This window comes from Myotis nattereri, assembly GCF_964212035.1.
Source record: "Myotis nattereri genome assembly, chromosome: X".
In the NCBI taxonomy this organism is placed as follows: Eukaryota; Metazoa; Chordata; class Mammalia; order Chiroptera; family Vespertilionidae; genus Myotis; species Myotis nattereri.
In genome coordinates, this window is record NC_138078.1 from 143579559 (window position 1) to 143723737 (window position 144179).

Sequence of the window (144179 nt, forward strand, 5' to 3'; positions counted from 1 at the left end):
GGTTCTTAGGTCGATGCTCAACAGCTGGGCAAGCCTAACTTTTGTTGTTGTTGTTGTGAACTATTGTATGGACAACATTTAACATAATTTGAACATTCATATGCATATATGTATAATCCATGGACACAGACAATAGGGTGGTGAAGGCCTGGGACAGGAGTGGGCTAGAAGGTATTAATGAGGGAGAATGGGGGACATATTTAATACTTTCAACTATAAAGATTTAAGTTAAACAGTTTAAAAAATAAAAGTTTGGGGAAAAATAATAAAAATCTGGAAGGATTCTTTACTTTAAAAAAAAGAAAGTTAATGATTCTGTACATGGTATTATTGGAGTTAGAGTGTGTCATGTTAGAATGGCACTTTCTTAGGGCAGAAAGAAAAAACGTTCCCCCTTATATCATCCATCAAAATGGTAGTCATGCCCATACATTATCTCTTAGTGACTAAGAGAAAGAAGTAAAGAGGCCTAAGTAGTTTGTCCTCCTTTAGTAGGTGCTACTAGTATAGAGGATACGTGAAAATAATGAGGCCTGTTTCTATTCACCAAGGAATTTCATTTAATATAGAAGGTTAAACTGTTATGTGACAAATAGAGAACAGTATGACTTCATTGGCAGCTGGTCTTAACTTCTCAATCATTTTTCCAGGCATACCTTTCTACCAGAGACATGGCTTTCTGGGAGAGAGGTTCATTGTACAATGCCAGCAATATTCTGTGACCTGGAAGTTCAGTTCATTGGATTTTTCAGAACACCTACCTTAGCCTAAACATTGTAATAAAACTATCAGATTTATAAAAATGGGTATGTTGGTAAAGAAATGGAATTGTTCTCCCTCACACCTGAAAGCATAATGATATATTGAAAAGGAAAAAGTATTTAAATTTTCTTTACAAATGGGGTAACATCTAGATAAAACCACATTGATAATGGCATAAATGCTTAGAAATTTGGGGATATTGCGTCTTACCTTAACTATTTGATCTGCTTACTTAATTGGTGGAATTTCCTACACATTAGTACTATGTTCATAAAAATTTGTTTTATTAACCATTACAAATGTCACAAATAACTAGTTGCATAGTGTACAGATTATTGTAGTTCTCTGTAAATCTGATATGATTCTGGTACTCCTGTATATGTAAATGGTGCTTTTTCTAAATGCCAATACTAGTTTATGTAATTAGCAGGTAAATCCTGTTGTATAACTTTAAATGTCATCAATAGGGCCATGTAAGACTATGGTTTTAATTACAGCTCCTGATTTGTCAGTTCCATTACTTTTAACCCTTCTTAGATGTTGCTGAATCTTGATCAATACAAAATGATGGCAGGTAGAATTTTGAGATTAATATGGGCTCTACTGCTTACTTGGAGTTGTAGGCTCACCACGCAGACAAAATGATGTGAAATCTAACCAGAACTGTGGGAATTGCTGGCTCAACAACTAGAGCCATTCAAGCTCAGCAAACACTTTTAAACTCTTTAGCCAGGATAGTGCTTGACAATAGAATTATCCTTGATTACTAGTATTTTCTCACTCTCCAAGGAGGAGTTTGTACAATAGAAACAATCTCCTTAAACTTGCAAAATCCCTTAAAGGGCATTCCAGTTTTGCCTTTAGCACTCATGGCTGGTTAGGATTTAAATTTTCTATATTTTCAGCTGGCTCTCAACTTGGCTTGGGTCTCTTGTAAGATCTGGTTTGCTAATTTGTTTAAAATTCTTCATTTGTAACCTATTGATGTTTTGTATAACCAGGTGCCTAAGCCCCCTATAAAGACTTGAAAAATGTTTATAGGATGGATAGAAATGATCCATCAAGCCTCTGCATCCCCTCCATTTTTATAATCCACAATAGTTAAAACATTTACTCCTGATGCTAACTACCTTTTGCGGATTAGCCCTGATTTCTCTTGATGTTATGCATTGAGTGTTTTTGTTTATACATGAGCCCTTCCCATATTGACTTGGCCATTTTATAGGAGACCATAAAATTTCCTTGAATTTTACAGGTGCCTGAGAGACCTCTTAGAAGCAAATGGCTCTAGTGCTCTGTGGTCCACTGCTCAACCCCAGGAGTCCCCCTGAGGGACTAGATAGACCCGGAGCAGTTAGCCGAACCACTCCTGCACTGACATGGGACAAGGTGACAGGTTTTTATCAAAAGGGGGATGTGGACCTTGAGAAGAAATATATCTACCAAGAAGGATTCCTCATAGTTAACTGGGCACAAATTCCCAACTAGGTTCTAGCAGGCATTGCCAACAGAAGCTTCTCACACACACTGCATTTCAGGGGAAAATCTTCAGACTGAGTTTTATGGTGTGTAGTCTTCGTGTTTGACTTATTTTACTCAACATTTTGTTTGCTTCAGCCATGCTTTTGCATATACAAATGGTTTATTTATTCTTGTACTGAATTCTATTGTATGCCTATATCATAGTTATTTTTATATTCTGTTTATGGGCATTTATGTTGTTTCAGTTTTGGCCAAGTGGTTACATGGATGTATTCACTTTGTCAAAATTCATGGACATATATCCTTATGATCTGTTTGTAATATATGTTATGGTTCATTTTAAAAAATTATAAAAATAGTAAGTTTTACAAATAAATGTTGCAGTATACAGTAGCTTAAAAATAATTCAAGAAATGGTTAAAATATACAATCAAAGCTGATAACCTATAGGTTATCTAAATGCTTTTTGAATTGAATAATCCATTGATGTTACAACAGGAAATCAAAAGAAAAATGAATTAGCAACTTCAATGGCATGGATCAAAAATTCACATTTAGTTTTAAAATACTTTAAAGATTATTTAGAGTAAAAATAATCAAAAGCACTAACTACTAAGATTATCTGTTTTATCCTATATAATAAAGGGTAGTATGAAAATTGTCCCTTTGACCAGGAGGTCGTCCGGGAGTTCAACCAGGGTGCGGGGTCGGTTGGGAGAAGGAAGGGAGTACCTGGCCAACAGCCAGCAGCTGCTAGGGACCCTACCAGTGCACAAATTTTGTGCACTGGGCCTCTAGTATATAAAATAATCAACAGCATCTAATTTGACCGTATATTGGCATTTCATCAGCAGGGCCTAAATTTAGAAATCTTCTCACTTCTTACTTCTGAAAGCCAGATGGTATTAGACAGACAGATGACCAATGTTGCAATAACATCTATTTGAAGTTTTCATATTGGAAATTGTAACTGGAAAATACTGAGCATATTTCAAAATTGCCATTGTGCATTTACACAGATGTTGTTGACCAAAAACTCTTAGAAAAAACCAAAACACTTGTATAGAGCAAATTTAACCTCTTTTTTTGTTGTTTAAATTTTATTTTCTCATTTATGCTTTTGGGAACAATCTTCAATCATTTTTGCAAATCCAGGTAACATTCTAGCTTTGAGAAACCTTTCTTCCCAAAAGAATCTAAGGTAAAGGACAATCAGAATCACTTTGCAAACAAGATCTCTGCAGTGAGCCTTTACAGTATTCAGTATATTTGGTATATAGATTTGGCAGTGAAAATAGACATTTTCCAATGTCTATTATTGAAATTAAATATCATACAAAGTCTGCCAAATTTTTAAGGTCTCCTCTAAAGATTTAATACTAAAATGGGCTTTAAAAGGCTATAAAGTAGAGATTAATCAGCAAGATTGATAAATACAAAATCTGATTTAATATCAGAAATGAATCTTTTTTTCCCAAAGAATTTGTTCTTCATTTCTTTCTGCAAGCCTTCTCTGTTTTCCAGTAAAGTATACAGCTAGCCTAGGTTTCTCCATTTTCAAAGTAGCCAACTTTCTAAAATTATAATTATGCACACTTACTTTCACAATGCTCCCAAGTTCTGTTTCTTTCTAAGTAGGAAAGTGACATTCGCCCGGCTGGCGTGGCTCAATGTTTGAGTGTTGACCTATGAACCAGGAGGTCACAGTTCGATTCCGGGTCAGGGCACATGCCCAGGTTTCGGGCTTGATCCTCAATGTGGGACGTGCAGGAGGCAGTCAATCAATGATTCTTTCTCATCATTGATGTTTCTATCTCTCCCTCTCCCTTCCTCTCTGAAATCAATAAAAATATTTTTTTAAAAAAGAAAGTGACATTTCCAAGTGAGAAAGTGAGTCCTCAAATTAAAAAAGAAACAAGTTTTACTTAATCAACATTTTAAAAGTAATAAACATGTAATATTTCTTTTTTTTCTTTAATATGTCATGGCATCTGATACAAATCTTATCGCTATTATTGGTAATTAACACTAATAATTGGCCCTATGAAGTGCTAGAACATAACGTGACTTAAGGGGGAAAATGTTGCATTTCCTTAGAAACCCCAAGTGCTACATTTAGCATTAACTAGCTAATGCCAACATGAATTGGTAGGGGGGGGAAGCACTCACTGCGACCAGCAGCAAATATTCTAAAATTGGAACTAGCCTGGAATGAACTGCGGCTCTGTTCACTGAGTCACTGCCTGTGAAATTTCCATTTCAGCTCTTTGTTTTGGCTGATTTCCCCACAAACAGACATGTGACCAGCTTCCTTCTTCCCCATCCAGCATAATGTAGTCTCACTACAGTTATATCCCTGCACTGTATGTATAAACAGGAAAGGGAAATAGATCCTGATAAAGATTGATTATTGGCTTTATTCCAGAGTTAATATGTCTGAGAATTGAAATGTCTTTGTTTTTGCTACCATTTTGAACTGTTTTACATTTTGGAGACTTAGTGTTGCTTGTCACTCAAGAGTTTTATTTTGTTATGTGGACTTTGTTCCCCTTTCCAGATGGGTTAAGCTGCTTACATTTTATTCAGAATCTTAAATGCTTGCTTGATGATTACCCTCTCACTACAGCTGGCTAGTTCTCAGGATTCTCTATGCTAAATTCCAGTCCTCAGTCCTAAAGAGCACATGAAACTTATCTACCTTCTTTTCAACTAGTGTAGCTACATGAAATTATTACTTTTTAATTAAGGTCCTTGTTTTTGTTTCAGAACATTAAATATTGTTTTTGTGTCTAACATGAGGCAAGGAATTTTATTTAGCTTAATACCATTCATTGAAGCACTATCGTTTCCTCATTTGAAAATACCTTATTTGTCACTGGCTGGTGTGGCTCACTGGTTGAGTGTGGTCCTATGAATCAGGAGGTCACAGTTTGATTCCCAGTCAGGGCACATGACTGGATTGTGGGCTCAATCCCTGATGGGGGACATTGAAGAGGCAGCTGATCAATGATTCTCTGTCATCATTGATGTTTCTATCTCTCTTTCCCTCTCCCTTCCTCTCTGAAAATCAATACACACACACACACACACACACACATATTTGTCTTATATGATTTCCAAAAGATCACTATCAGATAAAATACTTATTACATTCAGGATTCCCATCTAGAATAAATGAGAATAAACATAATTTAAAATTTATTTCCCAAAGGTTTTTGATATAACTACTTAAGGTCTCACCCAAAATTCTGTTTATATTTTAATAGGATAGTTCACTCTATTTGTTGTGTCCCAAATTAAATTTTAGATGCTTAGAATTTTTTAATAGCTTTGATAATCTGTGCATTGAATTTTCCTCATCACAATGTTTAGTCCATACTCTGAGAACAACTGCTATTCTATACTATTCCAAAATGTAACTATTTAAAACTTGATTATATATTATTTTTCATTGCTTGATTTTTATTTCTTTATCTAGATCATAATGTGTGTGAGCACAAGGAAATAACTTGTCAAATATATGCTCAAAAAATGTTGGTCATACACACAGACAACAGTATGATGGTTATCAGAGGGAAGGGTGTTGGAGGGGCAGTAAAGGGTAAAGGAGGCCAAATACATGGTGACGGAAGATGATTTGACTTTGGGTGGTGGGCACACAATGCAATATATAGATTATGTATCATAGATATGTACTCTTGAAACCTATATAATCTTATTAATCAACTAGAGGCCCAGTGCACGAAATTTGTGCACAGTAGGGTCCCTAGCAGTTGCCAGCTGGGGCCTCCCTTCCCCAGCTGCCGGCAGGGCCTTCCTTCGCTCCATGCCGCCCCCTGGTGGTCAGTGCACATCATAGCGAGCAATCAAACTCCCAGTCGGTTGAACTCCTGAGGGGACACTTTGCATTTTATGCTTTTATATGTATAGATGTCACCCCAATACATTTTATGCAGAAAATTGTTAAAAAGGGAAAAAATAAGTTTGAACAAATTGATGAAATATACTTTTGTGTTATACCTCATAGTGCCTCACCCAGAGTAGGACTCAATAATTACTAGCTGCTTAATAAGCTGGTAACAATAAGATATTCTTAAGGGATTCACACCTTATTAGTGCTCCAAAGAATCACTGTCAGTTTTGTTTAAAATATTGAATTATTTGATGTAGCTAAGTCACATATAATGTGTTTTTTAGTTCCATAAATGTCAGCGGACAACTAGAATGAGGTGAAGTGCCCTGTTGACAACGCAGGACAGCAAATCCACCATCAAACAAAATGTAATTGCCAGGTAGTTACTTATGCTACTTAATTGCTCTTCCACTCTTTCTTTGGACTCCATTCCTTCTGAGTTATCACCATTAGTGGTAAGGGTAATAATGAAAAAGAGAAGATATGTTAGGAGAAAATACATCTACACTAATAAAAGAGAAACATGGTAATAGGCATACAACTGCTACCCTTTTCATTGGCTAATCAGCACGATATGCAAATTAACTGCCAGCCAAGATGGCGGCCGGCAGCCAGGCAGCTTGAAACTAACATGAGGCTTGCTTGCCTCAGTGACGGAGGATCAACGTTCCCCGCCTGCGCTGCAGGCCTCTGAGCAGGCAGTTTAAGAAACATTGTAACAAATACCGCAGGACTTCAGTCAGTGGATTCGCAACATTGTAAGCAAAGGCCAGAAACCTACTTTCAGCACCGGAGGGAGGCCTAAGAGCTGGAGCCAAGCCTCAAGGTAAAGCTGGCCCAGAATAAAAAAAAAAAGGAAAAAAGGAGCATTTGGGAGCTTCAGTCACCCCCAGCCTGAAAACAGCCCTGAGCCCCTCACCCAGGCTGGCCAGGCACCCCAGTGGGGACCCCCACCCTGATCCAGGACACCCTTCAGGGCAAACCAGCCGGCCCCACCCATGCACCAGGCCTCTACCCTATATAGTAAAAGGGTAATATGCCTCCCAGCACTGGGATCAGTGTGACAGGGGGCAGCGCCCAAACCCCCGATCACCCTGCGGCTCTGTGTGTGACAGGGGGCGGGGCCACAACCTCCCTATCGGTTCTGCTCTGTGCCTGATAGGGGGGAGCTCCCCACCCCCCCCCCACGGGCCCTGCTCTGTGTGTGAGGGGGTAGAGCCATAACCTCCCCATCGGCCCTGCCCTGAGTGTGACAGTGGCGGCGCCCCAACCCCCTGATCGGCCCTGCTCTGTGGGTGATAGAGGGCAGTGCCCCAACCCCCTGATGGGCCCTGCTCTGTGCGTGACAGGGGATGGTGCCCCAACTCCCCCTTGACCCTGCCTTGAGTGTGACAGGGTACAGAGCCCCAACCCCCCTGATTGGCCCTGCTCTGTGGGTGATAGAGGGCGGTGCCCCAACCCCCCTGATGGGCCCTGCTCTGTGCGTGACAGGGGTTGGCGCCGCAACCTCCCCCTCGACCCTGCCTTGAGTGTGACAGGGGGCGGTGCCCCAACCCCCCAATTGGCCCTACCCTGAGTGTGACTGAGGGTGGCATCACAACCTCCCAATCCGCCCTGCTCTGTGCATGACAGGGGGCGGCACCCCAACTCCCCAATCGGCCCTGCTCTGAGCCCGACCAGGGGCTGCACCTAGGGATTGGGCCTGCCCTCTGCCACCTGGGAGCAGGCCTAAGCCAGCGGGTCGTTATCTCCCGAGATTGTCCCAGACTGAGAGAGGGCACAGGCCGGGCTGAGGGACCCCCCCTTCCCCCCCGAGTGCACAAATTTTTGTGCACCGGGCCTCTAGTATATATATAATATGTGTGTAGATAACAGGATGTGGTTCCTGTGACTGAGTTCCCATACCATGTTTATTAGTGACCACGATTATGAGTAAAAAGCCCTCAGGACCACATGGAAGTTAGTTTTGGACAATCCTAGTACTGTCTCTTCCATTCTAAGAAAAATACAGGTAAAAATCTAGCCCAGCTGGCATGGTTCAGTGGTTGAGTGTCGACCTATGAACCAGGAGGTCACAGTTCGATTCCTGGTCAGGGCACAGCCCAGCTTGCTGGCTCCATCCCCAGTGTGGGATGTGCAGGAAGCAGCCGATCCATGATTCTCTCTCATCATTGATGTTTCTATCTCTCGCTTCCTCTCCCTTCCTCTCTGAATAAAAATATATATATATTTTAAAACCCTTAATCTAACAAAGTTAATATTGCGGAACTATTGAGATTAATGACTAAACAGCATTTCCCAATTTATGGGGAAATGATTTATTATATTATTAAGTACCACATAAAACATCCACTGAATACCCAGAGTAGGAAAGAGAGTAGTAGTAAGAAAGAAGTGTCAGACTGGGGAGATAGCTCATTTTGATGCAGAGTACTCTGGGTAGGTACTGTAAGAGGTTGAAGTCTATAAATATTCAGGCAAATAGGAGCGCAAATATGAAATGTGAATCTGAGGGCATATGATAGAACCAAGGGAGATGAAATGGTCCCTGCTGTCTCATAGTGTATATACTCCACAATACTTAGAGTTTATTTAGGGATAACCAAGACTTATCATTGCCCAATGAATTAAACATGCCCTAATCTTTTTTGCATATATATATTTCTGAAAAACTCAATACCCAGCCCCAGCCAGTTTGGCTCAGTAGATAGAGCGTTGGCCCTTGGACTGAAGGGTCCTGGGTTCGATTTTGGTCAAGGGCACATACCTCGGTTGCAAGCTCAATTCCCAGCCCTGGTTGGGGTGCATGTGGGAGGCAACCAATCGATGTCTCTCTCTCACATCCATCTCTCTCTGTCTCTCCCCCTTCCTTCCACTCTCTCTATAAATCAATGGAAAAAAATATCCTCAGGTGAGGATTAACAACAAAAAGTCAATACCCAAACTTCTTGTTCATGTTAATGAAATGCAATTTATAGTCTCTAAGAAATCCTTAGCCCTGCCATGTGGCTGGACTAGAAATCATTTATGATCTTTCTTTTTCTGATGGATGTATTTGTTTCTCCAGTTTGGAAACATCTCCAATATCTGTCACTTCCTGACACAACTCCAGTCCTAGCCTTCAGCACCACATCCTGAAATTATTACAATGAACTTCTAAAGGATTTTTCTATCTCCCCCAATTAATCCACATTGCACATGCCTACTATATTACACTTTCTATACAGGGTGGGGCAAAAGTAGCTTTATAGTTGTGAGTACATGAAAGAGTTTAATCTTGTATTATTTTTTCATTATTGTATTATTTTCCATATGAACAACTGTAAACCTACTTTTGCTCCACCCTGTATATTCATCATTTGACTTCCCTTCTTAGGTATCTTCACTGGCTCTTAACAATGTCCAGAATAAAGTCCTGTCCACTGTGACTGCTTTTCATAGCTCCCAAAGTTTGCTTCCATACTGAAGTCTAACCCCAACACCCAGCACTTACCAAACATGAGCTCTGTACAAGCTAGGTTGTCTTTACCTTTACCAGAGTTGTGTGGTCAATTCTCTCTCAAATTCTTGCTTTTCTCCTTGGCTGGAACTCATCTACTCTCTTCTCTATATAACTACATAGAACCATCCATTAAACTATAGCTACTACCCCTGCTTTTCCTTCAAGCCATTAACTTGGTGTCAAAAAACCTGTTTGCTACTATTATCTAGCTGTGAAATGTTTAATATATGAATTCCTATGTCCTCTCTAAAGTGAAGATGTGGCTCACATCTTACTCCTCTGATCTATGTTCCTGGCACTATACCTTATATTTTGCATGTAGTCAGTATATCAATTTAAAATACAAATAAGGTTCCTAGCTTAAAATTTTTACCAAACACCCATCAATTCAGATTTGACAAACATGAAAAATTCATTTGGAATGAGTGATTTGCTTTTTGTATGAAGTTGTGACCTGTCAATGTGCTTAATCTGCTAAATCCCTAACACACATTTCACTTTTAAAAAGAATGATAAGCAAATCTTTTAAAAATAATACATAAATCTCAGCTTTGTATTTCAATTATCCCATGTTTTGAGTGAGTTGTATCTAAATTAGGTTTTATTACCAAATCATCAAGTGGAAATGTTTGATATCAATAATTACTAAGGAATTATGAATATTCCCAAACAGGGAGTTAATCAATGCTTTATCTGGAATCAAGAAATAGTAAAAAAAATAAAATAAAATAAAAATACCGCTACACCAAAGCTTTCTCTTACTTTTCCTGGATGGGAATGGAAAGCATTTAATCCACAGAGAAAAATGATCCTCATATTCTATCATTTACATCTACTACTCAGGGCTTTCAATTGTGTGATACTATAATGAGACAATGGTAAAAATGTCAGGGTGAATGTATTTTAACTCATGAGGAACATGTCCAACAGATTCCCCTGGACACAAACCTTCCTGCAAAAGCATGTTTTCAGTTAACAACATTTTAATAAATCAAGGACTGAAGAGGCACAATGAGAATGAACATTAAATCATGTCCCATTCTTTTACAAGGGAAAATGTATGCCAACACCAACAGAAATGTAACTGTTAATTTGTAGTCAGATGTCTGACTACATTTCATGCCATTTTCATCATCATCATGGGAAAATGGTATTAAAAGAGAAATATTTTGAACAAACTGAAAGAAACCATGTGAACCCACAAAGAGTTACAAGAGTATCTTCAAGAAAAGTAAAATTTGTCCTTTGAAAATTCCACAGAATATAGCAAAAGTATATTTTCTGATAGTGTTTAATGGGAGGAAATAGGAATGAAGTAAGGAAACAAAGTGAACAGATTTTAAAATATTTTATGGTTATATATCTTAACAGATGCCTCTGACCTGAATGCTCACCTCAGGCTTCTGCATTCCTATCTGCAAGAAAAGAAAAAGCATATAGTTAAGAGGACTTAATGACAACACATTTCGAAAATGGGCTTAAAAAATATTTCCAAAAGTGTTGGGGGAGAACTTTTAAATGGTTAGAAACAATAAAACTCTGACCATTTGTTTGAATTACAAATTTATGTATACTTTTCCTTTTTCACAAGATGAGTACAACCAATTTAAAAATTAGAAAGACAGTACAGATACATTTCAAAGTGGCAAATTTTAAAGTGCACTGCCAAACTGCTACGATAAGTACTATACACAAACATCTACATGCAAACAGTACTGGGTTAGAATGTTTCAGAGCAACTAATAGTGTTTGTTAGCAGAACTACACAGTAAAAAAAGTTAGAAAAGTAAAACAAATACATCTCTCACTAAAATCTTACATAAAATGTCCCTATTATTTGATTCATATATAAACGCAATGGCATCTAAATCCAGAAAATAATTTTAGTACACACTCAGACTTGTAAATTTTGTGACCAAAAAAATGGGCCATGACGATAAAGGCTGAGAGACAGTGAATATGAAAAAAAAATCTAATTAAATTTTTAAAAAAGAGTTCATGGTGCCCAGCCAGTGTGGGTCAGTGGTTGAGCATCAACCTATGAGCCAGGAGGTCAAGTTTCAATTCCCAGTCAGGGCACATGCCCGTGTTGCGGGCTCAGTCCCCTGTGTGGGGCGTGCAGGAGGCAGCTGATTGGTGATTCTCTCTCATCATTTATGTTTCTATCTCTCTCTCCCTCTCCCTTCCTCTCTGCAATCAATAAAAGTATATTTTTTAACAAAGAGATGATGTCAAGGACTGGTGTGCACGCGCTGCAGAATAAGTTGTAGAGGGAGCAGAGCTGGCAGAAGGTAACAGACATCAATTTAGGTGCAACAGAATGAGTGGGTTATAAACAAAAGTGGTCATGAAACACAGAAGGGTAGAATGGGGGACTCTCTCTATATATATATATATACACACACACATATGTATATACATATACTATATATACATATACTATATATATGTTACTGAGCAATATTCAATTGTAATGTAAGTTAGGTAGATTTTAATATGAATTATTGTGAAATCTTGGCCACAACTATCTCATAAAATTGTGCGAAACAAATATAACTTTTCTGAAAATGCTATATAAACTGTAAAATGCTATACTCACGTACGACAGCCACTATTTACTCAAAAAGCAAACAAAACCTCTCATCCCAACTCTGGGAGAAGGCACACAATGAGCTCTCTGGAGAGAGAGGGAGAGAATCTCACTCCGGTCCATTCCCAGATTTTCTCGGAACTACAGGCTTTCCAGTCACTCTATAGGCTGCCTTTGAATACAGAGCAAAGACACTATAATTTGGTCTAATGCCCATGTGGACAATGTCATATAAGAATTGTGGGGACAAAAATCCTTCTTAATCTGTGGGAAAAAAAAGATTTCTTTCCCTGCTCCTTAAGCTTCATAAAACTATATTGACTGTGTAAGTGTGATAGTCAGTTATGCCAATTTATCCTCTTTGAGGAAGGAAGGAGAGGAGCCGGAAATGTGATAAAGATTCACCAAAACATGCCAAAACATTTTCCCTCCCAACACTAAGTGCTGGGGTAGAAAAAGATGGCCAAGATGCACCATGTATACGCATACTGCAGTGACCACGTACAGCTAGGGAACTGAGGCTTAGTGAGACTAAAGAACTTACTTAAGGCCACTTATCAACAACACAAGTCAGTTTGTTCTGGGACTGAGTTATATCAAAGCCCTGGCACATTCCACAACAACACAATCTTACAGGGGGAAAAAAAAAAAAGAGGCTGTAAAGATAAACAGGGAAAAAGAACCAGCCCGTATTTTTACTTTCTATGTTCAAGCCCTACCACTAAGTTTCAGAAATACTTTGGCATTGTGTAAATTTTCCATTATTTTTAATGTTAAACAGCAGTGCCACATTTTCTGATCATGAACTCTCAATGAAGTTTTCATCACATTAGAGCACATGCAATAATCATTGTAAAATGTCTTAAGCTTTTCAAAAAAGAGCACAGTATCATGAAAATACAGAGCTCAAAGGACCTCAGAAGCAATCTATTCAAACCACCTCATTTTATAAATAAGGACATTAAGGCTCAGATAGGTTAAGTGACTTGCTCAGGGTCACTCAACTCGACAGTTCCAGATTCAAGGTCAGAGTTGAGACCTGCAAAGGCGTGGCCCGGGGCCATGTTCTTTCTCGGGCCCAAGAGAAAGGGCCGCAGTCGCACACAGTCCAGAACATCCTTAACATCGAGCGTCACGAACGAACCGATGGACGGACGGATGGACGGACGGACGGACGTCAGCCCCGCGGCGGCGAGGAATGAAGGGCGTGGGCTCAGACCAAGAAGGAGCTGCCAGTCACGGCGATGAGATCCGTGTCCTTCGGGCAGCCGTGGCTCCCCGCGGGATGGGAGAAGCCGAACTGGGCGTCGTCCTCGTCCTCCTGCGCGAAGAAGTCCGAGTCGGGGTGGACGGCCCAGTCGGCCTTGGGCGTCAGCAGCTCGGAGACGCTGCTCTCGCAGAGGGTGCTGGACGGCGTCAGCGCGTCGGTGTCCACGGTCAGCTTGCTGCTGGGCGTCAGGGCCTGGGGCTCCTGGCCGCAGGTCTTCATGGCCAGGGAGCCCAGGGAGCCCAGGGGCCCCGCGCCCGGGCCGGACACGTCGTCCATGTCCAGGGGGCCGTGCTGGAAGCCGGTGGCCGTCGTCCCGAAGAAGAGCGAGGTATCCAGGCTCTGGGGCAGGTCGGTGGTGGCCAGCAGGGCCCGGGGGTCCACGGGCGGCCCCAAGGCGGCGCCGCTGCCTCCGCTGGCGCCGCTGGCGGGGGGGAGGCTCCCGGCCAGAGTGGAGCTCACAGAGGCCACGTCGATAGTCAAGATGCCCGAGTTGGCCAGGGCCGTGTCCAGCACCGCGGCGGAGCCCTGCTGGCCGCCCCCGCCGCCAGGGCCCCCGCCGGGCACGTCCGAGAAGAGGGACACCAGCTCGGCGTCGCTGAGGTCGCTGTGGCCCTGGCTGGCCAGCTCGCTGCTGGGCGTGAGGGCGGTGGCGGCCTCGAGCTGGGCCAGCAGGTCCTGGCCCAGGTGGTGCCTCTTGGCCATGTGGGTCTTCATGCTGTGCTTGGAGGTGAAGAGCTTGTTGCAGGTGGGGACGGGGCAGCGGCTCTTCCAGGTGTCCACGTCCTGCAGGTGCTTCTTGGAGTGGATGTAGAGGCTGCTGCGCGCGGAGAAGCGGGCGGAGCAGCCCTCCACGGGGCACACGAAGGGCTTGGTGCCCAGGTGGGTGATGCTGTGGCCCTTGAGGTGCTCGGCGCGCGTGAAGGACTTGCCGCAGCCCTGCACGGGGCACAGGAAGCGGCGGTCGTCGTCGTGCTTGCGCTTGTGCCGCAGCAGCTTGGACATGCTGGTGAAGTTCCAGCCGCAGCCGTCGAAGTCGCACAGGAAGGGCCGCTCGCCCGTGTGGCTGCGCAGGTGGATCTTGAGGCGGCAGGCCTTGTCGTACTGCTTGCTGCAGCCCGGGAAGGAGCAGGAGAAGAGCTCCTGCTCGCGGAAGTGCGCGCGGTTGTGGGAGAAGAGCGCGCTGACGGTGATGAAGGTCTTCTTGCAGCCCGAGAAGGCGCACTGGTAGGGCCGCTCGGGCTCGAAGTGGCTGCGCTGGTGGGCGCTGAGCTTGGCCTGCGTGGGGAAGCTGTCCTCGCACACCTCGCACTTGAAGGAGTTCTCCTGCTCGTGGCCCTTCATGTGCGCCTTGAGGTTGTACACGGTGGTGAAGCTCTTGCCGCAGCCGGGCGCCGGGCAGCCGAAGGGCCGCAGCTTGTCGTGCGACTGCAGGTGCCGCTTGAGCTTGTAGGACGTGGTGAAGGTCCAGCCGCAGCCGCCCAGCGGGCACTTGAAGGGCCGCTGGCCCTGGCTGCTGCTGTGCGTCAGCAGGTGCACCTTCAGCTGGTGCTTCTTGGCGAAGGTCTGGCCGCACTGCGCCTCGGGGCACAGGTAGAGCAGCAGCCCCGCGGCGGCGGCCGGGCCCAGGGGCGCGCGGGGGCTCGGGCCGGCGGGCGCCACGGGGGCCGGGGCCTCGGCCTCAGCCTCGGCGTCCTCCTCGGGCGCGGGCGCGGGCGCGGGCGCGGGCGGGGGCTCGGCGGGCTCGGCCAGCAGCAGGTCGGGCGGCCGGTCGGGGCAGTCGCCGGGCTGCACGGCGGCGGGCTGCATGGCGGCGGCGGCGTGCGGGGCCCCGGCCTGGGGCGCGATCGGGCCCGCGGGCTGCGGCGGCGGCGGCGGCGGCGAGGGCTGCGGGGCGGGCGCGACCCCCGGCTCCCAGGCGGGCGGCGGGGGCGGGGGCGGCGGGGGCGCGGCGAGGGTCAGGACGCCGTTCTCGAAGCGCAGCAGCAGGTTCTGGCTGTGGAGGGTCACGGTGCCCGCGAAGGCCGCGGCGGGGCCCAGGCCTGGTCCGGGCAGCGGGGCGGCCAGCGGGGCCGGGGCCGGGGCCGCGGCGGGCAGCGCGGCCGGGAGCGCAGACAGGCAGCGGGGCCCCGGCGCGGGCCGGCCCGCGGGGTTCGCGCCGCCCTCGCCCCCCCGGAGCCCGGGGCCCGGCCCGGCCTCCTCCTTCCACACGGGCCCCGCGGCCTGGCCGGCGCCCGCGGGCCCCGCGTCGCCACCCACCGGGTCCAGCAGCACCAGGAAGAAGTCGTCGCCGCCGCCGCCGCCGCCGCCGGCCGCCGGCCCGGGCCTGGGCGCCAGAGGGCTGGGGCCTGGGCCCCGCGAGGCCGCGCGGGCCTCCTGGCGCCGCCGCCCGCGCCCGCCATCTTGGGGGCCCCGCAGCAGCAGGAGGCGGCGCGCGGGGGCCTGGCCGGCCCGCGGGTCGAGGGCGCCGGGGACCCGGCCGCCGCCCGCCAGGCTGCCGGCGCCGCCGCCCTGGGGCGCCCCGCGGGCCGGGAGCAGCGCCGGGATCTCCATGGCGGCGTCCGCAGGCTCCGCTGGCGCCGGCGCCGGGAGGAGGTGCGACCCCGCCCCCTGCCGCGGGCCGGCCGCGCTCCGGGAGGAGAGCGCCGCGCAGGACCCGCCCCGTCAGCCGGGGGACGCGTGCGCGCCTCGCGGTTTAAATGCCCGCCCGCCCGGCCGGCCGCCGCCGCCGCCGCCGCCGGGACAGCCCGCGCCGGCCCAAGGCGCCCCCCCCCAAACCCGCGGCGCCTCCCCCAGACCTGCGGCGCCCCCCCCAAACCCGCGGCGCCCCCCCGCCCGCACACACACACCCGCGCACACACGCACACACACACACACACACTCCTGCACACACACACCTCCGCACACACACACACCCGCCCGCACACACCCCCCCCCGCGCGCACACACACACACACCCGTGCACACACACACTCATCCGCCCCGCGCACACACACACCCCCACCCCGCACAACCCCCCTCCCCGCGCGCACACACACCCCGCACACACACCCCTGCACACACAAATACACCCGGCACACACACCCCTGCACACACACACACACCCACCACACACACCCCTGCACACACACACACCCTCCCGCACACACACCCCTGCACACAAACACACACCCGCACACACACACACACCCCCGCCCGCACACACCGCCGACCCGCACACACCCGTGTGCGCACATATTCCCGCAAACCCCCCCGCCCGCACACCCCCGTCCAGCACACACCCCCGTCGTCTGCACACCCCCGCCCCGCACACACCCCCGCCCCGCACACACCCCCGCACACACACAGCTCACTTGGGAGGGAAGCACCCCCGCCCCCCCCCCGCCCGCACACACCGTTCACGCGGGAGGGAAGCCGCCCCCCCCTGCACACACACACAGCTCATGTGGCGCCCGCCCCCCGCACACCCCTCCCCCGCACGCACACACCCCCGCCCCGCACACCCCCGCCCTGCACACACCCCCGTCTGCACACACCCAGGTCGCACACACCCCCGCCCCGCACACCCCCCACCCGCCCACCCCTGCCCCGCACACACCCCCGTCCGCACACACCCCCGCCCCGCACACACCCCCGCCCTGCACACACCCCCGTCTGCACACACCCCGGTCGCACACACCCCCGCCCGCACACCCCCCGCCCGCCCACCCCTGCCCCGCACACACCCCCGTCCGCACACACCCCCGCCCCACACACCCCCGCCCCGCACACCCCCCGCCCCACACACCCCCGCCCCGCACACACCCCCGTCCGCACACAGCCCCGCCCCACACACCCCCTCCCCGCCCACCCCCGCCCTGCACACACCCCCGTCTGCACACACCCCAGTCGCACACACCCCCGCCCCGCACACCCCCCACCCGCCCACCCCTGCCCCGCACACACCCCCGTCCGCACACCCCCCGCCCGCCCACCCCTGGCCCGCACACCCCCCCCCCGCCCCACACACCCCCGCCCCGCCCACCCCCGCCCTGCACACACCCCCGCCCCGCACACACCCCCGCCGGCACACCCCCGCCCCGCACACCGCCCCGTCCGCACACACGGCAGCCCCGCACACAGCCCGGCCCGCACACACCCCCGTCCGCACACACCCCCGCCCCGCAAACACCCCCGCCCCGCACACACCGCTGCCCTGCACACACCCCCGTCCGCACACACCGCCTCCCCGCACACACCCCGCCCCGCACACAGCCCCGCACACTCACAGCTCACTTGGGAGGGAAGCAGCCCCCCGCCCGCACACACCGTTCACGCGGGAGGGAGGCCCCCCTCCCCCCCGCACACACACAGCTCACGTTGCGCCCGCCCCCCCCCCCCGCGCACACACACACACACACACACACACCCGCACGCACACACCCCCGCACAGAGCTCACGCGGGAGGGAAGCAGCCCCCTCCTCCAGGTGAAGGGCAGTGACAGCTCCTGTGCCCACGGGGCCACAGTGCCCAGAGGTCCGTCTGCTGGATGCCGCTCACGTCCCCCTCGCGGTGCAAACCGCCACAAATGCCCACCCTCCCCGGCTCAGCCGGGGCTCACTGCCTCTCACGTGTGAACCATCAGTGGCTGGATGGACGGATGGCTGGACGGATGGACAGCTGGATGGACGGATGGATGGCTGGATGGGTGGATGGACGGCTGGATGGACGGATGGACGGATGGCTGGCTGGATGGACGGATGGACGGATGGCTGGCTGGCTGGATGGGTAGGTGACACAGTATCCCTCAGAGGACACAGTGTGTGTCAGCCTTATCTACCATAGTGCTGGCAAGTCTGAAAGCGATGTCTTTTTTGTTTGTTTGCTTTCTGGACCACTTCCGTGTCCAGAACCGTCTTGACCAGGAAAATTTGGTACCTAATATATATTTTAAAATAAATCTTTAATGATATCAGAGAGGAGGGGAGGAGAGAGGGAGCCATAGAAACAGTCCCCACCCTGGGGACCAAACCCACAACCCTGGGCATGTGCCCTGACGGGGAATCAAACCAGTGAGCTCTTCAGTCCTGGGTGGATGCTCAACCACTGAGCCACACTGATCTGGCAGAGGTTCACAATTCAGATGGTTACTTTGGTCCGAAGAAAACCTTTTGCTTGGCAAAATGTTAATTATTTTAACATCAGTTATTTCATATATGCAGATGCAAGGGCCCTGCTTCAAAGCCCATTGGATTCATATAGTCACTGGTTTTTTTCTCTGTCAGTATTTCTCACACTCTCCAGACCCAAGCTGAGGACAGCTTTTTAGTTCCCTCCCCCTGGCTTCCTTTTGCCTCAGCCTATCATACACATGAACTTACCTTTCCAAGAAGAAGCACTTCCCCAAAGGTCTACTGTGGGCTGCTATGCAACGATGAAGTGGGATCCTGAAGTATGAAGAGGTATTGGGAAACTGAGGAACTGTGGACAATGGGTGGAAGTGGCTGAGAGGTTGAGGCTCCACCTATGAACTAGGAGGTTATGGTTCAATTCCCAGTCAGGGCACATGCCAAGGTTGTAGGCTCCTTCTCCAGTAGGGGGCGTGCAGGAAGCAGCCAATCAATGATTCTCTCTCATCATTGATGTTTCAGTGTCTCTCCCTCTCCCTTCTCTGAAATCAATAAAACTATATATTTTTTAAAAAAATTAACTGTGGCCCTAGCCGATTTGGCTCAGTAGATAGAGCATCGGCCTGGGGACTGAAGGTTCCCCTGTTCGATTCCAGTCAAGGGCACATGCCAGGGGTTGTGTGCTCGATCCCCAGTAGGAGGAGAGCAGGAGGCAGCCAATCAATGATTCTCATCCCATTGCCATTTCAATCCCTCTCCTTTCTCAGAAATTAATGAAAATGTATTTTTAAAAAATTGTGGACAAGGATTGGGTGGAATATTTTGGTAATGGAACAGTCCAACCCACTTAGCATACTTGACTCACCAAGCGGTATTTGCAATAAGTGCTCATCACTTTTTCATTTCCCAGCCACAGGTACCTAAGACAGAGTGTTCCTTAAAAGTCAGACTTCTGACTGATAATTGTGCCCCCAAGTGGCTCACATCAGAATCAGACAGGCTCCTGAACCATTAAACTGAGAAGCCAGACCTTGCTTGAGAGACACGTTACTAAGAGTAAAGAAAAAGGTACATTTTGTAGCATATGAAGGAATAGTTGGAATATATGACCCAGAATGAAAAAAACAAAACAATGGCACCTTAAAATAAAGAGAATATATGGTGCCAGGTGGGTACTGGAAATACCAGGGGGTACACTTTATAACGTATATGATTGTCTAACTACTACGCTGTACACCTGAAACTAATACAAAATAATATTGAATGTAATTTAAGAAAAATAACAAAACAAATAGAAAAAAATAAGTCTTCAAGGTTTTGACTTACAGTATTATTCACTTTAAAGAAAAGCTAATTGGCTAATATATTGTCAAAGAACTTTTAGGCCTTAATGCATTGTTTTGAGAGATCTTTCATTCCAAACATGTTTTTCTATTTCTTAAATTTAACAAAAATCCATATGTCTGCACTCATGAAACCCCTACTACAATCAAAATAGTCACCATAACCACCACCTTCAAAGGTATCTTTGTGCCCTAGCCAGTTTGGTTCAGTGGATAGAGCATTGGCCTGTGGATTTGGGTTCGATTCTGGTCATGACCGGGTTGCAGGCTCGATCCCCAATACAGGGTGTGCAGGAGACAGCCAATCAATGATTCTTTCTCATCATAGATATTTCTATCTCCCTCTTCCTTCCTCTCTTAAATCAATAAAATTATATATTTTTTAAAAGTTTCTTTATTTTCCTATGTATTGCTTTTCTCTTTACCCATCCCACCCTTATCCGTAGGCAACACTGATTTGCTTTCTCTCACTATAGATTAATTTGCATTTTGCTGAATCTTATTTAAATGGAAACATACACTGTATTCTATTTTTTGTCCTTTCTTTTAAATCCTCACCCAAGGAGTGAGTATATTTTTCCCATTGATTTTTAGAGAGAGTGGAAGGGGTGGGGAAGGAGGGAGAGAGAGAGAGAAAAACATCTCATCAATGATGAGAGACACATCAATTGGTTGTCTCCCACACACCCCAACCCCGGAGGGTGGGGATAGAACCTGCAATCCAGACACCAGCCCCTGACTGGGAATCAAACCCGAGACCCTCAAACCAATGAGCCACACTGGCCAGGGCTTTTTCCCCCTCTTTTTTAGCACAGCATAATTATTTTGAGAATTACTCATCCTGTTATTTTAACCAATAATTCATTTCTTTCTGTTGTTCTGTATTTCATTGTTTCATTATTTGGGTTGTTTTTAGTTTTTGACTACAAATAAAGCTGCTATGAATATTTATGTACACGTCTTTGCGTGGACCTATGCTTCCATTTCTCTTAGATAAAAACTTAAGAACAGCAGTAGGGTGTGTTAACATTTTAAGAAACTGACAAAGTGTTTCCAAATATCCATAACCATATATACTCTGATTGCATACTTACAGAGCCTTGATATAGTCAATATTTTTATTTTGAGCCATTGTAATGCGTGTGTTGTGGTCTATCACTTTAATTTTAATTAACATGTCATTAATTACTAATAATATTGAGCATCTTTTCAAGGGTTTAATTGCCATCCATTTATTTTATTTGGTGAAGTTTCTGTTAAAATATTTATCCATTATAATTGTTTTGTTTACATCTTATTGATTTTCAAAAGTTCTTTACATATTTGAATCACAGGACTATTGGTGATTATATTTTGTATATATTTTCTCATTATGTGCCTTACCTTTCATTTTCCTAAAGTGTATTTTTATTTTTGTATTTAAAAAAATATTTTATTTTATTGATATCAGAGAGGAAGGGAGAGGGAGAGAGAGATAGAAACATCAATGATGATAGAGAATCATTGATCGGCTGCCTCCTGCATGCCCCCTACTGGGGATGGAGTCCAAAACCGGGGCATGTGCCCTTGACCAGAATGGAACCCAGGACCCTTCAGTCAGCAGGCCAATGCTCTATTTACTGAGCCAAACCAGCTAGGGCCTAAAGTGTATTTTTAGAACAAACTTTTTCAGTTTGGATTGAAGTCCAATTTATTGATTTTGTGTATTATACTCCATGTTTTTGATGGCTTATTTAAGAGATTTTTTTGTCAAATCCAATTTCACTTCGATTTTGTCCTGCCCTTTCTTCTAGAAATGTTACAATGTTAGTTCTTACATTTAATTCCAATGTCCATTTCTAGTTCATTCTTGCATATGGTGTAAGGTAAGGTTTAATGGTCATTTCTTTTAACTTATGGGTATCCAATTGTTCCAGCACCAGTTCCTGATAACATCATCCTTCCTCCGCTTAAATTAGTTTTGCACCTTGGTTGACAATCAATTGACTGTATCCATGTGGGTCTGTTTCTGGATTCTCTCTTCTGCTAAATTGATCTGTGTCCCTATACTTTGTGCCAATGCCACACTTTCTTGAATTCTGTAGCTTCATGATAAATCTTGCAACCTGGCAGTCAATGTAAGTACTAAAATGTCACTATTCATATTCAAACTAACGTTGAATATTCTAAGTCCTATGCTTAGAATGTACTAGTATTTCCATTTTGTCTTCAGCCTATGTACTAGTATTTCCATATAAATCTTAGAAATAGCTTGAGGGAGTGGCAGATTACCCAGTGCCCGGAAAAGTGGAGCTCAAGGCCATGACCAGATATACCACCCCCATGAACCCAGCTGTCTTCCCCCATCTGCCCATGGTGCTGTTGGCCACTGGCATGTTCTTCACCACCTGGTTCTTTGTTTATGGGGTCATGTCCACCAAGTACACTCGGGACATCTACAAGGAACTCCTCATCTCCTTGGTGGCCTGTTCTTCATGGGCTTTGGTGTTATGGCCAAAGGGCTTGCTTCAACTCAGGTCCTGGTCCCAGAACTCAGTCCCTGGTTGGGCACCATTTGTGCCATGCCAGCACGACCAAGGGTGATCCCGAGTGGGGGAGTGAAAGGATTAAGGAAAAGACAGACAAGAGAATAATAGCTGGGTCTCTGTGGGACGCTGCTCCCTGATGAGGAGACAGCGCCAGTGCCCACAAGCCGTGTCTTTATTTTATAGCAGATGCCATGAGGCAAAGTAGGGGCGTGATCACGTTGTTTACAGCATTCTCGTGAGTTCCAACCTCACTCAATTACATGCACCTGAACTCTAGCACAAGGCATGTGGGGCCAAGTGATTGGACCATAGGTTCAAGCTTACAATCATAGCTGTTGGCTATAATTGTGCTGGGAGGGCCCTGCCCTCCAGCTTGGACTTGCACATGGCAATGAGAGGACCCTGTCCTTTCATTAGTCCAAGGCTTGAACCTGGCCAAAACACCGTAACTGCACCCCACACTTTGGGTCCTCTTCCTGCTGCTCTGGGTTGGCATCTAGGTATGAGCTCCCATGGGCTCCAACCAGGCAGCTGCTGAATCCCTGCTTTTGTAAATTATTTTTTTTACTGTTGTGGGAGGTGTCCTGCCTGCTGCTCACACTAAAGGCAGATGTGTGACAAAAAGAAAAAAAAGAAAGAGAGAAATAGCTTGAATTGTTGCCTTACCTATAAAGATAAAAATGGCATCTGTTGTCTTATCAGAAAAAAAGTGTCTTAGTCCATTTGTTTTGCTATAACAATATGCCACAGACTGGGTGGTTTAGAAACAACAAATATTTATCACAGCTCTGAAAACTGGAAGTTGGAGATCAGGATTCTACTAAGGTTGGGTGAGACTTAGGTTGTGCAGACTTCTTCTATCCACACAGAATGGAAGGAGCTAAGAAACTCTCTGGGGAGCTTTTCATAAAAACAAACAAAGCTAATACAATTCATGCAAGCTCCACCCTCATGACCTAATCACCTTTCAAGGTCTAGCCTACTATCATTACCTTGGTGGTTAGAATTTTTTTTAACAAATACTTTTAAAATTTCTTTATTATTTTTATTGATTTCAGAGAGGAAGGGAGAAGTAAAAAAAAATAAAAACATCAATGATGAAAGAGACTCATAGATCGGCTGCCTTCTGCATGCCCCTCACTGGAGATTGAGCCCACAACCTGAGCATGTGCCCTGACTGGGAATCGAACCGTGACTTCCTGGTTCATAGGTTGATATTCAACCACTGAGCCACACCTGCCTGCAATAGAATTTTAACATGAATTTTGGGGCAGGGAAACTAACATAAACAGCATTTGAGGGGCGGTAAAATCTTTGAAAGCTGCACCAGTTAGTTGGACAGACTGGCCCTCTCTTCCTACATCAGGGACTATTTGGAAGACATGTCTTTAAAGAAATAATTTTGTTTGTCTTATTGGCGTCTATTTTGAAATAAATGTCACCTTAAATACTCTGCAGACAAGCAGAACAATCTCTGGCAAAATAAAAAGTAAGTCAAATATAAACACAAGAAGGAAAATGTGAAGATACTTCAAAATTATTCATATCTGGATAGCCATAGGAATAACTGGTATCTATAGAAATACATTTTATTTTATTTATTTGTTTTTATTTAATCAACTGGGGTGGCACTGGTTAACAAAATTATACAGGTTTCAGGTGCACAATTCTACAACACATCACCTGTACATTGTATTGTGTGTTCACCACCCCAGCCTGCTCTCTATGAGTCTGTTCCTATTTTGCTTGGTAATTCATTTTGTTCATTAGATTCCACATGAGTGAAATCATATGGTAATTGTTTTTCTCTGATTGGCTTATTTCACTTAGCAGAATGCTCTCCAGGCCCATCCATGCTGACGCAAAGGGTAGAAATTTCCTTTTTTTTTTTTTTTACTGTCATGTAGTATTCCATTGTGTAAATGTACCACAGCTTGCTTATCTACTCATCTACTGATGGGCACTTGGGCTGCTTCTAGATTACAGTATCTATTTAACCATTTAAAAATTATTTCTTTGGTTTTTACAAGCAATAAAAACATTTATCTGCATGTATTTATTTATATGTAATCTATAATATTGTATCTAACATTATGTATTTACTAGAGACCTGGTGCATGAAATTCATGCATGGGAGGGGGTGTCCCCCAGCCCAGCCTGCACCCTCTCTAATCTGGGACCCCTTGGGGGATGTCCAGCTGCCTCTCACAATCTGGGACCACTGGCTCCTAACTGCCTGCCTGCCTGCCTGATCACCCCTAACCACCTCTGCCTGCCTGCCTGATCACCCCTAACCACCTCTGCCTGCCTGCCTGATTGCCCCTAACTGCTCTCCTACTGGCCTGATTGCCCCTAACTGCATCTGTCTTGCCCCACACCTGGGACCCGGGATTCCCTCCTCTGGCCAGTCGCAGGCACCTGGGACCTGGGCTTCCCTCCCTCTGGCTGGCAGCAGGAACCAAGGACCCGGGCCGACTTTGCCCGGGCTGGCTGCAGCTACAGGGGACTGTGGGCATGTGACTTTACCTGGGCTGCAGCTGCAGGTGCCTGGGATTGTGGGACGGGCGGCTTGTCCCTCTCCCAGGCCGCAGGCACAGGTGTAGCCGCTGGCACCCTGGACCATAGGGAGGGTGGCTTGTCCCTCTCCTAGGCCGCAGCCCCAGCCGCTGGCACCCAGGACTGCAGGGCATGCGTCTTGTCCCCCTCCCGGGCCATAGGCACAGGTGCAGCCGCTGGCTCCCGGGACTGTGGAGTGGGAGGCTTGTCCCTCTCCCGGGCCACAGCCTGGCTGGTCCCCATTCTTCTCTCATGAGCTCATTTGTGCCTGGCTGGTCCCCCATTCCTCTCTCCCCAGTGTTGAGTGTCTGAGCTGTTACCGTGTGATGGCATGAGGGCATGATGTCTATTTGCATATTAGCTCTTTATTATATAGGATATGTGTTACTATATAATTATATATATTTTATAATACATATTTTCTGATATATATTTATATATGATAATATAATATGTAATATCTATATAATATGTAATTATGTACTATGTTCATATATTCTTTAATCCTTGTTCCACTCTTTAAGTGTGGAAAAAAATATATATAGTTTTTGCAGATAAACTGTCAGCAGTATGCATTCTCCAAACCCTAGAGTAAATGGGCCATGTGTTAAATTATTTGGAAAATAACACTAACTTATATAATATGTAATGTTATAAAACCTGAGATTTCCTGGCTATTTAAAACCGTACATTTTAGAGTACAAGAGAGTCCCTAATCTCAGGTTTTTTAAAAAAATATATATTTTATTGCTTTTTTACAGAGAGGAAGGGAGAAAGACAGAGAGCTAGAAACATTGATGAGAGAGAAACATCGATCAGCTGCCCCCTGCACACCCTCCACTGGGGATGTGCCCACAACCAATGCACATGCCCTTGGCTGGAATCGAACCCGGCTCCCTTCAGTCTGCAGGCTGACGCTCTATCCACTGAGCCAAACCAGCCAGGGCCATAATCTCAGGTTTTACCTGATGATTGACTCTCTCCTGTAATATTGCCACAATAAAAACCACATTTGCACAACAATTTCAGCAAGGGAATGAATTCTATATTTTGTCTCAATATTAGTAAGGGTAAAACTTGTCTAACTAATAAATTTATTTTTATTCTTTGGAAATGTAGGCTCGCATTTTCATTTAGAGCTTGTCTGTTGATGGTAAATAAGAGGCAAAAAATGACAGCATCAATGATTATTTGGTTTCACAGATACTTCCTTTGAAATAAACTTTTTATTCTTAAATCCATGGAAATAAAATGAAGCTAGTCATTCATGGTAGTTTCCACATTTGATTTTTATTATATGTCATCTTTATTGTGTTTTACAGTAGGGCCATTGAAGGAAATAAAACATCAGAATGTTCAAAATGTTAATACATCCTACTTGACAAGCTGATCAATTTCCTAGATTTTCTAATGATGTAAACAGGAAGTTACAGAATATATATAAAGGGAAGCGCAGAGATTTGCTATCTAAGTTCATTACCAGGTGTTCCTCATCGTTCTCGAAGGTAAGAGTCTTATAACCGGTTGTTTTGCTGAAACTTAAGTTTCCACTTGAATCGAAATATACCAAAGTTAATCTGAATGCAATATTTCTTAGAGATCATAGACAAACTGAACCCGCACATGAATGAGGGAAGATATTTTGCTTGAAAATTATATAATCGCTGGTGAAGATGACGTGCAAAGGAGAGCCGAAGTTGAAACCCGACCACTTCCAGGAGAATGTCCCCTTCTTGACAAGCATTTTCCCACATCTCATGCTGTATTCTTCAAGTTCTATTTTATTGGTGTATCGGGGCCCGATTTCCTGGCTTTGTTGTACTCTCAGCAAGGTAAACCACTGTTGCTTATAAGCTTGCGATAACCAATCTGAAGGTATTAGAGTATCGTGCTCAATAACTCTTGTGGAGGCCAGGTCACAGATGATATGCTGAAACCTCAAATTTTTAAACACCGATTGAAATGGTCTGCCTCGTCTGGTTTCCAGGAAGGCCATGCTGGCAACACGTCCTCTGTGCCGGGAAAACCATTTGTTTGCATGGCCTAAAAGCTTTTTTACGGATCCTTTCCAAGCCGGGTGAAGACGAAGGAACATCCACTCTTTAAGTGTGGTGTACACATCTATTTCCTTTTGTATTACTAGTAAGTTAGCTGAAGAAATGAGCAGATTCATGAGGTCTATACTGAGTGCTTTGTAAAGTTCAACATTTGGATGCGTCATCAGATTGTGGAGAAGCCAGTTAAAGCATTTTGTCTTCAGAGACGCTAACCCATAGGCTTCTGCTGTTGCATAGTAGCCACAGACAGTTTTCACGTTAACTGCCTCCTTCATGGTCTCCTCACACTCTTCAATTAAGTCCTCTACTTGAAGCAGGCATGCCGTTGCCAAAATTCTTGGAATTTGAAGGGACTCCGTTAAGTCATATTCACCCCTGTACAAGGAACCTAGCACGAAGTTCAGGGACTCGACGTCAATATTGTGGTCCTTAATCTCTAGGTCGATAATATCTTTGTCAGAGTCATCGCAAGAATTTTTAAACAGAGTAGCAAAGTAGCCTGACTGACATAAATACATTTTGTGTAGACACCACACTCTCCCCAGAGCGCGGATTTTAATGTCACTGTTTTCCCCATTTAGAAATAAAGTATGGTAAGCATGATCAGATGTGACCTTTACTTTTTTACTTCGGCTTGTAGTGGCTTCTTGCTGGAGATTGTCTTCTGGGTCTAGAGGCTTGGGGCTGTTCTCAGCCTCTGGGTCGGGAGAGGGTCCGCTCCGCTTCCGTTTCCGGCCTGAGGATACATCTCCGGGGCCTACCTGGGCTTCTGGCTGATGCGGATCAGTTGTGCCTAATGTACTGCCCCTCAGGAGGCGACTGCTCAAGGACCCCATAGAGGAAGACTATCAGATTCCCTAGGGGAACTGTTTCAGACCTCCTTGCCATGACATTCCTGCGCCCTGTCACCTCAGCTGATGTCCAAGTCTCACAGAAACCCTTAGAGAAGGTTCCAAACGTCACAGAGGAGGTCAGGCATTCCTTATTGTCTGCCCCGCCCCCAGCGAGGCCCCGCCCAACCCTGTGGCCCCATCCACTCCGATGGCCCCGCCCAACCCTGTGGCCCCATCCACTCCGATGGCCCCGCCCAACCCTGTGGCCCCATCCACTCCGATGGCCCCGCCCAACCCTGTGGCCCCATCCACTCCGATGGCCCCGCCCAACCCTGTGGCCCCATCCACTCCGATGGCCCCGCCCAACCCTGTGGCCCCATCCACTCCGATGGCCCCGCCCAACCCTGTGGCCCCATCCACTTTGATGGCCCTGCCCAACCCCTGTGGCCCCGTCCCCTGCCTCCGAATCTTCCATTGAACCTGGCCCCTCGCAAGGGCCCCAGTCTCCAGGTTTTCCATGAGAATGTTTCTCTACAAGGGAAATGACCTAACCAAAGGCTTTTTGATCAGAGAGAGATCGTAAGGCATTCACACATTCTCAGTGCCAGTGTGTGGGAAAATTCAATGTGAGCAGTCCTAAATAGGATCATTTACCTACAACTTGTAGCGATTTGAAAAGGTGAACATGCCGAAACCGGTTTGGCTCAGTGGATAGAGCGTCGGCCTGCGGACTGAAAGGTCCCGGGTTCGATTCCGGTCAAGGGCATGTACCTGGGTTGCAGGCACATCCCCAGTGGGAGATGTGCAGGAGGCAGCTGATCGATGTTTCTCTCTCATCGATGTTTCTAACTCTCTATATCTCTCCCTTCCTCTCTGTAAAAAATCAATAAAATATATTTAAAAAAAAAAAAAAAGGTGAACAACCTGGCTGGCATGGCTCAGTGGTTAAGCATTGACCTATGAACCAGGAGGTCATGGGTCAATTCCTGGTCAGGGCACTTTTCCGGGTTGCAGGCTCCATCCCCAGTGTGGGCTTTGCAGGCCGCAGCTAATCAATGATTCTCTCTCATTATTGATGTTTCTATCTCTCCCTCTCTGAGATCAATAAAAAATATATTTAAAAACATTTTTTAAATGAACAGTGTGGTACTTCATTATTTTATTTGCTTTTGATTACTGGAGGGGAGAAGAGATTTTTAAAAATTTCCAGTAAGGTACATTTTCATATTCTTTGCTGATTTCTAAAACGTTTACATATATTTTTGCCTCATGGATTGCTAAATCCTTCTTTTAACAATTTTCATTTACCATTTAATTTTTATGGAGTTCTTTTCTGTAAAGATATTTTCATTGTTTTTTAAAAAATATATTTTTGTTTATTTTAAAAATATGATTATTGATTTCAGAGAGGAAGGGAGAGTTAGAAACATCAATGATGAGAGAGAATCATTAATTGGCTGCCTCCTGCACGCCCCCTACTGGGGATCAAGCCTGGATATGTGTCCTTGATCGGAATCAAACCCTGGACCCTTCAGTCTGCAGGCCAGTGATTCCCAAAGTGGGCGCTACCGCCCCCTGGTGGGCGCTGCAGCGATCCAGGGGGGCGGTGATGGCCACAGGTGCATTTGTTTTAACTTTTTTTGTATTACCTTTCTATTCTGAGTTCAATAAACAGTTTCATAATTTCAAACTTCAATGTTTCTAATTTACACCTTTCTTTACTATATTTTACTAAAAAGGTAGAAACATTAATACATATATCTTTCTGTTTAATTGCTATTAAAATTTTAAAAAAATTAATTTCCAGGGGGCGCTGAGTAATATTTTTTCTGGAAAGGGGGCGGTAGGCCAAATAAGTTTGGAAACCACTGCTGCAGGCTGATGCTCTATCCACCGAGCTAAATCAGCTAGGGCAACATTTTCATTCTTAAGAGGCCAAATCAGATTTTCCAAATATGGGTTTTTGCATCTTTGCTTATAGAAAGCCTTGCCTTTTCTGACATTAGATAAATATTGTTCTATATTTCCTTGCTGAACTTTCATGGTATTATGTAATCATTTCAAACATCTAAATATTAAAGTTTAAAGCATTCTGATATTCTTATACTTTGAAGTGACAGAAGCAATATACAAAAGAATATGTACTTTATAAAACAAATTTTTACAAACAGAAAAATACACATAAATGTATATGCATGCACAGAGATACTGCAAGTAATAGACAAGATCGCACCATACGTGCCCAATCGGCATGTCTCAGTGGTTGAGCTTTGAACCAGGAGGTCATGGTTTGATTCCCCGTCAGGGCACATGCCAGGTTTCAGGCTCGATCCCCAGTGTGGGGCATGCAGGAAGCAGCCGATCAATGATTCTGTTATCATTGATGTTTCTAACTCTGTCTCTTCCCTTCCCTTCCACTCTAAAAAAATAAAAAAAAAAAAATAAAGGTGGCAGAACAGGGAGCCAGAGATCTGGGCCCTTCATACCATCCCTGATGCAATTATAACCAACTTGCCTGAAACTCACCCTACCACTGGAATGCCTGTTCTATAGACCAGTGATGGCAAACCTATGACACGCGTGTCAGAGGTGACACGCGAACTCATTTTTTTTGGTTGATTTTTCTTTGTTAAATGGCATTTAAATATATAATATAAATATCAAAAATATAAATCTTTGTTTTACTATGGTTGCAAATATCAAAAAATTTCTGTATGTGACACGGCACCAGAGTTAAGTTAGGGTTTTTCAAAATGCTGACACGCCGAGCTCAAAAGGTTCGCCATCACTGCTATAGACTGTAAGTTAGCTTGAATCAAGGTTTTCTTTTGTTTAAAGCTAAAAGCATCTTAACTGATACAATAAACCTTGTAGATTTTTCTGAAGGAGGCAGAAAAATCTGGAGCATAGGATAGACACTCTGCCACTTCTAAGCTGTGTCATCTCAGACAAAATATTAATCCTCTCTGTGCCTCAGTTTCCTCATATGTGAAGTGAGAACAATACCTGTACTTCACAGAGTTGCTCTGGAAAGCTTTAAATAAAGTAATGTAAGTCAAGCTCTTTATTATTATCATAAAGGGATCTTGGAGACAGAAAACAACATAAAGTCAGTTATATATCTGCATGCTCTCCTATTTCCAAGTTTTTACCCTGATACCATGTCTCTCCCATGCAGCAATCCCCCTCACCTGCTCTCAGCTCCTCCCTTCATAAGCATAAGGATATCCTTTTACATAATTACAGTGCAAGTGTAAATTCAGAAATTTCCACATGGACACATTATCTGATATAAAGCCCATATTCATATTCTGCCATTTGGCCTAATGTCCTTTGTTTCACCTTTTCCTCCCCAATCCAAGATCACACATTGCATTGAGTTATCATGTGTTTTTATCTACCTTTCATCTGGAACAGTTTCTCAGCCTTTCCTTGATCCAATTCATTAATTTGTTTTAAAGAATATGGGCCCTTTATTTTGTAAAGTGTCCACAATTTTTTTTTTTTTTTTTTTTTTTTTTTTTTTTTTTACTGCTTCCAGAGAGAGGAAGGGAGAGGGGGAGAGAGAGATAGAAACATCAATGATGAAAGAGAATCACTGATGGGCTGCCGGCCGCATGCCCACCACTGGGGATCGAGCCCACAATCCAGGCATGGGCCCCTACCAGGAATTGAACTGCGACCTCCTAGTTCATAGGTCGACGCACAACCACTGAGCCACACTGGCTGGGCAAGTGTCCACAAATTTGGTTTTATCTGACCTTCCTTCTCCCTCCCTCCCTCCCTTCCTTCATATCTTCCTCTTTTGTTGTTGTTTACAAAACCAAAAGGGAATTTATTGAAAGGAGATGAGAGCTCACAGAACTACAGGCAAAGTTGGAGTAGAGAAAAACCATCAGGGCAGTCCTGGTGGAGGAAATGAATGGGCTCCCCATGGAGCTCTGTGGAGGACATGACAGCTTCTCTGTTTTTCTCTGGTGACTTTCAGGAATGCAGTGGGCAGTGGGACTGGCTTTCTGGCCATGCAACTGTGCTTTGAAGAACGCCCTGCTCGGTTCACTGCTCTGCTGTTGCCATTTTAAAATTCTTAATAATTGCAGACCCTGCGTTTTCATTTTATTAAGAGTTTAGTTTGTTTTAGAGCAATTTTAGGTTCACAGCAAAACCGAAGGGAAGGTGCAGAGATTTCCCATGTATGTCCTGTCCCCACATACAGAACTTCCCCCCAAGTGATACGTTTTTGGAAGGAACATCACAGAAGTAATGATATATCCTTCTCCTTCTTGGTGCATTTCACCAGAAGACACATGGTATTAATTTGTCTTATTATTGTTCATGTAAATTTTTTTAAATCCCCACCTGAGGATATTTTTTCATTGATTTTAGAGATGGGGAAGGGAGAGGTGAGAGGGGGGGAAATACTGATGTGAAAACTATTTATTGGTTGCCTTCCATGCCTGCCCCCACCATGGGTTAAACCAGCAACCTGGTTATGTGCCCTGACCCAGAATCGAACCTGTGACCCTTTGGTGCACGGGACATTATTCTAACCAGCTGAGCCACACTGGCCAGGGCTGTTCGTATTACTTTTTTTGTTCATATTAATTTTGATCATTTAATTAAGGTGGTGTCTCCTATAGATCTCCACTTGAAAATCAGCATCCCATACTCTTTTTTTAAAGAATATTTTTTGTTATTGATTTCAGAGAGGAAGGGAGAGATAGAAACATCAATGATGAGAGAGAATCATGTGCCACTGGCTGGAATCAAACCTGGGACCCCCCCAGTCTGCAGGCCAATGCTCCATCCACTGAGCCAAACCAGCTAGGGCAACATCACATACTCTTGTAATTAATTAGTATTTACAAGAGATATTTTAAGACTGAAACAACTTTTCAGTTTCCTAAAAATTGTTCCCCAACTTTTAGCCAATGGTTTTAGCATCCATTGATGAGTCATGCCTGAATTAAATATTATTTAAATAGTTGCAAGATGATGACTTTCTAAATCTCTTCTTATGTATTTCTAACCCTACATTATTTTGTTATATTACATACAAATATAAAATAATTTTATATATTATATTTTTATTTATATGTATTTAGCATTTATATCTATAAAAATATATAAACATATATAACTATATATATTTATAAAAACTATAAATATCTAATTTTATATCTCTATTGTTTGTTGTATATAACAAGAATTAGAAAGTCATGATTTTGAAATCAAAATATATATTACCTGTATTTTATTTTAAAAATATGTATATTTTTTTTTTCAGAGAGGAAAGGAGAGGGAGAGATAGAAACATCAACGGTGACAAAGAATCATTGATCGGCTGCCTCTGATTCCCCAACCCGGGCATGTGCTCTTGACCGGAAAATAACCCAGGATCCTTTAGTCCATAGGCTGATGCTCTATTCACTGAGCCAAACCAGCTAGGGCACCTATATCTATTTTATGTCAAGATCTATATCTACTTTCCCTCACGTCCACCCCAATATGTTATAATCCATCACTGTCATTCATTTTGGTATTAAACTTGTTCCATGTTTGGCCAGTGAGAGCTTCTTTAAATTGTTCCTGTGTCATTTTGATGTTTTCCTTCAGTTTTGAGCACTTTGTCTAACTTCCTGGCACAACTATGTTCCAGGCTCACTTACAGTTTCTCTCAGTCCTGGAATCAGCTTTTTCTTCAAGAAGCCCTGGTTTGCCCAGCCAGCATGGCTCAGTGGTTGAGCATTGACCTATGAACCAGGAAGTCACAGTTCAATTCCTGGTCAGGGCACATACCTAGGTTATGGGCTTGATGCCTAATGTGGAGCATGCAGGAAGCTGCCGATCAATGATTCTCTCTCATCATTGATGTTTCTATCTCTACGTTTCTAGAATAAATAAAAAAATATTTTCAAAAGCCCCATTCTTTTTAATGGAAAAAGGTATTTGGAAATGAAGATCTGGGTGCTATGAGATTATTTGTACTAAGCTGGCACTGCTTCTAGACCAGCCGTGGGCAAACTACGGCCCGCGGGCCGGATCCGGCCCGCTTGAAATGAATAAAACTAAAAAAAAAAAAAGACCGTACCCTTTTATGTAATGATGTTTACTTTGAATTTATATGAGTTCACACAAACACTCCATCCATGCTTTTGTTCCGGCCCTCCGGTCCAGTTTAAGAACCCATTGTGGCCCTCGAGTCAAAAAGTTTGCCCACCCCTGGCATAGACCCTCTTAGTGGACAGAACTATGACATATACTTTTTTGATGATATTGGAGAAACTTTTCTTGCTGCATTCTCATCCGCCTCCATACTCCTCTCCAGCTCCTACACTTACAAGAATTCACTACGTAGTTCTCATGCCTTGTTTTTGTCACTATAGTTCTTAACTGGAATTACCTTACTTCATGGCCTGCCGGGCAAACACATAATTGTCTTCCAATTCTTAGTTTAAGCATCATCTTCTCTATGAAGTTGCTTATGATTCCCTAATTGAAACTGAATATTCCGTTCTGTGATCTCCCTATTGTATATAAAACAGACACCATCACAGCATATAGAACACTTTATTGCACATATTCACTTACTTGCCCATCTTCTCAGGTAACTGAGGGCAGGAACCAAATATTAGCATTTCATTAAAGTTAACACTTGGCGAAAGAAAGAACAGTGGGAAGAATAACTGAACAAGGGATTATTCTGCAGTTGTTTCTTCTTAACTTGCATGTTGGTGTTTGATCTCACCCAACACACTCACACAAGGTGAGATCATTCTACAGCTTTCCAGGAGAGACCCAGCCTCCAAAACTTTTCTCCAAGTACTGGGCCACAGCCAGGGTCAGGTGATCATTAAAGGGTCCAGCCACGACCTGGATTCCTAGAGGAAGTCCTTTGGCATTCAGACCCAATGGGCACTGGGTCACAGGCAAACCCAGGGCACTGAAGATACCTGAGTGAAACAAACAAGGATAATGTGAGAAATTAAGACCTGTTCTTGAAAACTTATTTTTCTCCCCTCAGTTGTACAGTGATGATGATAATAGTTAAGAGTTTCCGCCCTAACTGGTTTGGCTCAGTGGGTAGAGCGTCGGCCTGCGGACTGAAAGGTCCCAGGTTCGATTCCGGTCAAGGGCATGTACCTTGGTTGTGGGCACATCCCCAGTAGGAGGTGTACAGGAGGCAGCTGGTCGATGTTTCTCTCTCATCGATGTTTCTAACTCTCTATCCCTCTCCCTTCCTCTCTGTAAAAAAATCAATAAAATAAAAAAATAAAAAAGATCTATAAGAGTTTCCTATCTGCTGGACTCATCTAGGGACTTGATGTGAATGAAACATTTGAATTATCATAACAAAACCCAAGAGACAGAAACTATTAATTATTCATATTTTACAGATAAAATAACCTAAGAGCAGAGAAGTTAAGTAACATCTACAGTTACTGGGCTAGTAAAAGCTCAAATCAGGATCTGAATACAGAAAATGCAGATGAGAGCTAGAGGTGTTTTCTGGTATGCTACTCTTAACTTACCCTTTGTAGCATCTTCAGAAAAATTAGAGGAAATGCTAATATGGGGCAATATCTTATTGCATTATGAATTTTCTTTTCATTTATAAAAATTTGGAATATAATTTTGTGGTAGTCTAGATTTGTAAATTGTAATTATTTACTTCATTCATGTTTTTATAGAGCATTATAGTAGTATAACTTACATAAAATAAGATTTCCTGTTTTAAATGTACAAATTAATGATAATAAATTTACGGAATTGTGTAGCCATCCCCACATTCTATGTTTAGAATATTTTCATCACCCTGAAAAGAAACTATATAAAATAAGTTGCTCTCCATTCCCCTTTTCCCTGAGCCTCTAGAAACCACTAATCTTTATTTTTTATCTCTATAGATTAATTACTCTGGACATTTACTAGAAATGGAATCATATGATATGTAGTCTTTTTGTGTCTGGCCTTCTTTAACTTAGCATAATGTTTTCAAGGTTCATCCAAGTGGTTCTTCTTCATTGCCAAAGAGTGTGTCTGTTGAATAGATACATAAAATTTTGATTATACTGTACATTCACCAGCTGATGGACAACTGGGTTAATTAATACCTTTTGGCTATTGTTATGTTGCAACTAGAGGCCTGGTGCACAAAATTCGTGCATGGGGTGGGAGGGTACCTCAGCCCGGCCTGTGCCCTCCCACAATCTGGGACTCCTCAGGTAGGGTCCCTAGGCCAGGTGGGCGATCAGGACCTATCTGGGCTTTCCTTCCCCTGGCTGCTGGCAGTTGACCCCGCCCCTGCTGCTGCCACTGTTTGCCATCTGTGCAGCGCTGCCCCCGCTCCCCTGCCACTGGTCACCTCTCTCTGTGGGAAACAGGTGTGGGGTACAATCACTTGGCTGGCCTGGACTTTTGTCTGTGGCTGTTGGCCGTCTGTGGGGTGATGAATTGCTGGGCTCTGCAGAGGAAGGCCCTGCCCACCCGCCGCAACGCTGCCGGCCTGGTAGCCTGGGCCTCCCTCTTTGGGGTGATCGATCACGGGGATCCACGATTGATCGCCCACCAGAGGGAGGCCCTGCCCACCTCGCCAGGGCTCTGTGATCAATCACTGCGCATAGGGTGGCCTGGGCTTCCCTCTTTGGGGTGATCATGGAGCACCCCCTCCCATTGATTGCCCTGCTGGCCAGTGGCTGGGGCCTCCCTCTGCAGGGCAATTGTGGGGCAATGGTGGGGCCCCCAGACCAATTGTATCGCACCTGCCTTGGCTGGCCTGGCACCAGTGCATGTCATAGCATGGTCATCTGGAAGGTCGTCCAGTCATTCTGCTGTTTGGTCGTTTGGTCGATTTGCCTATTACACTTTTATTATTATAGACTAGTGGCCCGGTGTATGAAATTCGTGCACGGGGGGGGGGGGCGGTGTTCCTCAGCCCAGCCTGCACCCTCTCCAATCAGACATCCCTCTCGCAATCTGGGACCACTGGTTCTTAACCGCTCCCCTGCCTGCCTGCCTGATTGCCCCTAACTGCCCTCCCCTGCTGGCCTGATCTCGCCCCCAACTGCCCTCCTCTGCTGGCCAATTTGGTTCTGATTGGTCGGTTTTTATGCCAATCAGCGTCAAACGCTCCACCTCCTAGGCAGCCACTGGCTCCTCACAGTTGACCCAGATTTGGTTCTGATTGGTCAGTTTCTATGCCAGTCAGCATCTATGGGCCTATCAACCGGGCCTGATCAGAAAGGCGGGGCTGATCAGCAGCCTTGGTGGAGGCCTGGAGAGAAATGGAGGCAAGGCTGCTGGCCAGACTGGGAGAGAAAGAGAGAGGCAAGTGATGATCAAAAGCTGCCATAGAGGCAAGGGATCAGGACCCTGCTTCTCTCTTCAGGCCTCTCTCTGGCCCTGATTCACAGCCCCCTCAGCAGTCAGTGCTGGGGTACCATGCCTGAAGAGGAAGCAGTCAGCTGGGTTGCCATGGCAACCCACCGCTGACTACAGGACTGATTTCCCTTGGTGGAGCCTCAGTTGTTACCGGTCATTATGACCCAGGGTTTTTATATATTAGGATAAGCACTCATGGACAAGTCTTTGTAAGGAGATATGTTTTCATTTTTCTTGAGTATATAGCAGTGAAATTGTTGGGTCATATGATACATTAACTCTCAACCTTATAATGAAAATGCCCTAATGTTTTCCAAAAAAGCTGCACCATTTTTGCAATATGTTCACCAGCAATGTATGAGGGATCCAATTCCTCCACATCTTTGTTAACAATTATTTTTGATTATAGCTCTTCTAGTGGGTATACAGATATCTCACTGTGGTTTTACGTAAAGATGCATTTCCATAATGACTAATGATATTGAGCATCTTTTCATGCACTTATTGGCCATTTGAATATCTTCTTTGTAACCATACCTACTAAAATCCATTGTCCGTATTTAAATTGAGTTTTAGTCTTATTACTGAGTTTCAAGAGTTCAGGTACTTGGAATACATGGATGCATAATTTGTAAATAATTTCTCCCAGTCTATGAATTTTTTTTACTTTCTTAAAGGTGTTTTATAAAGAAAAAATGTTTAATTTTGTTGAAATTCAATTTATTATTTTTTTTCTTATATTGCCAGTATTTTTGGTGCTGAATCTAAGAAATCTTTGTCAAACCCAGGGTCACAAAAGACTTACTCTTATGTTTTCTTCAAAATTTATTGTAGTTTTAGTTTTTACATTTATTTAGGTCTGCTATATTTAGGTTGGTAAATGGTATATGATAGGGGTATGACTTAATTCTTTTGCATGTAGACATGCAATAATTGCACCACTATCTATTGAAAAGCATGTTATGCCGGGCAGCATAGCTCACTGGTTGAGCAGGAGGTCATGGGTCAATTCCTGATCAGGGCACATGCCTGGGTTGCAGTCTCAATCCCAGGAAGAGGCAGCTGATCAATGATTCTCTCTCTCCCTCTCCCTTCCTCTCTGAAATCAATCTATACTAATAATAGCCTACGGCTGTTATGACCTAAACGACAAAATGGATGACTGGTCACCAGGAAGTGCATGGAGCACCTCTTGGTCCCTCCCCCAAGGCCCACAAGGCTGGTGGCAGACTGGCGGGTGGGGCAAGGCAGGCACAGTGAGTTCGTTAGCCTCGACCAGAGGCCTAATGACCTCACCACTGCAGATCAGGCCCAGAGAGAGGCCCGGAGAGAGAGGCACATCCTGATCAGCAGCTGCTATGGAGACTGCGGATAGGCCCAAGGAGAGAGACAGCTGTCAGCAGGGCCTTTCTGGATTTCCCAGAAGAGCCAATGGCTGCCTAGGAGGTGGAGCTTTGGACACTGGCATAGAAACTGACCAATCAGAACCTAATCTGGGTGAACTGCGAAGGCAGAACCTAAGGTGGGGCCTGAGGAGGGGTTTTAAGGGAAACAGCTGTTTGGTGTAAGGTGTAAGAAAGCAGTTCAATTTTTTAATAACTGGTTTGGCAGTATAGTGTATATGGCTGGCTATTAGTCCAGATATAGGGATTATGTATTTTTGTCTGCAAAGTGTACCTCCACCTGCTGAATGATTTTCCCCACCATTTAAGCAATCGTATCCTATATAGTCTATCTATACTAATAAAAGGGTAATATGCTAATTAGACTGGGTCGACTGGCCATCTTCCAGATGTCCAACTTCCTTCCAGACAAAGCCATGGTGGTGGGGGCCAAGGTAGAGGCAGTTAGAGGTGATCAGGCTGGCAGGGGAGGGCAGTTGGGGGCGAGATCAGGCTTGCAGGGGGTAAGGGGCAATCAGGCTGGCAGGGGAGGGCAGCTGGGGGGTGAGATCAGGTTGGCAGGGGGGGAAGTTCGGGGAAACCAGGCTGGCAGAAGGGGGCAGTTAGGGGTGACCAGGCTGGGGGGGGCAGTGAGGGGATACCAGGGCCAGCAGTGGGGGCCAGCTAGGGGTGACCAGGTTGGGGGGGGCAGTTAGGGGCAATCAGGCCAGCAGGCAGGTGAGTGGTTAGGAGCCAGGGGTCCAGGATTATGAGAGGGATGTCTGACGGCCAGTTTAGGCCTGATCCCTGGGATTGGGCCTAAACTGGCAGTCAGACATCCCCCAAGGGGTCCCTGATTGGACAGCATGGAGGCTGGGCTGAGGGAACCCCCACCCCCGCCCATCCTCGTGCATGAATTTTCATGCACCAGGCCTCTAATCTATAATAATAAAAGCATAATATGCTAATTAGATTGGACATCCTTCCAGACGAAGCCGGGGCTGCAAGGGAAGCCTGGGTCCCGGGTGCCTGCTGGCAGTCAGAGGGAAGCCAGATCCCAGGTGCCTGCCGGTGGCCAGAGGGAAGCCTGGGTCCCGGGTGCCAGAGGGAAGCCGGTGCCAGCACCCAGAGGAAGGACGGCCTACTCTTGCATGAATTTAGTGCATCGGGCCTCTAGTAAAAATATATTTTAAAAAAGAAAAGCCTGTTATTTCCCCATGAAATTGTCTTTGAACCTGTGTAAAAATCAATTGAACATAAATAAAGGGACTTATGTTTGTACTCTAATTCTACTCATGATATATATATATATATATATATATACACACACACACACACACACACACACACACACGTAAATATATACATATACACATATACCAGCAGATGTATATATATCCTTATACCAGTATGTATACATATATATACATATATACATACACATACATACATATGTAGCAATTGTTATGAAGTAAAACAGATATATTAAAATTACTATATTAAAGTAAACAAACATATGCTTCAATAAATAATATTATTATCACTATTATTAATACTTGTAAGGCACTTTATATACATTTTCACATTTAATCCTTCCAACAATCCTGCAAAGTACATGTAGCATCCTCATCTTTGCCATAAAAATACAAGGTGCAGAAACTAAATATCCTAGTGAATTTATCCATCTTATAAGTATCAGTTAAAGATAAAAATATCATAGCTGCCTGAGTAGCAACTGAGAATATTGCTTTATAGGAAAAATAAAAACACGGCTGAAATCCTAAGCTATATGGCATCTTACAATTCTATGTGGTTGACAGAAGGTTGCCCAAGCCTAGTAAGTTTTCAGCTTCAGTGAAGGAAATGAAAGCAAAATAATGCTAAGTAGTATTGAACCAAGCATATAGTGGAAACCACACTGGCTTTGAAGTCGGATGAAATGCAGTTGGATTCCAGCCCTGACTCTGACCCCTTAAGTCACTCTGTTTCTTCACTTTTTTGAAAATACGTTTTTATTGATTTTACAGAGAGAGGAAGGGAGAGGGGGAGAGAGAGAGAAACATCAATTAGCTGCCTCCTCCACATCTCCTACTGGGGATTGAGTCCGAAACTTGGGCATGAGACCTGAACCAGGAATTGAACCAGTGACCTCTTGGTGCATGAGTCGATGTTCAATCCACTGAGCCACACCGGCAGGGCTGTTTTTTCATATTTTTTACAAGGATAACTGTACCTGCTATGAAGGATTTCTGGGAGCCTTAAGTGAATAATGTAAAGCATTTCTAGCTCATAGTATCTGGCACATAATAGGTGCTTGATACTCGATAAATGGCACTATTATCTATCACAGATCTTGTATCCATATTACCGGGCATATCACCTGGTTCACAATGGGAACTCCGTAAATGTGCTTAGGCTTGAACTACAGGAAAAAGTTCTCAATTGTGGCTAATGTCAATCTGAGGAAATCCCTCCAAAAAGCTTTTTTGTTCTACATAAAAATTAAATGCACTGTTCTAGGTGATGGTGAATTTCACATTCCTGGGGTGTGTGTCCAAGGAGAATGGAATTAACACTCCATAAGCAAATTGTAGAAAGGAATTTAAACAAGATATAGATGATTTCTAATGGATAACCTTGGCATTCAGTATACCGGTACAATGGATAGGGTATAAAAGTTGCAGAGAAATTTATAGACAGAATAGTTTGAGGCTAATTTTGTACAAAATCATTCTTCACTTGGTTTCAGCTTACTAATCACCCTTGAAGGTGCTGTATCGGCTCATGAGCTGAGACTGATGAAGCCTTTAGAAGGTAGATTAAGTTCTTTAGGAAACTATTGTTAAGCTCGGTAGAGTTCTGGAATAAAAAAAAGCAGAAGCTGGGCCGGTGTTGCTCAGTGGTCAGCCAATGAATCCAGAGGTCACGGTTAGATTCTCAGTCAGGGCACATGCCCGGGTTGCTGACTTGATCCGCAGTAGGAGGCGTGCAGGAGGCAGCTGATCAATGATTCTCTCTCATCATTGATGTTTCCATCCTTCTCACCCTCCCCCTTCCTCTCTCTGAAATCAATAAAAAACATCTTTTTAAAAAATAGGAAGCAGGAGTGTAATTTCTGGTGTGAGAATTGATCTTTGGGAGTCACCAAGCAGGTTTCTATGACACAGTGTCCTTAACTATAGAACAGGATTCAACTTTCATTTATTCTTGGAAGCTTTGAATTACGTGTTGTGCTTCAAACAGTCCCAGGGCAGAGATATAGTAAGTTATGGAAACACCATGTGGGGCTGTGATGTATATTATCAAGGAGGAGTTCCTTCTGAGCTCAAATTCCTTCGTTGAACAGATTTCTGTATGAATACAAATAATCATTAGGGAGACAGCTGGCTGCTGCTGTGCCTCACCAATAAAACACACTCCTCCCACATCTCCTTATTTTCTTCTTGGGAATTTTGCCAGAAGGGCTGGGTGCAAGTGTTTGGGTAAGCAAGTGGGATTTGCTATCTGCTTCTGTAAGGCCCCGTGGGATGTATTGTTTCTCTAACATCTGTAACATCATGAATGCACACAAGTCTAACAGACTGGGATAAATAAACTCTGCAGCACCAACTCTCCTGAGCTGTCTGTGTCGATAGGGAGGCGACCGAGATTAAATAGGCAAGGCCATTTGCATATTCAAGAGTGGGAGGTTTCTGGGACTCCTGCCTATTGAGGCTGTTGGGAGGAGTAAACATCAGAGAGAGGGATATATGGGTGGCCTCAGTCTGTCCTTTTCTGTTCTTTTGTTAATACACATCTATCTGAGAATCTCAGCCATTGTCATAATTGCAGCTATGATCACCTATGAGCCGATGACCTCACATCTATATTTCCTGACCCACATTTCATGCCTATATAACCAAATTCCTATTTGGCATCTGCATCTGAATATCTCCCAGAAACCACAAACTTAAAAAAAATAAAACAAAGCCTTGCAAAATAACTGCTTTCCTCAAGGAATGCAATCTAGACAGAGTTAAGACACAAACATGAAGAGATCTTTAATAAAACAAGAAGAAATATTCCCAGAAACCAACAAAATAGTGATTTCGGTAAAAAGTGGTAGAGAATCTCAAAAGATGGATCTTTCACTGTGGGCTGAGTATGGGAGTGGTCAGCGTTGAGATATGAACCTGGTTTTCAAAAATGAGTTGGTCTTGGGCTAAAATTCAGGCTGAGTTGCTCTTTTTAATCTCAGGGAACATCATACTAGACTAATCTCCGGTGTAATAATCAATGAGAAAGTTAGTAAATAACATAAATGTTTATAAAAATAAATTAAACAAAAGCAGAACAAAACCAAACCAAAAAAGTTGTAACTGGTAATTTTCTCTTTAGGTTCTTGCCTATAGACTAGGGGTAGGGAACCTTTTTTCTACCAAGGGCCATTTGGATATTTACTTATTTTTTAAATATACTTTTATTGATTTCAGAGAGAAAGGAAAAGGAAGAAAGAGATAGAGGCATCAATGATGAGAGGGAATCAATGATTGGCTGCCTCCTGCATGCCCCCTACTGGGGATCGAGCCTGCAACCCTGGCATGTGCCCTTGACAGGATTTGAAACTGGGACCCTTCAGTCCGCAGGCTGACGCTCTATCCACTGAGCCAAACCAGAGAGGGCCATTTGGATATTTATAACATTTTTCGAGGTCCATACAAAATTATCAACTTAAAAATCAATCTGCTATATTTGGTCAAACATTTAATTAACTCACCCCTAATGCCTTGGCAGGGCCAGACCAAATGATTTTGCAGGCTTTTCATGGCCCACGGGCCGGATGTTCCCCACCCCTGCTATAGACAATTATGTTTCCTGTCTTCAGAACTTGAGTAGCTAGGTGATAGAAACTTAGGCAGAAACTTGTTTCAAAGATTCAAGGAATTGGAAATGAGTGACCAAAGCCAAGAATTAGTGTGAAGAGGAGTCAATGAAGGATGATACAAACTGTCATTTGATACCCTCTCCCCCACATCCTCCACAACCCTTATGCCAAGCACTTTACATGCACTATTTAATTTACTTTTTTTTAAAATATATTTTATTGATTTTCTACAGAGAGGAAGGGAGAGAGATAGAGAGTCAGAAACATCGATGAGAGAGAAACATCGATCAGCCGCCTCCTGCACATCTCCCACTGGGGATGTGCCCGCAACCTAGGTACATGCCCTTGACCGGAATCAAACCCGGGACCCTTCAGTCCGCAGGCCGACGCTCTATCCACAGAGCCAAACCGGCTTCGGCAACTTTTGACAGCAACAATGCAAGGTACAGATTACTCTGAATTCCTAGAGAAGGAATAGATGCAGAAACATTCGGTGTCTTGCACCAGCAAACACAGGTAAAAACTAGTAGAGTCAAGTATTTGTACTCAAATAAACCAAGCTTCAAATTCCAAGTTAAAGTAGACCATAGGTTTTTAGAGTAGGAAAGTATATAGTGTGGTTCTCTGGAAGAGACCTTATAGGAACCATAGAAACCGACCTGGTACATTTCCAGGGGCCTCTAGACCTCATATAACCACGGTCCAGACACAGCTCCCAAACCAGTTGAAACTGAAACAAATGGGTGAATACTAGAATGATTCAAACTCAGAAGTGATCATAGCTAGGCAAATAGATGATCATCTTGGAGAATTATATTTTGTATTTGTATTTTCTGGGAAGCCACATATCCTGGTAAAACAGCTGACTTGGCATATTATGCAACAGAATAGCCATGGAAGCCTTTGGATTGAGTCAGTTCATGCTGTGTTACTGGAGACAAGTCACTGAACCTCCCTGAAGCCCAGGGCTGTAAAACGTGATACTCATACTCACTTGCAGGGTTTTCTTAGGGAGAATGCAGATATTAGCAAATCATCTTCCACATATGACAATAGCAACTGTTTTCTGCCATTGGTTTTTTTTTAATTTTAAAAGTATTTTTATTGATTTCAGAGAGGAAGGGAGCGGGAGAGAGAGATGGAAACATCAGTGAGAAAGAATCACTGATCGGCTGCCGCCTGTACGCCCCCTACTGGGGATGGAGCCCGCAATCCGGGCATGTGCCCTTGACCAGAATCAAACCTGGGACCCTTCAGTCCCAGGCCGACACTCTATCCACTGAGCCAAACCGGGCTAGGGTTGCCATTTGTTTTTAATTACACATCATTTTTGGACAGCAAAAGGAGAGAACACTTTTCTTGGAAAATATCTCTGTGTCTTTAAGATTAAAGAGTATAAGGAATACTAGGTACCTGTGTAAGCGAAGTTGAAAGGTCTTGTCAGAGGAACATGATGCTTGGGAGCCACTGTGGGATGCGAGGGATATAAGAAGACACCATCATCACCCAGCATCTCCAGCAATTCTTTATACAGGCTTTCTTCCATTGCCTTAAACTTCTTGTATTTCTCAGGGCTGTATTTGATCTTTCCTTCCAACAAGGCCAGTCCTACAGAATGGTAACATACAACAAGTGAAGGTATGAAACTTCATTTTAAATCCTAGTGTTAGCTTTTCTTTTTTTAAAGTATATTTTTACTGATTTCAGAGAAGAGGGGGGGGGGAGAGCGATAGAAACATCAAGATGAGAGTCATTGATTGGCTGCCTCCTACATGCCTTCTACTGGGGATTGAGCCTGCAACCCGGGCATGTGCCCTGACTGAGAATCGAACCATAACCTCCTGATTCATAGGCCAGTGTTCAACCACCAAGCCATGCGGGCCAGGCTACTTTATCTTTTCTTATTCTATAACATTGAGAAAGTTAAAAAGTGATGAAAAAGAAACCTTTTAACCTGGCTACCCATACATGAACATTGTTGATCATTGAATGTCAACTCCTGGTCTTTTTATGGTAATGCTATATATCGACTTCCTAGCTTCTCCCACAGAATGCTGTATCATAAGGATTTGTATAACTGTGTAATATTTTAATTGTAGGAATGTATAATAGGCTTTTCTTTAACTAGCCCATGATTGTTGGGCATATAAACTTTTTCTGAAATTTAAATGCTGCAATAAACATCTTCATGCATGTAATTCTTAGAAAACTTTATAATGGAAATATATTTCTAGAGGATTCTATTTAATGTATCTTCAGGATTTAAATTATATTTTATGAAAAAATCATTAATACATACATATTTTTAAGTATATGTCATAAATGATTAATACATATTTAGTATTTTAGATTAATATTTACGTATTTTAAAATAGTTTACTTATTTAAAAAATAAGTTTATTTTTTTCAATCCTATATAATAAAAGCGTAGTATGCAAATTGTCCCCTTGACCGGGAGTTCATCCAGGAGTTTGACCAGGGGATGGGGCCGCCGGCCGGGGGAAGGGAGGGAGGCCCTGGCTGGCATCAGGCGGCCGCTAGGGGCCCTACCAATGCACAAATTTCGTGCACTGGGCCTCTAGTAGAAAATAAGAAAAATTCAAAAGATTCAAGTAGACTAAACAACTCACCAAAAAAATCCAGTGCTCATGGAAAATAACTAAATATGTTAGTACACTTAGTTCATGTACTTTCCTATATAACTGAACGTACAATTTTCCACATATTCTACTCACCATTTTAACATACATAAATGCGTGTTATCAACATAGCTTCGTAAATTGGTCTTAAGTGCCTGCATACAATTGTATCCTATCTCTGAATCATAATTCACTACCTATTCCTCTGTTGTTAAACATTTAGGATCCTTCTCATTTTTTGATATTATAAAACATGCTGCAATGTACATCTTTATGAATGAATTCTTTGATATGGTTTGGAATATTTTTATCTGAAGAGTCTAGCTTGTGGCTAAAATCCCTGTGGGATTTTTCAAGGGTAGCCATCAGCAATTATAAAAGGCTTATCTGGCAAGCTGCCCTCTCCAAACCAGATATGGCGCACAGACAGCGCATTGAAACATCTATAGGGTATTGCAGGCAAGGACTTGGGCCTATCTAGCCTGTGATGTTCTTGTACATATTTGCATTCTCAGCCAAGGCACCTAAATATCTTTAGCTGAGGCCTTTGGCAGAGGTCTTCTTCAGGTATCTTTATGGGAAAAGTAGAGGAAACCTTGAAGACACTTTTCCCTACTCTGATTACTACTCAGGACTTTTCCACTCCTAATCTCTCTCCCTTATCCTATTCCTGACCTCAGGGTCTGTAAAACTGCTGGAGCCTTTATTTCAGGCCCCTTTAACACTGAGAAAAATCTCCGCACTTGTGCTGATCCATTTGACCCTTGACTGGTGCGAATTTTCATAGGGGAAATGGAAAAGGGGGGAGTTGTTTTCTCCAGTTATAGTCTCCTGCTTCTACTATCGCTGCCACTAAAGGCTTCACTGTTACTTTTATTTTGTCCTGTTGCTGTAATTGGCTCTTTCAACACAGAACAGCTCAGCTAAGCCCCTGACAATACCTAGGATGATAAAATGTGATTTCTTTGGCATGAAATGGCATAAGACAACGCAAGAGTTCCTTAAACACTTCATATCAGTATATCACTGTCTTTCAAATTTTATGGCTATGCACAACAAAGAGGACACCAGTGACTAGAATACTGTCAAGATTCTTTTGAAGAAAAGTAACTCTGACAAATACATGGCAAGTGAGTGCTTTGAGTTTTCATTGTCCTTAAATGATTTTCCTGATGATATCAGAATATTAGGGCCAGTGAAAGCAGTGTCTTTTTCCAACAACAGAGCAATTTCTGATGATAGAGACCTCATTGGTAGAGCTATGTAATAATAACAAAATTAAAAATAGCCCTGGCCGGTGTGGCTCAGTGATAAGAGAATCAGCCTGTGAACCAAAGGGTTTCGGATTCAATTCCTGGGCAAGGGCACGCACCTGGGTTGCAGGTTCATTCCCATGCCCTGGCCCTGGTCGGGGTGTATGTAGGACGCAACCAATGGATGTGTCTCATTCACATAAATGTTTCTCTCTCTCTCTCTCTCTCTCTCTCTCTCTCTCTCTCTCCCTTTTCCTCCCTTCTACTCTCTCTAAAAATCAATAGGAAAAATATCCTTGGGTGAGGATTAACCAAGAAAAACAATTAAAAATAAAATAAAAATAGCTTCTATGTATTGAGTCTTTAAGATGTTCCAAGACTTGTGGTTTCATCTTTATAAACTTGAAATTGCCAGTATGTGCATGATTAGGTTGTATTTCACATGCTTCAGATGCATAATCCCATTTAACTAGCATAACAGTGCTAGGAAGTACCTATTATTTAATCCCCTCAATCACACAGGTAATACATGCTTTTATTAATTCCATTTTATAGATAAAAATGAATCACTGATAACATACTAGTAAACAATGGAATGAAGGTTAAGCAAACTAGTATCTTGAAAAGTTAGGATTGGGCCCCAGTGTGAAATAAAGCAACTAATTTCTACTTGCCTTAATTTATCACTATAAAGAGGTAACATTGACTTATACTACCAGCAACTCTTAAATGTTTAAAGGGATAACACATGAAAAGGTGCCACAAATCTAACAGTTGACACTTAAGTATTCAATGAGTGTTTGTTTACAATAACAATCACCAACTCAATAGAATATTATCCAGCCATAAAAAGAAACAAGGTGCTGATACAAAGCACAACATGGATAAAATGTTAAAAAAAAAAACCTTATGCTAAGTGAAAGAAGCCAGTTACAAAACACCACATAATGTATGATTCCATTTATTTAAAACTAGAGGCCTGGTGCATGAATTTGTGTACAGGTGGGGGTGTGTGTGTAGAGCTGCACTAATTTCTGTGGTGAGCTGCTTCAACTGAACCTATCCTACATGACCAATAATTAAGATTTTGAGAGGTTAATTCACCAAAATATTCCTGAATGGACCTATTCCTAAAGTCAAATATATTGTCCAAAATTTCCAATTAGATATTTAAATACAATACACGACATAGAGAAAGCACCGTAGGCACTTGAGTTTGTAAGGCAAACATTTCAAGAGCACTCCTCAACTGGGTAGCCATCTAACTTTCATGAATTAAGATTTCTAAGCCTATAAAATGGGCATTTTAATAGATGTGTTGTAAATCAATGGTATAAAATGCCCAGGACAGTGGTTGGCACATAATGAGATGTCAGCATATGATGGACACTAATTCATTACTGATATAGCTCAGCTTTCCACAGTGTTGCGGTGTGGTAAGATATTCTCCCCTCCCCTAAAGACAGCAAACCAGAGAAAAGATGAGTTACATACCAATGGCAGGGATGGTATGCGCTGATAGGCCCAGGCACCATTTCATCAATTCCCACAGAGGGCTGATAGGCTTCCCATGGTCACTAAGCAGATCCACAAATTTTATAGGTTCCTGAGAGTGAAGAAAACTTTATTAACCAATGTCACCCCAACAAATTTAATTAAAAAAAAAGACCTGGGAAAGCAAAAGATTAAAATGCAAATGTGAAAATAAACATATTGATGTGCTAAAACAGGAAATACAAGTATTCTCTCAAAAACAGTATGGTTGAGACAAACATATGAATAGGAATGGTCCTAGCAGCACTATGAATTATAGCCATATAGCAATCAGCTGATGAATAGATAAACAGAATGTATTAATTCAATAGAATATTATCCAGACATAAAAAGAAATCAGGTGCTGATACAATGCACCACATGGATAAAATTTAAAAAAAACAAAACAACCTTATGCTAAGTGAAAGAAGCCAACTTCTGCATTGAGCATCTGCCTCCTGGTGGTCAGTGTACACCATAGCGACTGGTCAACCAGCTGTTTGGTCGAATGGTAGTAACAGTTGCTTAGGCTTTTATATATATAGATTCCTATAGTAAGGAAATCTATAGCTACCGAAAGTAGATTAGTTTTTGCTTAAGGCTGTGGATAGGAGTGGTGAGGATACTGGAGGGGGTGACTGATAATATGTATGGGTCTCTTTCTGTGGTGATGAAAATGTTCTAAAATTGATTGTAGTGTTGGTTGCACAATTCTGCAAATGTTTTAAAAATCATTTAACTGTATGCTTTAAAAGAGTGATTTACATGGTGTGGAAATAACTCAATAAACCTCTTTGAATAAAGTGGCAAAATGGCCATAAACAAGTACAGATGAGAAAATGGCCACATCCTTTTTCCATAGGAAAAGCTTCAAGTACCAACCATATAATGTACCTGTTCTTAAGAGATGAACCATCACTGAGCAACATGGCAGAGTGCCTATGAATAGCAGCTCTGAGTCAGGTATAATTCAAGGTGAGGGGAGACCAGATTTTTTGCTCTTTTGTCTTATTTGAGGTTTTTTTTTCAGGACCAATTTTAACAATTAGCACCTATGTTATAAGCTTCTCCAAGCTATAAGAGAGTTCTCTTGCAAATGAACTCAGAATACAATTTTTGTTACTGATCTTTGATTTAGTTTTGTTCATACACTGATTATGAATCTACATGTCAGAGTCAAACATCCAAACTTGTGGATTTACACGAACTTCCTATTCTGAGAGATGTCCAAAGTGCTTATATAAAAGAAACTTTTGGTCTCTTAAACACAAATATAGTGACAATTTATTTTCCTTAAGATAGAAAGGGATCATGAAAGTACTCCCTTATTTGTGGGGCTACTAAATGTCAGGAACTTTACAAGAAATATTCTTTTATTTTTTTAAAAATACTTTTATTGATTTCAGAGAGAAAGGAAGAGGGAGAGAGAGATAGAAATATCAATGATGAGAGTGAATCATTGATCGGCTGCCTTCTGCACGCCCCCTACTGGGGACTGAGCCCACAACCTAGGCATGTGCCCTTGACTGGAATTGAACCCGGGACCCTTCAGTCCACAGGCCGACGCTCTATCCACTGAGCCAAACCAGCTAGGGCCAACTTATTACTCTTAAAGAATTCATATTTAATATCCTCAACAAGCTTGAAGAAATCATAAGTAAAGCATCTTTCACAAGTACCCATATCAGCTTCCAAACTTAGCAAATAACAGGAGGGTGAAATTACATTGTAGAAAAGCAGGTAACTGTTGTTCTAAAACCTCTGATGGGGAGGCAAAGTAGAATCTTGATAACGGGGGTTACGTAATCACTTTATGCCTTATTGAAGCCTAAATGCTCTGATACCCAGCACATGCTCTAACGGAATAAAACCCACGCCCCTGTGTCTTGTCCATGTTATCTCTGCTTGAAATACCTTTTATCACTTCTTTACCTGATTAAGGTCTCCAAATTATTCACATATTGGTGAATAGCAATTCCTCCACCAGGAAGATTTTCCTGACTTCCACAAAGAGAAGGCCCCCACCCTCTCTGATCCTACAACCATATATGCTTATACTGGTATAGCACTCATCAAACTGTATAATCTTTATTTAACTATGTCACCTATTTGCTTATTAATTTCATTCCTCCATATTGACAACATATGGCCCACAACAGAAGGTCAATAAATATTTATTAAAAAAGAAGGAAAGTAGTGAACATACCGTCCCATCAGGTCCCTTTGCTGACATCATTGTGACCCATAACTGAAAAGAATACTTCATTTGCTTTAGTTTAACATGTTCAACTGAGGCTCCTAGTATATTTTCCAGGTGATCCACAACCTTAGAAAATGAAGATAAAACAATAGACAAACATGTTTAGGAAAAAAGAGATGTCACTGGAGAGTGGTGTAAGCAAGATGGCTGACAAGAAAGTGCTAGGCCCTCATTTTTTAAAAAAATCTGTTTTTATTGATTTTTATTTAGTTAGTTAGTTTAAAAAATATTTTTATTGATTTCAGAGAAGGGAGAGGGAGAGGGAGAGATAGAAACATCAATGATGAGAGGGAGTCATTGATCAGCTGCCTCCTACATCTCCCTACTGGGGATTGAGCCCGCAACCCGGGCATATGCCCTTGACCGGAATCGAACCCAGGACCCTTCAGTCTGCAGGTCGATTCCCTATCCACTGAGAAAAACTGGCTAGGGCTGTTTTTATTGGTTTTTAGAGAGAGATAGAAACATTGAAGAGAGAGGAACACCACCACCACCACCACCATTGATCTGCTGCCTCCTGCACACCCCCTACTGGGGATCGAGCCCAGAACCCAGGCATGTGCCCTGACCAGGAATTGAACTGGCGACCTCTTGGTTCCTGGATTGATGCCCAACCGCTAGGCCACACTGGCTGGGCTAGGCACTCATTTCTTCATGGAAACACCAACATACAGACCAAGGCCAAAGGAGCTCTGTGAGGCCTCTGAAAACCAGTTAAGAAACTTCAGCAATAAAACAAATGGCCGAAAAATAAAAGCTGCACTCACAATGCTAAGAAATCTCATGGTAACTTTGCTCATTTTCGTCCCATCACTTTCCTGGTACAATGCAGACAGACTGGGAGGAAACCACCCAACTACTAACTTCTGCCTTGGGATGGAATGAAAAGAGTGGCATTTGCTTGCAGAGTTCTGGTTAGATAGAGGCAGCCTGGGGGCACTGGTTTATCTCTTGCCTGAAGGAGCACTGATGGAAATAGAGGCATAGTTTGTATATCTGGTTGGAAGCTATCAAAAGCAGTGGTTGGAGCCATGGCACAAAAGAGTTGCAGGGTTACTGCAGATCTGTGGGTGTCTGGGTATAAGATATTACAGGCAGAACAATAATATAAACCAACTAAGGGCTTGAGAAGAAGTGAGGAAGAGACATTTTGGGAAATTAAGACATTCAAAAGTAGTCATATGTACAGAGGAACTGGAATTTAAAAATGTACAAGCCCCCAAAAGACCCATCTCCACAAGTTTTGAGAGAACAGGTAAATGTGGCACCACCAATGGAAACAAAGAAAGCTCCAGTAAGTGACCTAAAGAAATGGAGAGCAATAAACTGTCAGACAAAGAATTCACAATAATCCTTTTAAGGAAGTTTTATGAACTACAAGAAAACGCCAAATAGACAAGTAAACAAAATTAGGAAAATAATACATGAACAAAATGAGAAGTTCAAAGAAGAACCAGCAACAATAAAAAAAAACACCCAGAAATTCAAAAATACAATAACTGAACTGAAGAAATTCAATAGAAAGTTTCAAAAGTAGACTTGACCATGTGACCTGAACATTAGAAATTACCCAGTTAGAGGAGTGTGAATAAAGCCAATGGGAATTATGGGGCACAATGAAAATAAACAAGTTTCATATTGTGGGAATTCCAGAAGGAGAAGATAAATATAAAGGAACAGGAAGTATATTTAAAGCAATAATGGCAGAAAAATTCCTGATCTTGGGGAAAGAAATGAACATCCATACTCATGAAGCCCTAAAGATCCCAAATAGGTTGAACACAAATAGGGCTACACCAAGATGGATTATAATTAAGTTGTTAAAACTAATATGCTGCCGAGACCGGTTTGGCTCAGTGGATAGAGCGTCGGCTTGCGGACTGAAGGGTCCCAGGTTCGATTCCGGTCGGGGGCATGTGCCTGGGTTGCGGGCACATCCCCAGTGGGAGATGTGCAGGAGGCAGCTGATCGATGTTTCTCTCTCATCGATGTTTCTAACTGTCTCTCTCCCTTCCTTTCTGTAAAAAATCAATAAAATATATTTTAAAAAAAATAAAAGTAATATGCTAAGTGAAATAAGTCAGTTAGAGAAAGACAATAAGTCAGTCACATGATCTCACTCATATGTGGAATCTAATGAACAAAATAAACTGATGAACAAAATAGATTCAGACACATAAAAGCATGGAACAGACCATTAAATCTCAGAGGGAAGGGTGGGGGAGGGTAGGTGGGTGGGAAGAAATCAACAAAAGAACTTGTATGCATATATGCATAACCCATGGACACAGACAATAGGATGGTGAAGGCCTGGGGAGTGAGGGGGATGGGCTAGAAGGGGTCAATGGGGAAAAAGAGGGACATATGTAATACTTTCAACAATAAAGATTTTTTTAAATCAATAAATATAGCCCTGGGTGAAGATTAAAAAAAACACCCACAGTGTTGCCTGCCCCAATTTTTTTTTTTTAACATCAGTGTTGGATATAATGTTGAATGCCAACTGGAATTGAAAAACAATTAAAATAAAAAATAAAATAAAAATAAGTGTTGGAAAAAAAAGTTAAAGGGAAAGAAATTTAAGATCAGCAAAAGCAAAGAGAGACGTTAGATACAAGGGAATTCCCATAGGCTGTGTGTGGATTTTTCAACAGAAACTTTTCAAGCCAGGAGAGAATGGACTGCCATGTCTGTCTTAGTATGTTAAAGCAATCTTTTTTATTTTAATTTCATTTTTATTTTTTAAAAATACATTTTTATTGATTTAAGAGAGGAAGGAAGAGGGAGAGATAGAAACATCAATGATGAGAGAGAATCACTGATCGGCTGCCTCTTGCACGCCCTCTACTGGGGATCAAGCCTGCAATATGGAACCTGGGATCCTTCAGTCTGCAGGCCGACGCTCTATCCACCCAGCCAAACTGGCTAGGGCTAAAGTGATCTTTTATAGCACTCAAGTTTATAATTGTCTTCCTTTAGGTTTCACAGATATGTTTCAACTAATTGGTAGGTATTGTAAAATCATTTTTTATTAGTTGTTTCTAGTATATCGGGATGATTCTGATTTAGGGAGTACATGACTTTAATTAAAGCACTTGTTAACCTTACTGTGAGAATTTTACATGAATTTTCTTGATGTTAGAGATATAAAATTACATGTTTTCCAAATAATGATCTGTACTATTTTTAATAGTGTCATGTTTATTTACTGTCGTTTTTAAAAAAGTATTTTTAAAATTTGACAGGGTTCTTCTTTTTATTCTTCTTTGAATGAGCTTTTGCTTTTAAAATGACACATCAGTTTCATTATTACAGAAGTATTTAAAGAATAAAAAGCAGACTGGAATTGTTACATGTGCAATGTGATCTCAATTATATAAAAGTCACATCTACACATAAGCATATAAGAATAACTGGACAGATATGACAAAATAGTAATAGCAGTTACCTCTGAGCAATTTCTTTCTTTGCTGTATTATACTTTATTTTTTAAATGTTCCTTTTTATTAAAAAACAAGTAAAACATAAAAAATAGCTATAAAAATCACACCAAAAATTACTTAGTACAACTACTGTGATCATCTTAATTCTGTATTCTGACATAGAAATATCTGGTAGACAGTAAAGGAATAGGTTGAAGATGGCATCTATTGGCCTAAATATGAATTCCATTAAAGAGATTCTATTTATAATTACCTTTTTCTGAGTCTGAATGAGTTCTCGGTCCACTTTGGACATTAAAAATGAGCCACCATCATGTTCCATCCAGTAAAATTTCAAGCCCTTTAAATGTACCTTTTCATCCAGTTTTAATCTGTGGAGGAATAAAAAGAAACGGGTATGAACAAATTACTTATATATACTCACTAGTTCAATCCTAACAATTGAGTATTTGCTTTAGTGGGGCTCCCTCCCGCCCCCAGAATTTTGTGCCAGAAATAGTGATAAGCCTTTAGAATTCATACTTTCAATTAAGAATATTACTCTGTCCACATGAGAAAGGATAGCATAGAATGGTCAAGACTGAAGATGGAGTAAAAAGTCAGAAGGCTCTGGTGAGAAATTATTGTAGCCTATATAAGAATTATAACCATGGTGATAGAAATGTAATGATGTGGGAAATAATTATGAGGTAATCTTCATTGGAGATTGCTTAGACATAGGAGTAATAGAGATGGGGAAGCAGGCTTTTGTGGCTGGGTTGATTATGGTACAGTCACTGAAATTGGGGAAGAGAAGTAGTAAATCAGTTTTGTGGGGTTTGGAAAGAGAATGAAAATCAGTTTCAGACACACTGAATTTCAAGTCCTTGGGATGCCCTGGATGCTGGTTAATATACACTCCTGTAGCTAAGGTGAAAGGAAGGAATTGGAGATGTATATTTGTGAATCCTCTATATGTATGGGAGGTAACTGAAGTAGCAGGTATAAATGGAGTCTTCCTGTGAGGGTGGGGAAAGGGAGAAGAATGAATTGAGCCAAGACCCTCTAGGGCAGTGGTTGCCAACCTTTCTGACCCCGCAGACCACTGGCTGGCGACCGCTGCTCTAGGGTACCAGTATTTTAAGGATGAACCACCAAAAGAGATAAAAGGAAAGGGCAGAGATGTAGGAGCTGTATCAGAAGAGTGTGAATCACAAAATCCTGAGGTAGAGATTGTTTCAAGAAGAAAGGAATAGTCAATAGGGGTCACCAGATATAAGATCAGAGAACTTGACAAAAAAATTTTAGCGGCGGAAAGGTGAAAACCAGTATGTAGTTCAGGCATGTTAAAGATGTTAAGCGCCCAGTCAGTCAGTGGCAACTGACACTATACTTTCCATCCAGAAGACAAAACAGGCTGGCACTTAACGTGTTACCCAGTAATGGAAAAAAGATCTGAGAGAGTACTGGAACATGCGATCCGGAACATGGCTCAAAGTGTTTAATACCAAAGCAAAAAGAAAGACATTTTATCTACTTAAAGGGGAAAATGAGAAGTTAATGTCTGGGGAACTAGAAAGTTTGATGTAAGGAACTGAAAAAAGTCCCACAGATTGCATTTTCTTGGTAAAGTAGAAAGTGGGACCATTTATTGCTGCTGTGGAAAGTATAATAAAGAGCTATAAAGGGAAATGGGCAGATTTCTAGGCTATATCAATGTCCCAATAAAAGTTTGGAAAACATGTGTGGTGACCAACAGAAGAAGCACCAGAAAGGCCTAATTTAAAGTGGGATGTCTATATATTCAAATTGACAAATGAACTACAATAACCCACTGCTTTCATCCCCAAATAGGCCTCTCTTTGTGTCACACAGTAAATTATTTTTACAAACGATCTTCCCAGTTTGTGAAGCATAACATCCACACATACAAAAACCCCCTCTCAGAAAAACAAAAGACCAATTCTGTGGTTGAGGACTAAAAGCTTCCCTCTATGTTTCTAATAAGCAAAAGGAGAAGGGATTGCCTGGGCAGGAAGGAGAGAAAATAAAGGAAAGAAGCGAACATACTTTTTGATTCCAGGTCCTGCCATGACCCTCAGCATGGGGGCCAGGTCTTCAGCGTAGCGGCACATGGGACCAGTGCACTGAAACCGCTCCTGGGCTCCCTTAGCCACAGGGAACTGGCCATTGTTGGAGACCACACCTGAAAGGTTGGACACTCGGGTTAGCTGTCCAGAATAAGACATGGTCCCCCATATGAGTAGAATCATATGATTCTTAGCTTTTTCTGACCGACTTACTTCGTTTGACATATTCTCAAGGTCCATCCATGTTGTTGCAAAACAGAAACTCATAGACACAGACAACAGTATGGTGGTTGCCAGAGGGATGGGGGTTGGCGGCAGTAGGCAGTAAAAGGGAAAGGGAAAGGGGGCCAAATATACGGTGACGAAGATGATTTGACTTTGGGCACACAATACACTATGCAGATCATGCATCATAGAAATATACACTTGAAACCTATATAAACTTATTAACGAATGTTACCCCAATAAATTTAATTTAAAAAGACATGATTCCTGAATGTTGTATTTCATCATCATGTTTAATCTTTCTTAAATGTGGGGGGTAGAACTTCCAGTACAATATCTAACAGAAGCAGCAAGAGCAGACGTATTTTTCTTGTTACTGATCTTTGGAGAAAAAGTTTTCAGTTTTCACCAATAAATATGATGGTAACTATGGGTGTTTTCATATAGGCCTTCTTTTTTTAATATAAAAAAACTCATAGTGTTTACTATTTGACAAATACTTTTCTAGGACCTTTACAACATTAACTCATTTAATTTTCATAACAACCTTATGAAGTAGCTATTTTGGCTATACCCATTTTACAGATGAGACAATTGAGGCAGACATTAAGTATCTAATATTACATAGTTACTAAGTGACAGAATACCTAAAGTCTACCTCCCCAGACTGTTATCAATCACTAAACCAGTGACTCTAAACTTTTGGCTTCAGGATCCTTTTATATGCTTCAGAATTATAGGGGACCTTAAAGGAATTTTTGTTTACACAAGTTAAACATATCAATATTTAACATATTAGAAATAAAAACTGAAAAGATGTTAAAACATTTGTGTTAATTTGCTTAAAAATAATAGTAAACTCATTATACGTTAGCACAAAAAATATTTTATAAAAAACTATTTTCTAACACAAAAATATATTTAGTGAAGAGAAGGTCATTCTTTTACATTTTTGCAAATCTATATAGTGTTTGATTTAAAAAAAAACAACACCTGGATTCTCAATATATGAGATTTTAAAAATCTTAACAGATAATTGTTCATATTATATCAAATCAGGTCAAGTCCTATTTCAGACAGGATATTTACAATAAGAAATCTGAAATTTTATCAATGAATTTCATATTCTGTTATACTAAAATCCACTGGTATATCTCTTGCTCTGATTCAATCATTTTATAATTCATAATTTTGTAATACCAATCATTAGGGATTTGAAAAATATTCACTAAAATACATATTACATATTACTAGTATATTCATTTTATATTAAAAAATCCATTCACATCACCACTGATCTCTAAGGAAAGTGCTTAATTATTGCAAGGCTGTTAAGCTAATGGTGGTAGATGTAGGTTTCCCAAATTTCTAATTTTTGTTTGTATAAGGTTCTTAAAATGCATGAGTAAAAGCCCAATCCAAAGTAAGAGATAGATAAATTAATCTGCTATATGTATTTAAAAAGTATTTTGTCCCATTTGACCCAGTGTTCCCACTTCTAGGAATATATCCCAAGAAACTAGAAGCAGCAATCAGAAAGGATATATGCACCCCTATGTTCATAGCAGCACAATTCACCAGAGCTAAGATTTGGAAACAGCCTAAATGCCCATCAGCAGATGAGTGGATTAAAAAACTGTGGTACATCTACACAATGGAATACTACACTGCAGTAAAAAAGAAGGAATTCTTAACCATTTGCAACAGCATGGATGGAACTGGAGAGCATTATTGCTAAGCAAAATAAGCCAGTCAGAGAAAGAGAAATATCACATGATCTCACTCAACATAAACTGATGAACAAAAGCAGATCCAGAAATGGAGAAGCATCGATCAGAACATCAAACTCAGAGGGAAGGCAGGGGAAGGCGGGGGTAAGGGGGAGAGATCAACCAAAGGACTTGTATGCATGCACATAAGCCTAACCAATGGACACAGACACCAAAGGGATGAGGGCATGAGTGTGGGGGGGGGAGGGGCAATGGGGGGATAAGGACATATATGTAATACCTTAATCAATAAAGAAAAAAATTTTTAAAAATAAAAAGGTAAAAAAAAGTATTTTGGCAATTTTTTATTCATAAGAAAAAAATGACTGATGGTTACCAGAGGGGAGGGCGATGGGGGGCTGGGTGAGAAAGGTGAAGGGATTAAGAAGAACAAATTGGCAGTTACAGAATAGTCATGGGGATATAAAGCACAGCATAGGGAATACAGTCAATAATATTGTAATAACTACGTATGGGGCCAGGTGGATACTTGAAATATTACCTGAACTATGTTGTAAAGTATATAATTGTCTTACCACTATGCTGCACACCTGAAACTAATACAAGATAATATTGAATTTACACTGTCATTAAAAAATTTTAAAAGGATAAATGAATCAATGAAAAGAGTCAGGAATGTATTAAATATATAAATGCAAATTGAACTGCTTGAAGGTGCAAAAAGTAGCCTACGGCATGCACTTTTTTTACCTCGCTTTTTCTTACTTATCCCTATGGTGACATGAATTTTTAGTGTCTACACCAGTGATGGCGAACCTATGACACGTGTGTCAGAGGTGACACGTGAACTCATTTTTTGGTTGATTTTTCTTTGTTAAATGGCATTTAAATATATAAAAGAAATATCAAAAATATAAGTCTTTGTTTGACTATGGTTGCAAATATCAAAACATTTCTGTATGTGACACGGCACCAGAGTTAAGTTAGGGTTTTTCAAAATGCTGACACGCCGAGCTCAAAAGGTTCGCCATCACTGGTCTACACTGTGGTTGTTGAAACCAGAAAGATTAAGAAGTATCAAGTAGGACAGCAGCATCAGGGTAGCCTAAGTTGTTTTTATTTTCTTACTTTTTATTACAACTCATTAGATTTTGCTTAACTGAACAAAATTGCCTCTGCACCTTATACCAAGGGACAGGGAAGTTTTCTAACCCACCTTTGCATCCAAAAATAAGCAAATAAGAATTTGGTAAGGACTGTGGATCCAGGAGAGTCAATGAGGACGCCCCATTCTAACTCACTGTGATGTGTGTGTGTGTGGGGGGGGGGCAGGGGGCGACCTGGAGAGTGCAAACCTGGGCAGATGCCCACTGGCAAGACAATTTGTGGAAGTCCAGGTAGGCTGAGAGGAGATTCCAGCAGGCAACTGATGCAGGGGAGAGGCAAGATTGGGTGCATAGAAAAGAGAGAAACGCATTAGGCAGTCCCCCCTTCCCAGGGCAACACTGCAGCAGAAGTGATCACTCCAGTAGAATAAGTGTAATACTGTGACCTCATCCACCAAGAAGGAGGAAAGTGATGAGTGACTGCCTTGTTACCCCAAATGTGAGAGTGTGGCTGGAGAAACCCATTTCTATCCCGCAGCACTCACATTTCTGAGGAGGGCCCTCCATGACAGGGGTGGTGGGGGAGAAAGGGAAGGAATCTGATAAGAATAGCAAAGGGAATTGAACACAGTTCCTGTTGTCAACTTCAAGACTTCAGCAGGAAGTCTAACCACAAGCCTCTAGGAGTACCCCCCATTTGAAGATATACCCACAGAGCCCGCGGGCACTACCAGAGCCCCAAGTACTAAACCAACACCTAACCCTATTTTGCTGCTGGCTCCTTGTGTGTGCTTCCAAATGCATCTGCAAGAACAAGCTCCGATAGAAAAGGTCAAAGTCAACGGACAAGGAAGGACCACAAACTTAGCTATCGCACCACCTTTGGGAATATAAGAGACAGGTTTCCAATAACCAGCCTGGTGCATTGCAAGGGGTGGGGGGAAACCCTAAAAACAGCCCTAGCTGGTTTGGCTTAGTGGATAGAGTGTCAGCCTGCGGACTGAAGGGTCCCGGGTTCGATTCCAGTCAAGGGCACATACCCGGGTTGTGTGCGCGACCCCTCCCCCCCAGTGAGGGGCATGCAGGAGGCAGCCTATCAATGATTCTCTCTCATCATTGATGTTTCCATCTCTCTCTCCTCTCCCTTCCTCTCTGAAATCAATAAAAATAAATATATTTTTAAAAAGCCCTAAAAACATAGTTAAGTTGGCATCTTCTACTTCAAATGAGAAAGCAGAAGTACATACATACAAAATATTTAAAAATCAAGAAATATGGCATCATAAAAGTAATTATTATTATCTAGAAACCAACTTAAAGGCCTAAAATATTATAACCTAATTAATAAAGTATTCAAAATAGCTGGTGTAAAAAAATTCAACAAGCTATAGAAACTCAGAAAAACAATGAAATCAGGAATAGAATGAATAAACAGAAGGCTTTCTTTACCAAAGAGATTTAAATAATAAAAAAGGACCAAACAGAAAATCTGGATCTGAAGAATTCAATAACTGAGATAAAGAATGATGGGTAGACCAGATAAGAAAAGAATAAATGACTTGAAATATAGAAATAATAAAGTTTGATTTGGAGAAGGAACTAAGATTTTAAAAAAGCAAAGAAGGCCTATGAGAGCTATTGTTTTCATTGAGAAAGGCAAATATTTGATAAATGGGGTTCCAGAAGGTTAAGAGAAGGAAAAGTTGGCAGAAAGTTTACTTAAATAAATAATAGATGAGAACTTCCCAAATGTGGGGAAGGACTTGCACATAGAAGTCCATAATTCTAATAGAACAGTCTATTATATCAATGCAAAAAGACCTCCAAGAATATCATAATAAAACTGTCAAAAATCAATAATGACAAGAGTATTATAGGTAGGTGAGGAGCCATTACAATTGTTACTACAGCAATGCATGGGGAACCATGAGAGACTTTTATGAGCAATTATATGCCAACCAATTGGATAACCTAGAAGAAATGGGTAAATAAAAAGAATCTTGAAAAACGCACAACACTAGAAGTATCATGCTTCCTCATTTCAAAATATATTATAAAACTATAGTAATCAAAATAATGTGGTACTGGCCCAAAAACAAACACAATAAATGACTGAAACAGAATTTAGATTCCAGAAATACACCCAGGCTTATATGGTCAATTAATCTATGATAAAGGAGGCAAGAATATACAATGGGGAAAAGAGAATCTCTTCAATATGTGGTGTTGAGAAAAATGGACAGCTACTTGCAAAAAAAATGAAACTAGAGCACTTTCTTACACCACATACAAAAATAAATATAAAATGTATTAATAGTAGACTGTAAACCATAACATTTCAAGAAGAAAATATAGGTAATAAACTTTGACACTGGCCTGTGTAATATTTTCTTGGATGTCTCCCCAGACAGAAAAATAAAAGCAAAAATATACAAGATTACAAAAAACTGCCCTGACGGGTGTGGCTCCATTGTTTGAGCATCGTCCCACACATCCAAAGGTCACTGGTTCGATTCCCAGTAGGGGTGTGTATAGGAGGCAGGGCACATACCCAGGTTGTGGGTTCAATCCCCAGTAGGGGTGTATATAGGAGGCAGCCATTTGATGGCCCTCTCTCACACAGATGTTTCTCTCTCTTCCTCTCTCTCTAAAATCAACAAAAATATATTTTTAAAAAGATTACATAAAATTAACAAACAGTGAAGGAAAACATCAATAAAATGAAAAGTCAACTCACTGAATGCTAGAAAATATTTGCAAATAATATACTCAATAAAGGGTTAATATAAAAATATATAGGGAGCTCATAAAATTCAACATAAAAACAATCAATCCAATTAAATATGAACCGAGGATCTGAATAGACATTCTTTGAAAGAAGACATACAGATGGCCATCAGATACTTAAAAAGATACTCAACATCACTGATCATTGGGGAAATGCAAATAAAAACCACAGTGAAATATTACTTCACACCTGTCAGATTGGCTGTTATAAAAAAATAAAATAAATAACAAGTATTGGCAAGGAGGTGGAAAAAAGGGAACCCCGTACACTCTTGGTTAGATTGCAAACTGGTGCAGCCACTATGGAAAACAGTATGATGATTCCTCAAAAAACTAAAAGTAAAACTTACATAGGATCCAGCAATTTCACTACTGAGTATCTATCAGAAGAAAAAAAACCCCAATAATTTGAAAAGACATGTATACCCCTTATGTGCAGGTTTACTTATTTATTCTGAATTTTGAATTTGTCATCTGCCAAATAGGTATAATTTCTTCCTGAAAGGTTTACTGTAGAGAATAAATAATTAAAATTAGTCATGGTAGACAACTTGTAGAGTACCTGGCACAGAGCTGATGCTCAATAATAGTAGCTATTTTTAATACTGATAAATATATATGACCATACTTCTAGGTAAGATTATCCTGGTAGGTACCAAATTTCTGTGTTGCTATGAATCATAATATTAATATTATTACTATATTAATATTACCAGGGGAAGGTTTGTGTCCAAATATGCCATTGAAGAATGCAGGCATTCGAATGCTGCCACCAATATCAGAGCCCACACCAATCACTGAGCAGGCAGCTCCCAGGGTACAGCCCTCACCACCTATGGGAAATGCAAAATACTCCTTTATAATAAATAAATTAGATTACTATTTGCAAATAATGGTTATTACTATACTTGCTCATATATTGACCTTTACCAGAGATCTTTATATTCATACTGGAGGCCGGGTGCATGGATTTGTGCACTGGTGGGGTCCCTTGGCCTGGCCTGCGGGGATTGGGCCGAATCCATGCACCAGGCCTCCGACATCCCGAGGGGTCCCAGATTGCGAGAGGGCACAGGCCAGGCTGAGGGACCCCACCAGTGCAAAAATCCATGCACCGGGCCTGTAGTATGCATATAAGATCTTTGGTTAATCTCTCTCCACCCTCCACCCTCCCCGCTTCCCTCTGAAATTCATCAGTCTGTTCCATGTTTCCATGCCTGTTCGTTGAACGTCTGCCCCCTGGTGGTCAGTAAGCATCATAGTGGTCGAACAGTCAAATGGTTCAAAGGTCGAATGGTCACTCAGGCTTTTATATAGATGACTTTGAGTTACTTTCTAGTGTACCTTCATTAGATTTTATAAGTTGAGGAAACTGACGCACTGACTACACCTTCATTATGTTACCAAGGTCACAGAGCAAAAAACTGTCAATGTTCTCTTTGGCTCTAGCTTAAGCACCATATTTTACTAACCCACATATATGCCTTTAGGATTGATAAAAGCCATGTAAATTCTAGTCTCTAATATACTCTCTGATATTTTCCTCCTACATCACACTTGTTGCTCATTCTTAATCTCCTTTGCTAGATATGCCTCTCTTTTTAACCTTGAAAATGACAAAGCTCTATCATGAGCCCCAATTCATGTTCATCAACACATACACCTTGGCTTTTTTTGCATCCATTCTAATAGGTTATAGTAGACTAGATACTGTACCATGCTTATGATGATAACTCCTAAATTATTTTAAACCCAGATTAGTACTCTGTCTTATATAGGCTACTTGACAACTCCACTGGGTGTCTTACAAACATCTTAAACATAACATGTTCAAAGTGGTATTCTTAAATCATGCTGCCCCCATTTGTCCTTCTTCTTCCCATTTTCTCCATCTGAATGAATGCCTGTACCATCTCTCTAGTCAGAAACCCTACTGATTTTTACTTCTCTTTTTACCTTTACACCCACCCCTCCATTACCAATCTATCATCAAGTCATGGCCGATCCAGTCTACCTTTAAGATATATCTTGAGCCGAAACCGGTTTGGCTCAGTGGATGGAGCGTCGGCCTGCGGACTGAATGGTCCCAGGTTCAATTCCGGTCAAGGGCATGTACCTGGGTTGCGGGCACATCCCCAGTGGGAGATGTGCAGGAGGCAGCTGATTGATGTTTCTCTCTCATCGATGTTTCTTTTTTTTTTTTTTTTCATTATTTAAATGTTTTATTTTTTTTTTTATTGGTTAAAGTATTACAAAAGGTATTACATATGTGTCCTTTTTTTCCCCCCACCCTAGACAGTCCCCCAGCCTCCCCTATTCCCCAGTGTCTTATGTCTATTGGTTATGCTTATATGCATCTCATCGATGTTTCTAACTCTATCTCTCTCCCTTCCTCTCTGTAAAAAATGAATAAAATATATTTTTAAAAAAAGATATATCTTGTGTCCCATCTACTTTTCTCCATCCACACAAACACTAGTTGAATCCACTATCATTTATTTCCTGGACAACTAAAATAGACTTGTAATTTCTCGATTTGCTTCAGCTTTTGTTCCTCTACATTATCTGACCTGGACAAAACTTTTTAATTTCATCACTAACTCCTCTCTGTCTTACTCACTACACTGGGTTTCTTTCAGTTCACTGAACACACTAAACATGTTCCCACCTCAGGCTTTTGCACTTCCTGTATTCTGTAATTAGGATTATTTCTGCTTGACCCACTACCCCCACATCCACTGAAGGGTTAGCTGTCTCTGATCCTCTGGATTTCATCATAAAAATCACCTCCTTAGAGAGGATTTCCATGACCATATCTGCTATATTCCTGTACTTACTGGAGTTCCTGGCATACAGCACAGTTATCAATGCTTAGTATCCTTAGAGTATTTTTATCACCTTTGTCTCAGGAAGATGAAATTCTAAAGTTAAACAAGCTTCGCTAACTCACGTTTTTCTTTCTTTCCCTTGTGCCCGCTCTCTCTTTCTACACACACACACACACACACACACACACGCACGCACGCGCACACGCACGCGCACACACACATGGACCAATAGTATGAATGTTCGTTGCCTACATTGCTCTTCATCAATCTATGAAAAATTCTGTAATTGCCTTTACCATAAACACCTAATTATGACTTTCCCAGAGGTTTGTGCAATAGTATCTGTACCCCCTCCTCAGTGACTCACTAACAGATGTTATACTCACCAGAACTTCCACCTACAATATGCCGTAAATCATACGGGTTGTTGGATCGGCCATAGACCTTGTTACTGGATTCATACCACATGCACAGCTCACTACAGTTGGTTATGCCCAGAGGAATGGCACCAGCTTCCTTCAGATATGCCACTACAGTGGCATCTGTTTTGGAAATGGCATTACGACGATTCACAAGGCCAGAAGAATTAGGCATTCCTGTAAAGTCCACAAGAAAAAGAAGTTAAGCCCTAGCCAGTTTGGCTCAGTGGATAGAGCGTTGGCCTGCGGACTAAGGGGTCCCAGGTTTGATTCCAGTCAAGGGCACATGCCCGGGTTGTGGGCTCAGTCCCCAGTGGGGGGTGTGCAGGAGGCAGCCAGTCGATGGTTCCCTCTCATCATTGATGTTTCTACCACTCTCTTTCTCTCCCTTCCTCTCTGAAATCAATAAAAATATATTAAAAAAGAAAAAGAAGTTAAAATATTAAAATATTATATAAAAATAGGAACAATTTACTGAGCACCTTCAATGAACCAACCCAGCTATTGTGGGTGATTTGCTTAGTACTGACAGGTGATATGACTTAATAGAAAGTAAACAAGACTTTGGAATCAGAACTAAGTTCAATTTATATTTCTGTAGCTTACCAACTCTACAAACTTTGGGAAAATCTTTTAACTTTTCTGATTCTCAATTTACATAGGAATAAATGAGATATTGAATGTAAAGTAAGTGAACATATTTAATAACTAAAAGTGATTAATACAGCTCAGCTGGTGTGGCTCAGTGGTTGAGCATAGATCTATGAACCAAGAGGTTACCAGTTCGATTCCTGGTCAGGGCACATGTCTGGATTTTGGGCTTGATCCCCAATAGGGGGTGTGCAGGAGGCTGCCGATCGATCAGTATTTCTCTCTTATCGATGTTTCTATATCTCTATCCCTCTCCCTTCCCCTCTCTCTAAAATCAATAAAATAAAATAAAAATTTAAAAAAGAACAGTACCTTGTAGCTGGAAAGCTTCTTTGACTGTCAAAGGAACCCCAAGGAAGGGCCATTTCTTTTCCAGGGTGGCATCATCTTCCATCTCCTCTGCAAGCTTTTTATCTACATCCTGAGCCTCCTTCTTAGCTGCCTCAAACCTAGAAAAAATGGAACAGAGCTACATAAAGCTGTGGACCTTGAGAAAGAATATACTTCTAAGAAAGGCTCCTGATGGCTAACAGCTCAAATTTGAAAAACAGAGCTTAGCAGCCATTTCTACACAGGAGCCTCTCATGCAAACTGCACTTTACAGAGAAACCAGCACTGAACTACTGCCTCTGCACTAGACTGCCTTCCTGCACTGTGTTTCTGCCATCTGAGCAAGCCCTTGTGGAGAAGTTCCTGGAATCCTATTTCAACCAATAGGACAGAGGCTTCCCCTGTACAGAGCTGTGCAGTTATATCCTCATCAGTATCTTCACCAACTAATCAGAGAGGCTCCATTCTGACCAATCAGGATAGTGCTTTTTGGACCAATCTAACTGGGAAGATTATAGTCAGAGTCTATTTCAATCAAAAAATCTAAATAAGCATAACCATTTATAACCATAGATTTTTCTGCATATATAGAGCTAGGTCCAAGGTAAATTCATTAGCATTTGTCAAGCAAAGTCAAATACCCCAGGGTATTACACATACCTATAGGCATCTGGCCACAATTTTGGCCTTTGAGACATGAAATATGACAACCATCTTATAACAATCAGAAGATCTAGCCTGAAAATAAGTCTGACAATCCAGGATATCCAAGGCAAAGGACTGAATACATAAGTTATTGATGATATTTTTCAGTTGCTGAGTTAAGTATGTGGCTAACTACCTAAGGACTTCCTATTTAATGGCATAATATATTTTCCTTATTGTTTTCAGTCCTTTTGAGTCGGGTTTTCTGTTATTTGCAGTGAAAAGCGTCTAAACCAGTGGTTCTCAACCTTCCTAATGCTGCGACCCTTTAATACAGTTCCTCATGTTGTGGTGACCCCCAACCATAAAATTATTTTCCTTGCTACTTCATAACTGTAATTTTGCTACTGTTATGAATTGTCATGTAAATATCTGATATGCAGGATGTATTTTCATTGTTCGCGACCCACAGGTTGAGAACCGCTGGAACTAACAGAGTTGGCAGGGCACTTTTAATTGGGTGGTAGGGACAGAAGCTAGATTTCAGTGTCAGTGTAAATAGGAGATAAAGACTCAGAGAAAATAACTGTTGACTACATTTTGCAGACGCTTGCTTATGTGAGAAAAATAAGAGCATTATGATAGCCAGTTAGGTACAGCAAGAGATTCATCTGAAAATATTATAATCCGCTCAGCCATCATGGCTCACTGGTTGAGTGTGGACCTATGAATCAGGAAGTCATGGTTCAATTTCCAGTCAGGGCGCATGCCGGGATTGCAGGCCCGATCCCCAGTGTGGGGCGCACAGGAGGCAGCCAATCAATGATTCTTTCTCATCATCGATGTTTCTATCTCTCTCTCCCTCTTCTTCCCTCTCTGAAATCAATAAAAATATATTTTTTAAAAATGAAAATATTATATTCTGGCTACTAAGAATACACAGAATCTGGCCACTTAAAGGCACTCTATTAGAGTGGTCAGGATCCAGACTTTAGAGACATGCTTACCTGGGATGGTTATGTGACCTTCCAAGTAACAATTCCTTAACTCTCCATTTCACCACCTATCCTATATAGTGAAAGCCTAATATGCAAATTGACCAAACGGCTGGCAGAACAACCGGCTGCTATGATGTGCACTGACCACCAGGGGGCAGATGTTCAATGCAGGAGCTACCCCAGCCCACAGGCCCCAGGCCAGCCAAGGCAGGTACCAGCGGGGGGCCCTGACTGCCCCGCCAGTCACCCCACAGAGGGAGGTGACCTGCAGCAGCGGCAGGGGGCGGGACTGGCAAGTGGGCAGTGCCAGGCTGGCCAAGGAGGGTGCCAGCGGGGACCCCCGATCGCCCCGCTGGTCGCCCCACAGATCATCCCTGATCGCTGACCAGGCCTAGGGATCCTACCTGTGCACAAATTTTGTGTACCGGGCATCTAGTAAAACAATAAGACCTACATGATTTGCCAATGCGTAAAATACAGTGCCGAGCACACAGAAGCCACTCAATAAAAGGAGGCTATTACTGTCATCATTACAAATATCATCAAGTTCTCCTGACAGTCAACAAAATCTGTCAGGAAAGTCAAAGGATTAGGGTGTTAGCAGACTAAATCAAAGCCAAATTGCCCACATCACAGAATTCAGAGAATCGGCAACATAAAGTTTAGGAAATAGGCTGTAAGCCTTTATATCAGAAAGAAACAATGAGAAGAACTTCAGCAGGTATTTATTCAACATGTCTTACGAGTATGATATTATCAGCACCATTTACTGGCAGCCTATTTGCTGGTGGTGAGGCACGGTTCCTGGGACACTTGACACTTAGGAATTTCCCAGCCAGTTAGCACAGCGCGGTCAGATTCCTATGTCCTATTCCTTCCAAGTCTAGAGCAGAGGCCTTTCCAAAGGCCTTAAAAGCCCTGTTGTTAATGCTGCCCAAACTTAAGCCACACATAATCAGCAAATGCAGAGAACGCTAAGAGAAGGTTGTATGGGTAGAAAGGAAACTAGCTACCGTTACACATGGGCTCAGGTCCACAGGCAGCACTAAACTTCTGACACCAAAGAAAGCCCTGTAATTTTAGCCTATCTACAAGCAGGTGCCCAAGAAGAAGACTCCTCACCCCGCCTCTGTAGAGACAGACTGAGAACACGTCCAAAGGGAGGCTGCGACACCAGAATGATACATGGGCTAGGCAGTGTGGTGAGTGAAAGACTTTACTGAGGTCTGAGAGGCCTTTTAAAAAAATATGTTTTTACAATGGAATACTATGCTGCTGTAAAAAGGAAGGAGCTCCTACCATTTGCCACAGCATGGATGGACCTGGACAGCATTATGCTAAGTGAAATAAGCCAGTCAGAGAAAGATAAATAGCACATGATCTCACTCTTTGTGGAATATAATGAACAACATAAACTGATGAACAAAAACAGATCCAGAGACAGAGAAGCATCGATCAGATCATCAAACCTCAGAGGGAAGGCAGGGGAGGGTGGGGGTAAGGAGGCGAGATCAACCAAAGGACTTGTATAGCATGCATATAAGCATAACCAATGGACACAGACAACAGGGGTGTGAGGGTATGAACGGGGGGGGGGAGTATAGGGGAGGATAAGGACACATATGTAATACCTTAATCAAGAAAGAAAATAAAAATAAAATATATGTTTTTATTGATTTGAGACAGAGAGGAAAAAAAGGTGAGGGAGAGAGAGAGAAACATTGATGACCGAGGCACATGGATCGGCTGCCTCCTGCATACCCCCCCACTGGGGATTGAGCCAGCAACCTGGGCATGTGCCCTGCCTGGCGATCAAACCGGTGACCTCTCAGTGCATGGGACATCACTCAACCAACTGAGCCACACCGGCTAGAGCTGAGAGGCCTTTTTAATACTATATATCCTGCCTGCTCCCAGTGGTCTCATTAGAGCAGGGTCCAGGAGAGCAAAATCCAAGGATGATTCCACCCTCATGCTCTGGTGAAAAGCTGTACACCCACTTCACCTCTATAGCAGAAGCTACACAGACTGCCATCATTATCTGGTTTACTTGTATTCATTTTTCAGAATTTTGTTTTTACATCACTTCCTCCAGAAAGCCTTCCCTGACACTTCTCCAGGCCTGGATAGGTATACCTCCTCCACCCACAGTATTCTCTTTCTTACAGAGCTTAAGCTCCACTGTGCTGTAAACAATAGCTATTTGTATATTTCAACCACCAGACAAGGAGTTAAAAGAGGCCAGGGCCTGTGTTTTGTTCACCTTTATACCTTCCAATACCTACCACAGTGTCAGGCACATAGTAGGCATTGAACAATGTCCAGTGGGTGAGACAATTAAGGTCACAACTAGAGGCCCAGTACACAAAATTCATGCACTGAGGGGGGGGGGGGAGTCCCTCAGACTGGCCTGCATTCTCTCGCAGTCCAGGACCCCTCAGGGGCTTGCTGCTCTTTACCACTCCACTCACTCACTGCTCCTTAGTGCTGCCGCAGAGGTGAGAGAGGCTCCTGCCACTGCCGCTATACTCATCAGCTGTGAGCCCAGCTTCTGGCTGAGCAGCGCTAACCCTGTGGGAGCACACTGACCACCAGGAGGCAGCTTCTGCATTGGGTGTCTGCCCCCTGGAGGTCAGTGCATGTCATAGCAACTGGTTATTCCACAGTTCGGTCAATTTGCATATTAGGGTTTTATTATATAGGATGGCAATGCAACTCTGAATCAAGCATTCTATACCCCCACTTTATGATGAAACTGGGAAAACTCAGGGTTGTTGGTGTGTTGTTTTTCTGCTAACTAATGCTCTCTTAGAGCCTCAATTACAGGGTGCTATAGACTGAAAGGCAAGGAAAGAGGTGAAGGGGTTTGCTTCTTCCAGTTTGTTTGTTGTTCCTAATAACCCTGTCCCAACAACCGCCTTTCATCTAGACCAGGGGTGGGGAACCTATATTCTGCCAAGGGCCATTTGGCTATTTATAACATCATTCAAGGGCCATACAAAATTATCAACTTAAAAATTAGCCTGCTATATTTGGTCAAACATCTCATTAATTCATCCCTAATGCCTTGGCAGGGCTAAACCAAATGATTTCACAGGCCTTATCGGATGTTCCCCACCCCTGATCTAGGCAAATCTAGTTAGTTCGAGCTTCCTATTTCTTTCCACACTCTAGAACCAGTCTCACTGTACCCCCTCCGAAGTACCAGTATCAGGCGGCTGCCCCTCAGAGGTCAGAATCATAGCTCCATGAGGTTTCCTCTTTAAGCTTCTGAGGCAGCAGCAGCTAGACAGCACCCTCCCCTCCCCATGTGTGTCTAGGTCAGGGGTGGGCAAACTTTTTGACTCGAGGGCCACAATGGGTGCTTAAACTGGACCGGCGGGCCGGAACAAAAGCATGGATGGAGTGTTTGTGTGAACTAATATAAATTCAAAGTAAACATCATTACATAAAAGGGTATGGTCTTTTTTTTTTTTTAGTTTTATTCATTTCAAACGGGCCGGATCCGGCCCGTGGGCCATAGTTTGCCCACGGCTGGTCTAGGTCCTAGCTCTGCAGGAATCTTTTTTGACTTTCTTAATTCTGATAATGCCATTTTTTCCCTTTGTCCTCTCAGATCTAAGGGTGGTAGTTATTTCCTACATTCGTTATCTCTGTGTTGCTCCAGGGCTACACTCTTGAGTTTTTTCATTCCTTAAAAACCTATTTCGACAATTCTGTATATTTTTTCAGAATAGTGTGGTTCTGGACCCTGAATGAAACAAAAAATGGTGAGAGCACAATGTGGTCTGGGAGCTCAGAAGCAGACTCTTCACAAAGGCTGAGATGATTCAATAAAGTGAAATTGAGATGTGAGCTGAGTGAGTTCTTGGAAAATAATTCAGCCAAATATAGAAGAGATAAGGAGAGGGGAAGAATACCAGGCAGAAGGAACGATATATACAAAGTTAGGGAGATCAGAGAGAGAGCACAATGGGTCAGGGGACATGGAGTAGTTCAGTAGCTAGGGAATAGGATATGAAGAAACAGGAAATGCCTGGTGTCACAGGAAATAAGGAAGAGCCATTAAAACTTGTTGAGTAATTGAAGTGGGCAGATCGTCTTTGGAAAGGAGGGGAGAAGCCAAGGGTTACACCCAGGTGTCTTGTTTGTGTGACTAGGCGGAAGAACAGGTTTGGGAGAAGTTGATGAAGTGGTAAACATTTTCTGATTAGTCTTTCAAGAGTAGAAAGAAGCTAGGAACCAGCAGATTTAGAGTCCATATTTTCTGCTGCTACTATATTTCGTAGCTGTGTGACTTTAATCACTGAACTGCCTTGAGAGACAGTTTAGTGTCAGGTAAACAGGGGGATAGCAATACAGTAAAACTGTGTATAATCATGAGGACAGTTCCATTTATGGAGCTCCTATTATATTAACCACCATAACAATACCAATAGCTAACGCTAATTGATTGATGTAAGGGCCAGTGCTGCATGCTTTACATATATTTTTCATTTAAAAATGTTTATCAATTTTGAGAGAGAGAAAGGAAGGGAGAGGGAGAGAAAGAGAAAAACATCGAAGTAAGAAAGAAACATCAATCGGTTGCTTCTTGCATGCACCCCGAACCCATAACCTGCCCCAACCAGGAATTGAACTTATGGGAGTTACTCTTAATCAACTGAGCCACATAGGCCAGGGCCATATATTTTTCATTTTGCCAATACTTTAATTACAAATACAATAGAAACATAATTAACACAGTGAAGCCATTTGGGTATACTTTAAGAGAGGCAGGAAAACCACTGATGTTACACATAGAATGATTAAACTTACTAAAATTATTTCTCAATCCACCCATGGCTTCTCTCTCTCCAAATCTTCAATCCTTTCACAGCTACTGCCCTGCCCCACTCTCCCTACCCCCATCAGCAGCCTCTCCATTCTCCTATGTGTAGGCCCACCCATCATTTTCAACGAGGACAGAAATTTAATTCTCCCTCAGATCTTTATTAGTATCCTCACACACAAAAACAAGTTCTACAACATAAGACCTCCCTCCTTATGACTCACACTCCTTAAAATAGAAAAATAAAAGTAACAGAATTTCCTTTTCTCAAATATTTAAAGATATAGTCAACAAATGAACCGCAAATTACATTTCAAATAAAAACCCAATGCAGAATCTGGGGAAACACCTATGGGATGAAGAGCTGCTAAAAGTGTTGGGAGGATGATACCAGTGTAGAGCTGGTCCATAGGAAAAGGAAGGGGACAAGGTTTCTGTGAGTTTTGGCACCAGATGTCTACATATTTGGATCATGGCTCTATTACATACTACCTGTATGACACTAGGCAAGTAACTTAAATTGTCTGGGTCACACTTTTCACATTTACAACATAGCAAATGTATTTTATGGAAAAGCTTTTGAAATTATTAAATTCAAAATGTATAAAGTGCCCCGGCCAGTGTGGCTCAGTAGTAGTTGAGCATCAGCCTATGAACCAGGAGGTTATGGTTCGATTCCTGGTCAGGGCACATGCCTGGGTTGTGGGCTCAGTCCTCAGTGCGGGGTGTGCAAGAGGCAGCAGATCAATGATTCTCTCTCATCACTGATGCTTCTATCTTTCTTTCCCTCTCTCTTCCTTTCTGAAATCAATAAAAATATATTGAGTCCATTCTTTATAAAAATTACCAAAAAATGTATAAAGCAACTATAAAGCATAATCTATTTCATGTAGCATTGTATTTCATAAAAATATTTTAAATATTTATAATTTCATAATACTGGTTTTCATTTTATTTACATGTACAGTAACTGTCAAGTGATATTTTTCCATTTTTGTAGTAATATAAGCTTTTATTTAAAAATAATTGACTTAAGTGATGCAACTTAATAAGTATATTAATTAACAATAGAGTTGCTATGCCAGCAAGACAAAAATCTTGAAGGTGCTATATGAATAAAATCTGGAAAATGCCGCTCTAGATCATGGTATGATAAGAACTGTGCTGTGTAGGATGCCACTGGAAAACAAATCCAAATTTTGTCCCTGTAATACTTCACAGCTCCCTGGAAGAGTTACTTAGTAACTGAGACACAGAAATCACATACATAATATCTTTTAAAAATACCATCTACTATACTAAATCCACATTGGAATGTGTAGTAGTAATGGAGTGTTCTCTGTATTAGAGTTGCTACCAAAAACAAATTATTCCAATAAGCGCTCAGTGATGCCTACCAAGTTCAGGCCTTGTTCTGGGTGATGAATATGTAAAAACCAACAAAATGTATTCTTTGTCATCAAAGATCTTAAAGTCACTGGGAGGTGAGAGGAAGCAGTCAGAAACATAAAAGCTCAACAAAGGCAAGAAGTGTTGCATTATAAGTTAGGGTAGGTTCCAGTGAGAAACCAAAGGAAGGACACAGAGGAAGAGGAGTCCAGGAAATATGCCAAGATGGCATGGCCACAGAAACAGGACAAAAACCATGACAGAGCAAAAATGCTCACCTGTACTTGACAATTCCATTGATCAATGGGTTCACATCCACGATTCTGTTGATATAAGCCTGAATGACATCTATGCATTTCACCTGCAAAATACAATAATTTATTTAACAGGTGTTTATTTGAAGAACTATTTATACACCCAACAAGCACTTTTTATTTAGGACATCTTCAATGAATTATCCAGTCCAGTCCATTGTGAGGAGGTAAAAGATGTCTACTTTGAAGCTAAAAAGTCACACATATGCCAGTATTAGAAGGCTCTGAACAATGGGTAGGGTAAAAGATATAAGCTCCCCTTTAAGTAAATAGAAATTAGAGTCCAGAGATATGATGTATATATATATATATACTCAACTAGCAAATATTTTTCTAGTAAATAACTAGTATAACAATAGATACCATTTTATAGCAATACCCTGAAATTTAACATTATACATCACCTTTGAAAAATCTAGGAGTTGAGGAGTGGAGACAAAGGCCGGGGAGGGTTGGGGGGCAGGAGGGAGGGGGGGTAAGAGATCAGCCAAAGGACTTGTATGCATGCATATAAGCATAACCAATGGACATAAGACACTGGGGGATAGGGGAGGCTAGGGGACTGTCTAGGGTGGGGGGGAAAAATGGACACATATGTAATACCCTTTGTAATACTTTAAGCAATTAAAAAAAAAAGAAATAAAGAGGATTATTGGAGTCTCCTGTAATATAAAAAAATAAATAAATAAATAAACCTCTAATGTTGATGGGGAAAAAAAAGCACATTAAGGCACAGTTTCCAGATAAAATATAGGACACCAAGTTAAATTTTAATTTCAGATGAATAGCAAATAATTTTTAAGTAGGTCCTAAATATTGCATGGGGATAATTTTAATAAAAATTATTCATTACTTATTTGAAATTAAAATTAAACTGAGTGTCCTATATTCTATTTTGCTAAATCTGGCAACCCTAGGCAAAGGGTCTTAGTTTAGGAATATGAGGAGAAGTAAGACAAGTAAAACACCTGGGAGGGCGTTCTTAAGGATTAGCATTTATCTATTACTAGAAGCCAGGTGTACAAAATTCATGCATCTGTGTGGGAGTGTCCCTCAGCCCAGCCTGCACCCTCTCCAATCTGGGACCCCACAGGGATCGGGCCTAAACTGGCAGTCGGACATCCCTCTCGCAATCCAAGACTGCTGGCTCCCAACCACTTGCCTGCCTGCCTGATTGCCCCTAACCGCTTCTGCCAGCCAGCCTGATCACCCCCTAACCACTCCCCTGCCAGCCTGATTGATGCCCGACTGCTCCCCTGCAGGCCCGATCACCCCCAACTGCCCTCCCCTGCGGGCCCAATCACCCCCAACTGCCCTCCCCTGCAGGCCCAATCACCCCCAACTGCCCTCCCCTGCAGGCCTGTTTACCCACAACTGCCCTCCCCTGCAGGCCCAATCACCCCCAACTGCCCTCCCCTGCAGGCCCAATCACCCCCAACTGCCCTCCCCTGCAGGCCTGTTTACCCACAACTGCCCTCCCCTGCAGGCCCAATCACCCCCAACTGCCCTCCCCTGCAGGCCTGTTTACCCACAACTGCCCTCCCCTGCAGGCCCAATCACCCCCAACTGCCCTCCCCTGCAGGCCCAATCACCCCCAACTGCCCTCCCCTGCAGGCCCAATCACCCCCAACTGCCCTCCCCTGAAGGCCCAATCACCCCCAACTTCCCTCCCCTGAAGGCCCAATCACCCCCAACTGCCCTCCCCTGCAGGCCCAATCACCCCAAACTGCCCTCCCCTGCAGGCCCAATCACCCCCAACTGCCCTCCCCTGAAGGCCTGTTTACCCACAACAGCCCTCCCCTGCAGGCCCAATCACCCCCAACTGCCCTCCCCTGCAGGCCCAATCACCCCCAACTGCCCTCCCCTGCAGGCCCAATCACCCCCAACTGCCCTCCCCTGAAGGCCTGTTTACCCACAACAGCCCTCCCCTGCAGGCCCAATCACCCCCAACTGCCCTCCCCTGCAGGCCCAATCACCCCCAACTGCCCTCCCCTGAAGGCCTGTTTACCCACAACAGCCCTCCCCTGCCGGCCATCTTGTGATGATGTGGGGGTGGCCATCTTGTGACAATGTAGGGTGGCCATCTTGTGACAATGTGAGGGCGTAGTTGTGTGAGGGCGCAAGGGCCACCTAGGCTTTTATTAGTATAGATATACAATTATAGTTTTAATGGTAACTTTTACACATGGGACAATAAGCATTAAGAAATTAAAAAGCAAAGTAGAACTCCCAAATAAACAGGAAAGAAAAGGAAAAAGAAACTAGATCAAGCCAGAAAAAAGTAAGGAAAGGGAAGTGAGAGAGTAGGTACAATAAATTATAAACATTGTATCAAATGGAAGGAATTAAGCAAATTACAGCATAATAAGTGAGGACTGAATTCCTCTATCAAAGAGCAGAGACATCAAATCTGTGGGTTGTTTTTTTTTTTAAAGCTCAACTCAGCTATACATTGTTTACAAGACATTCACCTGGTACAAACCGACAATGAAAGTTTGAAAATAAAAGAATAGGCAAAGATACATGAGATAAATGTAAACAAGAAAGCACATGTGATTCCATTAATATCAGATAAAGCAAATTTCAACACTGAAACATGAAATATTTACAATCCATTAAAATGATATAACAGTAATATACTTTTTTGTATTAAAAAGCAGGCAAACATATAGAGCATAAACTCCTAAAATATAAAGAGAGCTTGACCAGAAATACAAGTATAGTAACAGATAATATAGCTTTTTCAGAAATTGACAAATTAAGTAGTCAAAAATAAGTTTATATCTAGGAATTTAATAATACAGGCAATATGTTCAAGGACATAGAGAGAACTTTTATTCCATCAAAAAGAAATACTCTTTTTGTTCATGAATCATGAACAGAAAAATGATAATGTATTTATCTAAGACAAAGAAAATCTTAAGTCACAAAAGTTAGTAAGAGTTCCTATCAATTAAATCAATCATCATAAACCAGTAATTCTAGAAAACCAAAGTAAGAAAAAGAAATTTTAAGGCATAACTACTTCAAAACACACTCTTCCACATAACCAATGGGTCTAAGAGATAAACAAAATTAAATTAGGAAACTATACAGAAATTCACAAAAAGAGGAACATTTTTTATCAAAACCTACAGAATGCAGCTAAAGCTATTGTAAATGTTTTCTTCATAAAAATAAGCCATAAGCTAGCCAACGTAAAATAATAGGAAAATAAGTAAATTTAAAAAGTAAATAAAAAGATATGAAAAATTTAAAAAGTATGAGGAAATAAAGATAACCAATGACCTCCTGTTACATGGGTCAATAAATGCTCAACCACTAAGCCACACCAGCCAGGCTCTCTATTAAGTATTGATTATATTAATGCAAATAGATAATATAAGCACATTTCAAAATCTAAAGGCCCTTCCCACCCCTGTCATCTAACATTCCTTCACAGTTCTCCCAGAATCAACTACTCTATCAGTTTTCATGCATTTTTCTAGAGAGAAACAGAGAGAGGGAAAGAGGGGGGGAGAGGGAGAGAGAGAGGGAGAGGGAGGGAGGGAGGGGAGGAGGGAGGGAGAGAGCAAATGATTTTTTTTTTATAAAATTACAGCATATTATATAAATTGTTCCACACTTTGCACAGTTTGTTTATTTTTAATTCAACAATATGTCCTGGAACTCATTCCATATCTTGGACATAAAGAGTCATTTTATTTCTTTTTATTTGTTATATAATTTTCATACACACACACACACACACACACACACACTATAACAAATTTAATCAGAACCCCGATTTACAAATATTTGCTATTAAGAATAACAAGAGGCCCTAGCCGGTTTGGCTCAGTGGATAGAGCGTCTGTCTGTGGACCAAAGGGGCCAGGGTTTGATTCTGGTCAAGGGCATGTACCTTGGTTGCAGGCTCCTCCCCAGCCCGGGCCCTGGTCAGGGCTCATGCAGGAGGCAACCAATCGATGTGTTTCTCTCACATTGATATTTCTTTCTGTTTTTCCCTTTCTCTTCCACTCTCCCTAAAATTCAAAATATCCTCAGATGAGGATTAACAAAACAAAAAATAAAATAACATGAGGACATCCTCATTTACATATCATTAGGTGACTTCTGAGTGGGAATTATGTCTTTAAAACCTCATCACCGCCTGGATGGTGTTGCTCAGAGTTTGAGTGTTGATGCATGCACCAGGAGGTCACTGGTTCAATTCCCAGTCAGGTTTCTGGCTCGATCCCCACCAGGGTGTGTGTGTAGGAGGCAGCTAATCAATATTTATGTTTTCCTCTCATCCTTGTTTCTCTCTCTCTCTCCCTCTCACTTTGTCTCTCTCTAAAATCAATAAAAACATATTAAAAAAACACCTCATCACCTTTGGGATCACCAACAAAATCAGACTTCCAAGTGTACAAAGACAATGACCCACTTCTGGATGGTGGCAACAGTGATAAGTTGATATCCTTTTGTGAGGTCTAATCTTGGAGGCCAACTGAGGTTGTGGAAGTTGAACAGTGGTAACCTGAATTCTGGAAAATGAAACAGAGACTATTTATGAATCGAAAGGCAAGCACATAGAGAGTTGACATTGACTCACAGGAAACTGACGATTCAGAGAGCTGATTAGCATGAAGTTAACACAGCAATGGAATGGAATCAAATTGACCTAGCTTTATCACTTCTTAGCTGTATGGCATTGGACAAGTTACTAGAGCGCTCTAAACTTTGCTTCCCTTATCTGTAAGATGGTGATAATTAATTATGCAATCTCGAAAGGTTGTTATGAGAATACAATTTTTAAACATCTAAGCAAAATATTTATCTTAGCAGCGTAAGTGTAGGTAATGAGAATGGGTTTGATAAAACCAAAAATAAAGTGGCCAAGAATACAAAACAAAACAAAACATCCCCCTATAAAAGGCTAGCATCCGTGGTTGTATTCCTGTTTCCTACTGAAAGATAAGACGGAAACCTATAAAATTATTTAACTTTTATGGAGCATGTGTTAATTGTTTCATAGCCATTATTCCATTAAAGTATCCAAACAACTTTATGAAGTAAGTACTATTTTATGACCATTTTACAAGTAAGGAAACTGAAGCTCAAAGGGGTTAAGTCACGTACCCAAGTCCTGATCCTTAGGGAGAAAAATAAAAGGCAAACCTTTGGCCTTCAGAGACACAAGGAAAACAGATTAGTGGCTTAATGACCTTTTCAAACCTGCAGTATTAGTATAAAGACTAAAGGAGACAATTGCCATCCCCATAGCAAAGCCAGGATAAGTAAAATAACAGGAAGAAACTTGAATTTTCTGACGAAGGTCTCAAGGCAAACCAGAACTTTATGACTTTCCTTCACCCAGTGTATAGAATGTACTCATTCATGTACGCCAGCACCAAAAGATAATATCTCAATGCGTGTAAGTACATCTGGGTAAGTACATAGAGCCTGTTGGAGCTAGTACTCTTAAAATAAATAGGCAACAATGTCAAATCCCTCATATTTACACTTTTATCTTGATCTTAGAGTAATTTCTTGCCTTTTAATATGAGAATTGAAGATAAAATACATAAAGTTCCTAGTATACAGTACGCACTATATAAATGATAACTATTATTATCCCATCTGGAACCCTAGATGTGACCGAAAAATGCAACTGAAACTGACCCAGTCTCAAATAAATAAAAAAAATAGACAAAATCATCACGAATCTTTTTAATGGCTTCCTCCTAGTCCAGTGATGGCGAACCTATGACACGCGAACTCATTTTTTTGGGTTGATTTTTCTTTTGTTAAATGGCATTTAAATATATCAAAGAAGTATCAAAAATATAAGCCTTTGTTTTACTATGGTTGCAAATATCAAAAAAATTATATATGTGACACGGCACCAGAGTTAAGTTAGGGTTTTTCAAAATGCTGACACGCCGAGCTCAAAAGGTTCGCCATCACTGTACCTAGTCTCTAGCAGTAGGACTGAAACGAGGCCAGCTTTCTCAAACATCAAATGGTCCAGGGCAGTTCTTCTCATTCTGGGACCTACTGACATTTTGGGACAGTTGATCCTTTGCTATGCAGTGGACTCTGCTGTGCATCGCAGTATGTTTAGCAGCATCCATGGGCTCTACTCACTCAATGCAAAAGCACTTTCACCCAGTTGTGACAGCCCAAAATGTCAACAGATATTGTTACAGTCCCCTGGAGAGAACCACTGTTCTAGAAAAAGGAAGGAAATACCAAAGAAAGGGCAGAAGTTGTTAATATGGACATTGACAGAGGTAGAAATTTGGCGGGATTGAGGGAGAACTAGGACAAATAAGACTGTATCTTCTCCACTTCTTGCCTTCAGAACACTCTTATAGAAAATATATGTAGATAGTATCTTCTCATAGGTAAGCATATCAATAATGATTACCCAATGATGGTAATAATAGTAAGACATTGTATTGTGCCAGGTGGTATTTTCAATAATTTTATATAATATGACCTTAACCCTCACAATTCTTTTTTTAAAATATATTTTTATTGATTTCAGAGAGGAAGGGAGAGGAAGAGAGAAATATTAACATCAATGATGTGAGGGAATCATTGATCGGAGTTGGACTGAGCCCGCAACCCAGGCATGTGCCCTTGACAGGAATGGAACCTAGGACCCTTTGGTCTGCAGCCCCACACTCTATTCCCTGAGCCAAAACGGCCAGGGCCCTCACAATTCTTTAAGGGAGATTCTATAATCAAGTCTATTTTTCTTGCAGAAAATCAGAGGCACAGAGAGGTTATGGGATGTTTCCAAGATGGCATTGCTAAATAGGAGAGCCAGGATTTCTCAACCCAGGCAGTCTGGCTCTGAGGTTGATCCTTCTAATCACTATCCTCCGCCTCTACTTACTTATGTGCCAGGGAGAACATATATAGGCAACAGAGGGTTAAGGTCATATTATGTAAAATTATTGAAAATACCACCTGGCACAATACAATGTCTTACTATTATTACCATCATCGGATAATCATTATTGATATGCTTACCTATGAGAAGATACTATCTACATATATTTTCTATAAGAGTGTTCTGAAGGCAAGAAGTGGAGAAGACAGTCTTATTTGTCCTAGTTCTCCCTCAAAAATGCTTGAGGCGCATTATTTGCAATTGTCATGGCAATCCTTGCCCAGGGTGCTAGAGCTATTAAGAGGCAGACCAAAATTTGAAAGCTATTGTCTTTCCTCTACATCTCACTCCCCGACAGAAGGTTAGGAGAGGAGAGAGGGAAAACGGCTGAATATGTCACTGAAAGGTTATCAGGAGTGTAAAAAGGCATTCTAGATTCTAGCAATAAAGCAAGGAGGAAAAACAAATGAGACAAGAGAGGGATAAAGATAAGAGGGGAATAAAGAAAGAACACTAGACTATAACCCAAGATCTCTAGGGCACTATTCATATGGCACAAAGAGATGGTCCTGCTTGCAATTGTTTGAGCTGCTCACATGCTTGCATTAAGCATCCCCACCAATTTTTGTGTATTTGTGCAAATCGTTTTACCTCGGGTTTCTCGTGTGTAAAATGGGTATATTACCTGGACAATTGCATCAGTGAACCGGAACATGCTTAAACAGCCCGCACGGCATTCGACATGAACTTATACACGGAATATATGGTTGCCACGGGCCTTACTATCCTGTGGCAGGTATACCCACAGCATACACACGTTTTTTTAAATATAAAAATCCCTTGAGCCCCCCGCCAGGTGGCTTAGTTGGTCGGAGCGTCGCCCGCCCGTCCGGCAAAGATGGTTGCGGGTTCGATCCCTCGCCCCACCCCCATCTCCGTCCTGACGTGCACGGGAGGCTACGGATGGATGTTTCTCTCACCTCTATATCTCTCTCTCTCCCGAATTAATTTAAATGGATAAATAAATATATCCTCGGGTGAGGATTTTTTTAAATCCCTTGAAGGAGAAGTATCACATAGGGCGGGGGCGGGGGCGGGGGCGGGACCGGGGAACTCAAGAGAGGATGGATTTTCCTCAGGATCATGTTGTAAACCGCACCTGACTTATCCCCCGCAACATTATTACACACAAACAGGGCGAACGGACACGGAGACACGCCAAGCGGCGCCAACAGAGCCCAACCGATGCCCAACCGACGCTCGGGGTAGAAACACTACAACTCCCAGAAGCCTCCGTTCCTCCCCAACCAAAGCCTCTCCTCCGCCGCCCCACCGAGAGTGGAAAGGAAATGTGTCCCCACAAAACCCCAACTCGTTACCACAACAACCTCCGCCGCGAAACGCCCAGGGATGGAGTTTCTCCCGAAAAGCCCGGTCGGCCCGGCCCCATTGGAATCGATCCGCGTCGCCCGCTCACCTTCCTCTGGCGGATCAGTTTGGCCAGCTGCACCCCCGACAGCAGCAGTAATGGTTCAGTCACAGGCGGTGCGGTCATCGAGCCGAACTTGGGGCCGCTGAAGGCTCGTGCGGCTTGGCCTATTAGGCCAATGAGAAAGCCCATCGCCTGCAGGAGCAGCAACTGGAGCCGGGCGGAGAACAGCTGCGCCATAACGGCTGGGATTCCGCCGGGTCCTAGTGCTGGACGGTCCCGTGCACCCTCGGCCAGAGGAGCCGGACAGACTAAGCTAGGAAGTGTTTAGGAATCCTTTCATTTGTGACTCCGAGATCTACCCACAATTCCACGGGAGCCGATTTGTCATCACCTGCTGGGTTCTGGGCCAGGGATGGGGGCGGAGTAAAGTCCTCCTAGCAACTGGCTGAGTGTAACGCAATCCATTGTTAATGCGTGGGAGCCCAACCCAGAAAAGTGCGATAAAAGAACGAACACTGCCTTTGAAGTTGCCAGTTCGGCCACGAACTAACCTTGGCCAGTTTACACTACTCTCATGAAAAGTAGGAGTAATTACTCTTACATCAAAGAGTTATGGTAAACACTAGGTAATTCAATGGCACAATTCATGGCACATAGTATAAATGGTAGGTGTTATTGATTTCGTTTTACCTGTGAAAAAAGTGTAAGTATGCCTTTGTATGTAAGTATTTAGTATGTTCAGCTAAATAACAAGAACCTCAGGAACATATTATCTATATCCATAGTATTTAATCCTTGTAAAATCATAAACAGTACTGATAAAATCATAAACAATACTAATAGATAAATTTTTAAAAATCTAGCCCACATCTCTCTCCAGATACTTGAATTCAGTGCCTGTCTGACATGGCTGCGTGAATGTCTCACAGATCCAGCATATTTAACGTGTTCAAAACTCATCTTCCCAAACCTGCTACTCGTGTAAATTCACAGGTGGCCTTTTCATCCACCCAGTCAGCCGTGCCAAAAATCTGGGAATCACCCCCAGATCCTTCCTTTTCTCTCAGCCTCATGAGTAGTCACCAAGTCCAGTTAATAATTTCCCCTCCTCACTCAGCCCTAGCTCAGACCTCACTAATGTTTCAGTGAACTTCTACAAATAACCAACTGATTACCCTGACTTCATTTAGAGCAGTGGTTCTCAACCTTGGCTACACATTAGAGTCACCTGGGAATCTTTTTAAGATCCTGATTTCTGGGCCTCATCCTCCGGAAACTGTTTCTTTGTTATGGGGTGGGGCCACAACATTAGTAACAAAGAAACAGAATTTCCAGAGGATGAGGCCCAGAAATCAGGATTTTAAAAAGATTCCCAAGTGATTCTAATGTGCAGTCAAGGTTGAGAACCACTGATTTAGAGTGTTCTTCCCAATATACAAATCTAATCATATTACTCCCCTGCCAATGGCTCTGCAGTGATTACCCACTTTCTTCAGGTTCAAGCCCCATCTACTTCATCTGGTATTCAAATATCTAATGACTGGTGTCTGAAAACCTCTGTACCTCGTCCCTAGCTCATTCTTTTCCTCAGGTGCTATGCTCCTGCCAAACTAAATTACCTAAAGGGTTTCTCTCACCTCCATATCTTTACATATGCGTGCCTCGCCCATACCCTCTCCATCTGGCTCAGAACAAGTACTGCCTCCTCCAAAAAGTCTTCCCTGAACACCAAACTAGGTTTCGTGCCACTCTTTTGTAACACCACACTCCACAGATTAACAATATCACAACACTTATAACCCTCTATTTCCATGTTGGATTTTTCTGTCTACTCCTCGTCTAGATGTGAACAGAGTCACTCTAATTCATCTTTGAATTGTCAGAGCCCAACACAGGGCTTGTCATGCAGTTAGTATAAGTTGGTAGGTTGAAGATATGAATATATGAAAGAATGAATGCTGAAGATAGGCCCTGAGCTTGACATTTAAAGCCTTGAGTAGGTGATATGTAAAGGTCATCCAGGAACTATTTTTTCATTTGAATAACTAAATTGGATACTGAAAGATATCATCACAGCAATTCTAGCCTAGTTGGAAGCGCCCAGTGGAATGCAGGTTAATCATGATAGGCACCTCTGATAGGTCCACTAAACACAGTTGACAGTAGGTTGTCAGAATCTGGGCTCCATTACAGTTTTGAGCAAAATCTATAGCTGAGTAAATCTTCTTTTCCCGGGAGAGTATTTGTCAAAGGGAAAGTCTTCCCTTTGCCTAACTTTTGACACTTTATCTAGATTGTAGATGACCTTTATCTGAGTCTATGGTGCAATAGATCTGGATCCAAATCCTATAATCCAAATCCTAAATCACGCTCACAGTCCTTGTATAAATAACTTAATGCCTTTGTGTTTACTGGTCTGTAAAATAAGAATAACAGCTATCTCGCCCGGTTGGCGTGACTCAGTGGTTGAGCATCAACCTGTGAACCAGGCGGTCATGGTTCAATTCCCGGTCAGAGCACATGCCTGGGTTGCGGGCTCAATCCCCAGCGTGGAGCATGCAAGAGGCAGCCGATCAGTGATTCTCTTTCATCATGGATATTTCTATCTCTCTCTCCCTCTTCCTTCTTCTCTGAAATAAATATATATATTTTAAAAAAGAATAACAGCTATCTCATGGTGTTATGGAAAATCAAATATATATATGTAAAGATTCTATAATGCCTCCCAATGCATCATAGCTCTTTTTTTCTTTTTTATTGAATTTATTGGGGTGACAATGGTTAATAAAATTACATGGGTTTCAGGTGTACAGTTCTATAATACATAATCTGTATATTGTATTGTGTGCTCACCACCCCAAGTTTAGTCTACTTCCATCACCATTTATCTCCCTTTGCCCTCTTCTTCCCCCCATCCCCTTTTTCTCTGGTAATCACCACACTGTTGTCTGTGTCCATTAATTTTCTTAATCTTTCACCTTTTTCACCCAGCCCCACAATGCCCCTCCCCTCTGACAGCTAGCTGTCAGTCTATTCAGTCTATTCTCTCTATCTATGAATCTGTTTCTATTTTGTGTGTTAGTTTAGTTTGTTCATTAGATTCCACATATGAGTAAGATCATATGGTACTTGTCTTTCTCTGACTGGCTTATTCACTTAGCATAATGCTCTCCAGGTCCATCCATGCTGTCAAACAGGGTAAGATTTTCTTCTGTTTTCACGGCCCATTCTGTAAATATACCACAACTTTTTTATCCACTTCTACTGATGGGTACTTGGGCTGCTTCCAAATCTTGGCTGTTGTAAATAACACTGCAACGAACCTAAGGGTGCATAGAGTCTTTCGAATTATTGTTTCGGGTTTCTTCAGATTTATTCCCAGAAGTGGAATCGCTGGATCATAAGGGAGTTTTATTTTTAATTTTTTGAGGTAACTCCATACTGTTTTACACAGTGGCTGCACTAGTCTGCTTTCCCAGCTCTTTAGATTTGTTTGTACTCAGCAAAGAAACACAGTCTAAGTTTAAGAGATAGGATAAATTACATTTTGTCCCAAAGAGGAAAAACAATGAGAAATAATTGCGTGTTTGTGAAGGCAGTGTAATCTCCCTACTAAAGTCAGGGAGGATTTCTGTAACTCCACAATCAATGGTGGAGGCTCAGGAGTTATCCTTGACTCCTTCCTAAATTTCAGTTTCCACTATAGAGCTTACATATTAGCATGTCTGCAGTGAGTTCTCTACTCTCCATTTATACTGCTATGGCCTGAATTATGTGATAGTTTCTTAAATGGTGCTATGATGCCTTCAATCTGACCCTTTTCAAAACCAGTTACTACACTTAAATTTTATTTTATTTTCTGGTGAAGTAACTTATGCTTGTTTGGCCCATCTTTCATATCCTCATGAAAGTGAGTATTATCATTTTTATTATTTTACTAGAGGCCCGATGCACAAAATTCATGTAAGAGTAGGCCTTCCTTCCCCTGGCTACCGGCACTGGCTTCCCTCTGGCACCTGTGACCTGAGCTTCACTCCAGCGCCGGCTTCGTCTGGAAGGTGATCCGGAAGGATGTCCAGTCTAATTAGCATATTAAGCTTTTATTATTATAGACTAGGGGCCCAGTGCACAAAATTTGTGCACTGGGTGTGTGAGGGCGGGCGGAGTGTCCCTCAGCCCAGCCTGCCCCCTCTCACATACTGGGAGCCCTCAGGCGTTGACCCCCATCACCCTCCGATCGCCTGATCGGCCCCTTGCCCAGGCCTGATGCCTCGGCCAGAGGTGTCAGGCTTGGACAGGGGACCCCCATCTCCCCCCGATCACTGGCTCTGGCCCCCGCCCAGGCCTGAGGCCTCTGGCCCAGGAATCATGCCTGGGCAGGGGACCCCCATCTCCCTCTGATCGCTTGCTCCACCCCCCGCCCAAGCCTGACGCCTCTGACCCAGGCTTCAGGCCTGGGCAAGGGGACCATCATATCCCCCCAATCCCCGGCTCCGCCCCCCACCCAGGCCTGATGCCTTGGCCAGAGGAGTTGACCCTCATCACCCTCCGATCACCAATCACCGGATCGGCCCCTTGACCAGGCCTGAGGCCTCCGGCAGAGGTGTCAGGCCTGGGCAGGGGACCCCCAGCTCCCTGCAGTTGCAGGCTCTGCCCCTGCCCAGACCTAATGCCTCTGGCCTAGGCGTCCGGCCCGGGCAGCGGGGACCTGCAGTGGCAGCGGGGGGCGCCGCGATCGTGGGCTTTGCTTTAGGCCCAGGCAAGGGACCCCTAGCTCCTGGGACTGCCAGCTTCGACCGTGCCCAGCTCCCATCGCTGGCTCCACCCCTACTTCCTGCTATCACTGGCCAGGGCGGCAAAGGCGCCTGATTCTCCGATCATGGCTCCGATCATGGCTGGGGGGCAGGGCAAAGGCAGCCCTGGGGCCGCCTTTGCCCTGCCCCCCAGCTCTTAGCTCCCCCCTGGGTTTCCAATCACTGTCGGTGGCAGGGGGCTTCTTCCTGCTTTCCCTTTTGCCTCCCTGCATTGTGCCTACATATGCAAATTAGCCGCCATCTTGTTGGCAGTTAACTGCCAATCTTAGTTGGCAGTTAACTGCCAATCTTAGTTGGCAGTTAACTGCCAATCTTAGTTGGCAGTTAACTGCCAATCTTAGTTGGCAGTTAACTGCCAATCTTAGTTGGCAGTTAACTGCCAATCTTAGTTGGCAGTTAATTTGCATATAGCCCTGATTAGCCAATGAAAAGGGTATCGCTGTACGCCAATTACCATTTTTCTCTTTTATTAGTGTAGATAGGTGAAGACTTGATGTTCAGTGTTTTTCAAATTTGTTGTATTTAGAATAATGATGAACACCTTTTTCATATGATTATGGGCTATTTGCATATCTTCTATTGTTAATTTCCAGCCTGTTTATATCCCTTGCAAATTTTTCTATTGCGTTATCTTTTAAAAAACTTATTTGTAAGAGTTCTTAATTTAGTGAGGGTGTTAATTTTGTATATAACTTATTTGTTTATAGTATTTTTGTCAGTGAGTTTTTTTCCCTCTGAGCTTTTAAAAATATATTTTTATTGATTTCAGAGAGGAAGGGCGAGAGAGAGAGAGAGAAACATCAATGATGAGAGAGAATCATTGATCAACTGCCTCCTGCACATTCCCTACTGGGGAATGAGCCAGCAACCCAGGCATGCACTGACCTCCTGGTTTATAGGTCAACGCTCAACCACTGAGCCATACCTGCCAAGCCAGTGAGTTGTTTTTCATTTAATATTATTAAAAGTTATGTTAAACCATAAAGATAATTTAAATACTTATGTAAACAAGTCTGTTGAACTTTCCCATTGTGATTACATTCACCAATATTATCCTTAGTATCCTTTCTCAACAGTCTATCAATTCACAATTCACTTATGCTACCCCTCTTTTTTGAAAAAAAATTTTTTTCAGAAAGCTTTTTTTCTATTCTTCAGATAAATCCTAGCATGGAGTTGAGACCATTAAGGGTAGGGCAATTGCTAGCTTTACTAGTTTTACTTCCTGGCGGTTCTTCACACACATGCGCTCGTGCGCGCACACACACACACACACATACACACACACACACCCTGTGTTCTAACTATACCAAACTACTTGCAATTCCCTACAACAGTGGTCTGCAAACTGCAACTGCTATCCTATATAATAAAAGGCTAATATACAAATTGTCCTGTCAGGAGTTTGAGAAGCCGGGAGTTCGATTGCTCACTATGATGCGCGCTGACCACCAGGGGGTGGCGTGGAACATGGCGGGTGACCAGTGGTGGTGGTGGGGGGGGTTAAAGGTGGGAAGGTGCAAGGGAAGGAGGAGGTGGGGAGGCGGGGAGGCGGGGAGGCGGGGAACATGATCGACCCCGATCACCAGCCAGGCCTAGGGACCCTACCTGTGCATGAATTTTGTGCACTGGGCCTCTAGTTTAAAATAACTGGCATAAAAATAATAAACGAGCATACTCCCTAATATGTATGTATGTATGTATTATGTATAGACTACATTGAATTTTGCTAGTGCGTATATGAAGAATATATCATATGGACAAATATAAAATGTACATTATAGAACACAAAGAAAGAAATTGAGGTAGAGGATTTTTTTTAAAAAAAGTCCTATTATTTCCACACACTCCAATATATTATCTGTGCACTCCTGGAGGTATTGCTCACACTGCCCCTGCCCCCACCATGAAGATCCTGACCTAAATTACATATGCTCTATAACAGTCCGTTAGCTGGTGTCTACTTTCAGCCCCCTTTTTCCTGCACCCCTGAAGCATATACAACTATTTAAGCTTTAAGACTCAACTAAGACACCATACCTTTCAGGAAGCTTTTTCTGCCCACTACCCTCTCAGTCTGATTTAATCTGACTCTTACTTTGCATTTCCACAACACACCATATGTTGCCTTGTCACAGCACTTAGTACACTGTGCTGTAATGAAAAATCCTTCCTCCCCAAAGAGTGGAAATTCCTTAGGGTAGGGACCCTTTTTTAAAAGTTTAAGAAAATCAATAATATTTCTATTTTATATCGCTTCAATTAATTTAAATACATTTTATATATTTTTATATTTTAAAACTCTTAGTCATCTCTCTATCATCAGAGCCTGAAACAGGGTAGGCATTCAAAGAGTGTTGATTTAATAATTTAATGAGTAAATGAAACTATCATAATTTTGTTTGAGAACTCCTAACAGAGTACCCTCTCATACACAAACAAAATACTCAAGCAACCACATAAGCACAACCAGAATGCATTTGAAAATATATACTCATTTCAGTAAGCATATATTTATGATAAAAATATTAAACCTTTACACATGGATGCACATGCACACGATTACAGCTATGAAAACAAAATAATTCCTGCTACCCTTTCACAAATACTAACATAAAGACAAACATATACCTCAGCAACCACAAGCACCAGTTTAGGGGAGTCAAAGGTTGTGTGGCTTGATAAATGGTACCAAACTAGGTAAATTAATAAGAAATGATAGGATTTTGAATGCACATACACCCTACACCAAGAAAATTTGTTTTTAAAATATATTTTATATTTTAAAATTTATTTAAATACATTTTTGCATTTTATATTTTTAATTAAACTTTATCCTATATAATAAAAGGCTAATATGCAAATCAACCGAACAGCAGAACAACGGTCACTATGATGTGCACTGACCACCAGGTGGCAGACGCTCAATGCAGGAGTTTCCCCCCCTGGTGGTCAGTGTGCTCCCACAGGGGGAGTGCTGCTCAGCCAGAAGCCAGCTCAGGGCTGGCAAGTGCAGCAGCAGTGGCAGGAGCCTCTCCTGCCTCCACAGCAGTGCTAAAGATATCCGACTGGTGGCTTAGGTTAGGGGTCGCGACCCACATGTTGAGAACCGCTGATTTAGATCATCCTTCAGTTCTTTCATCAGCATTGTGTAGTTTTCAGAAACAGGTCTAGTACATATCTTTATATTTACAACTATTTTATTTTTTGAGTGACTGTAAATAGTATTGTATGTTTCACTTTGGTGGTCATGTGTACATTGCCTGCATATACAAATACAAACAACCTTGGTGAAATCACTTATTACTAAACATTTTTTGTAGATTATATATAGATTTTTCTATATAAACAATCATGCCAATTGCAACTTCCTTTCTGATCTGTGTGAATTTTCCTTAACCTTGCCTTATTCATTGGCTAGAAATTTTGGCACTATATTCAATATGAGATCTTCTTCCTGATCTCGGGGGAAAAGCACTCAGATTTTCACCATTGTGTATAATGTTACCTGAAGGTTTTTCAGATGGTCTTTGTCAAGTAGAAGTTCCTCTCTATACTGATTTTTCTAAAGATTTTTATCATGAATCAGTGTCCAATCTTGTCAATTTTTTCTACATTGACTGATATAGTCATATGAATTTTATTTCTTTTTTAAAAATATATTTTTATTGATTTCAGAGAGGAAAGGAGAGGGAGAGAGAGACAGAAACATCAATGATGAGAGAGAATCATTGATTGGCTGCCTCCTTCACGCTCCCAACTGGGGATCGAGCCCACAACCCAGGCATATGCCCTTGACCAGAATCAAACCCGGGACCCTTCAATACACAGGCCGACGCTCTACCCACTGAGCAAACCAGCCAGGGCTGAATTTTATTTCTTAGGCTATCAAAATAATGGCTTTATTTATTTCAAATGCTTAATTAGCCTCCTATCTCCAGAATAAACCCTACAAAGGCATGGTATATAATTCTTTTTATAAAATGCTCAATTTTATTTGCTAATATCTTATTAAGGACTTTTGCATCTATATCTACAGAGATATTGGTCTTCAGTTTTCTTCATTAGTCTGTCTTTATTTTGATTTGGTATCAGATTAATAATACCTTTATAAAATTAATTAGGAAGTCTTGCCTCCTATTTTCTAGAAGAGATTACATGAAATTGGTGTTAATTTCTCTTTAAACATTTAGTATAATTCTCCATTGAAACCAAGTGGGCCTGGATATTACTTTGGGGGAAATTTTAAAATTATGAATCAATTAACTATTAAATTATATGGTTAGTTAAATTATCTGTTTTATTTGTGTGAGCTATGGTATGCTGTGTTTTTTGAGTAAGTATTCCATTTCACCTGTTTGTCAAAATTATGTGTTTATAGTTGTTCATAATATTTTCTTATTATCTTTTGAGGCCTGCAGGCTCTGTAGTGATAGCACTTATTTCACTTCTAGTATTAGCAATTTGTTTTCTCTCTTTCTTTTTTATTATAAGCCTTCCTGGAGTTTTGTCAATTTTGTTGATATTTTCAAAGAACATGCTTTTGGTTTCATTGATTTTTCTCTATTATCTTTCTGTTTTTTATTTCACAGATGTCTACACTTATCTTTATTTTCTTCCATATGTTTCTTACACTTGTTTTGCTTTTCTTTTACTAAATTCCTGAGGAGAAAGATTAGATTACAGATTTGAGACATTTCCTGTTTTCTAATGAAGCATTTAGTGTTTTGAAAAACCCTCTCAGCACTGATTTTACCTGTGTCCCACAGATCTTGATACGTTGTAATTTTATTTTTGTTCATTTCAGTGGATTTGTTTATTTCCCTTATGCCTTCCTCCTTGGTGCATGTATTATGTAGAAATGTGCTACTTATTTTCTAAGTGTTTGGAGAACGTCTGGTTCTCTCTCTGTTATTGGTTTCTATTTTGGTTCCACTGCAGTCAGAGAATACACTCTGCATGATTCCAACTTTTTAAATATGTTGAGGTTTTGTGGCCCTGGATGCACTTGAAAAGTGGACATTCTATTGTTTTGGGGTGAAATGTTCTATAAATGTTGAGTATGTATCTTTGTATAGTTTTTACTTTTAGTGTTTGCTGTAGGTATTATATTACATTATATATGCATCACTTAACAAGTCTGATGGTGTCATAATATACCAGTACAAGTTCAGTATAAAACCTTATTGTGAATTCCAATTCAAGAGAGCAATGTAGGAGAATCCTGACCTCACCTATTTCCATGGACATACCAAATCTACAGCTGCATAAGGAACAATTGCCTCTGAAAGCGAAGCAAAACAAAACAAAAAACTAGCTGAACTGTTACACATTGGAAAAACAGGAAAGACCCCCCTTCAAGCGCAGTCAAAGTGTGCAGGAGATGCTGAAACATAACACCCTAGAGCAGCCGTGGGCAAACTACGGCCCGTGGGCCGGATCCGGGCCCGTTTGAAATGAATAAAACTATTGAAAAAAAAGACCGTACCCTTTTATGTAATGATGTTTACTTTGAATTTATATTAGTTCACACAAACACTCCATCCATGCTTTTGTTCCGGCCCTCCGGTCCAGTTTAAGAACCCATTGTGACCCTCAAGTCAAAAAGTTTGCCCACCCCTGCCCTAAAGCCATCCCCAGCACAGCAATCAACAATCAGGATGAAACTTACAACCCCCAACTCTTCCTGAGGAATCAAGGTTTTGAACCCCACACTTGGCATCCCAACTTTTACACTCTCACCTGGGAGAGACACTCCTAAAAACATCTAGTTTTGAAAGCCAAAGGGCTTGAGTCCACAAGATGCAAAAAGTTATGGCAAACTTAGAAATAGTTCTTGAGGGGCTCACATGAAAACTAACACACCCCAGAGTCCAGAGCCCAGCACAGAGGCTGCCAACTGAAAATCACCCAGACTTTCTGTGAAAGAGGTTAATTTGCTTATTGGTCTGAGGGGCAAGCATTCTAACTCAACACACATCCAGTTATCTACTAAAATACTCACCAAAGACAGAGGCCAGCAGATTCCATCTTTGCACCCCACCCCCTTTGCCTCATCCCAGGTCACTGATATATCCCATAAAGGAGCTTGCACACTCACCTGGTGCCCCAATTTTTGCATCTGCTGCTGCTGCTACCTCTAAACTACTGGACTGCTTGACTAAGTGGCTAGAGGGGCTTATGCTTACAGTTACCACAGGACTCTAACAGATAAAGAATTTTTTACTGGCTATCAACTCCAGAGCACAAATAGAGGCAACAGACTATGGTGCCTAGTCTGTCTATACAAGATACCTTTTAGTTTATCTTTATAGCTGAAGACTGGGAGCTAGGCTGCTAATTAGACACACATCTAAAGATTGGCTGCAATCCTCTGCAGAGACCTTGGAAGGCAGGTACTACAGTGGGGCCTTGACTTACGAGTTTAATTCGTTCAGAGACCGAGCTCCTTAAGGAGCTCGTTAACTGAAATTACTCTGTCAACTCAATGCAAAAAATCAGCTGAGAGAAGCTGGTATCTCAAAAAACTCGTTAGTCGGGACACTCGTAAGTCAAGGCCCCACTTGTATCTCCCAGAGGAGAGCCTCTACATGCACCTGGTATACCAGTTTGAACAAGCATTTGGTGGCCTGGTTTTTGTGCTTGTCGACCAAGATGTGCCCCTTGATTGACTAATTTTGCCAGGGAGGCTTGTGTTCATGGGTCCCAATGGATTGTAACAAAGAAAGAGACAGTTTGGGGTCTGCTAGCATCCCTGAAGCACAGAGATTTAAAACACCTGTGGTCTCTCTGTGAAAGAGACTTAACTTGGAGGTTTGGGCTGGGAAGGTTTCTGGATTGGCACACATCAAGCAGTCCACTGAGGTACTCTCTGGATGGAAGCCAGTGGGAAACATCTTTGCGCTCTTTTCCTCTTTTGCTCCTGGTTACTGTTATTTGTGAATGAAGTCTAAAACCTTATTTTTATAGCTGTAAACAGAAGAGCAGGTTTTTAATTAAACACACATCTAGGGGCTAGTTAACTGCAATTCTCTGAAGAGACCAGGAAGTTTGATGGGTGCCATCTTTGTATTCTCCTTCTGCCTCAGTCAAGGTCATTAGTGTCTCCCAGAAAGGAGTTTGTGTGCATATCTGGTGCTTTAGATTTTGTGTTTGCCATTCTACGTAGCTTATCTCTAATGGCCAACAAGACTTGGTTTTATAGGTTTAATGGGACAATAGCAAAGAAAGGAACAGAATTTAACTGTCTATTACCATAGGGCTCAGGACAGAGGGAGTAGTCAAAAAAAACAACATCAATCAGTCTTCCCCTCAAAGAAGTATATTTAAACATTGTAAAATATGTTGCCTAAGTGTCTTGCTCCCAATCAGTCTGAAGCTGAGTGCTGACTAAGATCCTTTCGTTTGAGACACTGATAAGTCTTAACACACACTGAACTACTGAGAGCCATTAAAAATAAAGTAGGCGGCTGGGATAGTACAAACATTTGAGATACAGCCAAACTGGTTTGGCTCAGTGGATAGAGCGTCAGCCTGCGGACTGAAGAGATTCAGGTTCGATTCTGGTCAAGGGCATATACCTTGGTTGCGGGCACATCCCCAGTAGGGGGCATGCAGGAGGCAGCTGATCGATGTTTCTCTCTCATCAATGTTTCTAGCTCTCTATCCCTCTTCCTTCTTCTCTGTAAAAAATCAATAAAATATATTTTAAAAAACACATGTGAGATACAACCATGAGTTAGGGCAAAGTTGAACAATTATGTTTGTCTACTATATGAGGCTACTTCTTCAAGATGGGGGAAGGGGGATATTTTATTTCATGCATAGAACCAAACAGAGAGACAAGTTAAATGAAGGAACAAAGAAATATATTCCAAACAATATAACAAATTAAATCCTCATAAAAAGATATTTTGGAAAGGAGGTAAGTGATTTACCTGATAAAGAATTCAAAATAATGGTCCAAAGGATACACACTTAGCTAAGAAAAAGAGTAGAAGAATAAAGTGAAAATTTCAGCAAAGAGAGAGAAAATATAAGAAAGTACCAACTAGAAGTCACAAAGATAAAGAATTCAATAACTGAACTGAAAAATATAATGGAGGGGTTCAATAGCAGACTAGATGAAGGAGAAGAAAGAATCAGTGAACTCAAATACTGGACAATGGAACTCACCCCATCAGAGCAGTAAAACAAACAAAAAAAAAGAATAAGGAAAAGGGAAGATAGCTTAAGGGACTCATAGAACACTATAAAGTATAATAATATCCACATTATAGGGATCCCAGAGAAAATTGAGAGAAAGGTACAAAAACATATTTGAAAAAATAATGACTGAACAGTTTTTTAACCTGAGGAAGAAAAGAGACATCCAGATCACAGAAGGCCAGACATTATCAAATACAATGAATCAATGCTTCCTATACCAAGGTACATTATAATTAAAGTGTTTAAGTTAAAGACAAGGAGAGAAACTTAAAATCAACAAGAGAAAAACAACTTGAGGGTCAACCCAGTAACCAAAAGGTCGCCAGTTCGATTCCCTCTCAGGGCACATGCCCAGGTTGAGGGCCCATCCCCAGTAGGGCCATGCAGGAGACAACTGATCAATGACTCTCTCATCATTGATGTCTTAAAATATGTTCAAACTTAAGTTTTTATCAACATAAAATAGACTGTTATAAATTTCTCATTGTAACCACAATGCAAAAACTATAATAAATACAAAAGATAAAGGGAAAGTAATCTAAGCATATCACTACAAAAAATCATCAAATTACAAAGGAAAAGAGAAAGAGACAAAAGGAACAGAGAAACTAATAAAAAGCCAAAAACAATGAACACAATGACAATAAGTACATTACTATCAATAATTACTTTAGTTAGGTGGATTACATTCTCTAATCAAAAGACATAATGTGGCTGAATGGGTTAAAAAATTAGACCCCAATATATGCTGCCTAAAAGAGACTTCCTTCAGATGTAAGGATACACAAGGACTGAAAATAAAGGGGTGGGAAAAAACATTCATTGCAAATGGGTGAAAGAAACCTGAGGTAGCTATACTTATATAAGACAAAGTAGACACAATACAAAGTCTGTAGTCTGATCCAAAAAGATCATTATATAATGACTAGTGGCCCAGTGCACAGATTCGTGCAAATTGAAAGGAAATAAATTAGAAGAAATATTTTAATATCACTATTTGGCCTTTCTCTATAATAGAAGTCTCAGAGATGAAAGAAAATTAGTAAAATGTGTATGAAAATAATATATAAACTGATTAATAAATAAACAATAACAACATGATATAACAACAACAAAGACATGATATAAAAACATGATATAAACACAACAGAAACATGATATAAAAAACATTGATAAAAACAATGACTGATAAATTGATTAACCTATTCTAATATCTCTCTGTATACCACATTTAAGAGTAAAAACACTTTCAGAGTGCTTGACTAATTTCCCTTGTGATGAAGTATTTACAACTTTAATGTCACATCTCTTTGACCTCGAGAGAAAGCAACATATACCTGACCATGTCCAAAAATGGGTTCAGGTAGGAATATTCCTATACTCTGTCTAGATTGGCGCCAGTGAGAGCTTTATATGCATTGCTCATGCGCAAGTCAACATTTATTTTTAAATTGCCAGTGCGCGTCATATGTACCGGCTGGTTGGTCGGTCAGACAGTCGGACGGTCAGACAGACATAAGGTCGGTCACTTAGCCTTTTATATATATAGATAATATATAATCCAACAAGAGGATATAACATTTCTGAATATTTGTGCACCTTCTATAGGAGCGCCTAAATATATAAAGCAATAATTGAGACAGAAATAAACAGCAATACAATAGTAAAGGATATTAATACCCCACTTACATCAATAGAAGATCAATAAGGAAATATTGGACTTGAAGGACATGTTAGACCATATGAATTCAAAGATATATACAGAACATTTAACCAAAAAGCAACAGAATACACATTCTTCTTATGTGCACCTGGAATACTCTCCAGGATAAATCACTTGTTAGGCCACAAAACAAGCCTTAACAAATTTAAGATTTAAGTCATATCAAGCATCTTTCAAACTACAATGGTATGACACTAGAAATCAATTACAGAAAAAGCTAGAAAATTTGCAAATGTAGATATTAAAGAACATGCTATTGAATACCCAATGAGTCAAATAAGAAATCAAAAGAGAAATTTAAAAATATCTTGAGATATGAAAACGGAACTGCAACATGCAGCAGGGAAGTTTTAAGAGGGCATTTCACAAAGACCAATGCCAACATCAAGAAACAAGGAAGGTTTCAGTTCAAGATAATGATGGAGAAAGATTCTAAATTTACCTCACCCTGCAGACAGAATTAATCTACAACTTCATATGGAGCAATTTCCTCTGGAAAAAACTTAACTAGAGAAGCAACCCCTTCTCACTGGGAAAATGAGAGGGAAATCACATTAAAGAGGGTAAGAAAGGCTGAGACACAATCTTGTCATAAATTCCACCCTCAGCATGGTGTCCCCCAAAGCCTGGACCTTCTCTTTGAGAAGGAAATAAATTGTACCCCACAGCAGACATACCAAATTGTAAGACTGGCAGCTGAGAGACTAGATCCCATAGCATCTGGTTTTGAAGACCAACAGGACTTGTACCTACAAGACTTACAGTGTTGTGGCACAATGAGGAAAGGCTACGAAAGGGCTCACATGCAGATTCACCCATCCCAGAACTCAGTACAAAAGCAGCCTTTTATATAGCACCCAGAATAGACTAATTTGTTAATTTTAAAACATTGATCTGAGAGGCAGGGACTTCCAAGATAGAGGCTGGTAGATGCCATCTTTCTGTTCTATCTCCTTTGCCAAAACTAACAGGCATCATCTTTTTTATTCTTTTTATTGTTTCTGGTGGGTTCCAACTTTATTCTAGCTGGCAGGTGCCATCTATCTTCGTATCTCTCCTTCCACGTTATTAAAGCTAGCAGACACCATGTTTTAAAAATTTCTATTATTTTTTAAAATTTTCTTTCATTATCTGTGTTTCTTTTTTTCTTCCTGTCGATAGCAGGTGCCATTTTGCATTCCCCTTCTGCCTTACTCCAGCCAGTGGGTACCATCTTTGTGATCTCCTTCTGCTACCAATATCTCCCAGAGGGGAACATTTACACATCTCTGGTGTCCTGTTTTTTAGGTCTGGTGACCTGGGTTTTACACTCACTGAACCCAGGGGAAGAAGGAAGATCTTCAACAAAGGGATAGAAAATATATGAAAGTATGAACAGAAGGCATAGGGCTAAAGATGACTGAACTAAAAAGTACACTAGCGGGGTTCAATATTAGACTAGCTAAAGCATAATAAAGAACCAGTAAACTCAAAGACAGAGCAGCAAAAAGACAAAAGAATACCAAAATAGGTAAAGTTAGAGAAAGGTACTTATGGGAAAACATCAACTGGACTAACATTGCATCCTAAGAGTTCTAGAAAGAGAAGACAGAGAGAAAGGGGAAAATGATAATTTGAAAAAAATAATGGCTGAAAATGTTCTTAGCGTGGGAAAAGAACACAGGCATTCATATCAAGAAAGCCCAGAATGTTCCTCAAACAGTAATTCAGAGATACCCACACAAAGACACATTATAAATAACATTTCAAAGATTAAAGGTAGGGAGAGAATCTCAAAAGCAACAAAAGGACAAAATCTTATTACATACAAGTGAACCTCAATAAAATTATGAGCAGATTTCTTCAGAAACTTTGCAGGCCATAAAAATTGGAGGTTTAGTAACAACAGAGCTTTGGAATGTGTTCACCCACTGAGGTCTCAGGAAACGTTTACAGTCATGCCCGAATTGTGTGCTTACTTAAAGGACTGTCCCTCTGGCTGCAGCTATGATGATAAGCTAATAGGCCCCTTTCACAGAAAGACTGAGCTTCTTGGTCTATTGCCTTTTATTGTGTCCTGTGAATGGTGGCTATTTATGAACTCTTTCACCTTTGGTTACAGAATATGGCACATATGAGTGTACTAGTAAGTCCAGCTGGTCACCAGAGCCAGGGATATGGAGGTGTCCCCTGGCAACAACTGCAAAAATCAGGGCACCAGACCGGAACAATGAGACAGAGAGACAGCACAACGACTTCACCCACTGATCTCTGTTCTCTGAGAGTACCTTATGGTCCGCTATGCGTGTGCCAGATCAGAAGCCTCCCATCAGGTCACATTTCCTGAACAAGAAAATAGCCCTCTTTCTCAGAATGTCTGGGGTATGTTTAAGTCTGCTATCTGTGCAGTGCTCATTTAGTGGTAGTATTCAAAGCAGGGATGGGCTCTAGGGTCATTACAATCCCACAGACCAAAAATGCAAACCACTTTGGCCACCAGAGCCCAGCTATCAAGTACTTGGAACTCTTATCAGGTTTGTTTTTATTCTTTTGTTTGGAACACATTCCTTTCTTGCTTCCTTTTGCTTGACTCTCCATGTTCATTTGTAGTCATGAAACAGCCACTTCTCCCAGTCTTGAAGGGTTGGCCTTCTGCCAGCAATGAACATACCAAACTTATGTGATGCAGAAAAAGCAATTCTAAGACAAAAGTTTGTAGCAATAAATGCCTACCTCAAGAAACAAGAAAAATCTCAAGTAAACAACTTACCTTTACACATCAGACAGGAAAAGGCAAATACTATACAATGCCACTTATATGAGAAATACACAATCATTGAACTCATAGGAAGAGAAAGTAGAATGGTGGTTGTCAGAGCATGAGGGGTTGGAGAAAGGCAGAGATGCTGGTAAATGAGAACTTCTTCTAGTTATAAGGTGAATTAATTCCAGGTATCTAATGTACAACATGGTGAGTATACGATACAATCCTGTTTTGCATACTTCAAAGTGCCTATGAGAGTAGAACTTTAATTTTCTCACCATGGCAATACCAAGAAAATAGCAGTTATGTGTGGTATAGGATATGTTAGGTAACCTTATTTTGGTAAACATTTTGCAATATATATGTGTATCAAATTATCAAATTGTACACAAACTTACACAGTGTTGTGTGTAAATATATCTCAATAAAGCTGTGGATAAAAAGAAGTAATGGCAGCCCTTGCCAGTCTGGCTCAGTTGGTTGAGTATCATCTCATGCACCAGAAGGTCACTGGTTCGATTCCTGGTCCGAGCACATGCCGGGGTTGTGGGCTCCATTCCCAGTAGGGGGTATGCAGGAGGCAACTGATAAATGATTCTCTCTCTCATCATTGATGTTTCCATCTCTCTCTCCCTCTCCCTTCCTCTCTCTCAAATTAATTAAAAAAAAAACATTAAAAAAAAGTAATGACAAAAACTTCCCAAATCTTGGGAAGGAAATATACATACATATTTAAGAAACCCCACAATCACAAAAAATCAATCCATGAACTCCACACCAAGAGACATTATAATAAAATTGTCAAATATTAAATACAGTTAGAGTGTTTTGTTAGTGGAAAGAGTAATTTTTTACTTATGAGAGATTCCCCCATGTAAAAAAAATAAAATAAAAACCCCAACCAAAACTAGAATCAGGAGGATCTGTAGGGGAGCTCTCCTGCCTGTCAATTGCAAAGCCCTACAGAAAGAACTCATATATGCAGTGGAACCTAGGTTCTCGAACTTAGTTCCGGAAGCCTCTTTGAGAAGTCATTTGTTAGAAAACGGAATCATTTTTACATTAGAAATCATGTAAATTGAACTAATTCGTTCCAGACCCCCCAAATGATTTCGTTCTTAACCTTTCTTATATACAGTATATGTCTAATGTACGGTTTAATCTATAAACAAACACTTCTTAAATTTATTGAATCACCCTCTACTGGCCTTAAAGGAATCACTTTCAGCACTTGTTTCAGGGGTGTCTTTCTGGGGGTCAATATGTAGCATCTTTGCTTGCTGTCACTGGCTACTTTTAATTTATTCAAATCAACAATAGTCTTCAATTGCATGTGATCATTGTTTTTTTCACACCCTTAGCAACATTAGCACTCTTGATGGCCTCTTTATGTTTTAAAATTGTGCTCATCATCCATTTAGCCAGGAACAAAAGCAAAAAAACACGAAAACACTCACAGCACAATTTCCTGAGATGTTAACAACACAAGGTTTAGTGGTAAATTGACCCCCACTGGCACACTCTCCTTTGTTTGTGGCCTGAGAGATGCTTTTTGTCAACAACTGAGACATTTTTTTCCATAAACAATTTTGTTGGAGGACTATCTGCCTGACTTTTAGACTTAGGTAAAAATATTTAGTAGCTCACTAATGGATCCAGAAATGACCCCCCCCTCCCCCAGTAACTATGGCTGGTGAACAAAAGGGGAGGCGTCCACAGAGTCCCTTGATCTCGCTCATGTTCTTGCCCACTCACCCAACACTTTAAGCCTTAAAGTTTAAGGGAAAGTTTTTTCCTGGATACAAGATCCCTCTCTCTTTGCATTCTGAAGCTCTCCAATCTTTATTAAGGATCTTTTCAGAGGCATCATACTTTTCTTTTGTCTGCAAGTGCTTTGATATGACACTTTAGCCTGATTTCTTCTGGCTGTTTCTGGATACTGGCTACCCTCCAGCCTGATTCCCTTGAACAAAACTGTTTCTACTAAAATTAGTCTTTGCTTCCGTATTAGACCAGACTGTCTCATTTCAAAGTGTTGTACAGCCTTTTACCAGCCGTTGAGCTGACCTACCAGAACTTTGCTATTCAGCCTCTGACCTGACTCCCTCAGGACTGAGTTGTCTCTTTGGAACTGTTGCTTCAGCCTTTGACCTAATTCATTCAGCATCATACTGTTCTAAGTTGGACTGACTGGTATTTGGCTTGCAAGCCGTCTGGGCTATTTAAGCTGTTTAAGCGATTTAAGCTACTTAAGTTGTTTAGGCTGTTTTGAACTTTTGTTCTAGAGAAAAAAAAATCTGAGAAATGGGGTTTCAGTTATCTAAATACTTTCGGGGTGTCTCCCCTACAGAGACACTGGATAATTTTATGTTTTGAAGTCATGGTCAATCCTCATGCCATTATCGAAATAAAGGGACTTATTTGGCCAAAAGCAATTTAGAATACCGATGGCTTTTATGGGGAACTTATAAAATCTCCAAAGTTACTTTAAAAAAAAAACTGAATTGGACAATCATAGCTCTGGAATTGGTAAAAACTAAATGGGACACATTCTGATTTGTATTTGGGGGCTTCCAAACGTTGTCAGGAGTCTGTTGTCTCTTTGCAAAGTCAAGTTTTAAGACTAACTGAGACAAATAAATGTTTAAAGAAAGATACCCTGCCTGTGTGGCTCAGTGATTGAGCGTCGACCCAGGAACCAAGAGGTCACTGGTTCGATTCCCGGTCAGGGCACATGCCGGGGTTGCCTGCTCGATCCCCAATGTGGGGCATGGAGGAGGCAGCTGATCCATGATTCTCTCTCATCATTGATGTTTCTATCCCTCTCTCCCTCTCCCTTCCTCTCTGAAATCAATAAAAACATATTTTTTTTTAATAAAAGAAAGAGAAGATGTCTTACACAGCCTCGTGTTTCTTGCCTCTGGAACCATCTTGCCTCAGTTCCCTGGGTCCTTTGTCTTTGGCTCCACCCGTAGTGCCCTCTTCTTTGCCTCTTTCAGCTTCTGCCTCCTGTGCCATCCTCCCCCTCCTCTGAATCTTTCCCCACTCCCTCCTTCTCTGAACCTGTCAATACCTCTGTTTTTTTTTTTCACTTAAGCCTTCTGAGTATCCTAATAAACCTCAGCTTTCTTATGTTTCCTGGGCTATAGCCGAATTGTGAGGCACCATTAAGAGTTTCCTAAAGTAACTGAGGATCTTCATGAATTTACTGAGGGATTTGCAGCTTTATATCAGTGAGTCCACATGCTTGTTAGTGAGTTTCAGGTTCGACATTGGATAAAAACTGACACTTAAGGAAATCCTAAAGAGTCTCTAGCGTTACAACAAGGAGACCACCCTGCTGATTTATTACATGACCAGGCTCATGCAATTGCTAAATGCCTTCATTGGGCAATGCCTGGGATTTCCCCAAAGGCTATTGATGGGAATAAAATTTAGGCTTGTACACAAATCCTGATGAACCTGTTCATAATTAGTATAATTAACTTCAGATTATTTTCAAAGAAAATCCTGGTTTTCCTTCAGATACTGATTCCACTCGGGGAGCCTTCAACTTTATTAACAGGCTGAACTGACATTTTTTTCTTTTACTCAAAAGAAACAAACTTGAATTGTAAACTCTGTCCACTGCAGATTTAGTTTCATATCAGCTTGCTCACACACTAGATGAGTCACGTAGAAGTAAGATTGTGAAAATTTTAAATTTTCAGCTTGAAAATTTTAAAGACCCAGTGCAAAACTAAAACCGCAGTTTATACTATTGTTACAAAGAGCCAGAACATTGGAAAAGAAATTGTCACAGATGTAACCACTGCAGGTGCCCTTGGGCTTCTAACCAGCCTTTCAGTTGTCCTAATTTTAAGTGATGGGGCTCCAAGGAACTACAGGGGATCTCCCAAAGTCTCCTATTAATAGACTTCAATAATCTTTTTTCCTAATTGAGCATAAATCTCTCTGAGTCCTTATTGACAACATTGCTACCCCTCTGATGCTCAGATCCACTGCTATAAAGCAGCCCCTGGCTCAGAGTAATAAAACAGTTCCAATAGTGGGGATGACTCATAAACCTCTACAAGTCCTTGTATCTAAATCTATCCTATTTTGTATATAGGCACTTTAAGAGATATTCACCATTTCCTCTTTAGTTTATTTTCTCCCTATTCATTTATTAAGCCAAGACTTCTTAGAAAAGTATCATGTCAGAATTTCTTTCTCCTGAAAGGGGGAAATAAGTCTAGAACTTGACAGTAGCTTTCAAAGACCTATTCGGGCGAATTAAATGAACTTCGGCATATATTTCCTCCATTTTATAATGAAAGGAAAGAATTTGAGAGCACTATTCATTTGTTCCTATTGTATCAGCTGCCATGCTCTTAATGGGCAAAATTTTCAACTGATATTGGGATAATCCACAGTGCACTCCATATCAAGAAATTTGTATCATCTAGATCACTTTTAAGGACTTGTGGAAAGTAAAAGGGCCCTTAGTATAACCCTGAGGCATTATTGTACAGAAAAAACAAATGATCATTTTTAAAAACAAGTACTGGCTAAGTGAAAAAGCCAGTCAGAGAAATACAAGTACAGTATGATTTCACTCATATGTGGAATCCAACAATCGTTGGTTTGATAAAAAAGAGAAAGCTCTGGTTTGGGCCAAATAACAACCAAGTCGCACCTGAGGCTATAAAATTTTCACTCCATACTATTATTTGTCTAATATAAAAAATAAATCAATGTTTGTGGGGAAATAAGGCCACAAAAAGTGCCTACCTCTCTTGTCCCACTTGTCTATAGTATAACCTAGGTCCTAGGAAAGCCTGTTTGTACTTCTCATTGATATTTTACATGGTCTAATGGGCCAGTCAAGTTTTGGCAAGTGGATTTCATACAGATTCCCCCATTTCATGGATATAAATATGCTTTAGTCATGGTCTGTGTGTTTTCTCACTGAACTAGAGCTTTCCTTTGTAGACAGGCTACTGCCTCTTTTGTGGCTAAAGTCCGTTAGAAAATATTATTGTGGGGAACCCCTCTCAAACTACAAAATGATCAGGTAACCCATTTTACTGGTCAGGTGCTTCAACAGTTCTGTGCTGTTTGGCCAGTATTACAACGCATTTTTTTTTACCACCCTCAGTTCCTCAGGTTTACTTGAATGCAGTAATTGCCTTACTTTATTTGCTTTTAGAAAAACAATTATTAATCAATTATTCTGTTTTGGGCCTTATCCACACATTAAGAAATCCAGAGAGATACAAAGGGTTGAATGCCAGTAGTGTCCCCCCCCCCTTTTTTTTTAACCTAACAGACCAGCCTTAACTTTGGGCTTGAAACCTAAGGAAAGTTGCCATTGTGACTCAAAGAAAAATGTTTGGTTGGCAGATGAGCACCATTGACAGCAGAGTAGAGGGACATACTTGCACACGCTCTTTATTCTCTAATCCAAATAAATTCTTGCCCAGCCAGTATGGCTCAGGAGTTGAACATTGACCTATGAAACAAGAGGTCACAGTTCGATTCCTGGTCAGGGCATATGCTCAGGTTTCAGGGTTGCGGGCTCAATCCCCAGACCGGAGGTGTGTGGGAGGCAACCGATCAGTGATTCTTTCTAATCATTGATGTTTCTCTCTCTCTCCCTCTCCTTTCCTCTCTAAAATCAATAAAAACATATTTTTTTAAACAAATAAATTCTTTTGCTCTTCAAAGCAAGAAAAAGTTTCTTCTTCCCTTTGTCCTCCTGGCCTCCCGCTCTTCTATTTTTATTTTTATTTTAAAATATTTTTTATTGATTTTGGAGAGGAAGGGAGAGGGAGAGAGAGACATAAAAACATCATTGATGAGAGAATCATTGCTTGGCTGCCTCCTGCATGCCCTACACTGGAGATCGAGCCTGCAACTCAAGCATGTGCCCTAACCGGGAATCAAACCATGACCTCCTGGCTTATAGGTTGACGCTCAACCACTGAACCACGCTGGCCGGGCACCACAAGGGAAGTATAGACAGTTGCACTCCATCAAACCCTCTGTGGCACTTGTAGAAATCAGTACACTTTTAGATGAGACAGAATCATTATTTTAGTATTTTGATTTGTTTTAAAAGTTGTCTAATAATTAACTAGCAAAATTTTGTATGTGGTAGTATAGCTTTAATTTATCCTATTACAATGTTGTTATAAATTTTCTTTTGGTTTAAAAAAACAAAACACAATCTGTTGCTTAGAAGTCATGAACTATGTTGTTTTACCTCAACTTGTCAAAATGTCCTTGTTTTTAAAAATGATCATTTTGATTCCACACATGAGTGGAATCATATGGTACTTGTATTTCTCTGTCTGGCTTATTTCACTTAGCATGACGCTCTCCAGGTCCATTCATGCTGCCCCAAGGGGTAAGATTTACTTATTATTTATGCCAATGTAGTATTTCATTGTGTTAATGTACCACAGCTTTTTTATCCACTCATGAATTGACAAGCAAAATACAGACTCATAGATAGTGGGCTGACAGCTATTGGGGTTTGGGGTGAGGACTAGGTCAGGGGGGTTAGAGGGATTGAGCAAAATAGGAGAAAAAGGATAAAAAACTCATGGACACAGACAACAATTTGATGGTTGCTGGGGATGGGGGAGTAGGCAGGTAGAGGAGAGTAAAGGGGGGGATAAATGGTGATAGGAGACTTGACATGGGGTGGTGAACACCCCAATAAATTCAATAAAATGAAAAATAATGATCATTTGGATTCACCAGGAAATGCATGTCAGGAAATTTGTATTTTAAGTTTACTAGTTGTGATGAATCAGTAACTCCTATTAATCCTTTTTCAAAGAAATATAACTGATTTTGAAGTTTTCTAAATTGTCACATACTTTATGACTAATGCAAGGAAATCAAGTCCCGTGTTGTATTTGTTCTAGTTATTTCTATTTGGTCTATATATTTTAGCTACATTTTATTTGCAATGACTTTATTCAAACCGAGCAAATACTTTTCAAAATAGGAAAAAAAAAGACAATGGGCAAAATGTGTAGAAAGCCTCCAGTTACCCTGGCCAAAAGCGCTGCCATTAGTCATTTTAAATCTCAGATTCACCGCCTTTGGAATTTATAAACTCTTACCCCTTTGAGATAATTATAGGAAATTTTATGCATTTGGCTCCTGCTTCTCTCCATTCACAGTTTATAAAGGTTGACATACTTCAATATTGTAAAGACCTAATTACTTCTATTGAAGATAACCACGCTTTGGTAGAGGAATAATTTTACAGTGTGCTCCAAGGAGATAAAAACCCAAGCAACACACTCTGGAGATATTGTATACTAGAATAGATACCTCCATAAAGACTGTCTCTAGCTTTGTGGGAAGAACACCATCAGGTAATGTTGAATAAGCCTTGTGCCAATAAACTCTTGGATTCACATGTCAAACCTAAAAAAGGGATCAAAAACTGACGGGACCTGCACACTATTCAGTGATTTGAAAAACAAAAGATGTCCATGACATGGATGGACTTGGAGAATATGATGCTAAGTGAAATGTCAGATGTAAAAAGTTAATATCGCCGGAAACGGTTTTGCTGAGTGGATAGAGCGTCGGCCTGCGGACTGAAAGGTCCCAGGTTCGATTCCGGTCAGGGGCATGTACCTAGGTTGCGGGCACATCCTCAGTAAGAGATGTGCAGGAGGCAGCTGATCGATGTTTCTCTCTCATCGATGTTTCTAACTCTCTATCTCTCTCCCTTCCTCTCTGTAAAAAATCAATAAAATATATTTTTTTAAAAAAGTTAATATCCATATAAGTTCACTCATATGTGGGATATAAAACTGAAAGCAACAAATGAGCAAACAAGAAAAACAAACAAAACCTCATATACACAGACACCAGTATGGTGGTGACCAGAGGGAAAAGGGGTGGGGGGCAGTGTAAAAGGGGTCAAATATATGGTGACAGAAGATGATTGACTTTGGGTGGTGGGCACACAATGTAAAATACAAATCATGTATCATAGATATGTACTCTTAAAACCAATATAATCTTATTAACTAATGTCACCTCAATAAATTTAGTTAAAAAAAACTGAAGAAGAAAAAGAAAGAAATCAAACATGTCCAAAAATTGAAGCAGGAAGCATTCAAAAGAGACAGCTTTCTCAAAACAACAGGATTGGCCGATACACCCTTTTCTTATGTTTGCTTCTTACTTGATTTCCATTTCTTTTTCTTGAAAGGAAAGTGCTCTTGATCACAATTCCCAATCTATTGCAAAAGGTGAAATCTTTCTGATTGCTTGATCTGTCATTAAGAGCTTTGAGTTGTCTAAGACAGTAAACACCTCTTATTTTACTACCTTCAGGTTTGGGCGCCTAGTTTTAACCATAATATAGACCACATTTATGTTGTTATTATTTTTGCTGTGTATTCATATTGTTAAGCTCTGTCCCTTTTGCTTGTCAAATCTGTACATGAGCAGTTTCCGGTCCATGTACTTTCCCTCCAATCCGGAACACAATACCCCGAAAAAGTACTTCCTAGCATCAAAGAACAAAAGGGTGCGGGTACTGGAAGACCTGACTGTTGATTATTGATATTTTAAGAGAAAGATATTGATCAAAAGGGAGAAATATTTTAAAAAATTAATAAGGTGGACCTCAACCAAGACTGAAATTGGGAGGGTCTTAGGGGACCTCTCACACCTACATCAATTAACAAAGCTCTCCTCACTTCCTCTATAAAATAATTTTTGTTCTAGCAGACTTACAAGTGACTGCATGCTCTGGAATTGCAATTCTCTTTGTCTCAAATAAACCCTTTTAAATGGAGGATTATCTAACTGACTTTTTATTTAAGGTCAACACCCACAAGACTATCATTGAATTTCTCAACAGAAACCTTGAAGGTCAGAATGTGGCAGGATAGTAAGAAGCTAGGAAAATTCCTGGGCAAGTGGGATGTGGAAATTGAGACAAAATAATTAAACAAGGCCATTTGAACAACTTACAGCCAGTTAGTGAATCACAAGACCTTATCTTCCCTAACCAAGGACACTTGAGAGCCAAAGGTTTATACCCTCCTCCCTAACCAGAGAACACACAGTTTAAATCACCCTGGCCTAGAAAAATAGAGAACAAAGACCCAATTAATGCCAGCTAAACCCAAGGACAGATGAAGTCAGGGAACAAATAACAAAAACCCCATTAAAGCCAGTCAGACCTAAGATAAAAGTAAAACAGGAAATCAGACCAAAAAAGAATCCAAAACTCCCCTATATGCTCATTTTGATGCATCAGCATATTAAAAATGCACCTAGAAAGCTGATGAATATTCTACTGAAACCCTTTCCTAAGATTCTCACCTGCAGGAATAAAAAGGATAAAAATCCCTCAGGACAAAGACTCAGGGAAGGCTTGCGCTATAGCACGCCCATGCTCCTTCTCAAGTATGAACTCTTATTTCTTTCTAAACTCTAAGGGTCCCCACAAAACTTGCAACCAGGGGAGCAATGGGCAGTGGCAGCTCTACCCGGGCTCACCCCTGATCCTGTTTCCAACACCCCCTTTTTTCTCTAACTTCCCAATGAGCTAAAGCAGCCCCACTTAGGCCCACTTCTATCGCTGTGACCTTCACTTCCCAGTGAGCTAACAGCAGCCCCGACTTTGCTCACTTCTTTCCTATAACGTTTCTAGGGAGCCAAAGCAGAGCACCACCCAGGCTCTCCCCTGTTGCTTCTTCTCCCCTAAGTCCTTCCTTTGTCTCACTGTGCCCAACTTTAAGAAACATGCTCTCAAAATCACCTGGACTCGCATTGTGAAATCTTTCCTGCATGAAGTCAAGAATCCACACACCACAGGCCGGCCTGAGGCAGACCCCCTCTGGGCCATTCCCTGTCCTATAACAAGAAGAGAGTGGAATGTATATTCAAAATATTAATAAAAAAATATTACAAGCACGAACACTATATCTGCAAAGATTTCAGAATATCCATTAGCTTCCCAGGTGCTGTTGTTAATGCTCACCAGAGGACACTTTTTCTATTAATTTTTAGAGAAAGTGGAAGGAAGGTAGGGAAGAGGAAAGAGAAAAAAACAAACAAAGATGTGTATGCCCTAACCGGTTTGGCTCAATGGATAGAGCGTCGGCCTGCGGACTCAAGGGTCTCAGGTTCGATTCCAGTCAAGGCCATGTACCTTGGTTGCAGGCACATATCCAGTAGGGAGTGTGCAGGAGGCAGCTGATCAATGTTTCTCTCTGTTTCTCTCTCATCGATGTTTTTAACTCTCTATCCCTCCCCCTTCCTCTCTGTAAGAAATCAATAAAATATATAAAAATAAAACCAAAAAAGATGTGTAGAGAGACATCAATTGGTTGCCTACCTGCAATCCAGGTATGTGCCCTTGACTGGGAATTGAACCTGCAACCCTTTGGTGCATGGGCTGATGCTCTAACTACTTAGAAACCGGCCAGGGCCCAGGTCTACTGTTAATATGCTGATGCATCAAAATGAGCGTATAGGGGAGTTTTGGATTATTCTTTGGTCTGTTTCATTGTTTTACTTTTATCTTAGGTCTGCCTGGCATCAATAGGGTTTTTGTTATTTGTTCCCCGACTTCATCTGTCCTTGGGTTTAGCTGGCACAGATGGCATTAATTGGGTCTCTGTTCTCTATTTTCCCAGGCCAGGGTGAATTAAGCTATGTATTCTCTGGTTAGGGAGAAGAGGTATAAACCATTTTCTCTCAAGTGTCCTTGGTGAGGGAAGATAAGGTCTTGCAATTCACAAGCTGGTTGCAAGCTGCTGGAACTGTTTGGTCTTGTTTAATTTTCTTTACTCAGTTCCCCCATTTCACTTGCCCAGGAATTTTCCTACCTTCTTACTATCTTTCCACAGCTATACATATATTTGACAAAATAGAATTTAAGTGGGAAAAGTCATAAAAGACAAAGAAGGACATTATCCTATCTAATAAAAGAGAACCATGGTAATTAGCATATGACTGCTACCCTTCCCATCGGCTAATCAGGGCAATATGCAAATTAACTGCCAGCCAAGATGGCGGCCAGCAGCCAGGCAGCTGGAAGCGAACATGAGGCTTGCTTGCTTCAGTGACTCAGTGACGGAGGACTCAAACGTCCCCCGCCTGCCGCTGCCGGCTTCTGAGCTGCAACTCTAAGCAACTATGTTACAAATATAGAAGCTAAACAAAACCCCAGAAACCTGCTTTAGTCGCCGGGCTTCAGCCAGCAGGATTGCAACATTGTTTCAAATACAGAAGGTAAACAAAGGCCAGAAACCTGCTTTCAGCAGTGGAGGCCTAAGAGCTGGAGCCTCAGAGCTAAAGCTGGCCCAGAATTAAAAAAAAAAAAGAAAAAAAGGAGCGGTTGGGAGCTTCAGTCACCCGCCAGCCTGAAAACAGCCCTCAGCTCCTCACCCAGGCTGGCCAGGCACCCCAGCGGGGACCCCCACCCTGAAGGGTGTGTGACCAGCTGCAAACAGCCATCATCCCCTCACCCAGGCTGGCCAGGCACCCCAGTGGGGACCCCCACCCTGATCCAGGACACCCTTCAGGACAAACCAGCTGGCACCCACCCGTGCACCAGGCCTCTATCCTATATAGTAAAAGGGTAATATGCCTCCCAGCACCGGGATCAGCGTAGCCACGAGGCCTCCTGGCACCAGGATCAGCATGACAGGGGGCAGCGCCCAAACCCCCTGATTGCCCTGCGGCTCTGTGTGTGACAGGGGGCGGGGCCACAACCTCCCTATCGGCCCTGCTCTGTTCGTGACAGGGGAAGGCGCCCCAACCCCCTGATCAACCCTGCTCTGTGCCTGATGGGGGGAGCTCCCCAACCCCCTGATTGCCCTGCAGCTCTGTGTGTGACAGGGTGCGGCGCCCCAACCCCCTGATCGGCCCTGCTCTGTGTGTGACAGGGTGCGGTGCCCCAACCCCCCCTCACACAGGCCCTGCTCTGTGTGTGACGGGGTAGAGCCATAACCTCCCCATCGGCCCTGCCCTGAGTGTGACAGTGGCAGTGCCCCAACCCCCTGATCAGACCTGCTCTGTGGGTGATAGAGGGCGATGCCCCAACCGCCCCCCACGGGACCTGCTCTGTGTGTGACGGGGTAGAGCCATAACCTCCCCATCGGCCCTGCCCTGAGTGTGACAGGGTGCGGCGCCCCAACCCCCTGATCTGCCCTGCTCTGTGTGTGACAGGGGGCGGTGCCCCAACTCCCCTATCGACCCTACTCTGTGAGTGACAAGGGGGAGCTCCCCAACCCCTGATCGACCCTGCTCTGTGAGTGACAGGGTACAGAGCCCCAACCCCCCTGATGGGCCCTGCTCTGTGCATGACAGGGGGTGGCGCCGCAACCTGCCCATCGACCCTGCCTTGAGTGTGACAGGGGGCGGTGCCCCAACCCCCTAATCGGCCCTACCCTGAGTGTGACTGAGGGTGGCATCGCAACCTCCTGATCTGCCCTGCTCTGTGCATGATAGGGGCGGCGCCCCAACTCCTCAATCGGCCCTGCTCTGAGCCCGACCAGGGGCTGCACCTAGGGATTGGGCCTGCCCTCTGCCACCCGGGAGCAGGCCTAAGCCAGCAGGTCGTTATCTCCCGAGGGGTCCCAGACTGCGAGAGGGCACAGGCCGGGCTGAGGGACCCCCCTTCCCCCCCGAGTGCACAAATTTTTGTGCACCGGGCCTCTAGTCTATGTATATAAAAGGCTAAGTGTCCATCCGTCTGAATGGTAGCTATAATGCGCACTGACCACCAGAGGGCAGATGCTCAACACAGGAGCTGCCATGATGTGCACTGGCCATTTAAAAATAAACGGCACCACAGACCTGGTGCCAACAAACCAACACTTGGCTTCCCCCAAGTGGGATACAAGCTCTGCCACCACCCTGGAGCAACACCCCACCAAATCACAGCCAACACTGCCAAGATCCCATGGTGCAAAATGCAGCCCACAGCCCAGCCCAGCCCAGAAATGGTAGTGGCTGTGGGCACCAGATAATGACATCACATAGCAATGCCTGGCTTCCTCTCCCTAGCGACTAGCCTCCTTGGAGTTTCTTCAATCCAGGAACCCAACTTGCTTTATAGCCAGGTGCAAACATTTTACAGTTTAACCCAGGGGTGGGCAAACTTTTTGACTCGAGGGCCACAATGGGTTCTTAAGCTGGACCGGAGGGCCGGAACAAAAGCATGGATGGAGTGTTTGTGTGAACTAATATAAATTCAAAGTAAACATCATTACATAAAAGGGTACAGTCTTTTTTTCCCAATAGTTTTATTCATTTCAAACGGGCCGGATCCGGCCCACGGGCTGTAGTTTGCCCACGGCTGGTTTAACCAAATGTTTGTGAAGCATTTTCCCATGCCTCATCGCATTTGAACCTCACAGACATCCTGGAGTAGGTAGATAGGAGACTTGGTAGAATCCTATTTTCTTTTCATTAGCAAGATGTGAATAGCGAAATTAAAATATTTCTTCTAATTAATTTCCTTTCAATGTGTATGAATCCGTGCACCAGGACACTAGTATAGTGATAAGTGTCAATGATCTACAAATATATAAAAATTAAAAAATATATGCAACCAACGTTCCAGCATCTAAATATATGAACAAAAATGAACAAACTAAGGGGGGAAATGGAGAGCTTTACCATAATAGTGGGAGACTTTAATACACCAATTTTAATAATGGATAGGACATCCAGACAAAACATCATCATCAACAACAATATAACTGAAGAGTTAAGCAGCATGCACACCAAACAACCTAATAAACATATGTAGAACATTCTACCAAATAGTAACAAATACAAATTATTTTTAATAACACACAGAACATTGCTAGAATAAACCATATATTAGGTTACAAAACAAGTCTGTACAATTTTAAGAAGATTAAGATAAGATCATGTATATTTTTTCAATCAAAATCAAATAAAACTGGAAATCAGAGCTGTAGAGAAAAAAGAAAAATCCACAATATGTAGAAATTACACCATGCACTCTTGAACAAATACTAGGTTAAAGAAGAGATAAAAAGTGAAATTAGAAAATGAAACAAATGAAAATGAAAACACAGCATACCAAACTTATGGGATGCAGCAAAAGCAAAACTAAATGGCAAGATTATAGTGACACATACTGGTATTTATATTTTTAAAAAATAAGAAAGAACCATAATTACACCTCAAAAATAAGAAAAAGCCAAAAGCTAGCAGAAAGAAAAATAAATATTAGAGCAGAAGTAATTGAAACAGTGACAATAAAAACAACAGAAAGCACTAAAACTAATAATAGTCTTTTAAATAATAAAGAAAATGACAAACTAGACTAAGAAAAAAGAGAGTAGACTCAAATAAGTCGGAAATGAAAGAGGAAACATTACAATTGATAACAGAATAAAAAAGTAATCATAAGAGTGCACAAATTGGTTAACATAGAAGAAATGAATAAATTACCAAGATGGAATCATAAAAAGATAGAAAATGTGAACAGAGCTATAATTAGTGAGGATATTAAATCAGTAATTAAAAACCTCTCCAGATGCTTTCACTGTTGAATTCTTCCAAATATTTAAAGAAGGATTAATGCCAATCCTAAAAATTTTCCAAAAATTGAAGTAGGAATACTGCCAGACTCATTCTTTGAGGCCAGTAATACCATAAAACCAAAGTCAGAGAAGACGTCAGACCAATATCCCTTATAAATAGTCATGCAAATTCTCAGCCAAATACTAACAAATCTCATTGAGCAGCACATTAAAATGATCATATAATATGACTCTGGGACAAAAATGATGGTGCAACATACAGTCATATACCACAGTAAAGAAATAAAAATCACAAGATCATTTCAACAAATGCAGAAAAAACATTAAAAAAAATTGAACATACTTTCAGAATAAAAGCAGTCATCAGACTAGTTACATCAACATAAGGAAGGCCATATATAAAAAGCCCAATTATACGCAATCATAAAAAACTGAAAGCTTTCTCTCTAAATCTAGAAACAAAACAAGGATGCCTATTCTTTCCACTTGTGTTCAATATAATACTGAAATTCCTAGCTAGAGAAATAAGGCAAGAAAAAAAAGAAAAGATACCCAAATATGAAAGAAATAAAATATTACCTAATTGCAGATGATAAGCTCTTATATGCAACAAACCTAAAAGACTTCACCAAAAACTGTCAGGAATAATAGAATAAATGAAAAAATAAAAATCAACACACAAAATCCATTGTGTTTCTATACACTAACAACAAATAACATAAAAATAAAATAAAGAAATAATCCCATTTATCATAGCTTTAAAAAGAATGAAATTCTTAGAAATAACTAAAGAGGTGAAAGATTTGTACACTGAAAACTACAAGTCATTGATAAAATAAATGAAAGAGGGTACAAATAAATGAAAATACACTCCATGTTCATGGACTGAAGACTTAATATTCTTGAACTGTCTATACTACCCAAGCAATCTTACAGATTCAGTGCAATCCCTATTAAAATCCCATTGGCATTATTCAGAAATAGAAAAAAAAATCAATTCTAAAATTCATTTAGAAGCACAAATGATCCTAAATAGTCAAAACAGTTTTGAAAAAGAAGAACAGAGCTGGATCCATCACATTTTTGTGATATCAAAACATATTACAGTAATCAAAACAGTATGACATTGGCATAAAAAGTGATATATAGAGCAATGGAACAGAATAGAAAAGCCAAAATAAACCCATGCATACATGGTTAATTGATCTTCAACAAAGGTGCCAAAAATATACAACAGGAAAATAATAGCCTCTTCAACAAGTGGTATTGGGAAAATTAGACAACCAAACACAAAGCATGAAAGTCAACTGTCATGTTACACTGTCACAAACATCCACTCAAAGTGGAAGAAAGACGTAAATGTAATATCTGAAACTGAGACACTCTTAGAAGAAGACAGAGAGAAAAAGCTTCATGACACTGGTCTTGACTTTTTAGATATGACACTAAAAGCACAGGCTACAAGAACAAAAATGGGCAAGTGGGGCTACATCAAACTAAAAAGCTTCTGCAGAATAAAGAAAATAATGAACAGAGTGAAAAAGCAATCTAAGAAATGTTTGGAAACCATAATTTGACAAGAGGTTAATATCTAAATATATAAGCAACTACATTGATTCATTAGCAAAAAAAGAACAAAAAAGAAAAAACACTTTGATTAAAAAAATGGGAAGATTTTAAAATAGGTATTTCCTTAAAAGACACACAAATGGCCAATAGGCATATAAAAAGACACTCAACATCACCAATCTTGTATCTCAATAAAACTAAGTGGGAATAAAAGCTGATTTCATAAAAACAGACTAGAGAGTGAGTACATACAAAATAGTAAAATATTATTAGATAAATATCCACAAGAAAACAAAAATCTAGTGTAAAATCAAGGGAAAAGCCAGACACACACGGAAACAAGAAACTATGATTAAAAAACCAGGAGAGAGAGTCAGACAACAGAAGCAAATCCCCAGGGGCTGTAAATGCTGGAATTATCAGACACAGGGTGTAAAACAACTATGCTTATAATGTACAAGGAAATAAAAGCCACGCCAGAAATTTTAAAGCAAGGAGTTCAAAGCTATAATCGGGAACATAACAATTGGGGAAAGTACTAAATTGAATTTATAGAAATGGGAAAGTACAAAATACAAAATTGAGGATATGGGTTTGTTTTTTAGATATATCTGAAAAGCTATTTGTGACCTAAAGGACTGGTAAGAAGAAACAATTCATATAAATTTGAAAAAAGATGGAAAATAAAGACGATAAATAAAATATAGAAGAATATCTAACATAATTTTAAATTGGAATCTCAGAGGGACAAGAAAAAGAGAATGTAGCAAAAGCAATATTTGAAAAGATAAGGGCTGAGACTTGCCTATAATTCATTCCCAAAATGAGTTAATACACATAAAGCCCTGAGGACAATGCTAGACACATATAAAGTACTCAATAAATTCAATATATTATTTATTCTACCTCTTTTTTAAAAAATATATTTTATTGATTTTTTACAGAGAGAAAGGGAGAAGGATAGTTAGAAACATCGATGAGAGAGAAACATCTATCAGCTGCCTCCTGCACACTCCCCACTGAGGATGTGCCTGTAGCCAAGGTACATGCCCTTGACCGGAATCGAACCTGGGACCCTTGAGTCCGCAGGCCGACGCTCTATCCACTGAGCCAAACCGGTTAGGGCCCTGATGCTTCTTTGATATCACATTTCCCCCAAGTTCATCAATACTGTGTTTCAGTATTTCTTAGCCATGTATCATGCCTAGAAATTTGCAAGAGAGTTTGTGCAAAAGTTGGAGGAAGTGAAAACATTGGATGCTGTTGAATTGAAAGGTCATAGGATTGGGTGGAAAATGAGTTAAACCCAGGAGGTTGATAGATTGGGAGATTAGCACAGATTTGGGAACTAGAAGTCTCCATGAGGTCACAGAATAGCTTTGTATGTGAAGAAAGAGTAAAAAGATAAGAGTTTGGAATTATAAAGTAAGATCTCTAAACATAAAACTTAGAGGTTGAAAAGTATTAATGATGACTGGTTCCATCATTGTTGTGGTTTGCTGAATAAGAGTGAAGGTAAAATATTCAAGTTATATAAATCCTCATCAACAGGGACATTGATACCACCCAAGATGAAAGCAAGAATAAGGTGAAATGAATAAATATAAGGAAAATGAATAAGCTCTTGTTACAAAAGAATAAATTGACATTCACTAGATGATATACTCTGATGGGTAACAAGTGTAAACAAAGTGGTAGCTCTGGGGGAAGTGTGATAACAATGGGCTGGCCAGGAAGAGATGGGGACACAATCTAGGTCTTTAAAGAAGAAAAGTTTGCACATGTAGCTTGGAAAGCCTGAGACACTGAATTAGAAAATCGCACCCATGCAGTATGAGAGCTTCCAGGTATTCTATTGACCCTTTTCTTCCTCTTCCTGCTTCCTTTCACTGATACCTTTTCCATCAGGCAAATGAGAGAGAAAGCACACATCAAAAAAGAATCAAACTCTTTAATACCGGAATATCAACAAGGGTATATTGCAGTCCAGTTTGATGGGTAGGGGAGCCTAAGTGAGGCTTAGCCTTTCATAGGGGAAAGAAGGTGTTGAGATTGGTCTCAAAATTTTGTAGATTAAGTGATAGAAGCCCTCGGAGACAGGGCACCACAATGCCCCTTGTGATGACTCCAGGGACATAGTATGACATCGTGGTTATCCTCATCCTCTTTTTCACTCTTTGGGGAGCTTTCACCAAAGGCTTGAGGCTTTTCTTAAATGCAGTATCTAGATGAGCGACAGCCCAAGTGCTCATTGTCTAAGTATCACTTGACCATACCACCTTCTTGCCTGGCTTCGCCTTCTGTTGCGTAGTTGGGAGTTTGCTATCCTTTACCTCATTTCCCTTTGTGACTGTGGGCTCTGAAACTACATCTGTTCCCTTAAGTGTTGACTCTTTCATAGCAGAACTGCAAGGGGAAGAAAGAAAGGGAGGTGAAACATCCAAAAAGTCTGGGGAAAATACGGATCTGAATCCAAATCAGAGGCAGTCAAAATTTAGGATGCTATGTCTGTCTGTTTGTTTGTTTGTTTTTTGCCTTAGATTCCACAATTCTGAGTTGTGTGTGATCAAAATCAGATTGTAGAATCACAGAACAAAATTTATTTACCAGGGAAAATGAAGAGATGGCACAAAAAAAGCTGGGGTCAGTCTGGTTCAATATCCAGTCAGGTTAAAAAGCCAAAGGCATTTTAAATAGGCGACTTTATGAAAAAAATTTAAATTTAAAAAAATAATAAAATATGTGACTTTATGAAGAATCTCTTAGGAAAACCAATCAGTGGACCTTCATTTATAGTTTTCTTTGAATAGTAACATACCACACACACACACACACACACACACACACACACACACATACACACACACACATTTCCTTCTGCATAAATCACACTCTACTTGAATGTGGCGGTAGTCTACTATACATGCTGATGAGTGTTAAAGATAAAAATGGAAAATAATTCAGGTGACAGATTATGAAGGAAATTTGCATTTTATGCTAGAGGTCTCATAGAAGCATTGGAATTTTACCAGCAAGGAGTGTAATTTTTTAGGTCTGTTTTTGAAAATTTTCACTATAATAGCAATGTGAAGGCAGAAAAATGAGTTTAGTTTAGAGATCAGCAGTCCACTTTGGAGGTTGGTAGTCATAACAGCAAGACTTAATCCATCTACACTAATAAAAGAGAAAAATGGTAATTGGCGTACGGCGATACCGTTTTCATTGGCTAATCAGGGCTATATGCAAATTAACTGCCAACTAAGATGGGCAGTTAACTGCCAACAAGATGGCGGCTAATTTGCATATGTAGGCACAATGCAGGGAGGCGGAAGGGAAAGCAGGAAGAAGCCCCCTGCCACTGACAGTGATCAGAAACCCAGGGGGGAGCTAAGAGCTGGGGGGCAGGGCAAAGGAGGTCCTGGGGCCGCCATTGCCCTGCCCCCAGCCATGATTGGAGAATCAGGCGCCTTTGCCGCCCTGGCCAGTGATAGCAGGAAGTAGGGGTGGAGCCAGCGATGGGAGCTGGGCACGGTCGAAGCTGGCAGTCCCAGGAGCTAGGGGTCCCTTGCCTGGGCCTAAAGCGAAGCCCACAATCGCGGCGCCCCCCGCTGCCACTGCAGGTCCCTGCTGCCCGGGCCAGACGCCTAGGCCAGAGGCATTAGGCCTGGGCAGGTGCGGAGCCTGCAACCGCGGGGAGCTAGGGGTCCCCTGCCCAGGCTTGACACCTCTGCCGGAGGCCTCAGGCCTGGTCAAGGGGCCGATCCGGTGATTGGTGATCGGAGGGTGATGAGGGTCAACTCCTCTGGCTGAGGCATCAGGCCTGGGTGGGGGGCGGAGCCGGGGATTGGGGGGATATGATGGTCCCCTTGCCCAGGCCTGAAGCCTGGGTCAGAGGCGTCAGGCTTGGGCGGGGGGTGGAGCAAGCGATCAGAGGGAGATGGGGGTCCCCTGCCCAGGCATGATTCCTGGGCCAGAGGCCTCAGGCCTGGGCGGGGTCCAGAGCCAGTGATCGGGGGGAGATGGGGGTCCCCTGTCCAAGACTGACACCTCTGGCGGAGGTGTCAGGCCTGGGCAAGGGGCCGATCAGGCGATCGGGGGGCGATGGGGGTCCCCTCTCCAAGCCTGACACCTCTGGCGGAGGTGTCAGGTCTGGGCAAGGGGCCGATCAGGCGATCGGAGGGTGATGGGGGTCAACGCCTGAGGGCTTCCAGTATGTGAGAGGGTTCAGGCCAGGCTGAGGGACAACCCTCCCCCCATGCACGAATTTCGTGCATCAGGAATCTAGTAAAGTATAAACTAATATACTAGCCCTGGTGGTAACCTAAGGAAGACAGTTGTCACAACTCTGTTTCTCTGTTAAAAACAAGGAAAAAGATTGCTGCAGTCTAGGGAAGTTCAGTCCCCTTGCTCCCAGCACCAGATCAGGCTTTTGGCTAAACTACTGAACATTTGACTTGAAAAACCAGCTGAAAAATAGCTGGTCTGAAATAATGTGAACATGGAGAACAGAGAGGAGACAGAAGACACAGAGTGGGTGAGCCAACTCGCACAGCACAGCACAGCATGGCTGGAAAGGAGGAGGAAAGGTGAGGGAGCCCAGTTGCTGCCCCGTGGAAGCATGGGGCTTTTGTGTCCAACCAGGAATCCCCAAAACAGAGCAACAGAGAAGGGAAGGGGAGCCCATGTAGTCTTGGGAAGTGAGTGCTTGTATACAACACCAGCCCGGGAAGTTGCACCCCAACAGTATCTGTGGGAGGGGCCACACACAGAACTCCAGACCAGTGGAGGTTTCTGAAGGGTTCACACAGCAGTGAATCTGAGAGCAGTGACTTGAGAAAGAAGAGGGATCCTCCCAACTTCTGAAGAGGAGGCACCCCTTCACCTCCCCACCCCACCCCAGTAGAATGGTTCTGCACTAGAAATCTGCACCAGTATAGCTGGTTCTGGCTGGCTGCACGGGGGCGGGGAGAGGGGAGATTGGACTGGAGGGAGCCTGGGCATAAGCCCCACCCAGCAAGAGCCTGTGATGCTGAAAGATTAGAGAGCCAAGTGGGGAGGTCAATTAATATTTGACAAAGGAGGCATACCGTGGAGTGAAGAAAGTCTCTTCAACAAATGGTGTCAGGGAAATTGGACAGGCACATGCAAAAGGATGAAACTTGACCACCAACTTACACTATAAACAAGAATAAACTCAAAATGGATAAAAGATTAAGTGTAAGTCACAGAACCATAAAACTCTTAGAAGAAACCATAGGCAGCAAAATCTCAGACATCTCACATAGCAGAATTTTTGCTAATATATCTCCTAGGGCAGTGGTCGGCAAACTGCAGCTCGCGAGCCACATGCGGCTCTTTGGCCCCTTGAGTGTGGCTCTTCCACAGAATACCAACTTCTGCGCATGGGCCACGAAGTTTCAATCGTGCCCGCACGTGGTATTTTGTGGAAGAGCCACACTGAAGGGGCCAAAGAGCCGCATGTGGCTCGTGAGCCGCAGTTTGCCGACCACTGAGACAAGAGAAACAGAAAACAAACAAACAAATGGGACTACATCAAACTAAAAAGCTTCTGCACAGCAAAAGAAACCATCACCAAAATGAAAAGGGAACCCACGGTATGGGAGAACATATGCGCCAATGAGACATCAGATAAGGGATTAATTTTTTAAAAATATAAAGAACTCATACACCTTAACAAAAGGAAGACAAATAATTCAACGAGAAAATGAGCAAAGGACCTGGAAGAACACTTCTCCAAAGAGGACATACAGATGGCCAGTAGACATATGAAAAAATGCTCAACATCACTAAGCATCCGAAAGATGCAATTTAAGATGACAATGAGTTATTACCTCATACCTGCCAGAATGGCTATCATCAATAAATCAACGAACAAGTGCTGGTGAGAATGTGGAGAGAAGGGAACCTAGTACACTGCTCGTGGGAATACAGACTGATGCAGCCACTGATGAATATAGTATAGGATCTCCTCAAAAAATTAAAACTGGAACTGCTGTTTGACCCAGCCATCCCACTCCTGAGAATATAGCCTAAGAATCCTGAAGCACCAATCAGAAAGAATATATACATCCTTATGTTCATAGCAGTGTTACTTATAATAGCTAAGATCTGGCAACATCCAAGTGCCCATCAGCAGATAAGTGGATAATAAAGCTGTGGTTCATTTACACAATGGAATACTATGCAGCTGTAAAAAAGAAGTATCTCTTACCCTTTGCAACAGTATATATGGACCTGGAGAAAATTATGCTAAGTGAAAGAAGCCAGACAAAGACAAATATCACTTATATGTGGAATCTAATGAACAAAATAAACTGACGAACAAAATAGATCCAGAGGCATGGACGCATGGAACAGACAGATCTCAGAGGGAAGGGGGGAAGAGGGGCAGGAAGAGATGAACCAAAGAACTTATATGTATACTAAAGGCCCGGTGCATGAAATTCATGCACTGGGGGGGGATGTCCCTCAGCCCAGCCTGCACCCTCTCTAATCTGGGACCCCTCGGGGGATGTTCTGCGGGATCAGGCCTAAACCGGCAGTCAGACATCCCTCTCACAATCCAGGACCACTGGCTCCTAACTGCTCACCTGCCTTCCTGCCTAATTGCCCTTAACTGGCCCCCCTGACAACCTGATCACCCCTAACCACCTCTGCCTGCTGACCTGGTCGCCCCCAACTGCCTCCCCCGCCAGCATGGTCGCCCCTTACTGCCCCCTCTGCTGGCCTGGTCACCCCTAACTGCCCCCCGGCAAGCTTGGTCGCCCCTTACTGCTCCCCTCTGTCAGCCTGGTTGCCCCCAACTGCCCTCCCTGCAGGCCCAGTCGCCCCACACAGCCTGCTGTTCAGTTGTTTGGTCGTCCCTCCCTAACCCAACTGCCGGCCTGGTCGCCCCATGCAGCCTGCTGCTCATTCCTTTGGTCGTCCCTCACTAACCCCCCTGCCAGCTTGGTCTCCCCATGCAGGCTGTTTGTTCAGTCATTTGGTGGTCCCTCACTAAACTCCCTGCCGGCCTTGTTGCCCCACTCAGCCTGTTCAGTCCTCCATTTGGTTGTTTCGGGTGTGACGGCCCCTGGCTCTTTATAAATATAGACCAGTGGCCCAGTGCATGAAATTCGTGCACAGAGGTGAGGGGTGTCCCTCAGCCTGGCCTTTACCCTCTCCAATCTGGGACCCATTGGGGGATGTCCAACTGCCAGTTTAGACCTGATCGCCCCTAACCACTCTGCCTACTGGTCTGATCAGCCCCAACTGCCCCCCTTCCAGCCTGATTATCCCTAACTGAACCTCCCCTGCCAGGCTGATCGCCCCCAACTGCCCGCCCCCTCTGACCTGCTCACTCCCAACTGCCCTCCCCCCACTGGCCAGCTTGCCCCCAACTGCCCCCCGCCTGCTGGCCTGCTCGTCCTAAACTGCCCCCCCCCCCACGCTGCCTCTGGCCTGCTTGCTCCCAACTGACCCCTCCCGGCTGGCCTGCTCGCCCCCAACTGTGGCCCCCGGCCTGCTCACCCCCAACTGCCCCCCACCAGCCTGCTTGCCCCCAACTGCCCCCCCACTGGCCTGCTCGCCCCCAACTGCCCACTCCTGCTGGTCTGCTCGTCCCCAACTGCCCCCCTGCCAGCCTGCTTGCCCCCAACTGCCCCACCCCTGCTGGCCAGCTCATACCCAACTGCCTCCCCTTTGGCCTGCTTGCCCTCAACTGCCCCCCTCTTGCTGGCCAGCTTGCCCCCAACTATCCACACCCGCTGACCTGCTCTCCCCCAACTGTCACCGCCCCCCCCCCGTCAGCCTGTTCACCTCAACTGCCCCCCCTGCTGGCCTGCTTTGCCCCCAACTTCCCCCCCGCCAGCCTGCTCACCCAACTGCCCTCCGCCCCCAATGGCCTGATCGCACCTAACCTCCTCTGCCTCTGGCCCTGTCACCATGGCTTTGTCCAGAAGGACATCCAGAAGATCTCCCAGAAGGTCTCCCAGTCTAATTAGCATATTACCCTTTTATTAGTATAGACTAGAGGCCCAGTGCACAAAAATTTGTGCACTTCGGGGGGGGGGAGGTGGGGGTCCCTCAGCCCGGCCTGTGCCCTCGCAGTCTGGGACCCCTTGGGAGATAACAACCTGCTGGCTTAGGCCTGCCTCCGGGTGGCAGAGGGCAGGCCCAATCCCTAGGTGCAGCCCCTGGTCGGGCTCAGAGCAGGGCCGATTGGGGAGTTGGGGCGCTGCCCCCTGTCATGCACACAGCAGGGCGGATTGGGAGGTTGCGATGCCACCCTCAGTCACACTCAGGGTAGGGCCGATTGGGGGGTTGGGGCACTGCCCCCTGTCACACTCAAGGCAGGGTCGATGGGGAGGTTGTGGCGCCACCCCCTGTCACGCACAGAGCAGGGCCCATCAGGGGGATGGGGAGCTCCCCCCTGTCACGCACAGAACAGGGCCGATCAGGGGGTTGGGGAGCTCCCCCCCCCCGTCACGCACAGAGCAGGCCCCTTAAGGGGGTTGGAGAGCTCCCCCCTGTCACTCACAGAGTAGGGCCGATAGGGGAGTTGGCACACCACCCCCTGTCACACACAGAGCAGGGCAGATCAGGGGGTTGGGGCGCCACCCTCTATCACCCACAGAGCAGGGCCGATCAGGGGGTTGGGGCGCCGCCACTGTCACACTCAGGGCAGGGCTGATGGGGAGGTTATGGCTCTACCCCATCACACACAGAGCAGGGCCTGTGGGGGGGGGGGTTGGGGCGCTGCCTTCTATCACCCACAGAGCAGGACCGATCAGGGGGTTGGGGCGCCTTCCCTTGTCACGAACAGAGCAGGGCCGATAGGGAGGTTGTGGCCCTGCCCCCTGTCACACACAGAGCTGCAGGGCAATCAGGGGGTTTGGGCGCTGCCCCCTGTCACACTGATCCTGGTGCCGGGAGGCCTCTCAGCTCCGCTTATCCCGGTGCTGGGAGGCATATTACCCTTTTACTATATAGGATAGAGGCCTGGTGCACGGGTGGGAGCCGGCTGGTTTGTCCTGAAGGGTGTCCTGGATCAGGGTGGGGGTCCCCACTGGGGTGCCTGGCCAGCCTGGGTGAGGGGATGATGGCTGTTTGCAGCTGGTCACACACCTTCAGGGTGGGGGTCCCCGCTGGGGTGCCTGGCCAGCCTGGGTGAGGGGATGATGGCTGTTTGCAGCTGGTCACACACCCTTCAGGGTGGGGGTCCCCGCTGGGGTACCTGGCCAGCCTGGGTGAGGGGCTGAGGGCTGTTTTCAGGCTGGGACTGAAGCTCCCAACTGCTCCTTTTTTTCTTTTTTTTTTTCTTTTTATTCTGGGCCAGCTTTAGATCTGAGGCTCCAGCTCTTAGGCCTCCACTCCTGAAAGCAGGTATCTGGTTTGTTTCGGTTCTCAAAACTCTGTATCAACTCCAGCTCTGAGATCCCAGCCGGCTGAAAGCTGGTTTCTGGAGTTTTGTTTAGCATCTGTATTTGTTATTAAACAATGAATAGCATGTTATTAAACAACTAGGGGCCCAGTGCATGAAATTCGTGCACTGGGTGTGTGTGTGGGGGGGGAGAGTGTCCCTCAGCCCAGCCTGCCCCCTCTCACATACTGGGAGCCCTCAGGCGTTGACCCCCATCACCCTCCGATCGCCTGATCGGCCCCTTGCCCAGGCCTGATGCCTCGGCCAGAGGTGTCAGGCTTGGACAGGGGACCCCCATCTCCCCCCGATCACTGGCTCTGGACCCCGCCCAGGCCTGAGGCCTCTGGCCCAGGAATCATGCCTGGGCAGGGGACCCCCATCTCCCTCTGATCGCTTGCTCCACCCCCCGCCCAAGCCTGACGCCTCTGACCCAGGCTTCAGGCCTGGGCAAGGGGACCATCATATCCCCCCAATCCCCGGCTCTGCCCCCCGCCCAGGCCTGATGCCTCGGCCAGAGGAGTTGACCCTCATCACCCTCCGATCACCAATCACCAGATCGGCCCCTTGGCCAGGCCTGAGGCCTCCAGCAGAGGTGTCAGGCCTGGGCAGGGGACCCCCAGCTCCCCGCGGTTGCAGGCTCTGCCCCTGCCCAGGCCTGACACCTCTGGCCTAGGCATCCGGCCCGGGCAGCGGGGACCTGCAGTGGCAGCGGGGGGCGCCGCGATTGTGGGCTTCGCTTTAGGCCCAGGCAAGGGACCCCTAGCTCCTGGGACTGCCAGCTTCGACCGTGCCCAGCTCCCATCGCTGGCTCCACCCCTACTTCCTGCTATCACTGGCCAGGGCGGCAAAGGCGCCTGATTCTCCAATCATGGCTGGGGGGCAGGGCAAAGGCGGCCCCAGGACCTCCTTTGCCCTGCCCCCCAGCTCTTAGCTCCCCCCTGGGTTTCCGATCACTGTCAGTGGCAGGGGGCTTCTTCCTGCTTTCCCTTCCGCCTCCCTGCATTGTGCCTACATATGCAAATTAGCCGCCATCTTGTTGGCAGTTAACTGCCAATCTTAGTTGGCAGTTAATTTGCATATAGCCCTGATTAGCCAATGAAAAAGGTATCGCCGTACGCCAATTACCATTTTTCTCTTTTATTAGTGTAGATGAATGGGTAACCAAATAAGATCAAGGAAGAGCCCTAGCGGGTTTGGCTCAGTGGATAGAGCATCAGCCTGCAGACTGAAAGGTCCCAGGTTCAATTTCGGTCAAGGGCATGTGCCTTGGTTGCGGGTACATTCCCAGTGGGAGGTGTGCAGGAGGCAGCCGATCGATGTTTGAAACTGCAGGCTCAGAGGCCTGCAGCGGCAGGTGGGGAACGTTGGAGTCCTCCGTCACTGAAGCAAGCAAGCCTCATGTCAGTTTCAAGCTGCCTGGCTGCCGCCGCCATCTTGGCTGACAGTTAATTTGCATATTGCCCTGATTAGCCAATGGGAAGGGTAGTGGTCATACGCCAATTACCATGTTTCTCTTTTATTAGTGTAGATACCCATATAATTGCAGGCTCTTTGGGGTCTTTCTGGTCTTGTTTGAGTCCTCCATCCTGAGGAGACCTGCCTTTTGCCTTTTATTATGCCTGTCTCCATAACACCTGTTAGACACAAAGGAGGGTGTGTTTCCATCTCCTAGGAGACCTGACTGAGTAGTAAGTGGACTTGAAAAATACCGCTCCCCACAGCTCCTTGTCTACTGAGGAATCCAGATGTCTAATTAACTAATATTGGTGCTAGGTGTTTGAAATTCTTACCAGTGTGTGACTGGCTAGAGAATTTCCTTTTCATTTTGGATGTCCCTACTAGATTTGTTGTTCTCAAATTTTGATGAACATCAGAATCCCTTAAGAAATTTGTTTAAAATACAGATCTGGAATCCAGCCCAGGAAGAGGAGGAAGAGGAGGAGGAGGAGGAGGAGGAGGAGGAGGAAGGGGGGGAGGGGGAAGGGGAGGGGGAGAAAAGAAATGGGTATAAAAATGGCAATAAATAAGCACCTGTCAATAATAACCTTCAATGGAAATGGATTAAATGCTCCCATCAAAAGACATAGGGTAGCTGAATGGATAAGAAAACATGACTCATATATATGCTGTCTACATGATATCCACCTCATAACAAAAGATTCACATAGGCTTAAATTGAAAAGATGGAAAAAAATATTCCATGCAAATGGAAATGAATAAAAAGCTGGGGTAGCAATACTTGCATCTGAAAAAAATAGACTTCAAAATAAAGGCCATAACAAGAGACAAAGAAGGTCACTACATAATATTAAATGAATCAGTCCAACAAGAGGAAATAACCCCTGTAAACATATATGCACCAAATACAGGAGCATTTACATATATAAAGAAAACTCTTCATGGACTTCAAGGAAGAGATTGGCAGCAATATAGTCATAGTAGGTGTCTTTAATACTCTACTGTTATCACTTTTTAGATCTTCCAAACGAAAAAATCAACAAGGCAACAGTGACCTTAAATGACACACTAGATCAAATGGACTTAATTCATATTTACAGAACATTCCAATAGCAGCACAATATACGTTCTCCTCAAGTGCACATGAAACATTCTCAAAGAGAGACCACATGTTATGACACAAAATAAGTCAACAAATTCAAGAAGATTTACATTATATCAATCACTTCTTGGATCACAATGGCATGAAACTAGAAATAAACTACCAAAAAAAAAAACAACACCCTCAAAAACATTCAAACACATGGAAACTAAATAGCAGGTTATTAAACAATGAAGGGGTAACCAAATAAGATCAAGGAAGAGCCCTAGCGGGTTTTGCTCAGTGGATAGAGCATCAGCCTGTAGACTGAGAGGTCCCAGGTTCAATTTCGGTCAAGGGCATGTGCCTTGATTGCGGGCACATTCACAGTGGGAGGTGTGCAGGAGGCAGCCGATCGATGTTTCTAACTCTCTATTCTCCCTTCCTCTATGTAAAAAATCAATAAAATATGTTTTTAAAAAAAGATCAAGGAAGAAATTAAAAAATTACCTGGAAACAAATGAAAACAAAACACAAACAATTGAAAATGTATGGTACAGACCAAAAGCAGTCCTGAGAGGGAAGTTCATAACATTACAGGCCTACCTCAAGAAGCAAGAAAAATCTCAAGTAAGTAATCTAACCCTACACGTCAAAGAACTAGAAAAAGAACAACTAACAAAGCCCGGAGTAAATAGAAGGAAGGAAATAATAAAAATCATAGGGGAAATCTATGACATAGAGACTAAAAAAACAACACAATACAAAAGACCAATGAAACCAACAGCTGGTTCTTTGAAAAGATAAACAAGATTGATGAACCTTTAACCAGACTAAACCAGAAAAAAAGAGAGAAGACACAAATCAATAAAATCAGAAATGAAAGAGGAGTGGTAACAACTTACTGCACAGAAATGCAAAGGATTGTAAGAAAATACTATGAACAACTATATGCCAACAAATTGGACAACCTGGGTGAAGTGGACAAATTCCTGGAAACATACAATCTTACAAAACTGACTCAGGAAGAACCAAAAAACCTGAATAGCCTGATGAAACTAATGAAATTGAAGCATTAATTTAAAAAGTGTCAACAGTCCGACCAGCATGGCTCAGTGGTTGAACATCGACCTATGAACCAGGAGATCATATGCCCGGGTTGTGGGCTCGATCCCCAGTGGAGGCTGTGCAGGAGGCAGCTGATCAATTATTCTCTCTCATTATTGATGTTTCTATCTTTCTCTCCCTCTTCCTTCCTCTCTGAAATCAATAAAAATATATAAAAAGATAAAATTAAAAACAAAACACCCCCCCCCCCAAACAAAAAGATTGCCTTTCAAAATAAAAGCCTGGAATTGCTGCAGACGTTATTGATTACCTCACTAATATCCACTTTGGTCTTCCTTGATTGTTTAGTACCTATGTCATTTTGGTGAGATTGACTCCACCTCCTACTTCAGTGATGGTGCTTGATTAGCATAAGCCAATTAGTCAAATGGTTCCATTTTACTAATGTGATTGTTTATGAAATAAGTATATAATCTGGATTTAAGACAAGTGGGCATAGTGTTATCTTTGTCCGTATTACAACGGCAGGCAAATGAGCTATGTTGGTCCCAATCAAAGCAGAGCACAATTTTGATCAAAAGTTGTTGTAATTAATATAATATAGAAGCTCAAATGGAATTTTTAAAAGTTGCTGTAAAGAGTTGCTCTCTGTTACTGTACACGAATAAGGAAGCATATACTCCCAAAGTTGTCAACAACCATATTATAAACTTCAGGATAAAACTGACATGAGAGAAAATAGAAGACAGAACCCAACTTGGGTTTGAGTGGCATCACTGAGTATATTCATTCATTAGGGCTGCCATAAAAAAAGCATGACAGACTCAGTGGCTTAAACCAAACAAATTTATCTTGTCACAGTTCTGGAAGCTAGGTGTCTAAGGTCAAGGTGTCTCCAGGGTTGACTTTTTTCTGAGGCCTCTCCCCTTGACTTGTATATAGCTTTCTTCTCCCTCAGTACTCACATGCTCATTCTATGTGTATCTGAGCTCTAATCTCTTCTCAGAAGGAAACCACTAATATTATATTAAGACCAACATATGTGACCCCATTTTACCTTAATTACCTCTTTAAAAGCACTATCTCCAAATGGTTTCACATTCTGAGGTGCTGGGAGCTAGAACTTCAACATATGAATTTGGAGGGCACAGAGTCAGCCCACACCCTGAGCACTTGGACTAAGTCTAATCTAACTACCAGATTTTTCAAATAAATAGCCAATAAATTCCTTTTATTTTAAATCAGTTTGAGATGGTTTTCAACTTGCATGTAACTCATAATGTCCTTCCTGATATAGCACCATAATAATATTGACATTTTATAGTAAGCATGTCAAACTCCTGGCCTGGGCACTGCATGTGGGCCACAGCGAATATTTGTGCGGCCCAGCCCATATAACAGTATGTAAGAAACGTTTTAATAAAAATTTAATAACTTAATTTTTACAATATCCTGTTACACATAATTATTAATAACGAACTACAATGTTCACTAGTGACTGACTACTGTAATCGTGTTGCATTCATTTCCCTTATGCACAGGCTCACCATTTCTCTCCACTAATACTAGCAGTGAATATTTTAGCAGCCAATTGCCACATCATTAGTCTTGGACTGACTTGTTTGGTGTGCGCAACAGGAAATATTTTGCTTTCAGAGAACAAGAAAAATAGGTTTGTGTTATGCTTATTAATTAGTGCAGTTACTCAGTGTCTGGTAAGTTAATGTTCAAGAAAAAATATTAATTTTATTAAAATGTTCTATTATTTTAGGTGAACAATGACTTATTTATTTCAGCCCTTTGTATCCAACATGTCTCTAGCGAAATAAACCTACATTCCTATGAAAATTGAAGCTTTTGTTTTTCTGTGGCCCACGTAAACTTAAACCTTGTTTATTTGGCCCCTGTTAGCCTTTGAGTTTGACAGTCTTGTTTTACAGGATTATGGTGTACTATGGACGAAAAATTATAAATAACAAAAAAGGATATAAAAAAGATTCAAAATGGATGCCATTTTTTGCAAAACTAGATATGGTTTGTTAAACGTTGCAATTACATTCAAGAATAACTCTCTAAGTTAAGCCTTATTTTTCCAAAATTAGGTCTGCAAATCTAAAAGAAGCCTACCCCTGCTTTCAGGAAACTCTTATTATGGGGATTTCTGTGTATGTGTATACAAAGAATTATGTCTGTGTGTTGTGATTGGGTAGAGGTATATAATTGGGATTGTGTGTTTGCTAATATGCCTATCTGCAAATATCTAGAGGAAATGTGCATATGAATGCACGTACATGTATTTGTGCATGCATATAAAGGGTTTCTGTAGCCATATAAGTTTCGAGAAAGGTAAGGTATTTCTGTGTGAATATGTGTGCATGCAAAAATGTGAGGAATGTGTTAAGAATGGAAAACCACTCTGGCAGGGAATTGAGGGGTGGAGCTAGAGAACCAGGGAGGGTGGAGGTGGGGAGGGGAAGAAGAAAGGAGCGCCAACAGGTCACACAGGTACGAATTTGGGAACTGGGGAGAAGTCTAGGCTCTTTTCCTAGGCAAGAAAGGATGCCAGTGCAGTGAATAGCAAGACGGGGAGGCCTCTTTACTAAGCGAAAACTAAGAGGATATTCTCATGCGGAAAGGGGGAGGAGACTGCTGCAACTGTAGCGACTGGTGGGATCCCAATGTGGCAGAGGGGCCTCTGCCGCCGACCTGAGGCTGAGGGTCCGCAAGCACAGCGCGCTTGCTGGAGACGCCGCCGCCATCCTCTTCGCCGCCCGCCCCGCCGCCCTCCTGGACGCGCCCCCGGTGCACCGACCCTCTCCAAGCAGCTCTTGCCAGCTCGCGGCTCGCCGCCCGCTCATTCTCCTTCCACGCGGGCTCACCGCGAAGGCAGGAGCGAGGTGTCCGATTTGGGCACGTGAGGCCCGCTCCCCGGAGGTGGACGCCAGGCAGGCGAGGCTATTGGTGGGTACCAGGTGGGAAAGAGAGTGGGGTGCACTCCCGCAGCAGACGGGAGCGGGTACTGGGGGGCAGGGGGCGGAGGCTGAGTCCCAGGGAGGCTGGGGTGCTCGGGCTGCAGGACAGTGAGCGCCCGCGGGTCAAAGCCGGGGAGGGACGGGCGCTTTGCAGCGGGGTGAGAGCGGACAGCAGCGGCGGGCGGTGCAGGCAGGGGCTGGGAACCAGGACGCAGCCTGTCCCCTGGTGCGGAGTCCTAGCCCCGCCAGCCCCGCCAGCCCCGCCGCCGCCGCTGCCCTTCGCGCCGCCGAAAGGAGCCCAGGACAGAGAGCGCCTGCAGGCACGCAGCCAGGACTGCCAGCGCTGGCTACAGGCGCACAGGGGAAATGTAGTTGCAGCGCAGGGTACAAAGAGATGTCGCTGCCTGGAGAACGGCACCTTAGGGCATATTCCGCGTCCCCCTACATTCTCTCCTCTTGTCTTCCCCGCTCCCGCTGGCTGCAGGCATGGAGACCCCCAGCGCACAGGAAGCCGCAGGGCAACAAGCCAGCGCGCAAGCCAGCGCACCGGCGGGACAGGCCACGGGCTCTGCGAACACCAACACCGTGAAGAAGAGAAGCTGCCCAAAGAAGCAGCGGGGCCGACCTTCGTCCCAGCCCCCCAGGAACATCGTGGGCTGCAGGATTGCCCACGGATGGAAGGAGGGCGACGAGCCCGTCACCCAGTGGAAAGGGACCGTTCTGGATCAGGTGCCTATAAACCCCTCTCTTTATCTGGTGAAATATGACGGGATTGACTGCGTCTATGGACTCGAACTTCACCGAGATGAGAGAGTTTTGTCTCTTAAGATTCTCTCGGACAGGGTGGCATCATCTCAGGTCGCTGATGCAAACCTTGCCAACACCATCATTGGCAAAGCGGTGGAGCATATGTTTGAGGGCGAGCATGGGGCTAAGGATGAATGGAGAGGGATGGTGTTAGCCCAAGCGCCAATCATGAGATCGTGGTTCTATATCACCTATGAGAAAGATCCTGTGTTGTACATGTACCAGCTTCTGGATGACTATAAGGAAGGAGACCTGCGTATCATGCCAGAGCCCAGTGAGCCTCCTCCAGCCGAGAGGGAGCCGGGAGTTGTAGATGGCCTGATAGGCAAACATGTGGAATATACCAAAGAAGATGGCTCCAAGCGGATCGGCATGGTCATTCACCAAGTGGAAGCCAAACCCTCTGTGTACTTCATCAAGTTTGATGATGATTTCCATATCTATGTCTATGACTTGGTGAAAAAGTTCTAACTGTTAGTGTAGAATTTGCCACATTTGTGAAAGCGAATGTATAGTTTGTGGATTTGCAAAATGATGTTGTTTTTCAGTGTGTTGGAGCTTAAGGGTCCTGTTGATTTAGCATTGTTGCCAGCATAACTGTTGTTTGTTCTGAAAAATACAAATGTGTGTGGACATGACATGCCGTGTGGAAGGACTTTATCATGTTGAAGAGACTGGGTGTGTTGGGTGGATGGGCATGAAAGGAAGGGACAGCTGTAGATTCAGGCTGTGAATAAAGTGCAGCTAGCATCATAGTCAGTCATCTAAAAATGGAAGAGGACTTAACTGGCCTGGTCTAGGAAGGAGGGAGGAGAAGGAACTAGAGATGGGCTGTGGGGGTAGGGCAAAGGGGAGGTTACTGCTTAGGAAGAAGTGGGGAGGGCCAGAAATGGAGGGGCTTCCTGGGGGGAGGGATGTCTTAGCAGGGGGCGGCACCCAACTGGGAGGAGATGAGAATAACAGAGGGAGAGGGAGCTCTTGGGGCTTAGAGGAAAACAGACTGAATAGTTTGAGTAGAGGGGGGCACAAAGAATCTCAGAAGAGGTCCAGAGCTAGGGGAGAAAGACAAAGTTGGCAGGGATTTGGGGAGAGGCTAAAGGATACTTACTCTGAGGTAGGACCTGTGCATGTGAGGACCAAAGGGCCAGGGATACTGAAGAAGGAGGAATTCCAAGAAGAAAGACTGACCAAGGGAGTGAGCTGCAGAAAAAGAGGTGTGGGGAGTGGGGCCCAGGAGAGATGGGAAGGCCCAGGAAAAACTTGCACTTCTGACATGTCCACGTTGCTGTCCCTGGCTCTGGGCACAAAGGATGAGGCAACCGAAAGAAACCAGGTGGCTTGCAGGTTCCCTGGACGGGTATTTTGACAGGGATGACTCAAGGGCCAAGCAGGAGCCAGGTTTATACCTGAAAGTCTTATTTCAGGGACTTCATGCCACAACTGCAGAGCAGAACCCCTGGCCCTCAGCCTAAACACACTGGCATTGTGCATTAAGCATGTGGCTGTGGGGGCCTCATTGCTCAGAGGACCCAGCTGCAACAAATCCTGGACCTGAAGGTCTTGGTTCCTTACCCTACACCAGTGGTCGGCAAACTCATTAGTCGGCAGAGCCAAATATCAACAGTACAACGATTGAAATTTCTTTTGAGAGCCAGATTTTTTAAACTTAAACTATATAGGTAGGCACATTGTTATTAATTAGGGTACTCCTAAGGCTTAGGAAGAGCCACACTCAAGGGGCCAAAGAGCCGCATGTGGCTCGTGAGCCGCAGTTTGCTGACCACTGCCCTACACTGTCCAAACAATTCCTGTGGGAATGGGTCGGCGGGGCTCTCAGATCTGAAGAGCTGTGCCCTGTTGCATTTGGAAAGTATTTTATCCACAAAACTGGAACCTTGCAGAACCCAGCAGCATCAGTCCCTTCATCGTTCTTTCTCTGGCTGGAGTGAACCTCGCTTCCTTCAGAGGAGGGACATCAGAGGATTGTGCCTCCTGTTTCTCTCCAGGGCATGGGCATGCCAGTCCAGACTTCTCATAGTTGGCTTCAGTCCATGCCTCTCACGGGTGGCTCCAGCCAGTGCCCACCAAGCTGAGGTCTGCTGTCCCCAGAAGCCCCATCTGTTGGCTGTATCCCAACAGGTGGGCTGGCTACTGACTTCTCCGGGAACTGCTGGCCAGTTTTGCCCGCCCAGGCACAGGGGGAGCAGTGCTGGGAGTTAGTGGGGCTGTGTTTCCAGGTGAGCTAGATGGCATGGGCAGTCAGGCTGGGATCCGTGGCTGGGTGTCACTCACTCCTTCGGCTCTGTGTTGCCACAGAGAGGTGTAGTGCTTGTTGGTGTGAGGCTGCAGTAACCCCAGTAAAGTCCCTCAGAGATATGGTGTCCTGACACCTGGGACCTTCTCTTCCTCTCCTCCTTGACATTCCCTAGTCCTGCTATTGCTGTTCCCCTCAAAGCCCTCTCTCTGGTTCACTCCCTCCACCCTTCACCAAAATATGTCCTGAAAGGAAGAGATTTTGTGACTACCCTTTGCCCAGTTTTCCTATAAAGTAGGGAGAGGGGGAGGTAGGGAGTGCCAAGAGTTGAAAAAGTAGTAATACCTATTCATTCTACACCCAACATGACCTGAACCGTTTCCTTCAAGAATGACAAAAGTCAAGCCCACCTCGCCAAAGCAGGGCTTAATTTTCTTTCATATAGCACACAATTTAGTCCTACAATCACCTGTAGGACACACATGAGCCAATTTCAGTGGGCAGTCATTTTTCATTTTGATCTTCCTGTTTTTTTCTATGTTTAACTCACTACCTGGACATTTGGGAGGTTTCATATTTTAAAAAAATTCTTATTTCTGGCCCACCTAAAAAAACCCCAGTAAACTGAGGATTATGGTCCACATTCCAACAAGGATACAGCAGCTGGGTCTGAGGAAGGGCTCAGCCCATTATGGACTCAGATGCTCCCTCAAGGTGGCCAAGCCCCCAGCTGGCCTGCTTCACTCTAATGAATACAATGCCCAGTTGTCCCCTGGAGGCATTGGTGTGTGTAGCTTTGAGGCAAGACCCAGGGAAAACTGACTAGCTCCCCTTTTGGCTTACTTTGACCCCATTTTGTGTTTGTTTTAGCTTCATTGCACCAATAGTAAGGACAGGTAGTTCTCCGCCAGGCTGACTTCTAGGCACAGACACTTATGATGTGATAATGATCAAAAGAAACAAATAAAATAATCCTACCCTCATGGAACTTTCATTTTAATGTGCCAGACATTAGCCAAGATACAATAAATAAATCGAAAGTATTTTCAAAGTGGTAAGTGTTAAGGAGGAAAATAAGGAGGAGTGGATAGTGAAAATTCCAGATAAGAGTCTGAAATTGATTAGATAGGAAGGCCAGGGAGAGCCTCACTGAGAACATGGCTTTTGAGTAAGGACCTGAAGGCAATGAGAGGACTGGCCCTGGGCATGCCTGGGGAAGGAGAATTCCAGGTACAGGGACAGCAAGTGTGAGCCCCCAAGGCACTTGTGTCTGCCATGTTCTAGAGACACTGAGGATACCAGCATGGCTGGAGCTGGAGTAGTCAATATCAAGAAGTGAGTTCAGATAAATGCCAACTAAACAGAACCAAAAGTAAAAACAAGTGATGGGGATCTGGGAGAAGCAGACAGCGTAGAGCCTTGGGAGTGCTAGAATGAATTTGGCTTTTCCCCTGAGTGTGATGGGGAACTATTTGGTTCTTTTTAGCAGACGTATGATGTGATTTGTCTCATATTTTAACAGGTTCACTCTGGAAACTCTGAAAAGTAGCCTGTGTGAGGTGAAAGGATGGAAAAAGGGAGGTCAATTTGGGATTATCCAGTATTCTAGGTAATTGACAATGGTGGTTTAAATTTCAGTCTGGTGACAGTGGGTGTGATAAGAATTCTGGATTCTGGCTATATTTTGAAGCATAGCTCCATAATTTGACCTTAGACAAGATATCTGGTGGAAGAGAAATACAGCGGGTGTCAATGACAACTGTACATTTTCTTTTTCTTTTTTTTAATTTTTATTGGGGGATGCGGGGCGCGGGGCTGGGACCAGGCTCCCAGGTGAGCCCAAGTGGCGCCAAAGGAACCCCAGGCCAAGTGCCATCCTGAGTCCCAGGCTCTGCTGGGCTGGGGGGGGGGGGATGGAGCGAGGGAAGCGGGGAGGGAGAGAGTGAGGGGTGGACAGGGACACAACTGTACATTTTCTGATATCCTTGAACCACACAACCTCCTCCAGATAAAAGCTGAACGATTTGGATTCTTATTGCTTTTGTTTGGGTGTATAATGCTGATGAAGTGACCTACCAGAGCGTGAAAAACTGACAAAAAAAACCCCAAACCCAACTGTGTAAATTGTTACTGTAATGTTCACCCCCTTGGAATGTTCCCTACCTTTCTATTCAAACCAGGTCAGAATTAAAGGGTGCTATCATTGTAATAGGGAGCAGGTACCCCAAATAGTACCTGTCATGGATTAAAACAGTTAGTACAGAATTTAAAATTATTATTCAAAGGAGGCAGAATTCAGACAGGCCGTGAACTAACACTGTGTCTGGGTAAAGGACAGATGCCTATACGCATGTGGAATTTTTAAAAATGCATTTTCCAGATCACAACCCATTTTCCATTCCCAGGGACAAGTCATATTGTCCTTTCTAAGTATAATTGAGTTAAAATGGAGTGCGTATGAGATTAATGATCAGTTATTAGTGATGGGATTACACAATCAGCCTTGGTTTGTGCATGCATTACTGTTAAAGGAATATGGTCAGAGTCTCCCAACCATTTCCTCCAGGTCATTATTGGAGACAATTGCAAAGTGCAATTTTGGAATGCCAAAATTTTCCTTTCCTTTCTTAGAAGTAGTAACCATTGTCCTGTTTGTTTTTGGTTTTTTGTGTTTTTTTGTTTTTTTGGTTTTTTGTTTTGTTGTTTTTTTTTTAAAGAGAGGAAGGGAGAGAGATAGAGAGTCAGAAACATCGATGAGAGAGAAACATCGATCAGCTGCCTCCTGCACATCCCCCACCGGGGATGTGCCCGCAACCCAGGTACATGCCCTTGACCGGGATCGAACCTGGGACCTTTCAGTCCGCAGGCCGATGCTCTATCCACTGAGCAAAACCGGTTTCGGCTGTTTTTGGTTTTTTATTGTTGTTGATTTTTTTGTTTTTCCTTAGGGAAGGAAAAAGTGGTAAGCGTTAAGAAGGAAAATAAGGAGAAATGTTGTTTTTTTGTTTTTCCTTAAGGAAGTGGCACTAGGTCTTGCCATACTTGCAATATATATACCTTCTCTTCCAGATTGAAATTGTGCCACAGCTCAACATAAAGTTCAATTGCGGTTTCAGAGGACTAATAAATAAAAACCCCTTCTCTCTTTGCAAGTTTTGTAACCATCTGAGAGAAAGGCACAATCATCACAAAAATGGAGTTCCAAATATCTCCTTTGTATTCAGAAAAGCCGGATTGGGAGGACATCCTTTGCTATGAGACCCCAAGGACTTCCTCATACGACACACGGTCACAGGCAGAGCTAGATAACTGCAGGTCTCCCAGACAGGGACAGATGTCCCTGGCCCCCAAACCCTACTCTATTGGAGAATAAATTAGATTGAATCTTCTGCTTAAGAGAGATAAATTCAAGAGATAACTCAGAAGGTGTCGCACATATTTATCTCCTCTCAAACCAATTAAAGAAATAATTGGTAGGAATGAAGGCAAAGGAATGAGGGTCCTACTTGACAACCACTACACATAGTACTTGGTAAGAAAAACAAAATGAAATCTCTTTTTAAAATAATTTTTATTGAAGTACATAATTGACGTACAACATTATATTCGTTTCATGTGTACAACATAATGACTTGTATATATCCTATATAATAAAAGCCTAATATGCAAATCAATTGAATGACAGAAGGACCAGCAGAACCACCGGTCACTATGACACACACTGACCACCAGGGGGCAGATGCTCAATGCAGGAGCTGCCCCCAGCCTGCAGACCCCAGGCCAGCCAAGGAGGGTGCTAGCGGGCAGGGGGTGGGGGTTCGCCCTACCGCTCATCCTGCAGATCGTCCTGATTGCCCAGGCCTAGGGACCCTACCTGTGCACAAATTTGTGCACTGGGCCTCTAGCTGTGAAATAATTCCCATAATAAGTCTAGTTAAAATCCATTACCATACATTGGTCCAAATTTCTTTCCTTGTGATGAGAACTGTAAAGATCTACTCTTTTAGAAACTTTCAAATATGCATTGCAGTATTACTAACTATAGTCACCATGCTGTACAATACATCCCCATGACTTATCTCATAACTGGAAGTTTGTACATTTTGACTCCCTTCACCCATTTCACCCATCACTTTTTAACTTTGTGCAGTTAATATCTGTACAACATACCTGAGCATAATTTGCAATGGGTTATAGTTTAAGGGATTAATATTTTCAGAGTGGTTTTTGAAAATCAATTCAAGAGGCTGCTGAGATAAACCATGAACTTCCTTGCTCACTCATTGAAGAAGCAACAGTAGATATTGAAGGAGGGCCCTCACAAAGTGTGAGCAAGACCCCCCTGACTGCCCTATAATCTTGTCTGCATCATGTAAGGAGAGAACTATACCACAGAAGTGGCTAATTAACCCACTGGCTCAGAAAAGACTAAAATGTGGCTAGAGGAACACTCTTTCACTAAAATCACGTTAAAATCTCAGATAAAATATCACAGAACTCCTTTTGAATGTATGGCTGAGCTTTAAAGATTGTGAGTAAAATCCCTAGAGAACTGAAAATAAAAGCAGTGAGCACATGACCTGATGCTTTCATAGCATGGAGAGAGAAGGGTGTTGTCTCAAAAACTAAAAGATTTAGAAAATAAAGTAAGGCCTTAAGTATGATTACATTGGGTATTGGGAATTAAGCTTTCTTTGCCCTTTCAATTTTCCACATAATAGTAGTAGCACTCTTTTAAAAATATAAATAAGATTATATTACCCTCCTACTTAAAACTCCACAAAGCTATTCTATTACAGTTGATATAACATCCAATCTTCTTGCTTTACTCTGCATGCCCTAGATCATGTACTCTCAACTAGCATGATATTGCCCACAAGGGGGAGAAAATTGATCCTTGTGTGGGAGGTAAAAAAAAAAAAAATCTTAGCTATTACAATGGTTTGTGGCCCTCCAACGCTCAACTATATCTGATAAAATCTTATTCCTCAGATTTTAATTGCTCTCTTTAGGTTTTCATGGATAATCACAAGAACAACAGTGACACTGAGTTCATGGAAGATAAACAAAATGCATGCAAGATTAGTGCTACAAAACCATGGCAAATAGATGGCTGTGATTGGAGGATGTTCAAGCCATTGCTCATTCCTGAAGTCATATCATGAGAAGTGGCCTGTGTGTACCTATTGGCTGGCATTGATCGCATTTATAGTTTGTCTCCCAGGCCCTTGTGTGTGACTTGGGCTTTGAGAATGAAAATGAAAATGATATATACTTAATTATTCAACCCATCAGTTATTATGTCAAGTAGTGAAAAGACCAAATGCCAATAATTTATGAATGAATATCCAGCAGCTAGTTAAAACTTTTCTCCTAACAAGTAAAAGTTAAAAGTCAAGTTCACTAAAAATAACTTTTTTAAAAAAATCAATTGTTTTTCAAATGTTTTGCTTTTCTGGAAATACAAATTTTGGATTATTTTTTAAAATTTGATTATCTGATATGTATATAAGTTGCTAATTTGCATATATACATTGTATGCATTAGAATTTATGTAATTAAATTCCATTAAGTCACTCAACAAATAGTTGTTAGATGTTAATATTTTCCCAATTTTTGATTTCATCTCTATTTTCAAATTTACTTACTCCTAACCTTACATAAAATTTCCTATTTTTATATATGTAATCTTATGTATTAAGCACAGATACACATACATTTACTAAACAGACACTTTGCCATTTTAGATTGCATTGCAAGTAATAGAAAACCCAGACTCAAGTTGCCTTAACTGTAACGAAATTTCTTATCTCGTAAATTGGAATCAAAAGTAAGACTCCAGGGGTGATATAATCAGCAGCTAAATGAAATAATCAAAAGGCTCATACTATTCCTATTCCCTCTTCTGCTATCTCCCTTGTGCTAGTTTTGCCCACAGGCTGGTTATAGAGATGCCAAGGGTCATGTGCATGCTTAGCATTATCCTAAAAAAGAAAAGATAATTTCCTGTCTCTCTGAAGAGTAAAGATTTTTTGTTGTTGTTGGTCAGAAGTCCCCCAGCCAATAGATTGTTACGTTTCATTGTTCAGATCATATTCTATGACAAATACTAAACCAATCACTTACAGGGGGCATGGCATTGCCATAATTAACTTAGAGTAACCTTTTAGAGGGGATGTATATTGGGAAGTCAATGGCCATGACCACCTACAGGTAGAAAACATGTCACTAGTATAACAGTCTCCCTCTTTTTCTTAGCGTGACTCTGATGTCTTCTCAATGCTGCTTTCTTCCTCAGTCTCCACATGATGGTAAGGTGAACAGAGCAGTTTGATTCTCAAATCTTCTCAGGTTCACTCATGTCCAATGCAAAAGATCATCTATCTTATATCCAGGAGCTTGTGCAAAATATCATTGTACCTATTTGGCTCTGCTTAGTTTGGGTGCCTAGTCCTAAAGCAATCATTCTAATAGCATTTCAGTGCTCTGCAAGGTTAGACTTAGGTTGTTCACAAAAGGGAAATGGGGGATGCAATTACCAGAAGTGTAATTAGATGCTAGGCTGCAATGCCAAATAACGTCACAATTCAAAACATTTTGCTGCTCTAATGAAGCCCTCTTGCCATATATGCCACTTAAAAATGTCTCTACCAAAACAAGTGCGCTTTCATCAATTGCTGACAGAATGTGAATTATTACTATCTATTTGGAAAATGCTCTTGCAAAAATAACTGCTATTTTAAATTTTCAGCCAATAGATTAGTTTATTTTTGAACTTTAAATACATTGGAGAGACAAAAATGTGTGCCCATTTGTTGTCTTCTTTTTAAAAAATATGTTTGTGAGAGTCACTCATATTGTTGCATGTAGTTGTAATTTTCTCATTCTTGCTTCTGTATGGTATGTCATTGTATGAATATACTACAAAATACCCCACCTACAGTTGATGAAAAATTTAGGTGGTTTCCAGCTTAGAGCTATTACAAATAGTTGAACACATATATTTTATTATGTATTTTTGGGAGAGGTATCTATTCAGGTCTTCTGCCCATTTCTTAATTGTATTTTTTGTTTGATTGGTGTTGAGTTGTATGAGTATTTTTTTACATAGTTTAGATATTAACATCTTGTTGGAGCTGTTGTTTTCAAATATCTTCTCCCATTTGGTTGGTGGGCTTTTAGTTTTGCATTCAATTTCTTTTGCCTTGCAGTAGCTTTTTAATTTGATATGGTCCCATTCATTTATTTTGCCTTTACTTCCCTTGCCTTTGGGATCAAAATCATAAAATGTTCTCTACAACAAAGGTGCATAAGATTAGTACCTATGTTTTCTCCTATGTAATTTATTGTTTCTGATCTTATATTTAGGTCTTTTATTCATTTTGAATTAATTTTTGTACATGGGACAAACTGTAATCTAGTTTCATTCATTTGCATGTGGCTTTCCAATTTTCCCAGCATCATTTATTGAAAGGCTTTCTTTTCTCTATTGTGTGTTTTTGGCTCCTTTGTCAAAAATTATTTGCCCATATCCATGTGGTTTTATTTCTGTATTCCCAAATATTTAAAGAATCTTAGCATTGCTTAAATAACCAATCTTTTTCTACTGAATTGTAAAACGGTCATTTTCTGTTTCTTATAAAGTTATTTTTTTTCCTAAGATGTCCTTTGTGATAAGTAGATCACATTACCATTTATTGTGGATACATTTTCCAAATGTTCAGTAATGAGGGAAAAGTTAAATTGTGGTCACTATAAAATTGAGTTTTATAGACAAATGGTCAGATATGTAACAGGTGCTCAAAAATATTTGTCGACTCAGTAAGATAAATAATGTTTTTTAAAATATCGAATGTCCTGAGAAAGTGCTTATTCTATATGGAAAACAACAGAGCATGCACTTGCATATGCAAAATATCCAGGTTTTGTGAGAGCCTAGAAAAAAAATGGCAAAAGGAATAATGAGTATTAATGTTTTGCCGTGAGCTCCGGGGAATGGAAAATGGAATTTCAGTTGGTTATTTTCTTCCTATCAATTTTTGAAATGTTCACAGTGCTCACATTGCGCAAGCAATTAATTTGCAATAAAAAAGAGAGGAAAAAAAGAAAGAAAGGCAGAAGTAATCCTTAAAAGTAAAACCCAAGAATGACCACTCAGGAAAC

At 42.6% G+C, this 144179-nt stretch overlaps 4 protein-coding genes across 5 annotated transcripts; 1 reads left to right on the forward strand and 3 right to left on the reverse strand.

Annotated features, from left to right (window-relative positions):
- Positions 1–12926: 12926 nt before the first annotated feature.
- Positions 12927–16084, reverse strand: LOC308511244 (zinc finger X-linked protein ZXDB-like). Its single transcript, XM_081081253.1, has one exon. The coding sequence runs from the start codon at positions 16067–16069 to the stop codon at positions 13463–13465; it is 2607 nt and encodes an 868-aa protein (XP_080937379.1). The 5' UTR covers positions 16070–16084; the 3' UTR covers positions 12927–13462.
- Positions 16085–26442: 10358 nt separating this feature from the next.
- LOC308511388 (germ cell-less protein-like 1) lies at positions 26443–27997 on the reverse strand (the record flags this gene model as incomplete). The annotated part of the gene is given in 3 exon segments (XM_081081414.1): positions 26443–26652; positions 26656–27915; positions 27917–27997. Coding segments are annotated over 3 exon segments (1551 nt in total).
- Positions 27998–34493: 6496 nt separating this feature from the next.
- Positions 34494–83708, reverse strand: FAAH2 (fatty acid amide hydrolase 2). 2 transcript variants are annotated; one of them, XM_081115392.1, is made up of 11 exons: positions 83383–83708; positions 74984–75066; positions 66825–66961; positions 65829–66038; positions 63328–63447; positions 56747–56882; positions 54951–55068; positions 51201–51320; positions 48956–49067; positions 44983–45177; positions 34494–34895 (listed from the first exon to the last, which is right to left on the reverse strand). In XM_081115392.1, the coding sequence occupies exons 1-11, from the start codon at positions 83572–83574 to the stop codon at positions 34720–34722; spliced, it is 1599 nt and encodes a 532-aa protein (XP_080971518.1). In that variant the 5' UTR covers positions 83575–83708; the 3' UTR covers positions 34494–34719. The 2 variants fall into 2 exon arrangements, with proteins under 2 accessions (XP_080971518.1, XP_080971519.1); XM_081115393.1 differs by lacking the exon at positions 63328–63447 and having other exon boundaries at positions 83383–83697.
- A 49733-nt stretch (positions 83709–133441) lies between these two features.
- Positions 133442–134371, forward strand: LOC308511215 (spindlin-2B; the record flags this gene model as incomplete). The annotated part of the gene is made up of 1 exon (XM_081081225.1): positions 133442–134371. One exon carries the CDS (start codon positions 133442–133444, stop codon positions 134231–134233), a length of 792 nt encoding a protein of 263 aa, XP_080937351.1. The 3' UTR covers positions 134234–134371.
- Positions 134372–144179: the final 9808 nt, after the last annotated feature.

Bases quoted from the DNA above. Each gene is read 5' to 3' on its own strand.
- LOC308511244 (XM_081081253.1), bottom strand. From the start codon at position 16,069: ATGGAGATCCCGGCGCTGCTCCCGGCCCGCGGGGCGCCCCAGGGCGGC.
- FAAH2 (XM_081115392.1), bottom strand. From the start codon at position 83,574: ATGGCGCAGCTGTTCTCCGCCCGGCTCCAGTTGCTGCTCCTGCAGGCG. The intron at 63,448-65,828 runs GTGAGTATAACA...CATTTCCCATAG, and splicing joins TATTGTAGGTGGAAGTTCTG to GTGGTGAGGGCTGTACCCTG. The intron at 34,896-44,982 runs GTACCTAGTATT...TGTTTCACTCAG, and splicing joins TTTCAACTTCGCTTACACAG to GTATCTTCAGTGCCCTGGGT.